Genomic DNA, 144,179 nt, shown 5'->3' on the forward strand with positions numbered 1-144,179 from the left:
TTTTATATATGTTTGGCCATGAATATGTATTCAATAATCCCCAATAGTGCTGCTGCAAGGAGTGTCCGTATACGTTGGAGTTTCTATCCAACCAGATTCCAGCCCTCAAGTCACGTGTTGCCAGGGTCCAAGTCTCTTGCTTTAACCAATCAGATTGCCAGCTGGAGTCACTGATACACTTTTAAGGACATTTACAAGATGGACTTTTCAAGAAGGAGCCAGGAAATGATGGACAGTAAAAAGTCAATAGTGAAGTAGTGATACCGGAAAAATCTCCTTTAGGTACAGTAACAGTGTTTGTACTTTGTTACTTCCCACCTCTGTATTAACAGAGGTTTATATCGATGCTTCTGCTAGAGATGACGTTTTGCGGGTTGTGGCTGCAGTGAAAGGAGACCCGTTGGATTGTGTTCATTGGGTTTCCTGCTTTAGTAATGGCATCCATTCCTACTGCATGAGATTCCAGTGATCCAGTGCTCCATTATACTAAGTTTCTGTGTAATACTGATGGATTCTAAAGCCGTGGTGTCATAACGATAGTAATAAGAGGTGGATTGATCGAGGCAGGACATCAATGAAGGCCTAGTGAAATGCACAGGTGACCACTGGTGGACAGATGTAATTGCTTCTCAGGAATAGCAGGGATGTGTACTAGAAGGCCCATAACTCATTTTACCTAATAACAGATTACTGTGCTGTATAATATGGATTATAAGAAATCAGGCACATTGCATAAAGCAGTGATTAAAACGTTTGTCATTAGTAAGGAAGCGTTTCTCTCAGCTTTTCTCTTGCTATGAAACACTCAGACATGCCAGAAGTATCCAGCCAGGTTGTCATGACCTCATGAGAATAAGAAATTGGCCAAAATTAACAGCAACAACCTTGAAGATCTTTAAAAAAAAAAAAAAAGCAACACACACACACACACACACACACACACACACACACACACACACACACACACACACACACACACACATGGCATTTGGTTTCATACACATAATAAAAGGAGTTAAAACAAAACACAGAATTTCCCAGAATTTTCTTGCAAGCAAATTCCTTTGGTTCCCTGTTGTGTTATGAGTCCTGGCTGTTACTATAGTAACTAGTTAGATTTTCTTCTTGCTTGCTTCTATGACTTTACTTTTATAAACTGAGGCGACCTTGTGGATGAGAGACTTACAAATTGAAAAGTCCTCCTTTCAAGGGCTTCTGCTTTTCTGTCTGTAACTCACAGAGCTTTGGGAGAGGAAATTCATTTGTCTCACTCTCTTTCGTGCGCGCGAGTGTGTGTGCCTGCCTGTGTGTGTGCTAGCTGTCAGGAAAAGTGTGACACAACATACAGTACTGACAGCGGTACAGAGATCATAGTAAGGAAATGCTCTAATTAGAAGTTTTGATGGATCTGGAGAAAAGACACTCTTCGACAGGGAGACCTATAGACTTCAAATTGAAATGTCTGCAGGAAATCAACTATTGCAATTTAAGGACCCATCAGTGAACAGTTCACCTCAACAATAATGGAATTATAATGAATGGATGTTCAGGGCCACCCAGATGAGGATGGGTTTCCCTTTTGAAGTCTTGTACTTCAATACAATCTAAGGGAGTTTTACCTTCCAACTTGTACCATTGGCTTGATCATTAGGGATAATCTATCTATCTATCTATCTATCTATCTATCTATCTATCTATCTATCTATCTATCTATCTATCTATCTATCTATCTATCTATCTATCTATCTATCTATCTATCTATCTATCTATCTATCTATCTCAAAACTGGAAAACTGTTCTGTGGTCTGACGAATCAAAATTTGAAGTTCTTTTTGGAAAACTGGGACGCCATGTCATCCGGACTAAAGAGGATAAGGACAACCCAAGTTGTTATCAGCGCTCAGTTCAGAAGCCTGCATCTCTAATGGTATGGGGTTGCATGAGTGCATGTGGCATGGGCAGCTTACACATCTGGAATGGCAACATCGATGCTGAAAGGTATATCCAAGTTCTAGAACAACATATGCTCCCATCCAGACGTCGTCTCTTTTAGGAAAGACTTTGCATTTTCCAACATGACAATACCAGACCACATACTGCATCAATTACAACATCATGGCTATGTAGAAGAAGGATCCAGGTACTAAAATGGCCAGCCTGCAGTCCAGATCTTTCACCCAGGGAAAACATTTGGCGCATCATAAAGATGAAGATGCGACAAAGAAGACCTGAGACAGTTGAGCAACTAGAAGCCTGTATTAGACAACAATGGGACAACATTCCTATTCCTAAACTTGAGCAACTTGTCTCCTCAGTCCCCAGATCGATCGATCTATCTATCGATCGATCTATCAATAGCAGACACACACACAGCCTTCAGCATGATATAAAAATTCTGTTCATCAGATCAGGCCACCTTCTTCCAATGCTATGGAATGCATTCCTTCCTATGATCACATTTGCCACTAATCACAAATGCATATCCTGAACACTCTACAAGAAGTGTCAATTTCAAGAAGCTCAGACCCAGTCATCTAACTATCACAATTATGCCTGTGTCAGGGTTTCTTGTCAAATCAAGTCAAGTTTATTTCTATAGCGCTTTTCACAACGGACATTGTCTCAAAGCAGCTTTACAGAATTTGATAGTAACGATGTGTATTTATCCCTGATGACCATGGCGACTGTGGCGATGAAAAACTCCCTTAGATGTTATGTGAGATTAACATCAGAGGAACCAGACTCAAAATGGGAACCCATCCTTCTTTGTGTGCTAATGAATAGGAAATAAATGGGAAACTTGCCTGCTGACCAAAATACCAACATTAAGAACTGACTTTTCACTTGTTGTCCTGTATTTCCTACATTTTTGGCATTTGACCCATTTTAATGAGATAATCCACATTCAGTGGTTGTGTGTTTGTGTTTATTTACAACCATGGCTCTAATGGTGTGCCAATATAACAGCTGCCAAAAGTCACTGATTGGGTAAAGAAAGGAGGTCTACATTAGTGTAGCCACCAAAAGGTCAAGGGTAACTCTGGAGCTGGAGAGACGCAAACACTGTGACATTATAATAAGCAGAGATTTATTTTTATGTTTTATCAGTACAATAAGCCACTTTAAATATACTGTAGATGCAGGAGCAGTCTGATTGGCTTCTGGTGAAGATATAATTTACTATTGTAATAATACTGTTTTTCTCAGTTGCTTTGGAGCATTTCTCTTATTATCCTTAATATTTGCACACCAGTAAGTGCATTAAAAAAAAAAAATACTTTGTACAAACAGCACAGTGCAATAGATTTCTTGCAAAAGCCTGTACTTTATTTAAAATCCTTAGTTCATCTGTCAAAAGTAAGTATTTGTGTCAATAAACATCTCATTCCCTTCAGAATGACAAGTCTTTTGTCATTGTCCACAAACAAGTTCGTCAGATTGTTTAGTCATGTTGTCAGTATGACAGTGCACATTTTCAGGATTTCCTGATGTAAACTATTGTTTTGATTACAACGATTGAAAATGCAAAAGGCTGAATTTCATCTGTATGACATCTATGAGTTTCAGCTTTTCAAATTAAATCAGATTGTATTGCATATTTGGTTCCCTTTCAGCAACCCGAGCAGTGTGCAAAATGCTTAATTAGTCCAAAATTGGACGCTGGCCGTCACTGGCGGGGTGACGTCATGACCAGGAAGTATAAAACGCACATGGAGTAAAGCCGGCACCAGCTTCTGTTTGTTCACAAAGCACTCTGTGTGTATGTGTTGAATTGTCTGTCAATTGTTCGTCAGAAAAAATAATAATAATTCAAGTGTCATGGTCGGAAAGAACACTGGTATGGAGTGATGGGTTGCGAGAGTCACCTCCTCCCTAAGGACCCCAACATTACCCATGAAACCCATGCGTAAACCCCCTAGTTAGAAGCCCCAACTTTAACCCACCACCTCACATCGAGCATCATGTCTCGCAACCCCCCTGTCTGGGATCTTGCATGGCGCTTTGCTTTGAAGCCCTGTGAAGTGACAGATCTGAGAACTGTCATCTTTAATAAGATAGATTAGGACGTTCTGGGGATCCGGCTGTGAGGGGGCACGTAGTGTCCACCTGGTCTCGTAGTGATCCAAGAGAACTTGCCGCCTCCTTCGATTCTCCTAAAGTTGCTTCAGAGCACTGCCCCAGCTCTAGGCACACCAGAGGTCAGTCTCAAAAGACCTATACACCTAAGAGACTACCTGGCAGCCTAGAAAGATCAATCGGCCTCTTCCTTGGCATCCTCAACTATATCGGCCATTGGTTGATATTGGCTCAATCGGCGCAGTTAGCGGGCCAGCTAAGAATACATTAAGATTTCTGGGGTTTCGGCTGAATGCCGGGGAAAATGTGCTTTCTCCATTACAGAGAAACACCAATCCCTTAAATGACATTAGGAAGAAACCTAGAGAGGAACCGGACACAAAAGAGGAAATTTCCCCACTGTGGGACGAATAGATAAGGTATATCTTATCTGATCTTATCTTATCTTAACTCAACATCCTCATTTGGTTGACAAGAGTGTGAGTCCTCTGGTCTGCCCGCTCCATTCGGTGTCCACCTTGAGTGTGGCTGCCTCAAAGGCTTGGTCCTCTGACTACCCCTCCAAGACATTTGCAATGCTGCTGGCTGGTCCGCCTGCTTACCTTCGCTTGGCCCCTCTGTCCCCTAGCTGTGCTTATACACACTAGTCAGGGACTGGTCAGTCTGGCGTGAGTGGACACTCGTTCCCAAAGCGTTTCGGTGCAGCTCGAGTTCCTGAAAGGGGAACGTCTCTAGGTTACGTATGTAACCCTAGTTTCTTGATGGTCATGACGTCAGTCCGCCAGTGATGGCCAGCATCCAATTTTTGACCGATTTGCACACATTATTTCATAGCGTGAACACTCTGGCGTGTTCCCAAAGCGTTTTGAATCAGCGTCTCGTTTCCTTAGGGAACTAGGGTTACATACGTAACCAAAAGACCTTTATATTGATTGCAATGATTCACACTTTTACTGTACTGTAATAGTGTTCGCTCATTTTCCTGGTTGTTCATCCATTTGCAGAAATTGTAATTCCGTGTTTTGTTTTGTCTGTATACACTCCGGAGATTCACCTTTTACCTATTTTAGAGAACTAGTTGATCATTGGTTGATCTTAATGCCGTTCACTCGCCTTCATAAGTGACATTCAAGATTCAACTGCACAATTAATCGATTCAAGATTAACTTTAACCAAAAAAATGGTAAATAGAAATAAAAGCTTGACATATTTTGCCGAGTTTTGTTTCCCATTTTATATTCAATTACTTATGCAATGAACTGGTGTTTGGGGGCGGGGGGGGTTTGAGACATTTCAGGTGAAACCATTATAATTTTGATCAACGTGACATGAACAACTCATAATGTAGGAAACAGCAGATAATTGTACACAATCAATTAAATAAATGTACAAAAGGATTCGAGAGAAACACTCCTAAGCAACTTAAAAAAAACTGTAATACATTTAATATGCTGTAGGCAGTGTAATACTGCGGCTTGCCAACAGTATTTTTTTGGATGCATTCGCATCATGTGTAAACCATGTGGCACACTGTTTGGGAAGCCTGTGCACCAAAAGTCAGTGACACAGTAAAAAGGTTATTAGGCTAAAGAGCAACTACCTTGAGGCCAAACATAACTTCAAAAGGGTGGGGCTTAGCCAAAGCTCGTATAGCTGAAACTATTCAAGACTGGGCCAGTCAAATGAAAGAGTAACTTTTTTCGACAACAACACTGCTCCTTTACCTGAGAGCACTATGGCATAGGGATGCTTTGCATCAACTCAATTTAACTCAACTCAACTCAACTCAACTCAACTCAACTCAAGCTTTATTGATATTCTTCCATATACACAGTATACAAAAGAAAGAAATGTCTTTACTATAGACCAAGGTAAAGAGAGAATGAAACCAGAAGAGTAACATTAAACATAAATAAATAGAGAGTAGACATTAGACATTGAGTTAAGGTGCGATACATATGAGGTAGATGTGTTAGATCTAAGGTAGGGATGTAGGTAATGTAAGAACAGAGTTAAGTAAAGTGCACAGTCATGTGCAAACGTGTGCAATGTCCAGTGTGTAATGTTTAGCAGAATGGGCGAATGTCTATAGTAAACGGTCTATAGTTAAAAAATCAGCAGTGGCTGGGGAGCTTGCTAAGCTAAAGGGCTAAGTTGACAGAACAATCCTTAAGAAAATCCTTTCCCAGTGTGTCTGAGGGTTGAAAATAGGTGGAGTTCGGCCTTCCACTAGAGGTCAAGCCTTGTATTTTTTTTATCTTTGGACCAGGGAGTGGCAAATAAAATGCATCTCATATGGTGGCCGAGAAGTGCAAAACACATTAACAAATCCGAAAACACGGCGACAATTCAGACAAACCGGAAAACGTAGGAATAATTTGTGAATGGAACACTTACCGATCATTGGACAAGACACCTGTCATTCAAGATATACAGAAAGTACAACAGTCTTTTATTTATTTATTTATTTATTTATTTTTTATTAACCAATTAGCCATACAGTATACAAACAACGTGGCAATAACAATTTACATTACAATACACAGAACAGGTGCATGAAAATACAAATAGATACACATATATTTAGGGGAAAGCGGGGAAATTTTTTTATAAATAAATACAATTTTTAATAATAATAAAAATTTAATTACATTTCAAAAAAAGGATAAAAATAAACATGGGCTATGGTTTATTCTGTAAATCATATTTTTCTATAAAGGACAAAAAAAAAAACCATTCGTTTCACTTTCAATCATTTCGATTTGTGTATATAGAAGTTTCCCATCAGAATGATATTATTGACAAGAAAGTCATCTTTGTTATTGTTCATTACAAGTCCAAAGATAATGTCCTTCACAGTGACATTTCTTAGACGGGGAACCTTTGGGTAAATCCAGTTATGACTATAGTTTAAAGTAAACAGAGAACTTTACACATGTACAAGAAACAAAGTTATAATATTTCATACTTCCTGTATATCATGAATGACAGGTGTCTCGTCCAATGATAGGTAAGTGTTCCATTTACAAACTATACCTCCCTTGTCCGGATTGTTTAATTTGTCGTTGTGTTTTCAGATTTGTTAACGAGTTTGCGGATTTGTTATTTGGTTTTTGCATTTGTTATTTTGTTTTCAGGTTTATTTAGTTTTTGCATTCGATATTTAGTTTTTGCATTCGTTTTTTTTTTTCGGGTTTGTTTTTTTGTTTTTGCATTTGTTATTTTGTTTTCGGATTTGTTATTTTGTTTTTGCATTTGTTTTGTTTTTGCATTTGTTATTTTGTTATCGGATTTTATTTATTTTTTCCATTTGTTATTTTATCAGATTTGTTATTTTGTTTTTGCATTTGATATTTTGTTTTTGCATTTGATCTTTTGTTTATGCATTTGATCTTTTGTTTTCGGATTTGTTATTTTGTTATTCAAATTTATTTTGTTTTCGGATTAGTTTTTTTGTTTTCGGATTTGTTAATGTGTTTTTGCACTTCTTGGCCACCGTAATTTCAGCTTGATATTCCTACTTGGATTCCTACTAGCCAACTCAACAATGATCAGTGCTGATCGGGATCATTTCAATGTTTAGAGCTATCTGGGTTCTGACACATTGTGAGAAAGCCTTTTTATATATTACAAGCCATTCAAATGTACATTCACACAGGCCTCGTCAAGAGTTCAGTGTGTCATCTTTTGCAAGCTGTCGTTTTCAGTCGGCTTCAATAAACATTTAAATAGAATACGGTATGTTATGTTTTAGCTCACACAGGGACTGAAATGCAAGTATGGACACATTATTTTTTAACCGCTGAGCTCTAGTTTCTGTATTTCGAAGATATCATAGCAAGTAATGTATGTGACCCTGTACACTTCTCCTTTAGTAGGAATTACAGCCAATATTTCTTACTCGCAGGCTGTAAATATTGTGGCATTTAGTGATGATATAGAAATTATGTTGGCGGTCAAGTGTATATATCTTTATTAGCCATTTGAACAATTTTAAAATACCAGGTAACAGTACATTTTAAACGAAAGGCATTATCAAATCTATAAATAAGAACCTGGACAAATATGGAATATCTGCGGCCAACAATCAGTGAGCAGGTAAGAGGCCATTAGTCAGCGATGCACTCTATAAAGCACTCCATAATGTCCCTTTGAACAGATTTCAGCTTGGCCTCCAAATACTTCTTTTCCACCATCTTGAAGTGTCCAACAATCCGGAATAGGTCTAGGTCTAAGAACCACCAAGCGTAGCATTAGGTGGTGGGGTGGAATATGGGGATATTGAAACACATCAGCTTGATGTAGGTATATACTCTATATCGCTCAAAGTATTGGGTCACCTGACGTCTCCTGCTATATGTGGTTCTTTTCCAAAGTGTTACCACAAAGTTTGGGGCACTCAATTGTACAGGTCTTTAGAGGCGCTATAATACAATTTTGCATTCACTTGAAACGTTAAACGGTTAAATCCTTGTAGTATTGTAGAGGGGAAAATATGCGTTTAAATACACTTTAAACATTTAAACAACAAAAATTGGATTAACTTTTAGTTTCTGCTGAAGGTTAGACCACCATATATAATTTTCTTTGGCTAATCTGCTCTTATGCAGGTTTTTCTGGTGCTTTTTTCAATGCTGTTCCATATTATTGCATCCCCCTTTTTTAAAATGACCTCTATGGCATGGCAGTTTGCCATAGAGATTCTGCCAAAGCATTAAGAACATTCCATTCCACTATCAGTCCACATTTACTGTTAGTGCACAACTCCACTTCATTTTGGAGAGTGGCTGTAGAGGTTTCTGCTGACTCAGCCAAAATTCATCTCAAAGGTGTTAAATAGGGTTGAGGTCAGAACTCTATAGGAGGCCACTCAAACCCATGTAAACCATATATTATCCCACAAAAGTGAGTACACCCCTCACATTTCAGCAACCATTTTAGTATTTAGTATCTTTTCATTTTTATAGAAATAAAACTTGGATATATATGTTGTCCTTTTAAAAATAACATGGTTTATGAAAAGGTTTCATAACTGTTTCGAACTGTTTGTAAGAGTATCTGCAACCAAATCAATTTCTTCTCCAGCTATTAAATTCACACAAATATATATTTTAGCTTATGCAGTTTGCTACAGATTCGGGTTGCGAGCTCTGACTGGTGCGCGCTCTGACCAGCCAATCAGAGGACGTGAAAATGGCAACGTTATCGGATGCCTTCTAGAAGGCCTTAGTGACTCCAGCTTGCTATTAGCAGGTACTTTAAGCTATTTAAGGTGAACGCAGTGTTGATTTTCTGAAGGTCTTACTGCAACATTTGATGTGACAACTGAAATCTGATTGGAATATGAAATAATTTAGAACATGTTCATGGAAAAAAATAGAAAATATTAAAACGTAAGTCAGTGATTCTGATAGAAGAAGAGGCCTTGCTGGCCCTGAAAGCTTGCCACTAATTTTCATAGACATACTCCATCTGTGCTGAATTTGCAGCTGTAATACATTTGTAAAAACTGTATCTGTTCTGGGGGCATGTTTTGCCTGAACAGCGCACAGAAGAGCTGCTTATCTAGTTTCCCGAAGCTAAAATAACGCCAATCTGATAGCACTGATTAAAGCTCACGATGAAAAAAGACCAGTAGCCGCAGGTTAGTGACCATGATGGGAAAGACCGGTAGCGCAGTTCCTGGCCATGACACTGCTGATAAACCTAACTGCATGTGTGTATGTGAAATGAGCAATGATGCCAGAGACAAGAAACTTCACTTGCTGCTCAGCGAATCTGTTGTAAATGAGCTTCTGATTAGCAAAATTCGGGCCTTTGAGAAGCTCATTTTCTTCACCCATTAGATCAATAAATCATTTTCTCAGTTGCGATGTGATACTAAGGGCTGAAACATCTATTAATACATACGCTGTATGTACACATTTGATTATTTTGATCATTTCATTTTTTTTTTTTTTTTTTTTTTTTTATTCCTCTGTAGCTTTGTACTTTAAAAACCTGTACTTCCTTTGTACTTACTCTTTGGTTTGTTTTTTTCTACACACACACACCCACCCACACACACACACACACACACACACACACACACACACAGTTTCATGGCCATGCAGCAACAGTGGTTGTCTGCCGCTTCAGCTCAGCTCAAGGCCAGCACAGAAGCACACAAACACAAGGTCAGCCTGTTCACAGCACATAAAGGAGTATATGCCAAACACACAGCAACTCCCCTCACCCTACACACACACACACACACACACACACACACACACACACACACACACACACACACACACACACACACACACACACACACACACAAACCCCTGCAGTAAGCAGCTTCTACTTACTTCTTTAATTGTATTGTGGGCTTTTGAAAGCAAATATATTAACAAAAAATCGCCGTCGTGTCCTGAATGTTGTTTCATTGTCTGCTGGAGTCTAATGCTCTGCTGTTTAACATACTAACACTGTTCTCTCAATCGCTAACTACACGATACGGACAAAAGTTTGTTGACACCTGACCATAACGGAAGATGGAATACGTTCCACTAGATTTTGGAGTGTGAATGTTGAGGTTTGTGTTTATTGAGCCACAAGTGTGTTAGAAATATCAGGTACTGATATAGGTCAGGTGAGGAGGCCTGGAGTTCCGGTCAGCGTTTCAGGTTTCAGTGAGGACATGGGAGTTCCAGTTGTAGAAGGATTTTCTACTCATTCCGACCGTAAAATGGACACCCACAAAACCAGGGTGCTACATAAAATGTACAAAAAATAAAATAAAAAATGCAACGCAATAAAGCAAGATGGTAAACATAGTGACACTGCAGCACCGACTAATACAGTAGATGTGTAACGGTGCAAAAGATTTTTCAATATTTGGGCAAACAGATAAGTAAGTTTGTTTATTTGAATGTATAGTGGAATGATACTGTTATATAGTCTGGTTATGAGGGCCTGAAACGTTGTGGTACCCTTTCCCAGAAGGCAAAAGTGGTAAGCCATAATGCTGGTAGCCTTGCAGATGCAGTGTGTTATGTAAATATGCATGATGAAGAAAAAAGAGACGATGATGATCTCCTAAAACATCCATTGTCAGATCCTGAGCTCCGAGTCTGTGCAATTCCCAAACCAGGCAGGATGCACTTGCTAGTCCCTCTGTAGAATGTGGTGAGGCCTTCTTTAGATTTCTCAAGGAGTAGAGGTGCTACTGTGCTTTCTTTGATAAGCTGGTTTTGAGGGACCAGGTGAGGTTCTCCACCAAGGAATTTTGTGTTCTGGATGATCTCCATAGGGCTACTGCAGGCTTATTGCTGCCGCCTCCAGAATGGTGCTCCTCACTTTAAACGCCATCACTTACTCAAGGAGACCCTGTTACGAGAGCCATTTTGTTTCTTTGTGCTATCTGTTTGACCAGTTCAGAAGCTGTGCTAGATTTTGGGGTTAAGAAGTTTTGAGGATTGTGAGATCCTGAGGATATTCCAGAACGCAGGTTATGTGACATTCCTGGTTAAGTTTAAGGGGAAGTAAGCAGATATCCTCAGCTTTCCAAAATCTGAGGTAACTTTCAGGGTATGTAAGTAGCATTAGCAACTTATGCTCTGAAACTTCAACAGAGCAGGTTCAGTTTCAGAATTAGTTTGTTTCAGAGAGGTGGTGAAGCACGGCTTGCCCTTTTGAAGATGATCCATCCGATGCGGAAGCACAGATGATACAGAATCTTTCCTGTGAGAAGGTGAAAAGACCACATATCGATTTGTTTTTGTATTAAAATAAATATTTGCGGGAGCGTTAACGATTTTTCGAGAGAATCGTTAATTTGTAATGTTAATACGAAGTCAATCCATACCATCAATGTGTTGGTAACAATATATCATTGGTGTTAAATCTTATCGTGCTCAAACCATTAATTCAATCCTGGTCCCCACTAACTAGGTAATGTGATGCCACCTACCTAATCACTAATGTTGAAGCCAACTGGCCAGGGTCTGTGTGTGTTTCCAGAATGTTTAGGGTATAAGGTATAATGTTGAACAGGGTATATTTTGCCTTATATAATGAGCATACTAACTACCATTTATAGGACAATTTAATTGTTAGTTGCGGAGAACAGAGGGTAGCCTTGTCTGCTCTATATGTATATATCATATACTCCCTATATGATAATACCCTATGCTGAACCTGAGCAGAACATGGGTCAAGCCCGGGGTCAGCCCAGAGAGGGCATGTGAGAGAGAGCATCACAGCTGATAATGTAAGATGGGAGGTTCCTGCATCCTCTTCATGAAGATGTCCAAGAGGAATCCCCAGTAAACCCAGTAGACCAACAAGATAAGAGGGTGGTACGAGACATGATTTGCCAAAATCACTTTGAATAAAATTAGTTAACAGTCAGGGGGTTGTTCATTCTTTCTCTATTTGCTGTAATGAAAAAAAGACTTCAGTAATTTAATTTCAAGTCTGGCCTTTTTTATGTTAAGGCTTTTGTCCACTATTTGAAGATGTATCAAGTCCATCTTTTTCACTTTTTTCTAATTTGCTTTTGAAGATGGACCTTATACAGCTCTTTGAAAGACAAAATAATTCAACACAATTAATAGTCTGTAATACAATGACAAACCATATATTTAATTTAGAAAGTTTAGCTGCAGAAATGTACTTTACACTGCTAAGATTCATGGACCCTCATCTTCATGTACATCCCCAGCCATACAGTATTCTGTAAAATAAATGACAATGGCAATTATGTGGGGAAGGGTGCATAATATGCATCATACCTTTATGGGAATCCCTGCATTTTCAATTTCTGTGACAGTAAAAGTGTTCTCTTTATTTTCATCCTGCAATGCAAATAAGTAAGGATGCTTGGTGTACCAACCAGAAACCTGAAGACAATAATCACTTTCAACTGTGATGGAGTGTGTTGCAGGAGGGTCCAAAAAATACAATGCAGCCAACAGCAACTGCAAGACAATTAAACCAATAAGTTGCTATATGTATATTCTTAAACAAAAACACACAAAAAAAGTGTTTTCCTTCCTGATTACTTATTTTTTTTTGCATGTTTATCACACTTTAATGTTTCAGATTATCAAAGTAATTAAAATATTAGTAAACGATAACACAAGTGAACACAACAGTTTTTAAATGAAGCTTTTTATTTTTGAGGGAAAACAACATCCAAAAATACATGGTCCTGTGTAAAAATGTGTTTGCCCCCCCATCCCCCCACCCCGCTGTTTATCACACCTAAGTTAAATTTCTCTCTCCACACCCAGGCCTGATTACTGCCACACCTGTTCACAATCAAAAAATCTCTTAAATAGGACCTGCCAGACAAAGTGATGTAGACCAAAAGATTTAGATCTTTCAGTCTGGAAAAGGTTATAAAGCCATTTCTAAAGCTTTGGGACTGCAGCGAACCACAATGAGAGCCATTATTCACAAAATTCACAAAAGACTCCACAACAATTCACAAAGAACTGCAGGCCTCACTTGTCTTAATTAAGATCAATTCCAAGACGAAAACCGCTGCTGAGCAAAAAGAACATAAAGGCTCGTCTCAGTTTTGCCAGAAAACATCTTGATGATCCCCAAGACTTTTGGGAAAATATTATTTGGAGTGACGGACAAAAGTTGAAGTTGGACTTTTTCAAATCGACTACAAACTACTGCTACTTACTTATAAAGCCCTAAATGGTTTGGCTACTATGTATCTCTCCGGGCTTTTAACACGCCACAATCTGCCAAGCTCCCTGAGATCTCAAAACTCTGGGTTTCTAGTAGTTCCTAGAATAGCAAAGTCCACTAAAGGCGGTAGATCATTCTCACATTTAGCTCCTAAACTCTGGAACAGTCTTCCTGACAGTGTTCGGGGCTCAGACACACTCTCCCAGTTTAAGTGCAGATTAAAAACATATCTTTTTAGCAAAGCCTACACATAACATACATCTCACATCATAAGCTTGTGCTCCAGAACATCTGATCACATGCACGTTATCAACTTGTGCTGTTAATATCATGAACAGCAGCTACGCTAATTCCTCTCCACTGCCTCTCTTTCTCTACTCATCCTGAGGCATCCTGAGGTTTGGCCAGCTCCAGTCACGTCCCAACTTATGAAGATTATAGACCTTTTTGAAGAAGTAGATGCCGAACTCGCAAACCATCTAGAGACGTACCAGTGCCAATTAGATCCCACTACATGTGTGAAATTTTGACATTGGACCTCCTGGAGTGTTTAAAGGCTCTGGCGCTGGTGTTGGATCTGTGATGATCACAAATGTTGAGCTATTTTATGAGTTGCTCAGTAGCTCCTAGTTTTATAACCATAAAGACTGTATAAGACTGTAGAAAGAACATTATCTATAATCACACACTCTAGTGCTCATGTTAGTTCTCACTCTGCAGTGTTCTGTATTGTTGAAAGATTCTCAGTAAACTTGGGGTTTGCAGCAGGACAATGATCCAAAACACACCAGCAAGTCCACTTCTGAATGGCTGAAGCAAAACAAAATGAAGACTTTGGAGTGGCCTAGTCAAAGTCCTCATCTGAATCCTATTGAGATGCTGTGGCATGACCTTAAAAGGTGGTTTATGCTGGAAAACCCTCCAATGTGTCTGAATTACAACAAATCTGCATAGATGAGTGACCAAAAATTCTTCACAGCGCTGTAACAGACTCACTGCAAGTTATCGCAAACGCTTGATTGCAGTTGTTGCTGCTAAGGGCGGCCCAACCAGTTATTAGGTTTAGAGGGCAAACACTTTTCTACACAGGGCCATGTAGTTTTAGATTTTGTTTTCCCGCAATAATAAAAACCTTCATATAAAAACTGCATGTTGTGTTCACTTGTGTTATCTAGCTATCGATTTCTTTTGCCTTGTGTTTCTGTTTACATGGTGTTTACAAGTCTTTTTGGGCACATTAACTCTGGGCTACCAATAGGAGGTTGATTATTCTAACTCGTCACAGGTGTTTTGGAACCGACATACCCAGAGTAAGCAAGTTTAGGTTTAATCAACCTAGAATTCAGGGTATATGTGACTATAAGTTAAAATTGCTTTCTGGATTAACCCCCCTTTGTTTTTGTTTATTTGTTGGTGATGGTTGTTTCCACCAGTTCCCCCAACAACCATGAAAATCCTGGAAAGACTGCAATTGGGTAAGTAAGGAGTCTGACGCCATTTCCTTTCGAACACCTCCTACTTTGTGTCTTCTGAAGGTTTTCCTTGTGTCACGAATGCATACAATACACTTTTTTACAAGTAAGTAATATGACCCAGTGCCCACCTGGAACCTATGTTATACCTTTCCCTCTTTTCTGGTTTTGAACCAACCCTTTTTGCTTCGGCTTAATCCAGATTCTTAGTTTGTTCAGCTGTTTGGTTACACATTTCCTGTTGCGTAGCTGGCCATTATCTGATACGATACAATTGTATTGAGAAGACCCAAAGTTAACACTTCTATGATTTTCTGATCTTCTAGTATTGCTATTAGAACAGTGTGACCAGTAAGATATATTCCAGTTCCTCACTGTTTAAAGCGCCGTTTTGTAGTGTTAAAAACATTCAAGCTCTGAAAAGGCGATAGGTACAATAATTGTCTTTAAAGATAAAAATGGTGTAAATGGGCTTCTCTCAGCATTTTGGCATTGGTGTAAAATGCAACATTTGGCACTTCTCACATGGTGGTGGAAAAATCATGTTGTGTAAATGCTTTTAATTAGCATTCGAAAGACTTCACATTTGTGGTATTAGACATGATTCTTCCTCAGAACAATGTGAGCAGTGATCAGTGGCTAAAAGAAGATTGTGGTTCCATTTTGCACAAAAGCAAGTTGGATTCTTTCCAGCCTTTTAGACTATTAAAACTCGAATTAATCCAAAGCCTAATTAAAGCTACTGACAAGTGCTTTTAGGCCAGAATCATAATTAAGCCATCAAAACATCTATTTAGTCCATTTAACTACACACAGAGCATATTGTTTCCCAACCGACCGTTATTACTGACGCAACACCCACTAAACTCTGGAGCACTCTGAACAGAAGAAGTTTTCTGTGATTGTTGTTGTATGTAGCACCAGGATTTTGGAGGAACGTTGTTTCATTTCACTGTGTACTGCGTCAGCTATATATGGTTGAAATGACAATAAAAGCTTCTTGACTTAACAATCAGAGCCTTGACCACTGAGCAGCAGTAGCCAACACAGAAATTGCCCCTTAAAGTCTTAACAAGACACTTGTGATTAGTGGAAAACACAAATGTATGCTAATATATATGTACTCATGACATATTCTAAAAAAAGTTCAATTCTGGTTTGGACAGCATGTGAGACACATACACAATTTGCTTCTCTGTGCCATCTGGGAACTTGTGATATCAGTGCCCTCACTCACTTAGGCTTAACATCATGAGCAGCTGGTGAGTCTGTTTATTTCAGCACAATCGTTGTCCATTTCCATGATTTGTCTTTATTCAGTAACTCTGTCATGGACTTAATTATACATTATACAGATAGAGATATATCATACAGTTATAGATTTAAGTCTCTATCACATTAGCAACCCAGTAGGTAAGCATTTCAAGATAAGGCAATAGTGTGTTTTCAGTTGCCTAGTCTTTTTTTTCTTTCCTGGGGGTACACCCTTTGTGTAACTAAGACTGTCACACACTTTTGTAAGATACTGTTTAATTTGTGTAGTTTGACAAATTTCCCTTAAGTCATTAAAAGGACCAAACGATGCCATCTAAGTCTTGCCTGGTCCACAGTGCATTGACCAATATTAAGAATTTCACTAGCAACCTTGTATAGTAAACAGTTGTACAAATAACTTCCACATTGTTCATTAATGATGAGAAATGGGTTGATTTTGCAGTGTCCAGTCCATCTTTCCAGCATCTAATGATGAAAACAGATGAAAACATCTAGCTATGATCCATCACATTTTTTTTTTAATCAAGGTCAGGATTTTGGGACCCTGCAAGAATTGCGTGAAACAAAGTCGCAATTGCGAAGTTAAAAAAAACAACTTCACAGTTTCCTAAGTTTGGGATGATTTTAAATTAAAGCATAAAGAAAACAGTCTAAAATAATCTAAAATAGAATTTTATATTTTTTATTTATGGTTTATATATATATATATATATATATAATTTATAAATTTTGATGTAATATGGCAATAATACATCGGTTTAGTTTTCAGATTTTCTTGTGTGCAAATTTAGCAATAATTTTATTATTGTCTTTTTTTTAAAGGAAACAAATGACGTTAATTTTAAGACACCTGTAAAAAGTACTTCTTAACCGAAAACTCGTTTATTCGCTGGAATAGTCGGTAGAATATCTGATTACTAAAATAATCGATAGCAGCGGCCCTAGAACAGTTGATAACCTCGACAATATGTTGGTATGACTATAATGATTGGACATTTGGTGTCACCCAGGTGAGAATGCAACATTTTGTTATCGCTTGTAATTGAGATCTTTTAATATAAAGGTGACACCATTTTGACAGCTCGATTCCAAACTGCTTAGTTCTCTGAAAAGCATTACTTCACTAGGTCATCTTTGAGTTTGAGTTTTGGCCTAGCTAGGCTAATGGTCCATTAGATTTTCGCAGTGTTTTATGGGAACGTAAAAAAAAAACAAAAAACCAAAATACAGCCACTTTTCTCAATATAGGTCCATTAATGGCACATTAGGGTTAGACCAAGGTTTGTGTTTGTGTGTATTTGTGTTTGCGTGCACTGAAGGTTGCTGAGGTTTTCATGGAAAATGTTGCGGTTTACTTGTTCTCACAAGGCCCAGGCTCTTCTCTGCCTTTTGTGTAGTTCTTTGAAAGGCTGGTCTGGGTGGACTCTTACTATCTCACGGATGGGCCGTGAATGCTTAGCCTTGGGCTTGTCCTTCTAGATGCGATGAAAAGATAAATCATTAGACGCGCAGAAGGCAGGAAAGCTAGTTTATAGACCTTGCATCACTCTCAACTGATCCATAGGAGCAAATAATTTGAAGCCTACAACTTACAGTCCTTCATTCTGAAGCATAATGTCCACAGAAAAGAAATGCTGCAGGATCAAACTTGCTGATTTGTTTAGTGATGCGATGTAGCTAAGGGTTTGGGATCGCAAAACTCCAGAAACCTTACAGCTAACTTCCTTGTAAACGTTTGTAGAATCTCGTCAAGGACTGCTTTCCGTTCAATTAGCAAGTAACCCAACGTTGGCACTACTTGGGTTTTGTAGAGTAATAAAAAGCAGTAAAAATATATAGTCTTGCAGGATAAGTGAGTATGAACCATGCCATTGGATATGCTAATTTAATTACTGAACAGTCATAATCTTTATAGACTGTACATCTGTCCTTGTATAATATCGTAGAATCTCAATCAGGTTTCATATTTAAACAGAAGCACAGAAGGAGTAGAGCACTGGCCAATATATTGATTGTGATTCATGACCTATTGTGTAACCATTAAAGTCAAGTCTAGTCAAGTTTATTTCTATAGCGCTTTTCACAACAGACATTGTCTCAAAGCAGCTTTACAGAAATCAGCAGTCAAGGTGAATAGTGTGTATTTATCCCTGATGAGAAAGCTGTGGTGACTGTGGCAAGGAAAAACTCCCTTAGATCTTATGAGGAAGAAACCTTGAGAGGAACCAGACTCAAAAGGGGAACCCATTCTCATTTGGGTGACATCAATAGTTTGGCTTAAAGGGTGGCTTTTTACTAATCACATGTACATTACAGCACAGTGAAATTCTCTCTTCACGTATCCAAGAGATATCAGGAAGCTGGGGTCAGATTGCAGGACTCCTCGAGCACAGAGTTAAGGGCCTTTCTCAAGGGCCCACAAGTGGAGCTTGGTGATACCGGGCTTAAACAGCCCACCATTTTATCAGTATGTTGAGCTGGTTGATGCCTATAATTACTTGACAACAAGCTGGACTCGAAAATCAACTTAGAGGCTGTCTACAGGAACAAGACCAGTTTATAAGGAATCTCAGGTGTTTTAATGCTTGCTGCAGGATGGTGGCTATCTTCTGGGAGGTGGTAGCTTAGTGGTATTGGACTTTGAGTAATGAGTTCAAATCCCAGACACACCAAATTGCCATTCCTGGGCCCCTGAGCAAGGCCCTCAACCCCGTAGCTGCTCAATTTCATGAATTAAAAGTCGTTTTGGATATTGGCATCTGCAAATGCCATAACTGTAAATGTTCTACCAGTCTGTGGTAGCCAGTATGCCAGGGAAGTGGTCTCCAAGCTAAAGGCTGGCTTTTATGCTGCTCATTGAATAGTTTGAGGCGGTGCTGTAAGAACCACTGGCTTACAGCCTCTGAGGAGCGTTGCAAATCTGGAGAGTCTGCATCTCTGGTGAGTAGGTTGTATTTGACAAATATTGATTCTGAACTGCTCCAGATGTTGTAGGTGGCACAGTTGCGGTTGTAGTGCAGAGGTTTGGAGCTTGTTTTAGTTAAATAGTATTCACCCTCCATATGTGAAATGCCACACGTTGTTATATTGCGTTTTTGTATAGTATTGATGGTTTCAATAAATGCGACGTGATAGTGGTGGTATTAAGAGTTGGATTAAGTGTGTAAGTCCTCACTAAAGGCCCAGGTACCGAATGCATGGCCCACCACAGCTATTTAGTGTTTTAGGGTTGGCTCAGTGAGCGATATCTGACTTTGAGTACTTACAAGGACATTTACAAGATGTAATTTCCTTACAAAATCTGGGCAGCTGCATAAAAATCTTATGGTCATGTGTCCACAAAAGTTAAATGACCTTTAGCATGCAGTTACTTGTGCATCTTTAATAACTATGTTGCTTTTATGGGTATATTTCTCTGGGTGACGAGTAAAGAACATCCCTGGAATGCCATATTTAGAGGACCCAAAAGCAGGACACATCCTTTTCTGGGCAACAAGAAGCTGTGGGGTTTTGATCAATACACCAAACAATTTGCGAAAATAGAAGACCTATAACATGTGTTGGACAAATATCCAATGTTCAGGATGACTATATTGTGAAAGATTGAAAGATATTAATTCAAGGAAAGTCTGTAGGAAATCTAGGGGAGGTTATCAGGAAAGAAATCACAGAAATTCCTAATTTCTAGGGAATCCATGTAAGATTTTCCACCACAGCAGAAATTGAAATCATGTTGAAGGAAAAGCCTTCCGATGAGATGATCTCCTGAAGATCCAATTCTGTAAAACAGAAACAGGAAACCAGGATCAATGTCCAGTCGAATGTTGGGCAGTAATATGAGCTAAAACACAGCATGAGAAGTGTACAGGCTCTTTCACCAGCATCATACTAGGTCTTAATGGTGGTTGTTTGTGCACCTACTGTAACATTCAGACAAAAATACATTCAAAACCATCCTAATGGTATTAATGCCTAGAGTGTACATCATGTTTCTTAGCTGAGTTGTCATTCTGAAATGAATGAAGGCTGTCCTTGTAATATCATATACTATATGAGCTTCGAACAGGAAAGTGGATTCAATAATCACCCCAAGGTTTCTCAGTCCTACACGTGATGCGAGTGCAAGGCCCAAGAAAGTTAGCATATAATCACTTCTAAAAGCACATCTCTAATGCGCTGTGGCCTTAACCTTGAAGACTATTGTAAATGATGGTGCCAGCTGCACTTTGATAAAACAAACAAAGAGACCCAACAGTGTTCAGAATCTGGTAATTTACTACTTTAACCAGCATTGTTTCGGATCTAAAACACTTCGTGTGTCATTCCTAATAGTATATTCAATTCATTTTATCGATTTCCTCTTGGTTGCGTTGCTTCCAGTAGAGTATGTTTATGTTCGAGTTTCTATCCAATCATATTTCAGCCTTCATCAATCCGCATTGAGGATTTCAGAATCAACAGTGTGGACGCCAGTAGCTTCAAATACTGTACATGACAATGAAACTGTCGCTTTAACCAATCAGATTTCGAGTTGGTGTTTTTCAAGTCCCCTAGTCAGAACTCGCAAATCGCATCTGTAGCAAACTGCACAAGCTCAAATATATTTATGTAGATCTAATAGCTTTTTTGTTTTATTCCAAGATGGCTGACAGAGAAGTAGAAATTGAATTGGTCCCAGAATATATTTATTATATATATTTATTTTTAAGTCAAGAACTTGGACATTGTGAGGAAAGGTCAACCAAAAAAAAAGTTCAAAAATGTTTTTTTTTTTTTTTTTTTTTTTTACTTTCCTGTAGAATTTTTTTTTTTTTTTTTTACAAAAAATTCACAATTTGCCTTAAATCCTCAGGAGAACTGTAACTCTGGGTTCAGAGATCTCAATAGGTACTAATTATGTATAATATGTATGGTTTCTAAAGCTGTGGTGTCATAATGATGGTAATGAGGTGGATTGATTTAGGTAGGACATCACTGAAGACTCGATTGATCTCATATATGTGAAAGAGAATTCTAGAAGCAAGTTCTTGTGTAGTCTGTGTAATCTAGATATTATCCTTGTTGGTGTTATGGGGGATAAAATCACATCGGTTTCACACAGTACTTTTCTTATATACTGTACGTATTAGCAACTATGAGACAAGGTAGACACAAATAATACGGTTCTCCATTAAAAAGTCTAAGACCTTCTGTATGTAGTTTATGGGGGGAGAATTAACCTGGCTATCCTGGGGTAACTTAGCATAATTAAATCATGTCCCCAAATTTTTTTTGGGTGATGGGATAGGACCTATGGGAGAACCTGAAAGAAACTCATAAAGCAGCAAGCATCAGGGGATTGGGTGTAACAAGGAACTATAAAGCTGTAAGGTGGCAACACTACATGGTGCCACCATTAATTCTGATTATAAAAGCTGATTTAAATTCGTTGCCGTCGAGCTGTATGTAATTCTTATATACACTTCTTCTCTTTTTATAAAACAGCCCAAGGAAGATGTATGTACAGTATACTGTTTTCCCTAGCAATCATTCTTTATCATGCGGGTTCACCAACACTTCTGCTGCTTATCAGACATTCGAATTTATCTTCGGCTTCAGTACATAAAACAGGTTTTTTGTCATACCCTGGACCATCTAAAGCACTTTTCCTTCTATCTATCTCTTTAAATCTCTCTCCTTTTCCAACCGCAGGTGAATCGGGTTAACCACAGTTCATCTCGTTCGCCCCCTCTTCATCACTCTGCTGCTTCCTCAGGTGGCGCATCTGTCAGCGGCCAAGCCGAGATTGATGACTGTGGCCTTTCCGTGGCGGCTTCACCAGCATGCTCTGCCAATTTTACATATTAATTTATGGCTCGCAGCGCTATAATTGAGAGGGGAGGTGCCATTGCCACTGGAAGAGGGATGAAAACCACTTCATGTTTGATTTATGCTCTTTTTATTCGTTTTTATAGGGTTTATTTTAACAGGTCATGGAGGGCACGTGTACATGGCTTTCGCAGGTGAGTGCATGGGTTTATATTTTTAGCATAAGGTCTAAATTACAGATGACCACAGCCAATAAGAAAGCAAGCAAAAAACATATATACAAAATGAAAGGAATGGCACTAAATGATGAATGCGCCTTGTGGAATTGATATGCTAGGTATATAAATGCTGTGGCTATAACTTATTTACAGATATAACGTGTCTAGAGGCTGCTGCAATTGACCACTAGTTTACGCACTTAATTGTTTATTCTAACAATAAATCAACTAATACAAACTAAAGTGACGTTAAAGACGGACAACTCTTTGGTTGTCCATAACAAGCAGATTTTACAATGCCTGGTGTGTTTTTATTTAGTGCCTGGTCAAGGTTTTATTCATATTCATTTATGCTTTCATGCCCAAAAGTCCTTCTGGTAAATGTCCTTGTAAATGTATCTGCATCCAAATCAATTTTCTTCTCCGATGCGGGTTGCGAGCTCTGACCATCCAATCAAAGGACGTTAAAATGCTGACGTGAATGGTCGCCCGCTAGAGGGCCTCGGAGTGGATAAATCGGAGGTTAAAGATGCAGCGTCGAGTAACATGGATTGTATGCTAAAATCTAATAGATTGGATAGAAACTCTAACCTAAGACTATAGGGCGTAATTTAATACACATTCATGAACAAAAAATATATTGAGTCAGTGATTCTGATTTTAGGCGAGCCAAAGAAGTCTCTAAAAGCCCCTCCACAACTTTTTTTTTTTTTCACGGGTTAGAGTGGAAATATATAGTTCAGTGACCGAGATCAGGATGGGGTCATGATGGTTATGTACACTTCATTGGCTGTGTTCAGAGTTCAGTAGGCTGACAACTGATGGGACTGTTCTTTATAGTGTGACAGCAAAGGCCGCTGTAGCATTTGCCAGATGGTCACAAAGTAAACAGACCATAATTGGGGTGAGAGGTGTCTTCTCATCCTTATTTAGGCTAGCAAAGCTGTCTACTGTCTTGCTAATACATCAAACAGCAGGCAAATACATCGAGATGCTAGTCAGACTTGGCTAATTCAGTTACTTGTGAGGAGAGGACACATCCTTTTGTTAAAATATTCAACAATGTCTATCTTTTCCACTAAAATCTGAAGAAGATAAAGACTCTGGCTACCTGAACGAACTGATTAGCTTGCCATGTATCATCACTAGTGAAAAATGCCCAAGCAACCAAAGGTTTTAGCAGTTAGCGTTATTAGCATGTTCCTGTTCTCAGTATATGAGACCCCTGATTCAAGGAGTTATCGATCTGTTTATTGGTGCAGTTGTTCAGAGGTTTTTCCAACCAGCTGTTCAGACTTCCCTCATTTATTAGCCAAATGAAAGCAAATGAAATGAATTAAAAGTTTATGAAAGACTGAGCAGTGCTCTCAAGCCCCTCTTTACAGCCGCATAACTAGCAGCGACCATGTTGCCCTGATTAAGGCGTCTCGCGCCGTACTTGCCTTTGATTTGCCAAATGAGCCGTGTCTAAAACGTTCGCCCTCCATTCTTGCTCGGAGCAGCCATTGAAATGGAAAGTGAATGCTTTTTTTTTCTCACACTCCTCAATGTCAGCTGGTGGGATAAGATACCGTGCGGTTTTTTTTCTTTTCTCCCACGTCTTTACCTGATGTAATTACAAACAAGTGTCTTCCTCAAGGCCATCGCAAAACACATGAGAAGAAAAGCACGGATTTAATGAAGTGTCCGATATTTTTGAAAGCGAGCCGTGCTTCGGGTATGTGTGTATACATATGTTTATATGTTGCTCTTTATTGTTCTTTAGCTTTAATTTATCTCCTCCATCCTCTCTTTCTCCAACCTAATAAATCTGCATGCTGTCACCTGTTATAAAACCCATTTGTGGAGCACAGGATGTGAATAAGAAAGGACAAGGCCAGGGTCAGCTGACTGGTGAAGGGGAGAGAGAGCAGGACAGCACTGTGCAAATGATCCATTTTCTATCTTTTCACTCACACACACACACTTACACTTTCTTCTCGTTCGTGCACGTACAGACATAAAAAAAAAAAACAGCGTTGCGACAATAATCACAAGTAGGTTTATGATTTTTTTTTTCCCGAAGGAATGCGTTTGCACAAAGACATAGCCTTGAGCATACATTGCAGTGGACAGACCCGGCGTTTGGAAAAATAAACCGTAAAGAAAAAAAAAAAAAACACATACTTTTTTCCAATTCCACTGTGTTTAATCAAAGCGTATGAAATGAGAAAAAGAATCAGAGTGGAAGATGTGGATAGTTACATTTTTGATGGAGTGGGAAAAAAAAAAAAAAAGAAGAGGAAGTATGGGGGTGGGGGGGGGGGGGTTGAGGGGTGGCCTTCATTTTGATTTGAGGTGTTCTGGCCTTGCTCTTATCCCACCTCTGGATTAATGCCGTCGCGTGTCTGGGAAATTACTTTATGAACCAATAAAATACACTTATTTATTCCGCAGTATCTCATCTGTCACGCTGCAGTCGAAGGCCCAGATCTGTTCCCACTGACTCGCCGTGGTGACGGTCTACTACGAGTCAATCTCAAAGCACAAATACTCCAACACCAGGACCATCAGGAACCCGTTACTATAATGCTAACGAGATGGGAAGATTCTGAAGATAACAATAGGACTGAGGCTTTTTACATTTATGCTATTTGGCGGACACTTTGATCCGGAGCGACTTTATCCAATAATCTCATTCACATAACTGAGTGGTTGGGGGTTAAGGGCCATGCTCAAGGGCCCAGCAGTGGCAACTTAGTGGTGGTGGGATTTGAACTTGCAGCCTGTAATCTGAAGTCCAACATTTTAACCATTGAGCTACCCCATCCCTCCTTTTCCTGTCATGGTACAGAAGGAAAATGGGATGAAAGGATACAGTATCTTTACACTTTTAGTCTCATATAAAATAAGTTTAAGGGTAAGACATTAACTGCCGTTGCAGGTTCCTTGAGCAGACTCTGGCCCTTGATTGGCCCTTAACTGCTCAGTTGCATAAAGCAAATGCCCTTTTGAAGATTAGGAAAGACATATAACATGCACATAAATATAAATGCAAGTGAAACGATTTGCGTACAGAAAGTACCTGGAAAGTGGATGGACTTTATATCGAAAGAGCATGAGTTCAAATTGAAGCTGCTGCTCGAGGGCCCTTGAGCAAGGCCCTTACAATGACAGGTGCATAAATTAGATCATTTTGCCCTGGATAAAGAGTGTACAAGTGTAGTGTTAACGTTTCATAGTATTGGAGAGTTGTACATTTCAGGATGTTAAAAAATTTGAATTTGTGCATAGTATTTGTGACCAATTTCATGAAAAATGGGGAAAAAAAGTTTGTGGACACCTGACCACACGGTTTATATGTACTTTGTAAACATCCCTATTTACATTCGGCCTCATTCGCTCTTATAATAACCTCCGCTCTTTTGGGCAGATGTTCTACTAGATTTTAGAGTGTGCTTGTGGAGATGCACGACATTTCCAAAAGTATTGGGTCACCTGAACTTTCCTGCTATATGTGGTTCTTTTCAAAACCACAAATCTGTAGGCACTCGATTGTACAGGACGTCTTTAGATGTGCTATAATAAAACTTTGCATTCACTTGAATTTGGAAACCCAAAACCTGTTCCAGCATGGCGATGCCCTTGTGCACAAAGAGAGCATCTGAAAGATCTGGTTTACATGCTTTGGAGAGGAAGATCTCATCCCTACTGAACACCTTTGGGATGAATGTGAATTCTGACTGCACCCCAGGTCTTCTCACCTCACCTACATCAATACCTGCCTTTCGTAACACCGTTGTGGCTGAAGAACTCAAATATCCATAAGCACACTCCAAAATCTAGTGGAACATCTTCCCAGAAGAGTGGAGGGAATCATAAGAGCACATTGGGACTAAATGTAGAATGCGATGCTCAAAAATCACATACCGTACTTATGACCAGGTGACCCAATACTTTTGAAAATATATTGTATAAGCTCATTCAGTCACAATGGCTTTAATAAATAATTAATAGATGCCGTCAATATGGTGTAGAGTGAGGAGGTCTGGGATATAGTCAGTAATGACCTCAGTGACTCCAGCTTGCGATCTGATTGGTTAAAGCAACAGCTTCAAGCAGTATGAACTGTAGGCTCCAAGTCCTGCAGTTTTCATATCGAAGGCCTTCGATTAAATCCCGGGCAACTTTTGCTGTGACTGCTGAAATCTGATTGGATAGAAACTTTAACATATGCAGATGCTACTTGCAGCAGCCCACCCAAGAGAAATCCTGTAAAATTAAAAGAATAGATACAAATATTATATATTAATACGTAAGTCAGTTTTATAAGTTTATATAAGTAAGTCTAAAAGATTTTATTAAGGCCTTGCTGGCCCTGATGGCCTGCCACAGTGTTTAATTCAGAGGAAAACTGAATGTTATGGTCTTTGAAGTTGCCTATGGGACATTTTATATTGACATTCTAGACAGTGGTCTCTGCTACTTTTATTACAAAACTGAGAGTACTTCTTGTCTTCGAACTTTTCCAGATACTTGCAAGATCTCCGTCAGAGCGAGCTGGAGCCGTTCGCGCAGCTTGTGGTGTCCCAAAACTACGACGATCGCCCTCGAAACAGATGCGTTTTGTTAAAAACAGAAACACACAAGCTGGCATGTTAGTGAAGGCCGGGGTGATCTCAGGTCGCATTTCGTGGATGGTCGGATATAAACAGAGGAAACGGTGGATAAGGAAGTTTTAGAAGATCCTTTAAACATTCTCTCATTAGATTGCTTTTGTGCGCAAAAAAAGACTCCGCTATAGGCACAAAAGCCTGCGTCCCAGGGCCTCCATGCAAATGAGAAAGAGGGACTGCTTCATATCATGAGACCTTGATCCAACCAAACAAACCCCATGTGGACTGCATTTGCAGGCCACGGTTTCTTTTAATGATCTGCCATAAACTTCGGGTCTCCTTGAAAATGCGATTTTAAATCAATACGATTTTCATTTTCCGCGTATGAATCATGGATCCCGAAAGCTTGTTTATAGCGAAAATGTTTGGGATTTTGGTCTGGGTTTTTTTGGCGCCGACGTTCCAGTTGATTAGGAATTGAAGTACCGTCTCAACATCTGTTGCTTTAGACAGTTGCTATTTTGCCTGCAGTCCTGCGGTGATGGAATTTGTAAGGAATCTTTAGTTATTCTTTTCCGGGAATTTCAAGGTGCATGACACACATTTGGGGTTTGAGTTGAATACAAAAGGTTCTTATAAATGATAACAGGGTGTATGGAAAATGTATGTTTTCCATTAGTGTTGTACCATTTCGCAGCCCTGAAGTTAGAAGGATTGTATTTTTATTTTATTTTGGGTGTTCTAATGATGCAGCTCCTTTTTTTTAGTGACAATTTGACACACTAATTGAGAAATACAGGTAACAGATTCATTGGCTCACTACTTTCGTCAGTCATTTGCTGCATTCCAGCGTATTCCGAACTCACAAGACATATGAGGAAGTGGCAGTGCGATAGTTAAAGCTCTTGGCTACTTATCAGAAGGTCGGGGGTTCCAAACTGCCACAGTTGGGCCCTCGAGTAAGGCCCCTAACCCTCAGGGTTCCTGTTTCAGGAATGTTGTATCATGGATGACCCTGCATCCTGATTCCAGCTTCCTACTAAATAGGAATATGCAAAGAAGGAATATCACTGTGCTCTAATGTACATGTGACTACTAAAAGCATCTTTCTACATTGTGTGGTATTCAGAATTATTCAGTGTGAGGCACATATAGAGTATAGAAAGTCTTATTTAGGCTCAATTAGCTATTTTTGTTCTTCTGGGAAGATGTTTCACTGGATTTTAGAGTGTATTTGTGGAGATTTGAATTGATTCAAGGGTTATGTAGGTGAGGTGAGGAGGACAAGAGTTTTCCAATTCATTATGTTCAATAGGGTTGAGATCAAAGCTCTATAGCAGACAAGATCTTCCACTCCAAACCAGATCTTCATGGAGCTCGCTTTGTGCACTTTGTTGGAACAGGTTTGGGTTACCGAGTTCAATCGAACGCAAAATGTCGTTATATCGCGTACGTAAGACGTCCTACACAATTGCGGGCCTCCGATTTGCTGGTATTTTGGGGGAAGGATCAACACGGCAAGCTGATATATAAAAATAGGAAAGTTTCTACCATAACTTCAGAGATGAAACATCAAAATATATAATGAATTTGCTTGAAAATGGTTTTAAATGCCTACAGGTCAGTGGCAGGAGCTGTGTGCGCCCTCTAGTGGCCACTCTTACTCAAATAAGATGGACATATGGACATAAATATACTATACATAAAAAAATTAATAAAAGAAACAAAAATAAATGCTTGTTAGTGCTTCGATAAGATCCAACGGATGATGAATCCGAGCAGTCTGAGTGTCGTTACATCAATCTGATCGGATGAAAAATGATATTTTGTGCATTTGTCTATGTAAAAATATTTTACCATCCAAATATAGAATAGCTGATAACGAATACTTATTCTAAATAGATAAAAAAAGCATTCGAAAACACGTTTAGAAGATAAATGTGATTGAGATGTCGTGATTAACTCAATCGCAGTCCAGACAGAATTGCATGGTGTTCCCTACATGAAGTATGGAAGGGTTGCCATGTTGGTACGGTTTTTCTTTCCCCCAGAATAAATCTCCAAACTTTTCCTGCTCCAAAACAACCCCGAACCAATAAGTTTCCAAATTGGACTCATCAATCCACAGGAAATTCATCTTGGGATTGTGAAAGAGATACTACACAGTGTATAGTTCTAGGATGTGCTATGATTTTTTTTTCATTCATTCATTCATTTCCTCCCGCTTATCCGTAATTCGGGTCGCGGGGGCAGCAGTCCAAGCAGGCCCCCGCCTTCGACTGCTGCCCAATCCTCACAGCACCGTCCCTTACGGTCCCTCCTGCAGGTGGTGAGCCCACGGGAAGGTGGCCCCATGTCACAGACCTTGATATTTCCCTCGTAAGGGACCCCCGGAGCATAGAGGGTTAAGGGCCTTGCTCAAGGGCCCAAGAGTGGCAGCTTGGCGATACCGGGGCTTGAACCCCAGACCTTCCGATCGGCAACCTAGCGCCTTAACCGCTGGAGCCACCACTCCCCCTGATTTTTTTTTTATTAAATATAATAAATTCTATAAAGATAATACAGAATAAAAATGTTGTATAGAAAAACTGGTTCTGGTGTAAATGGGCCTTTATGTTCTCCTGTATCGAAGGTGGTGGAACAGTTTGTGACTGGGATGGAAGGAGTCCCTGATGATGATGATGATGATGTGTGCTCTATTCAGATATCTACTAAGGTGAAGAAGCTCAGTGGCAGGTAGTTGGGCGCCAGTGATTGAGGTAGTCAGGATGCTCTCCATGAAGGAGTGTTAAAAGCTAACTCAAGGCTCAGGCAACAGCTCAGGAAGGTCTTTTCAGGAAGTATAGACGCCGTTGCACCTGCACAGTTCTGTGTCGGAACGAAATTAAATGAAAGGAATGAAATGAATGATAATTAATCATAGAGTCACTGGCAGATTACTAGTAAAAGAAAAAAAAAAAAAAAAAAAGTAAATTAGACTTTATTGATTTTCTTCAAATCGATTTGGAACAATTGGTTTTTCCCAAAAAAATACTCTGCTTTAATCACCCATGATGGATATATAAATATTTTATACATTTTGTTATATTTTCTTATTTTCTCCCACAAAAAAACAATCCAAGACATTCGATTTACTTCCCTCTCAATGGAGTCATTAACAAAAAAACAAAAAAAAAAAACCCCGAAGGATATATACAATGGGATAGTTTTTCAGCCTTGGAGAAGAGAACTGTGCCATATAAAGATAAATCACTTTCAAGTCTCTTTCAAATCGACTATATTCTCTCTCTTTTTTTTCTTTCTGTCAGAGTGTCTGAATGCAAGGTTTTTCATTATATAAATGACCAGGTATTTCACTTTATCCTTCACCGGATTATTTGTTTTCACAATCATGAAGTTACTGTATAAAAAAAATCTGATTAAAACCTGTGAATCTGTGATAAGAAGCAAGTTTTTTTTTCCGCCCTCACTTTTATTGCCCTGCGTTGCACGACCATGTAAAATAGAATTCAATCAAATTTGTAGATGTAGTTTTGAAAAAAGTCTATTCCAATCATAGAAAAAGTGAACTAAATGTTCACAAACTCGTTGACACCACCATGAACGGATACATTCTGAATAACCGCGTCCACCAAATGTCGTTAAAATGAACGTTATGTGAATATATGAGGTTCTTCTCCAAACTGCTACCACAAAGTCAGAGGCACACAGATGTTTAGGATCTTGGGATGCCAGAGCATGACATTCTAAATAAATCTAAATTCACTCCAAAATCTAGTGGAACATCTTCTCAGAAGAGTTTACGGGTATTAAAACAGAGAAAACGGACTAATGTGGAATTTAATGTAAAATAATGTAATATGTAATGTAATAATGACGTGGTCTCCAAGCAGCTTTACAGAGATAAAACGGCAAAAAAAAAAACTCCCTGAGATGCCATAAGCAAGAAACCTTAAGAGGAACCAGACTCAAAAGGGGAACCTCGTCTGGGTGGCACCGAGTGTCCATTTATCACTGTTCCATCATTGTTAAGGTGAGCGGTGAGGCAACCTGTGGTCCTGAGCCATTGTAGTAGACTATTGATATTAATTACAGCCCAAATCCATCCTCAAAGTTCTTAAATTCTTTAATAAGTAGCATCATGAATCTATTGATCAGGTGTGGCACTATTACAGTAACCATGTCACTGATCTGTGCTGTAACATACACATTTATTTAGCCTGTACAGTGTGGAATTTCTTTACATTTCCCGGTCTTGTCCTTTAGTATGAAGCCGGTTGCCTCGTCCTCTCCCCCGTGGACAAAAGCCCAGGCTAGTTGCTGTTTGTTTTGAAGAAACTTGAAGCCTCTTGTGGATTAACGGGCAGTGACACCGAGGACTTTCGAAAGTTCTGCATCATGGGTTTTAGAAGTCTGCGACCGGTACACTTGTATTCTCTGAGGCTTATTGAAGCGTACATTTCCGTCTGTAGAGTGTCCGTGGTCTGGTGGGATTTCACGCAGGACTATGCCTCTGGAGTGGTTCTCTTTATGGTGGCGGTGCTCCTGGATGCCCATGCGCCAGAGAGATATTTCACAAAGCATCTGTGTAGAAAATTTAGCGGTATTATTTTGTATGATATCTGTGGAAAAAAAAAAAAGAACAAAACACACTTACCATGTAGGTGGTTGAGGTGTGAGTCAGGGACGAGTCAGGAGTTGTGAGCATTCACACCGCCCTTGTTTAGCTTTTATACCCAGCTTTATAGCAGGTTAGTCAGAGCAATAGCTCAATATAAACCCAACACAATTTCCCATTGAATCGGAGTTCTCATAAAATCTATGGGGCTTTTTGGAGATCTCAATTTCTTAGGACTTTCCAGCCTTTTATTTTGTTCAACTACATTCAAACACAGCAACCAGCAGACTGGTGTTGGCTTGTGGGTAGAAAACCGAAACCTTTCTCTAAAGAGTTATGATGGGGAAGTTAACAATTAGACAAGTTTCAAGCTGTACATGGAGGCTTTTGGTTTTTCCCCTGGAAGAAAAGTCAAACAAAAAGATTCGTTGAACCAATATTTCAGAAAATCTGAAATAAAAGTAGCCTAATACCATGAAGGGAAGGAAGGAAAGAAAGAAAGAAAGAAAGAAAGAAAGAGAAAGAAAGAAGAAAGAAAGAATGGATGGATGGATGGATGGATGGATGGATGGATGGATACTTTATTCATCCCAATGGTAAATTTACAAGAAAAAAGAAGGAAAGATAGATACTTTATTCATATATGAAACAAATTACAGTAGAGCCTAATACCATGGAGGGAGGGAAGGAGGAAAAGAGGGAAGCAAGAAAGACAGAAAAGGATGGATGGATGGATAGATAGAGACAACAGACAACAACTGAAGAGTCAACAGTTGAACATCGAGAGAGAGAGAGCAACTGCAGTGTAAATGCAATTATTAAAATAATTAGAAATATGTAAAATCCTTATTACATTTTCCTTCTCAGAGCAGTAATTAACCATAGCAACCTCTATGAAGTGTGTGTGTGTGTGTGTGTGTGTGTGTGTGTGTGTGTGTGTGTGTGTGTGTGTGTGTGTGTGTGTGTGTGTGTGTGTTGCATGCCCACAACTGAAAGGAGGAGTTTGATTTGCTAATGAAGGGTCCATGTGAAAGTACGTACTTGGCCGCAACGTAAAGCCCATCAGCAGCGTCCATCCTCCCGCCTAGTGACAGTAGCAGCTCCATCCACAACACGACAGTCACAATGGTAAGGACGTTCTAATTGCTAAGTAAATACATATTATTCTGAGTAAAAATGAAAAGCTGTGAACATCATTAGTGTGTCCAGATTATCTATAATACAGTTTATCTATAGTTTGTGTTGTACTTATCATTTTGTTTTATTAAATATGATGACTGGCTCACATTTGGCGAATCAATCATGGAAATATAATTGAAATTAGTAATACTTTGTATGTGTGTGTGATTTATACTATGGTAAATGTATACAGTAGTTTGATTTTGGCCATCCATATTTTCTCTTTCGTGGCAGTACGGCTTCATTAACACATGTTTGAGAACATTAGTGGTCGAGAAGTTTGGAGAAGAGACCTGGGAGCAGCTCCGGTTACTTGCAGAAGTCCAGGACACCTTCATGACCTATGAAATTTATGATGATATCATCACCATTCGCTTGGTAAAGGAGGCATGCAAATTGCTGGGTGAGACGATTTTTTTTTTTATATGGTCCCTACCTCACATTGCTTTCGTGTTTTTTTCCCCCAATCGTCACTGAGGTTTGCAAGAAGCTGTAGTTTCTGCGTAGTCTTTGTTTCTTCAGAAGACGATATCCGTCTGTTTTTTTTTTTTTTCCTTTTTTAAGCTCGTGAACATCATCAGTTTTATACTTGTGTTGTATTCCTACTTAGAAACTCTGTATGAGTTCCAGGGTCAAATGAAACATTGATAAACTCAGACAGAGAAAAAAAAAAAAAAGAAAAAAAAAAAAGGTTTTCAGCTGCTAGTGGGCAGTCTGTGTATGTGCGACGTCCTTGGAGAGGGGTTTTGTTCTGTTTAGAGACACGGCGAGATGGTGTTAACAATGTCCCCTGAGAGCAGTGTGTCACACACGGATGCCATTGTGTGTGGACAAGGACAGGTGTGAACCATTGGACAGGTCTCGCACCTGAGCTCTTGGAAATGATAAACATTGTTACGGGTAGTGAAGTTCAGTTTTCAGTTAAGTTCAGTTAATATGTTCACCAGAAGGTCATGGGTTTAAATCCGAACACGACCAAGCTGCCACTGCTGGGCCCCTAAACAAGGCCCTTAAACCTCAATTGCTCAGCTGAATAACTGAGAAAACTGTAAGTCACTCACTCTGGATGAGAGCGTCTATCAAATGCCTTAAATTGAATTGCCTTGACCCTTGTGTCTTATCTTCCAGATGTTTCTTCAGAGGTGGTGCTGAAGTTATTTGGGGAGTACTTCTTCAGCTTTTGTAAAATGTCAGGCTACGACGACATGCTCCGAACCCTCGGTGGAAATTTGGTGGAGTTCATCGAGAACCTTGATGCCCTCCATAGTTACCTGGCGTTATCTTACGAGGTCTGTCAACGGTCTCCTTTGTCTTAGTGTCTGCTTGATGTAGTGCAAGCTCAAGGCCAGGGCTCCTTGATTATTTCTTTTTTACACCTATTTGAAGTATATAAATGACTTGGTGTTCCAGACGACTTCTGTTTCCTTCTGTTTGACAAACACCTTCATCATTTTTAAAGGGTTATAATAAAGTGAATGGTCAAGGTCAGCACTTGGACGCCTGCCAGCAGTGTGAGAGTCAGACACTCTTTCCATGAACTACTGTACAACTGACTTGTAAAGACAAAGTGAATAATGAAAGTCCAAATCGGAAATGTAAACCCAGGGTAGATCCTGAAGGCATCTACATGAACAACAGCATAACTTGCTCAAAGCAGGAAAGGCTGGCCTATCTAACACTGAACACCAAGAACATCCACTTCCACATTTACTTCCCATTTGCTGTTATAAGAACCTCCAGTTTTCTGGGAAGGTGTTCCACTACATTTTGGAGTGTGATTGTAGAGATTTGTGCTCATTTAAACACAAGAGTGTTAGTAAAGTCAGGTGCTGATGTAGGTGATAAGGTGAGGAGCCCTAGGGTGCGGTCAGTGTTCCAATTCGTCATGTTCAATAGGGTTGAGGTCAGAGTTCTATAGCAGATCATTCAAGATCTTCCACTCCAACCCATATCTTTAACAGAGCTGGCTGTGTGCACTGTCATGCTGGAACGGATTCGGCTGTCCTAGGCTACGTCTACACTTATCCGGATACATTTGAGGACAGTGTTTTCCGTCTAAACTATCGCTTTCAATCGTCCAAGGATGTTCTATACAATTGTGTCCCTCCAATGTGGTGGTCACAGTCAAAGAAAAAAGCACATGTGGCTGGAAAAGTCGGGTTTCCCAATTTTTTTTTTTTTTTCATCTATAGTGCACTTAAAAAGACACAAGAAATGAGAAAAAAACGTTGGTAGCAATAAACAGGACAGAAAGGAAAAATGCATGCTGGGGCGGGGGGGACAAAGAGGGTGCCGGAGCCCAAATCTTAATTAGATTCTTTGAATTCATTTTATGAATGAAGACGAATTACACGGTATTGCATCAGAGCACTGGTGAATTCTCGAATCCGATTGGACGAAAGGCTCCCCAACCAGCAGAACAATGGTGTTCTAAAATGTCATCGTCTCCATTGTAGCAACTAATTCAAAGCGACGAGTGCGAACAAATGAAGGACAAAGGTCAAACATCTGTTTATAGCTAATATGACAAATTAGGATCTCATTTAGTACTATGTAAATGTAACAATGAATGGATAAAAAAAAAAAAATCAGTATGCCCAGGCATGTAATAATAATTATACAATACATAAGGACATTACATTTGTCTATCCTGTTTCCTCAGGAGATGAACGCACCTTCGTTCCGCGTGGAGAGAACAGATGACGATCGGACGCTTCTGCACTATTACTCAGACAGGGAAGGACTCCATCACATAGTGCCTGGTACACACAGTTCCGACAAAACAAGAACTAATTACTGCCAGAGTCTGAGATAAACTGGTGTCTGACCCTACCATTAACCACAGTGGAAAGCTTTGAAAAACACTTTTTTTTCCGCTCTCTTTTGTTTGTTTCCATGGCTACACCTTTACACAGGCATAATCGAAGCGGTGGCGAAGGATTTCTTCGGCAGTGAAGTGACCATGAGCATCCTCGAGCAGCCCGAGGAGGCGGAGCGCACTGGAAAGAAGGAACATGTTATTTTCCTCATGACACAAACAAGTGAAGGGACAAAGGCTGAAGAAGATGAAGGTCGAGAGCAGAGAGAGGTCGGAGCGATGGTTATGTCAGGTAGGGCCGCAAGTCTCGGTAATCGGGCCAGTTTTATTTAAAATAAAGAACCAATATAGTATAGTCCTTTGCTGTAAAATATTAAGCAATTCATATTTTTGTATGAGTGCATGTGTTAATGACAGATTTCTTTTCATCACAGACAGTCTCCTTCCCTCGTTCTGTCCCAGGTACCCGAAGAAATTGTGGATTGATGAGAGAGCTTTCTGCAATGCTTTTCCCTTTCATATCGTATTTGACAAGGATGTGAGGACTTTTATTCATTATACTGTCTATTCATTGCAAAGAACTAATACACCTGATATTTTCAGCCATATGTGTCTCCCCCACAAAAAAAAACAAAAAAAACAGTTACCACTAAATTGGAGGCATGTGAATGACGATGCCTGTGCACAAAACCAGTTCCATGGAGATGTAGTTTATACATTGTGTTGGAAGATCTTTTATTTATAGAACACTGACCTTAAGCCTTTCAATCATCTTTGGGATGAATTGGAACGCTGACTGCACCCCAGACCTCCTCACCTACATCATTACCTCACTTTACTAACTGTGGATGAATAAGCAAAAATCTCCACAAGTACACTCGAAAATCTAGTGCAGGGGTGTCAAACTCAGGCATGGTTTATATTTGGCCCGCGAGGTCATATCAAATGTGTATTAGTGCTGGCCAGCCAGTATATAGTGCATACACCGCTAATACTACAAATCCCAGAATGCTTTATTAGTCATTCAACTCGCCGTACTCAGCGATGAATTTACCCGCCGATTTGCCGACTTTGAAGCCCAGAAATGCAGATTTGAACTGCTCAGTAATCTGTTTGTGGTTGACGTGGAACGCGCACCAACCAACCTTCAAATAGAGTGGATTAAACTCCAGTTTAAAGACACGATCAAGTCAAAGTACGACTCTGTGTGTGCTGCACACTTTCCATGTTTCCTCCCCGACACACTGCTCCAACTCCGTGCCCGAACTGCTCAAACGCTCTCTATGTTCGGCATCTTAGATCTTTGTGAGAAAATGTTCTCCTTGATGAAGATGAACAAAACCCCACTCGGGAGTCGTCTCACTAATGAACATATTCACTCAATCCTGAGGATTTCCTCATCTCAGAGCCTAAACCCCAGACATTTATGCACTTGCATATGAACTGAGCTTGAATGAATGTTGTCTTTATGCACTTTTTCTATTTCAAGGCATGGACTGTTAATGGTTGAAGGATTGCTTTTTTTAATTGAAGGAAATTATTATTATTTTTGGTTGTTTTGATGTTGGCCTGTGAAAAAGGTTTTTCATTAAAAAGGACTTTGAAAGGCTACAGATAGAGAGAGACATAATAAGAAACGAATACCACTGATGTGTGTTTTATTTCGAATTTAATTTCTCATGTGTTTATAATATTAAGCTTTGGTTGTTCCAAATTCAATGTTTATGCAAAACTAAAGTTTGTTTCCATATGAAAAGGTTCAACATTACACATCTGGAGAGACAGAAAACATGCACAATTGCAGTCAATTTTGGCCAGCGACTTCGTCCCAGTTTTTAATTTTGGCCCACTGTGAATTTGAGTTTGACACCCCTGATCTAATGGAACATCTTCTCAGAAAAGTTTCTTAGAGGTTATTATGACAGCAAATGTATGAATGGGATGTTAAAAAAAAATCACACAAATATATATTGTGAGGGTTTGTAAAGTCAGGTACAGATGTCTCATGAGGAGGCCTGAGGTGGGACGTTTCAATTCATCCCGAAAGTGTTCAATAGGGTTAAGGTCAAAACATTATACCAGGCCACTCAAGATCTTCCATTCAACCCATGGAAAGAATATTTCTACAGAACTGGCTTTGTTTACAAGAGCTTTGTTTTGCTGAAAGAGCTTTGGGTCTTTCAGTTCAAAGACATCCAATACACTTGTGTGCCTCGAACATTGTGGTAAAAGTTTGGGAATAAACCACATATGGATGTGAAAGTCAGGTATTCCAATACTTTTGTCCTTATACTGTACTGTATGTGTTTTTGTTAATTGAGGATCATTAGTTGAGATTTATGCCACTGTATACATATTACATACAGTACAAATCAGCATAGAGTTTATTCATACAGTTATGTAAAGGAAGACAGATGTATAGTTAATACATTGTGTAAATATATATATATTTTGTAAAGAATTTGGAACAATTCAGATACAAAGTACCTACCTACCCACCTACCTACCCATCTACCCACCTACCTACCGACCGACTGACCGATCTATCTATCATTTAATTCATTAATTACAGTGGAACCCCAGGGTACAACATGAATTCGTTTCGAAAAACCGCTATGCTCGGACTCACATATTCTCGTAATACAGGATGCATTCACCGGGGTTCCATTGTAACAAGAATATATAATCAATTTCTCTGGCCCACAAACAAATTAAGTGTAGAACCACTATATTTCAGTCATTTACTACAGAAATGAAAAGGTTGCTGGAAATGCCAAATGTACTGTGTGTGTCTTTGCAGCTGATTGTAAAACAGACTGGTGTGAACATACAGAAGTTTGTGCCAGGGCTGCAAAAGGCAGGCATCCGTCTGGATGAATACTTCAGCGTGGTCCATCCTGAAGTAACCCTTAACATGTACAGCATCAAAAAGTTCATCAATAGCCAGTTTGTACTGAAGACTAAGCGGGAGATGCTTCCGGAAAGGTTTCAAAACCAGTCCATGCTCAAATTACGAGGTATTATTCTACATTTACATTTGCGCCATTTTTGTCCAAAAGTGCTTTGAGTCTCTAGCAATGAATAAATCTACACTGGTACGCTAGATTAAAAACTTAAGATAAATCAGACTACAACTCTGTTGAATTTGTAAAAACAACGCAAACTTGGAAAGTGCAAGTTTAAGTGATTCAGGAAGAGGTAAGTCTTCAACCGCCACTTGAAGACAGCCAGGGACTGTAGGGGAAGTTCATTCCACCACCTCGGTGCCAGAACAGAGTAGAGCCTTGAGGTGTACCTACCTCTTACTCTGAGAGAAGGTGGTACCAGTGGAGCAGTGCTGGAGGATCTCAGACAGCGTGGAACAGTGCGAGATGTGATGAGGTTTCTGAGGTAATATGGTGCTGGTCCATTTTTGGCCTTGTAGTCAAGCGCCAGTGTTTTGAATCTGATACGTGCAGTATACAATTTTCACTTCAATTATTGATTCGGCGCTTTTGCTTGATTCAGTTTAGTCAATCATGCAGCAAAAAAATGAAAGGAAGAACGAACGACACTCATTTGGGGGACTCGGAATCTCTAAGAATCAGGAATTAACAAGCAAATCCGAAGAGTAGAAAGTGAAAAGGGTTGTATACTGTATCAAAAAAGAATAACATAGATAATCTGGTATACTTTTTCCAGGGAAGGCTGAGATCCTGGGACGTGTCCTGTATGGGACACTGGTCTAGCCCACTGCACCTTGCTTAGATACATTCATTTTTTATCTGTATAGTGCAATGGACATTGTCTCAAAGCAGCTTCACACAGATAAAGCAGTTATAGAAGAATGTATACATTTGTTCCTTATAATTGTAGTGAGTAAGCCAGTGGAGACTGTGGCAAGGAAAAACTCCCTAAAATGGTATGAGGAGGAAACCTTGAGAGTTTTTGGGAGATGGTGTAAAAACCCTCATGGACAAAAGAAATCCACATAAACAGTAACTGTGGTGAGAAATCACTAACACAGCATAATGTTAGATCCTTGGATAGCTTTGTGGTTGGTATACACTTCTGCATGTGTGTCCAATGTGCAGGCATTAACTTGAAAAAAACAACAACAACAAACACTCAGCTTTATTAAGCTTTGGAGCATTTCTTTAAACTACTTGCTCAACCTCCACATCATGTGGTCACCTGTAATTGCAATTTCTCGTTGCTTTGATCAAATTGCGAATGGTGTATTAATTTAATGGATTGATTATCAGTTATCAGTCTCAACCCCCAAAAACATCTCGGCATCAGTTCGCCGCAAAATGGATAAACCAGTTGTCATAGTCTGTCAAGATTAAATTTAAAAAGAATCAATGAATCTTGAATGGCACCAATGAAAGCGAGTGAACGGCATCAAGATCAACCAATGATTAACTAGTTCTCTAAAAAAGGTCAAAGGTAAATCTTGTGAACGTAGCGACAAAAACACAGAATTACCATTTCTAAAAATGGATGAACAACCAGAAAACGAAATCGACACTACTGTACAGTAAAAGTGGGAATCCTGTCCGGTGTCTTGCGATCAATCAAAATCAAATAAATCCATTTTTGCTGTTGAAATTCAGATGCCATACAGAAGAACTTCATCCTTGTGCATTTTTCAGTCGTTGTAATCCAAACCGTAGGCAATACCGAAACCATGCGCCGTCATACTGACAACATTTTTGGACGATCTTGATTGTGAACAATGACAAAATTACAGGCTTTGGCAAGAAATCCAATGTGTGCTGCTTTTTGTACTAATTGTTTTAAGAATTCAAGGATGATTCAAATGCTCCAAAGCAACTGAGAAAAACCGTAAGATGGTCATAAAATTGGTGCGTTTAACCAATTACAGCATTGTAAGTTTAACTACCTTTTATTACGTATATGTCATGCATTAGAGCTTGAAGCTTAAGGGCCTTGCTCAATGACCCAGGAGTGGGCCCTGGTGGAGCTGGGTTTTGAACTCACAATCTTCTGATCAAAAAACCAACATCTTTCTTGGTCATAAACATTGACTAATAGGGTAATGGGGCATTATTTGCATTTTAGGCCAGATGGTGTGGATGGAGCCGCTGCAATGTATGGTGTATCTCTGCTCTCCAAAGCTGCGCAGTCTGCAGGAACTGGAGGAACGCGGCCTGCACTTGGCCGACATCGCTCAGCACGACACCACGCGTGACCTCATCCTGCTCAACCAGCAGAGGCTGGCGGAGATCGAGCTCTCCAACCAGCTCGAGCGTAAGAAGGAGGAGCTCCGCATTCTCTCTCGCCACTTGGAAATTGAAAAGAAGAAGACCGAGACACTGCTGTATGCCATGCTGCCACGTCATGTCGCTAACCAGCTCAAAGAGGGCAAGAAGGTGGAGTCAGGTAAAGGACAATTGGTCAATCTTTAGCACAACTCATTGCCATTTAAAGCTCAGAATGCATGCATTTTTTTTTTGCTTGCCGTCACATCAGGCGACTTCAAGGTGTGCACTATTCTCTTCAGCGACGTGGTCACCTTCACAAACATCTGCGCGGCTTGCGAGCCCATCCAGATCGTCAACATGCTTAATGCCATGTACTCCAAGTTCGACCGCCTCACAAATGTTCACGATGTCTACAAGGTAAGATGAATAACTCAATCATTCATCATTTTGCTTCAACATACTTAGGAGCAGTCACGAGTAATTGTTTGCCAAAGGAAACTAAAAAATACCTAATACCTAGTGTATTAGGATCACCATGCGAGAAATGATGTAATCATTTAATGCAGTGGAGGGCCATACATTTCAAACCTAGGCCTTCAGTGGTGTCAAGCCTGAATCAATCCTACTCTTAATACCATCATGATGACACCACGGTTGGCAGTATGACAGAGTGCTGCATGTCATAAAGCAAGAAAAACCCAGTTACTCAAATCAACAAATCTCCTTTCACTACAGCCACAGCTGCACCACCCACATCTTTAGCAGTAGCATCAATATTAACCTCATAAAGTGACCCCACGCATTTTTGTAGTACCTTTAAGGTGTCCGACCACGAAAGCCTATTACGAAAGGTATTCTTTCAGCTTCTTCCGTTAGGGGTCGCCACAGCGGACCATCCGCATGTTTGATTTGGCACGTTTTTACGCTGGATGCCCTTCCTAACGCAACCCTCCCTATTTATCCGGGCTTGGGACCGGCACTAAGGCTGGTGCAACCCTAACGGCTGGGGTTGGTTCCCTGACCGGGGATCAAACCCGGGTCACAGCAGTGAGAGTGCCGCATCCTAACCACTTGACCACCAGGAAACCTTCCCAGGGACCTGAAATGAGGTCAAATTATGTTTTTGGGCAAATTCTACAGGGAAGAAAAAACCCAAAATTATAAATAGGTTTAAAAAAAAAACGCTCAACAACTGAACTGTTGAACCGTTTTGGCTGACCTTTCCTCATGATGTCCAGGTTTCCTTGATAAGTCTGTCTTGTAAATGTCCTTGTAAGTGTAAATATGTTTTGGATAGAAGTTAACCAGTGATTGCATTTTTATTTCAGTAGTCTGCTGCCTTTTCCCTGAAATCATGTGCTCCGTTGCAGGTGGAGACGATTGGCGATGCTTACATGGTGGTTGGTGGTGTGCCCATTCCCAAGGACACACACGCTGAGCGCGTGGCAAATTTTGCCTTGGGTATGAGGATTGCTGCCAGGGAGGTGAACAACCCTATCACAGACCAGCCAATACAGGTGCTAGAGCTTATCTGTGTTTTGCTGTGGTCACGGGGGAGATTTTGCAGCTGTGTTTATCGATGTTTTTCAAAAATCCACATGCCACATTTCTGTTTGTGTTTCAGATCAGAGTAGGTCTACACACTGGGCCTGTGCTGGCCGGTGTCGTAGGGGACAAAATGCCCCGCTATTGTCTGTTCGGTGACACGGTCAATACGGCATCCCGAATGGAGAGTCATGGAGTCCCTGACCATATACACATGAGTCCGTTCACCTACAGGTACCATATGAGTCTAAATCCACCAAAAAAAGACCAAAACCAAATCCACCATGATGAATGTGTGACTGTTTCTACTACAGGTTTGATACAGTGTCCGTAATGCCATGTCTTACCCATAATCTGGATGTGTTTGTCTTTTTAAACATCTTGAAAGTGTCCTTAAGGACAAGCAGTTTAAGATCCATGAAAGAGGTGAGATTCAGGTGAAAGGCAAGGGCCTGATGACGACCTACTTCCTGCTTCAGAACCTAGAACTGTCCGAGGAGCAGATCATGGGAATTGGGGAAGACGCCTCTTGTTTGTACAGAGATGACCGTAAAGAGTTGATGCAAGCGACAGAGGGTATGTTTTTTTTGTTTCCGCCATCAGTGATACTGTGGTGTGAAAAAGTGTTTCCTGATTTCTTATTTTTGTGCACATTTTTCACACTTTAATGTTTCAGATCATCAAACATCAAGCAAGTTATCGCAAACGCCTGATTGCAGTTGTTGCTGCTAAGGGCGGCCCAACCAGTTATTAGGTTTAGGGGGAAACACTTTTTCACACAAGGCCATGTAGTTTTGAATTTTGTTTTCCCTCAATAATAAACCCTTTATTTAAAAACTGCATGTTGTGTTCACTTGTGTTATCTTTCACTAATATTTAAATTAGTTTGATGATCTGAAACATTAAAGTGTGAATAACATGCAAAAAAAAAAGAAGAAATCAGGAAGGGGTCAAACACTTTTTTACACCACTGTATATATGCCATTTTTGTATTGCTATAGTGATTTCTATATTTGGGAATTTCCAGATCTCCTGGGAATTTCATACACAGCAGAGTTTACACTGAATGGCAGGAAGAGCAAAAAACTTCCACTGAGTGGAGGGTGTGCAGATTCAAACACCTAGTTAATGAGATGTTGATGGGAATATGGTAGCTCTGGGTCATTGAACGGAAAGTCAGGGGTCAAACATGGGTATCACCAAGCTGCCACTTTTTGGGCCACTGAGCAAGTCCCTTAAAAATCAGTGCGCCAGGCCCAATGTATCATGGCTGACCCTGAGCTCTGACCCCAGATTTCTAACGTTGCTGGGATATGCCAAGAAAAATTTCACTGTGCTCTAGCCACTTGCTGCTCCTCCGGTTCTGGTGCTAGGGGGTTATCCCAACAGAGACGTGGTGGGGGGAACTCAGCTTTGCATGTTACTACCTTGTTTACTAGTAAGTAAGTCTGAGGAATATTCCCTTGGTTTCTTTAGCCACCTAAATACACACATATGTTACTGAGAGAAATGTCCAATGGTGTTTATCTTTATAAATCTTTAATTTATAAGAATGTGGGATGGTCAAGACTTTGGCTTGCACATCATTTATAATGGTACAAATTGGGGTCATTCACCTGAAATCTTTGCAAGTTCCCTTTGTCACCAGATAAAGCAAAAGAAGTGGAAGAAGTGAGGAACTCTCCTACCAAAGTGCAAAGCAGCAGCTCCTCCCCCAGTCTTTCTTCTGATGAGCCTTCACCCCTTCCTGTCATGGATGACACTTCGCCATATTTCATTGCGGCCGACTCTCCTCAACATGATGTACTTCATTACATGCCTGATTACTCTGAACCCATAGAGAACAGCCTTCATTCTGAAAATGTGAACATCAACTCTCGTCTCTGCATACTTCTTTAAATGTGGGTACACACAACCTTCATATAAGTATGAATTGTGCAAATATAACATATCCAATAGGGGCTTTAGAACAGATTATTATACAACCCCAGAGTTCTGAGAGTTTGGACACTGTGTAAAATGAAAATTAAACAAACCACAATGCAATGTTTTGCAAATCTCATAAACCCGAACTTTATTCAGACAAGAACAACAAATAAAAGCATATCAAATGTTTAAATTGAGAGAAAAAAAATGTGATGGCTGTAACATGTCTCAAAAAAAGTTGGGATGGGGCAACTAAAGTATGGGAAAAAGTGTTATTAAAAATTACACATCAGGACAGTGAGAATATAAATGATTTGGTAGAAATTGTGTATCTTAAAAAGGCATAGGCTCTCAGAAGTAAAAATGGGCAGAGCTTCAAAAATCTACAAAAGTCCGTATTTGAAAATCGTTCCACAATTTTTAGACAATGTTCCTCAACATAAAATTGCACAACAAATGCTTCCATCCAGAAAACATCTATTTCAAGGAAGGCCTTGCTTACTGAATATTGCATCTATTACAATAGCATGACTTCATAGTAGATGAGTCAGGATGGAACTGGTCTGCCTGCAGTCTAGACCTTTTTACAGTTAAAAAAAAACATTTGGCACATTGTAAAAAGAAAAACACAACAAAGTAAACCCAGAACTGTTGAGTTTGTAGAATCCTGTATCAGACACCTATGGGACAACATTCCTCTCCCAAAATTTCAGCAATTGGTCTCTTTAGTTCCCAGATGTATATGGACAGATGATGTGATGCTTCAAAAATGACCGTATTTTTTCCTTTAAAATGGTTTACATTCTCAGTTTCAACATTTGTTTACGAGATTTACAAATCATTGCATTCTGTTTTTATTCACATTGTACGTAGTATCCCAACTTCTTTAGAATGGGGGTTGTACTTTTATAGGTAGCAATAAACAGAAAGGATCAGTGCAGATATTTGCCAGAAATCCCTGACTGACAAAGCAAAAGACCTTTGACACTAATATTATATCGAAATGAGAGCTACCTCTGCTACATGTACGTTTGTAGAAATCATTGCTCTTTAGTGGTCTTATTGGTGCGGGTTGTGTGTTACCATAGGTTTGCTTGACTTTATCAAACATCTGCATAAATATCTTTTACTATATTTGAATTTTTATTTATTTAAGACCACTTTATAAAAATGTCACATTGTTACTCTTGAATTATTCATTAAAGCCGACCTATATTGTACGCTCATTTTCTGCAATCACAGCACACATGTTTTGCTAGCAAAGTGCTAAATGACGTCAAGCAGCATTTGCCTTCCATCCGTGGTCCTGTACCTGATCACTACTATATGGACAAAATTATCAACACAAACTTGGAAATCGTCTCTACACTAGGAGACCCAAACGTGTTCCAGCATGACAATTCACCTGAGCACAAAGCCAGCCATTGAAAGAGTGAATGGGAACTAAATGTGGAATTGGAAGTTAAAAAGGCACATAGAATTCTTATGGGCAGGCGTGCAGTACGGACTTGTCCATCGTTCAAAAAAAGGAAACAAGATACATTCATGTTGCCTTTCTTTAAGAAAGAAACGTACGAGTTAAAAAAAAAAAAAAAAAAAAACACCAATTGTGAAAAAAAGTGTCAGGTATTTGCATACATATATTTGAAACTGTTCTGTGTAAGGTGATTAATTCCAGGGCATATCTAGGATCATTACCTTCATACTAGTCAATTGTTGGTTCATATACAAGCAATTCTACTCATATAACTGCATTGTTTATTATAATTAAAAGATACTGAGGTCCTGTGAAGATTTGCATTTCGTATAATAATCCGAAACAATAAACTAGCAGAACGATACCGCAAATGTGTCCAGCAGGGAAATTTATTTCCATGGCCGTTACCATGCAGTAGTTCCTGACTAGTGAATTCGATACCTTGTTTCTGTACAGCTGCAATCAATGTGAGCACCAAACCGTCTGTGAGTTTGGGGGAAAATTTAGATGGACGTAGAATTACTCTCAGATTGGCTACGGCAGCTCTCTGAGCAGACAGGAGGCCTCAGGCCACGCTTCATTTGCACCTGTTTTCTCCCGACACGCGACACGGTGTGAAAACTCAAACCCCAGCACACGGTACTAATCACTCTCTGGAGAAATCATCCACATGCCCTGGAGTTGTTGGGGTTTTTTTGTTTGTTTTTTTCAAAATGGAAATCAGATGTGGCTAATACAAACATCAGCTAGGCTAGTAGCTAACAGCCGTTAACCCTGCGGTGCTCCAAACAGACATCTAGGACTTTTGGAACTTTTGAGAGAGCGGATAGATCTTACATGCACCTTTAGGGCACAGCACATTTTTTTTATGTGATTGATGCTTACTTTAAATATAGTCCATAGAGAGAATACACCAAAAACCCGACTTTTTCAGCCCAATGTGGTTCTTTTCCAAACTGTTCCACAAACTTGGAGGTAAACAATACATTTTATAGGATGAAATCTTCCCCTGTGCATAAAGAAAGCTCTATGAAGGTTTGGATTGAAGTGGAAGATCTTGAGTGGCCTGCTATAGAGCTTTACCTCAACCATTGAAGATAATGAATTGGAGGAATGGGGGGTGCTGAAAGAGCGAACAGGGACTAGGCACATAGGAATCTTAAGACAGGTGTCCACAAACGTTTGTTCATAGAACCTGGTTTATTTTTGCTAATATGAAAGATATCAAAAGCTAAACAAATTCCTGTTTTAATATAATACGGTCGACCCTTCGATAATTCGAGGGGTCTCATTTGAAAAGTTGCGGATCGTCTTAAAATTCGCGGGATTCCGCAGGAATACGATTTGAAACATTTAAAACTATTTTTCACTCTCAAATTTAATAAGTCTTTTTTTAAAACACATTATTGCATTAAAGTAACGATGTCTAGATCAGCGGTCCCCAACCTTTTTTTGCGCCAAGGACCGGTTTCATGTCGACAATATTTGCACGGAACGGCCTTTAAGGTGTGGCGGATAAATACAACAAAATAAAATGATACGACCATAAAAACGGGTATTTTCTAAATATAATAATAAACGTGAATCCACTGTATTGTTTTTTGTTTATTTTGCGAGTTTGGGGGGTTGAATTTAGCAGTAATGTATTATGTGTTAGCGGCCGGAGCCCCTTTAAGAAGGTAGCGGATGGAGGGAAGACCATTTTTATGGTAATTTTCCCCAAAAAAACCCATCAGAATTATAGAAATAATGTAAGTTATGTATTCTTTCTGGGCGGCCCGGGAACCAATTGACAACCAGGTGGTTGGGGACCACTGGTCTAGAAGAATTCACTAAGGTACCATAGGGGCTGCGGGGGGTTCGGAACTCGCGGAGGGTCTTAGAATGTAACCCCTGCGAAATCCGTGGGACCACTGTATTGTGACTATCGGACAAATATTTTCCTAGTTGGACAAGTTCGATCCTGCCGATTTGTCCAGTTGGGTTCTTTTTTTTGTTTTCCCGAAGGTACGTGGCCCACCACCATGTTGTCGTTTCTGGCTAGTGAAGTCCAACCTGAAGCTTTCCTGTTTTTGTGCAAGCATTGGAACATTTTCATTACACTTTCATCAACGAGCACATGCCATGAAGGGCGTTGGAGAGTTTTTGAATAATACATTTTTGGTAGTTAGGTCAATTGTTGGTGCAGATACAAGCAATCCGACTCATAACCATATTGTAAAGATACAAGATTTTGCGCTAAACTTCCGATGAGATCGATATCTAATCTAGTGGAACATTTTCCCAGAAGAGTGGAGGTTTATTATATTAGTTATAAATGGGGATTAAATAGGAAATGGGCTTTACATTTTCTGTGTATGAGGGAAAAAAAATGAAGAAAAACATGTTGAATTTAAATCCCAACAGTCCATTATGCTCCGAAACTATTTTATTCTCTTAAAGCTGTAGTCAGAGTGCTTCTTACTAAATATTACAAAAATCATAAACGAAAACAAAATGTTCAAGGAAGGAAGAGCACATCGGGTTGCATCCTTCGCTTTCTGTTCCGCTTTAGCTTGACACGAAGTTGCCAATTCAGTGGAAAAAAAAAAAAAAAAAAAAAAAAAAAGAGAGAGAGAAGTTGATTCTCTAGTTGTTCGTTCATGCAGTCATGAACCTTAAAAAAAAATTCTTCTTACAATTTTTAATACTTATTCCGGGGAAATTATTTGCCAAAAATAACAAAGCTGTCCGTTGGGTAACATACAATGTAAATCAGGGTAAAGGAGTTAAAGCTGGATGTGCAATATGGGGGTCCACTCTTCATTTCACCATCAGGCAGAATGTGCTATGTACAAGTTAGATAAAAGTAAAAAAAAAATGAAATAAAATAAAATAAGAAATGTCCTGTATATACGCTTATACGCATTTCGTGTTTCTACATTAAATACATCGAGACAAGTTCCTCTGGTGAAACGAGGGAATATAGGGGGATATGACCGCTAAAAATCTGGCAACTTCATAATAAAAAAAAAATGTGTGTATTTGCATAAGTACTGCGTAAACACCGGAGGGTGCCAGGTGCTCGACGAAAAGCCAAAAACGTAAAAAAAAAAAAAAAAAAAAAAAAAATTTTTTTTGTATTCAGAATGTCTGCGTAATTTTTTTCCCCTCACATTTTCTGGAAAAAAATCGAAGTAAAAAATTAGCGATCGCGAATAGAACGCGCAGATTTGTTGCTTGTTATCCGAATCGCGGGTTAACGGGATTCGATTAGTTTATCGTCGCAAATTATCTGAAGAATCCCTCCTTTTTTAAAAATTAATTAATTTATTTATTTTTCAGCCTGTCGTGGTTTGGTGTCTGCGTCGATGAATCCTAAAAATTCTTACCATAAAACAGCTTCGGAGGCAACGTGCTCAAGTGCAATAGTTTTTCCTTCGCACTTTATGCAGACATTTTGAAAATGAGAATAATAAAAAGGTACAATTACCTTTCAACATTAGAACACTCACAGTTTCGCCACTCACTTGGCACTGTAACTAAAACCTTAGTCAAGGTTTCTCTTCACAAAAAAAGGCTACATATCACTTGTGAAATCCCAAACGGATTTCTAGACTCTTCACCGACCGTCACAAGCCGAATATTTATCTGGAAAACAAACAAAAACAATACTAACATTCACACTTTTTTTTTTTTTTTCCTTCCCCACCCATTTTCATATTAAAGTGCAACACATTTCTTCACTGAGGAAAAACAATACTTCCTAAACATCAGTAATGCAGCGTGACGAACAGTAGCTGCACATCGGTGTGGCTCCTCCTGCTCGTGTGGGCCGGCGGGAGAAAAAAAAAAAAAAAAAAAAAAAAGAACAAAAATAGAAATCCGGACTCAAAGTGACAAGTCTGACTCCGGAGTGTCCGTTTCCATGATCAAACACGTCCCCGTGCCGATCTCTTCGGGAATCACCGGGGCGCCGTCGCCGTTTACGCTGGGCTTCGGGGACAACGCAGGACCTTTTGGGGGAGAAGAGTAGAAACGAAGGATGTTGGAAGGAAACTGCTCATAAGTATTTTCTCGCTCATGATAATCCAGTTAATTTTATTTGTTTAGAGCTTTTAACGATGGACATTGTCCCGAAGCAGCTTTACAGAGAGGGAGAAACCTTGAGAGGAACCAAACTCAAAAGGGAAACCCATACTCACCACGGACTCACTCATTAGGGAGAAACTTACAATTACAAGGAACTGAAACTTTAATTCAAAACACAATGTCCATTTTTCAAAGTTCTATACAAATAAAAACAAATAAAAATTGAATTGAATCTTTAGCTTCCTTGACATCCTGACCCTTCTCAGCATCTTCAGCTTCCTCGCCATCCTTACCCTCCTCAGCATCTTCAGCTTTCTCACCATTCTGACCCTCCTCAGCATCTTCAGCTTTCTCACCATTCTGACCCTCCTCAGCATCTTCAGCTTTCTCACCATTCTGACCCTCCTCAGCATCTTCAGCTTCAACATTCTGACCTCCTTTAGCATCTTCAGCTTTAACACCATCCTGACCCTCCTCAGCATCTTCAGCTTCCTCACCATCCTGACCCTCCTTAGCATCTTAGGCTTCCTCACCATCCTGACCCTCCTCAGCTTTAAAATCCTGACCCTCCTCAGCATCTTCAGCTTTAACACCATCCTGACCCTCCTCAGCATCTTCAGCTTCCTCATCATCCTGACCCTCCTCAGCATCTTCAGCTTCCTCACCATCCTGACCCTCCTCAGCATCTTCAGCTTCCTCACCATTCTGACCCTCCTCAGCATTTTCAGCTTCAACATTCTGACCTCCTTTAGCATCTTCAGCTTTAACACCATCCTGACCCTCCTCAGCATCTTCAGCTTCCTCACCATCCTGACCCTCCTTAGCATCTTAGGCTTCCTCACCACCCTGACCCTCCTCAGCATCTTCAGCTTTAACACCATCCTGACCCTCCTCAGCATCTTCAGCTTCCTCATCATCCTGACCCTCCTCAGCATCTTCAGCTTCCTCACCATCCTGACCCTCCTCAGCATCTTCAGCTTCCTTACCATCCTGACCCTCCTCAGCATCTTCAGCTTCCTTACCATCCTGACCCTCCTCAGCATCTTCAGCTTCCTCACCATCCTGACCCTCCTCTGCATCTTCGGCTTCCTCACCATCCTGACCCTCCTCTGCATCTTCGGCTTCCTCACCATCCTGACCCTCCTCTGCATCTTCGGCTTTAACACCATCCTGACCCTCCTCAGCATCTTCAGCTTCCTCACAATCCTGACCCTCCTCAGCATCTTCAGCTTCCTCACAATCCTGACCCTCCTCAGCATCTTCAGCTTTCTCACAATCCTGACCCTCCTCAGCATCTTCAGCTTCCTCACAATCCAGACCTCCTCAGCATTGTCAGCTTCCTCACCATCCTGACCCTCCTTAGCATCTTCAGCTTTCTCACCATCCTGACCCTCCTTAGCATCTTCAGCTTCCTCACCATCCTGACCCTCCTTAGCATCTTCAGCTTCCTCACCATCCTGACCCTCCTTAGCATCTTCAGCTTTAACACCATCCTGACCCTCCTTAGCATCTTCAGCTTTAACACCATCCTGACCCTCCTCAGCATCTTCAGCTTTCTCACCATCCTGACCCTCCACAGCATCTCCAGCTTTCTCACAATCCTGACCCCACTCAGCATCTTCAGCTTCCTCACAATCCGGACCTCCTCAGCATCTTCAACTTTAACATTCTGACCTCCCTCAGCATCTTCAGCTTCCTCACCATCCTGAACCTCCTCAGCTTGCTTGGCCATCTTGGTTAATAGCTTGCAGTTACAAACTCTAGTTGCAAAACTTGACTTATATATGAAGCATAATTGTTGAGGTGACGTGGTCTGTTAAGAAGTGGAGATACGCTCTACGGTCAAAAGCATGTGGACACCTGACTATTGCATCCATATTTGCTTATTCCAAAAAGTTCGACTCCACACTTTGCACTTCGCTCTTCTGCCAAAGCTTCTGGCAAACATTCCAGACAATTGCACTTCCAACCGGGTGCCACCAGTTTGGGGAAAGCCAACATATGGGTTTGATGGTCAGGTGTCCACAATCACTTTAACACACAGAGGTTTCCAGTGTTTTTTCCACCATACTTCATACTTCCATACTTCATGCTGTATTTAGTATCACGTCATTTTTTGTGTACAAAAATAAAACCTCACTGTTTGATCCTCATTAAACACACAATTTCTACACATTTAATTAAACAAATGCTGAACTTACACTATATGGACAAAGGTTTTTGGACACCTGACCATAAGATCATGTGCTTTCAGTGGCCATCTAAAGATATAATGAATTCCACTCCTCTGGGCAGATGTTCCACTAGATTTTGGAGTGTGCTTTTGGAGATTTTGTGGAATAGGTGTGTTAGTAAAGTCCGGCACTGATGTAGGTGAGGGTGAAAGGGCTTGGGACAGTCAGGTGTCCCAATACTTTTTGTCCATATAATGTCATTTCAATACTTTCAGCCGTTTCTATACTTTCATCGTGTGTGTGTGTGTGCTCTGGTGTGTGTTCACGACCGGTGACTCACGTTCTGGCTCCTCGGCACCACCGTCGCTGAGAGCCTCCGTATCCGAACATGTCCGTGTGCGTCTCTGTGATGACTTGTGCTCCATCAGTGCACTGGACCTACAGTAAAAGAGGTACAGGTACGTGATCTACCTCACAAATACAAACACACACACAATAAACCTGCACTGAGAACGGAATATAGTTACCTGTCGTAGCTGTACGTGCCCGGGTGGCTGATGGAGCGTTTCATCTACTCGATGAAGAAGAGAGGGAAATAAAACGGAATTTTAACCATGACGTAATTACGGAATTCTCATCATTTCATTCTACTGAAACATTTTCATTGCTGTTCCCCTTAGAATCGCTCGAAGGATGGAATCGGCTTGTGATTTGCATTTCTATACCGAATACCAACCGAGGAAACATTCCGAGACTGTGGAATTACAAAACTCCCTCAAGAAGGAAATTCAACAGGGAGCCTCCGTGTATCAAACAGAAAATAAAAACCTGAATTAAAAAAGGGTGTAAATGGGCTGATATGATAATATGAGGAGAGAAACCAGTCTCAAAAGGGTACCAGAGACCCCCAAATGTCCATTTGTTATAGTGCCATCATTGGCGAGGTGATCACCTGTTTACAAACTCCATGGTTGTTTATGTATAGAAAAGCCATAACATCATCTACACAGACGAAAACAATGTGGATGATTGGATGAAAAGTTAACTTTCCAGAATCATCTCCTCGGCCAGTGCAGGTTGATGATTGGTCGCTGATTGTCTGATGGCATTCTAATGGAACTTATAAAAAAGGTTAGCTGCCTGAAGATAGAAATCAAATTCTACCACTTGGTTATAATGGTGGGGAGATGGCAATCAGTACCTCAACACTCGACCCTAAACTTTTGGACATTTATTCATTTTCCAGTCACTTTTCAGGAGGATGAGGAGTCCATGCCACAAATCAAACCCGACAATATGGCTGACAACCAAATCTGACTGAAAAATTGGTGGTGGAAATTTAAAAAACCGGCCCTGAAAAGCTGATCGCTCAAGTGCTACTTCGTAAAAGTTCCAACCGCAATTAACAGGCGGAATTTTTGTTTTGCTAGTTACAGTAATCGGCCACTAGAGCGCAATCGGTGTTCCGATTCATCATGTTCAATAAGGGTTCAGGTCAGAACTCTTTAGCAGGCCAATCGAGATCTTCCACTCTAAACTGGCTTTGTACCCAGGGGGAAATGCCCTGCTGGAACAGGTTCGGGTCTCCTAGATCGAATGACGGAGAAAAAAAATGTCATTCTTTGCATCGTCCCATACAATTGTGTGCCTCCAAGACCGGAAAAAAATCCCGACATTCTAGTTAATAAAGTGTAGCTTGAGTAAGAATTTAGAATTTATTGGTGAAATCCACGGCCTGAAGAATTCGATTTCCAATTCGATTTGTGGGGATTTGAGAGATTTTGTATTGGAAAAATACACAATTAGTTAAAATCATTTGATTGTGTAAAAGGTATATTTTAATAAAACCCAAATTCAAATATTTTTGTCAGGAAGTCATAGTTAATTTGCAAGAAAAAAAAAAAGACATACGGCTTAACTGTAGATAAGGCTTAGAATAAAAATCGACCCCTTACTCTGGCCAGTTGGGCGGGAGACGGCGAGACGGGCGACATCAACGCGTCTAAAGGATTCGACTGCAGCATGTCGGTCTGGAACTTCAAATTTGCGATCTTCATACATTCCTCCAGTGTCTGAATAAAGGTGTTACACGTGGCGCTCAACAAAGACGACGCCTCGTTCCTTGTCTAAATGAAAAAAAAATACAAATAAAAATCCTTCAAATCGGAAGGAAGCGAATTGAGATACAGCCAAGACCATGAACTACAAACATCCTGCATTTAACCTTTTACACAGGACCTTCAGTTTCAGAAGCTTACAAGTAAGTGGACAATTGGACCAGATCAGAGGTTTCATGGCCAGATGTGGCCCTGTTGCTATTTTAGGACAAATTATAGTGATAAAAGGTCATGGGTCACTCTCAATATGTGGTCCAAAAAAGAGAAGGAGGCCATCGTTAAACTGAAAAAAACAAAACAGAAGAAAGATATGCGCCGGTGGAACAATGAAATGTCTGGAAGATCATGGAAGACTAAACTAAACTAAACGGAAACTAAAACGGATGATCGCTGAATCCTTCATTAAACAAATAATGAAGAAAAACCCCGTTCACATCATCTGACCAAATCAAAAACACGCTTAAGGAGAATCTTTTTTAAAGTCTACAATGAAAAGATAGATGGATGTAAAAGCAGATGATTTTACCTCAAGATGCAGACACTCAAGTCCAGAATTTACTTAAAAAAAACATCAAGAAAAAACTCGTTCGAAACAGATGAACCGTTATTATAATTACAAAAGAAACACATGGCAAAGAAAAGGAAGGGCTAATGATCCAAAGCATACATAATCATCAAATATAGTGAAGGCAATGGCTCTGGATCACTGCTGTTTATTACATTTACAGCATTGGACAGACTCTCCTCACTCTATAACTCCACTCACACTTTATACAACTGAGTAGCTATGGGGCTAAGGGCCTTGCTTAGGGGCCCAGGAATGGTAGCTTGGTGTGGCGTTTTTAACTCAATCTTTGGATCCAAAGTCCAATGACTTACCCACTGAGCTACCACCTCCCCCCTTATTAGTGATCTGATCTCCTTCTGAAAAAGGGAAAAGGAGGAATTCTGAATTGCAGAGAACATTTTAGGCTCGGATTCAGTTAAATACTGGAAAACCGATAGAACACTGGTTCACAGTACAGAGAGATAATGACCCAAAACATACTCTGAAAGTAACCCATGGGCTTTTTAAGATAAATGTATTTTCCTTTTACATGACCTGATGGCAGAAAGATCTACAAACAACAGTAGCAGCTTATGGGAAAGTTTCGGCAAAACATCTCACGAGAGTAAACTCTGCATTAGGTGAGATCTATGAACTCCAGACTTCAGGCATCCAAGTAGTATAATTCATTACAGATTTACAAATGTGAGGCCATAAAATAGCTTTTGAGCCTGTGGAAAAATAGGACAATGTAAATAAATACGTCATTTATTTTTTAAACCACTAGCATTAAAGTGGAAAATCCACTGTGCTGATGAACACAATTATTAACACACAACCTAATTTTCTTTGTGTGTGTGTATGTATATATATACAGTGAGGAAAATAAGTATTTAAACACCCTGCTATTTTGCAAGTTCTCCCTCTTAGAAATCATGGAGGGGTCTGAAATTGTCATCGTAGGTGCATGTCCACTGTGAGAGACATAATCTAAAAAGAAAATCCAGAAATCACAATGTATGATTTTTAAACTATTTATTTGTATGATACAGCTGCAAATAAGTATTTGAACACCTGTCTATCAGCTAGAATTCTGACCCTCAAAGACCTGTTAGTCTGCCTTTAAAATGTCCACCTCCACTACATTTATTATCCTAAATTAGATGCACCTGTTTGAGGTCATTAGCTGCATAAAGACACCCGTCCACCCCATACAATCAGTAAGAATCCAACTACTAACATGGCCAAGACCAAAGAGCTGTCCAAAGACACTAGAGACAAAATTATACACCTCCACAAGGCTGGAAAGGGCTACGGGGAAATTGCCAAGCAGCTTGATGAAAAAAGGTCCACTGTTGGAGCAATCATTAGAAAATGGAAGAAGCTAAACATGACTGTCAATCTCCCTCGGACTGGGGCTCCATGCAAGATCTCACCTCGTGGGGTCTCAATGATCCTAAGGAAGGTGAGAAATCAGCCCAGAACTACACGGGAGGAGCTGGTCAATGACCTGAAAAGAGCTGGGACCACCGTTTCCAAGGTTACTGTTGGTAATACACTAAGACGTCATGGTTTGAAATCATGCATGGCACGGAAGGTTCCCCTGCTTAAACCAGCACATGTCCAGGCACGTCTTAAGTTTTCCAATGACCATTTGGATGATCCAGAAGTCATGTGGTCAGATGGGACCAAAATAGAACTTTTGGGTCATAATTCCACTAAACGTGTTTGGAGGAAGAAGAATGATGAGTACCATCCCAAGAACACCATCCCTACTGTGAAGCATGGGGGTGGTAGCATCATGCTTTGGGGGTGTTTTTCTGCACATGGGACAGGGCGACTGCACTGTATTAAGGAGAGGATGACACGGGCCATGTATTGCGAGATTTTGGGGAACAACCTCCTTCCCTCAGTTAGAGCATTGAAGATGGGTCGAGGCTGGGTCTTCCAACATGACAATGACCCGAAGCACACAGCCAGGATAACCAAGGAGTGGCTCTGTAAGATGCATATCAAGGTCTGGCGTGGCCCAGCCAGTCTCCAGACCTAAACCCAATAGAGAATCTTTGGAGGGCGCTCAAACTCCGTGTTTCTCAGCGACAGGCCAGAAACCTGACTGATCTAGAGAAGATCTGTGTGGAGGAGTGGGCCAAAATCCCTCCTGCAGTGTGTGCAATCCTGGGTATAGCAGGGTGTTCAAATACTTATTTTCCTCACTGTATATAATATTAGGTGCGTGTAACTGTATATAAAATTCACGGTTTGGTTCAATTACAGTTAAAAGAAAATGCGTAACATAAAATTATTTTGAAAATTAACGCAGTTTATTTTTTAACATTTGTGAACAACAGTTTACAATTTTTTACTATTTTCAATAAAAATGCCCGTTTGGTTAAATAATATATGAAATTATATTTTGTAATGTTTTATACAAATATAATATACAACAACAAAATAGAAAAAATCTAATTATTGCAATAATCGATAAAAAAAAATATATATATATATATATATATATATATATATATATTTAATAGTTTGTGTTAGACCCCATTGGGTAACACTCAAAGCAGCTTCACACAGATAATGTGATATAAAAGTCTGGAACTTTCTACAGATTTGTTGATTAACTATGTTCTGCACATAGAAAGAATTGTAACCGAAAGTCCAGTACCGGAAAAGTTCAGTACAGATATGTGTACCGTTACACTCCTAATATGTGTGTGTATATCGTAGATTTACATAATGCATATATGCGTATAATATGTATATATGTAGCACTGTGGAAGCATCATTTCAATCTTGGGCTCACCACCTGCAGGAGGGACCGTAAGGGACCGGTGCTGGGCAGCAGTCGAAGGCGGGGGCCTTGACAGCCCAATCCCTGGACACGGAGAAGTGTCTGGGGAATCTGCTTAGACTGCTGCCCCCGCGACCCGAATTACGGATAAGCGGGAGAAGATGAAATGATGATGAAACACAAAGAAACAACTTTTCTGGTCTTGTTGTTGGACTGACCTCGGCATGGTCTCCTTCGTGCTCCACGGACCCCTGAATAGTGTGAACCTGTTGCATGAGTAAGTCGCAGTACAGACGCAGTTCTGACATCTTCGTTTTCAAAGACTCGGTGGTCTCCGTTAATTCTGCAAGAGACGAGAAAAAAAAAATCGCGTTTTTTTTTTTTTGGTAAAACTTGCGTGTATGTAACCCCACTACTATAGAATAAAGCGAGGTAGAGCCTACAGAGCGGGAAAGAACCTCAGGACCTCTCTCTTTTTTGGTTCTCGTGTCGGCAAGTCCAGCCTTCGAGCTTCCCAGAGCCACCAGCCATTTCTGTCTCTCGGCAGCATTGACGGCCTTCACGTAGAAATGCTGCTCTCCTGGTATGATCAGCTCCAGTCTGGTATTATCAGTAGGGTGAACTGGTTTACAGGAATGAAGAAGTACATTAAATTCCCAAGTTAAACCGGCTGTGAATATTAAAGTGGTGTCGGAGAACCCACACAAAAAAAAATAAACATGATCGTTGTTCAAAGCGCAGTACCTTTAATTTCGCACACTGACATCTTTATGCTGCCCTTGCTGCCTTTGCACACATTATCTTGCGAGTCGTAATAAGAAATGATTCCGTTGTTCAACACAAACCAGCGCGGCTGCCATCCTGCAACATAGAATAAGCACGAGAAATCAATACTGCAGTTCATTTGTGAAATCCAGTGTTGAACCCTGGTGTGTGTTCCGCTATAGTGTGGTTCTGTTTGGACCAAACTAACCAATAATTTAGTCTAAAAAATGAATCAACTCTGAATCGACACATCTGCAGACAGTTCACCAATCAATCAATCAATCAATCAATCAATCTTACAGTTGATTTATGGATCAGAATGTCAAACCCTGGTGTGTGTTCCCCTATAGTGTGGTTCTGTTAGGACCAAACTAACCAATAATTTAGTTTCAAAAATGAATCAACACTGAATCAACTCATCTGCAGACAGTTCACCAATCAATCAATCGATATTGCAGTTGATTTGTGGATCGCAATGTCAAACCCTGGTGTGTTCCCCTATAGTGTGGTTCTGTTTGGACCAAACTAACCAATAATTTAGTCTCAAAAAATGACTGGACTTTAAAAAAAACTCATCTACAAAAAGTGAATCAATCAATCAATCAGTAAATCAATCGATCAAGCCAACCAATCACTTCTGTGGAATGCAGTGTCAATCTCTAAAAGGTGTTCCTCTATGGTGTGGACCAAAACTATTTACTAAAGTAGTCGCAAAAATACATCGTCACTGAATCAAATCATTGGCAGGAAGTCAATCAAACAGTCAATCATTGAATAAAAACCACAGTTTGTGTGTGGAATGCGGTGTCAATTCCTGTAAGTACATTCTCTATGGGTCTGTTTGGACCAAACAAACTGCTAACTTGTCTGACAAATAGACAGACAAATAGACAGACAGACCAAGAAAGATAGACAGACAGACAGACAGACAGAAAGGCAGACAAGCAGACATAGATCTTTAGAAGGAACTGAAACTCCCATTTATTGTTTAGATCATGGAGCGGGTTATTATTTATCACACATTCTGAGAGAGACAGAGAGAAAGGCAGGCTCGAAGGAAGATAGACAGAGAGAAAAGCAGACAGACAGGATGACAGAGAGACAGACAGACAGGATTACAGTCTGACAGACAGACAGACAGGATGACAGACTAACAGACAGACAGACAAACAGGATGACAGACTGACAGAATAACAAACAGACAGGATGACAGACAGGATGACAGACAGACAGACAGACAGGATGACAGACAGACAGACAGGATGACAGACGGACAGACAGACAGGATGACAGACAGACAGACAGACAGACAGACAGACAGACAGACAGACAGGCAGGATGACAGACGAACAGACAGACAGACAGACAGACAGGCAGGATGACAGACGAACAGACAGACAGACAGGATGACAGACGGACAGGATGACAGACGGACAGACAGACAGACAGGATGACAGACGGACAGGATGACAGAAAGACAGACAGACAGACAGGATGACAGACAGGATGACAGAGAGGATGAAAGACAGACAGACAGGATGACAGAAAGACAGACAGGATGACACACAGACAGGATGACAGACAGACAGACAGGATGACAGACAGACAGACAGGATGACAGACAGGATAACAGAGAGACAGACAGGATGACAGAAAGACAGACAGGATGACAGACAGACAGACAGGATGACAGACAGACAGACAGACAGACAGACAGGATGACAGACAGACACATAGTTCTTTAAAGGAACTGAAACTGCCATTTACTGTCTGGATCATGGAGCAGGTTATTATATATCACACTGCATGTGTGTTGCTCTTTATAAACATGTACTGTATAAAGATGTTACCTGTCATGTAATTAGTCCACTTGTACAAAACTCCTTCCATTATTGTTATGGCAAAAAAAAGACCAAAAGGAAAACAACTAAAGACTAAACTCAGGAAGATTTAGAAGGCAGAGAATCGCCTCTCTGAAACGGCGATGTGCGTCACATTCTGATTAAAACCCCAAAAAAATACATCAGAAAAAGAAAGACAGTTTCGCGTCCATGGTGCTGGTGTTCAAATTTATATTACATCACGAAAAGCTCCTCTTTACTGAGCGGAACAGCAGCGAGTTCACCACAACGACCCCGGAAGTGAATGTCAAAAAAATAAATAAATAATAAAACGAAAATAGCTGATTGAAGTTAATTCTTAATAACCATGCAAAAACAATAGTAACAACAACAACAATAATAATGATAATAATAATACTAATAAGCGCTAATTATTATTTCGTAAAAAAAAATAACACAAAAGATTTTAATCAGGAAGTGACGTTTGTTTTCTTGACTCGTAAACCGGAAATGAATATTAATGTGGCGCTCCGGTGCAGTAAGCGGATTAGCAGCGTAGCGATGGCTGGAGACACAGAGGCTGAAATACCTGGTAGGTTTGCTTTCATTTCGCTGCATATTCATTTATTCATGTATTCATTGTAACAGTTATTATTATAGTACATTTTCAGAATAGTCAGTGAGCATGCGTCAGAGTCCCACATCTCTAAAGTCTATTTGTACTGATCATGTTTTCTGCTTAATAACATGAATTTCCGTAAGAAGAGAATTGAATGGAAACGACTAGAGAACAAAATAGAAATCAGGAAAACGCATCGAATAATAGCTTTTTTTTTTTTTATTACCGATCTGTTTACTGAGAACAGAGAGCTGTCAATGTAGTCTAACAGATGAAAAGTCGCATCTGTGCGTTGCTATGGACAACGAAGCCACGCCCCCTGCGTAGCGGTTTTTTTCCCCTCTGACAGTAAACAAACTTATTATATATTATTATATTATATAATTAATAATATTATTTTATATGATATTATTTAAATTATATTATGATTTGTATTATATATTATATAATTTTATATTATATTATATATATATATATATATATATATATATATATATATATATATATATATATATATATCATGTTATAAATCTTATATAATTTTATTTGATTTAATGGTTAAAATACTATTTTTTCGACCCTGATTGGTGACCTGCTGTGTGATTGAACAGTTAAGCTTTTATCCACTAATAAATAAAAAAGAAACGACTGATTTTGCAAAATGTATTCGAGTAAAAAGAGATTTGACTTGAAAATGGAGGGAAGTTCAAGTAAAATTCTCCCCAAATGGAAATTCATTCATTCATTCATTTTCTCCCGCTTATCCGTAATTCGGGTCGCGGGGGCAGCAGTCTTAGCAGGCCCCCGCCTTCGACTGCTGCCCAATCCTCACAGCACCGTCCCTTACGGCCCCTCCTGCAGGTGGTGAGCCCACGGGAAGGCGGCCCCACGTCACTCCGACGTCACGGACCTTGATATTTCCCTCGTAAGGGACCCCCGGAGCATAGAGGGTTAAGGGCCTTGCTCAAGGGCCCAAGAGTGGCAGCCTGGCGATACCGGGGCTTGAACCCCAGACCTTCCGATCGGCAACCCAGCGCCTTAACCGCTGGAGCCACCATCCCCCCCCCCCCCAAATGGAAATATTTGAGTAAATTACAGATACACCAAAAAGCTTCTTATGTACTGTAATGAATTACATTTACTTTATAACTGTCCACTATTGCGTATATCATAAAAATAAGGTTTACAAAAAAATCCCTTCATATCACAAAAGCACATGAATCGATATAAGCGTTTGCATCAAAATACAGTTTAATTTTTAATCTCTGAAGAATATTTATTCAATTCGATGGCATTTATTGAATTATTCATAACTTTATTTGTTTATTTATTTATTTTTACATAGCATGACATGGCAAGATTTGTTTTCCCCATTTTTTAAACATCTTATGACGTTATTTAAAATCTGTAAAAAAAAACTAAAATAAAAAATTCAAAAAAAAGTTATGACTTAACATAAAAAGACTTATTTAGTTTGATCTGTTATTATTAATAGAGCTTTTGCATGCATTTACTACACCGTTTTCAATTCATTGTCATGTCAAATTGACTTAATCCTGAGATGGTTGGATGAAGAAACTATTTTATAGCTTTATTTATATCCTTTTCTGTTTGTTGTTGTTGTTGTTGTTGTTGTTGTTTCTACGGCAGAAACAGGAGCTGTGTTCACGTTCGGCAAGAGTAAATTCGCAGACAACATTCCCAGCAAGTTCTGGTTAAAAAACGACGCGCCGTCAAAGCTCGCATGTGGAGACGAACACACCGCACTGATTACAGGTAACAGTCGTGCTGGGAATCAATTGTGCTTAAAAAAAAAAACAATTATTGTATTGTAGAAACTCGGGGTTGCCTCTATTGTTGTGATGCGTTTTATATTCGTGTGTTTTTCTGTCCTATTTTAGAGAAAGGGAAATTGTTCATGTTCGGCAGTAATAACTGGGGACAGCTTGGCCTGGGCGAAAAGATCAGCGTGAGCGTACCGTCTTGTGTCAAAGGTAAAAATGGACTCAAATAATGCACTTTGCATTTATTGGGTTGTGGGGAAAAAAACAATTATAAATAATTTTTTTTATTTTAATTATCTATATACATTTTGGGTTATTTTTTTTGTTTTTAAACTAACAATAGTTTTAACATGGGTTCGTTCTATCTTCTGTTCCAAAGCCTTGAAATCGGAAAAGGTCAAGCTTGTCGCTTGTGGAAGAACTCATACGCTTGTTTACACGTGTAAGTATTTTACACGTCATCCAACCATGCAGATGAAGCGCACGAAGCAGCGGGTTGCCAGCATCAACAATGCTGAGGAAGAAAATCTTTTCCATTGACCCCACTAAGCAATTCCAGTTTCGAAAATTGTCTTATACGCAATCCCAGTCTTTATTATAGGGAACACATGTACACCTGCACGTTCATGTTAATATTAGCTAAGCACGTGGTAGCAGCACATCGGGAAGATCTTACGGACACAGACACACGTTTAGAGCTTCAATTCTGTTCATATGTACGGAGATTTCAACAATAGACATCAGCTTTACTGAGATAAAGTTATTATTAAAGAATGGATCAATCTGTTCCTTGTAATTAGTTTTAAAAAGTTTGTCCTTAACGAGCGAGCCGAGGACGACTGTAGCTCCCTGAGATGGCATGAGGGAGAAACCTTGAGAGGAACCAGACTCAAAAGGCAAACCCTTCCTCATCTGGGGGTTCATTCAACACATCAAACATCATAACAGACAAAAAGTGTGATCTCTTTGGACTTTGGACCAAATGGGTTCCTATATTTTAGAAACGGTTTCACCTGGGATTTTCTCCACTGTTCTCTTGAGTTTGCACTGAATTAGAAACTAAGTACAGAAAAGCAGAATGTGTGGAGTGTCTGAAGGCTGAAACTTTTGTCTTGTGGGAACCCAACAAACTCTCAGGAAAGGAAGACTGGAAAAGACAAATTTTCCACTTTTCCCTGATGGAATCAGATTCCTGTTCTTGGCTGACAGGAGCAGAACCTAATGTAATCTTCTGATGTTGTAGTCCATCCAAATCAATGTTTTGTGCAGAAAGAAAAGTGACTTATAAAAAGAAAAGTGAAAAATACTTTTCTAGCTGTGAAATAGTTCTTTATCATATACATACTGTTTGTGTAATTCATATGAATATGTAATATACCCGAGAAGAGGGGAATTAGTGCCACCTATAGGCGATGCGAGAAAAGAAGCGTAAGTTGCATCAGCCATTCTCTTGAACGCTAAAAAATGGTGTGAAAGTGGTCTTCTTTGGAAGAATCTGACACGAGAGATGACACAGCTGCTTTTTTGCTCATCAGGGTTGTAAAGTATGATTACCTGAATCACAATGTCCTTCCTGGCAGCTTGAACTGTCATTCATGTGGTGACGACGCCACAGTTAAAGTCCTAAAGGTCGTCATTTTCACCCCCTTCTGATGTTTGTTGTGAATATCAATTGAAGCTCTTGACCTGTATCTAAATATGTTTGTGCATTCGGCTGAGGCCACATGATCGGCTCATTGTAGAACTTCATAAATGTTCGGGTTCACAGGTTCCTATCACAGTCGATTGGAATTCGACAGGGTTCTATGTAGGACAAAAAATAAATGAATCGCGTTACGAACACAATCTCCTTCGTGCGCAGCTTGCGGGAACCTGTACGCAGCAGGCGGGAATAACGAAGGACAGCTCGGTCTTGGAGACTTTGGGGAAAGAACTTCGTTCCAGCTGGTGGACTTCTTTACCAAACGTGGACCAATCAAGACGCTCGCAGCCGGTTCCAACACATCGGCTGCTATTACGCGTACGGGATTTCAATTCTATTATCCTGGTCTTTTACTTATGTTTATTCTGAAATAGGAGAAATCCTTCTGATTAGTCTTTAATAAGTGTACCTTCGTCAGTTGACCGATTTCTGTCTTGTCTGTCTTCTTCTAGAGGATGGGAAGTTGTACGTGTGGGGCGACAACTCGGAAGGGCAGATCGGCCTCGAAAAAGAGGAAGGGACGTCCACGCCACGTGAGCTTAACGTGGGGAGTCGGGTGACGTGGGTTTCCTGCGGTTATTATCACTCTGCTTTTGTAACAGGTAAAATGCTAATATTATTCGAAAGCTTTATGGCCCCCTGATAATGCATTTTTTAAAAACATCATATCCCACATTTATTTCCCATTTATAACTGTTCTAATGATCGCACTCTTCCGGGAAGATGTTCCACTAGGTTTTGGAGTGTGTCTCACAAATACCCACGTGGAACGAGTCAACGATAGCGGCAATAGCACAATTACGACCAGGAGGAAAACCAAAATGGGCCCCAGAACCTGAATGTTAATAAGATTTTTTCATTAATATTGTTTTTATTTGTATAAATACTTATAATAAGTGTGTAGAAACTAAAAAAGTATCACATATAAGTGATTGAAATGTTTGGCAAAGTATTTTGGTGGGGTTTTTTTTGTTCGTGAGGGCAATATGGAATCTCAAAAAGATGTTTATTCATTTGTTTCAAACTGCAGCTCTGACAATACATACAGTGGAGTGTGTGTGTGTGTGTGTGTGTGTGTGTGTGTGTGTGTGTGTGTGTGTGTGTGTGTGTATGTGTGTGTGTGTGTGTGTGCAAAATATACATTAGAACAGGCGTTTCGATCAATAGCTGGGAGTGTGTGTGTGTGTGTGTGTGTGTGTGTGTGTGTGTGTGTTGGGGGTGAAATACCACAATGGATTCTGGATTGTGATTGGTCAAAAGGCATCGAATGGTTTACAATAACAGCAGCCTTGGTAATTGAGCTATCTGTAAGTCAAATGACAGATTTTTATTCGTTTGCTCGTCATCGTTTCCATAGAAACCGCTCATTCACGGGGGCGTCACGTAATACAGGGCTTGTGTTATTAAAGAACAAAGACGTCGAAGGTTTCCAGATACAGATTTGTTCCTACACTGAGAGAAAAGCGAGTGTTCAGGGCCAAGTGAAAAATAATGACATACTACAGAGTTACTAACTGAATTAAAACGTTTAAATAATGAAACATTCGCTGTGGTTTTTACTTGTTTTTCTGGCGCAACATTGTCTTTTCTTTCTTACTTAACATCTGTGGAAATGGGCCCCGGTCAAGCTTTTCATCATTATATTCTGTCTCTGTGACTCAGACAGATAAATTACTGCTAACATCATTTCCCTGGCCTTCGGTGGCTTATGGTGCGCAACATAATGCATCATTAACTCGAATGAACGAATTGTAGAGGCCGTCGCAAAGCCCGATCGTTGCTAAGCGACAGCTGGATTTTGTGTTCCAGAGGACGGGGCATTATTTACCTTCGGAGAGAGAGACAGTGGGAAGCTGGGACTGTCCACAGCGCAGTTGTCCGATCACAAAGCGCCTCAGCGCGTGGAGGGCATCAGTGAACGGGTGCTGCAGGTGGCATGCGGGGGAAGCCACACACTGGCACTCACAGGTATTACACCTGGACTGATACAGGATGGCGACTCTGGAAAAACTGACAAGCAGCATTCTTTCCTTGTGCTTGATTTAGAGATGTCTTTTCTGATTGTCATTTTTTGTGTGTTTGCCCTTTGGAAACAGAGAAACACCTCTATTCTTTCGGTCTGGGGCAGTTCGGCCAGCTGGGTCACGGCACCTTCACCTTCGAGTCGCATTTGCCAAGAGCGGTGGAACATTTCCGCAGGGGAAGAGTAAAGCATATCGAATGTGGAGAAAACCACAGCGCCGTTCTCACAGGTACTTCGAAGTTTTGTCTTGGCCGTCTAAGATGGTGCCGCCTTGGGACGCCGAGTGGCATAATCACCATCACTGGAATATTCGAACTGGCAGTGGCACCACACGTTCCATTAAAATCTTTTGAAGGGCACACTCATAGTGAAATTGTACACCTTCCACTTTCCACGCTTTTGGGGGACACAAGGTGTCATCCAAGTGGGTATTAGTTGACCAGGTGGATTTGATGGACAATTTTATACCTGTCAGGAGATTGCTGGTTTTTTCAGTGTGATTGAAGACCTGGCTGGGGAAGGGGTAGCTCATTGGTTAAGATGTAGGACAGATCAGGAGGCCATGAGTTCAAATCACACCATCGCTAAAATGCCACTGCTGGGCCCCTGAGCAAGACCCTTAACCCTTAATTACTCACTTTTCGAATAAGTTGGGGACCAAACCATTGGGGGGCTTGTGGGGAAGTAATAGGGGGTTGTGGTTTAGGGCTTGGCCTCTATGTGAAGAATATTAACCAAGAGAAAAATAGATTTGCATTTATTGTCCCTGTAGGTCCTTGTACATTTTATGTACTCTTAAACAACCCTGATGCAAAATAACTGATCGACTTTCAGCGCATAATCCAACATTCTGGCTTCAATCCGAGAAGTCCGTATGAATCACTATGTGCTTTTCAAAAGAAATCTGATAGTGGCAGTAAATGGCAGTCTGAACATCTGCAACGTTTGGCCATAAACCAAATATTCAGACACTCATTGCGGAACCTCGGCCCACCCGCTCCGCCCCGCCCCGCCATGCCTACCCTTATCGTACCCTGCCCTGCACCATGTACTACTAGATTGTATGAGATCTCTGATTTAATTTGCCCAAATGACTCCAGAGTGGACATTTCTTTCTGAGAAAACGGGGCATTGCAGGGCAGGGTGGGGTTTTTCTACAACAAGTGTCTGGAAATTCTCCCATTTTCTGTCACTCTCTGATCTATATGAACTTCTCAGAGTAAAGCCAAAATGGTGGACAAACCCAATGATGATCGATGTGCCGATGGTGCATCAGTTACTGCACATCTGGATTGTTTTAAGAGTCGCACAAAATCCACATAATTGTTTCATCATTATTTTTTATTAAAGAAAAAGGAAAGCATCATACCGTATATGGACCATTTAACTTAGTTTGTTTAAAAAAACAAAAAAAAACATGGCCGCCGCAACATGTCTTCTCAGTAGCTTTAGTGTTTATTTTCCAGAGCGAGGACTTCTCTACACGTTCGGAGACGGACGTCACGGGAAATTGGCTCTAGGAGAGGAGTACTTTGCTAACCAGTTCAAACCGACACTTTGTCCACGATTCCTCGAATACAACGTTCAAGCTGTGGGTTTCCTGATCTTTTCCTTCTGCATACATAATACAGCAAGCTTGTACTCTATAGTTAGTGTGTGTTTTTTCCCCTTTAGGTTACCTGTGGTGGGTGTCACACGATAGTGTTAGCCAAACCTCGGTTTCCAAAGTCAGAAGATGTGATCCTGGAGGAGGACGACGTGACTGAAGACCATCTAGAGAAGCTGCTCAGGGAGGCGGAGTCTCGACATGGTCTGAACAGGAGTCTGTCAGCACGGGACAGACGCAGAGAGAGGGTAAGGGTTCAATGTAACCTCATACAGATTTGAAGAGTAGTTGTTGCAGGATAGATATCAGAAAAACCCAGAGATTTTATTCATGACTGAAGGTTTTAATGGAGGGGACGATAAAGAAGATCGAAGGATTTTAAGATGAATTAGCATTTGCAAATTGGAAGATTGTTTGATGGTATACGGTGCTTTAAATGATTAAATTACTATCACTACTCCTACTTTTGTCTGGCATTCATCTACTAAGCTTTAAACTGGTGCCCAGTCACCATACCTACCTAATACCTAATATAGAACTGCTCTGGGAACTGGATCACAAAGAAAGGAAGGAAAGAAATCTCCAACTAGTATCAATCATCATCTACGGTGCATCATATCATCCAAAAATTTAGAAAATCTGGGACAATCTCTGTGCGTAAGGGTCAAGGCCGGAAAACCATACTGGATGCCCGTGATCTTCAGGCCCTTAGACAACACTGCCTCACATATAGGAATGCTGCTGTAATAGAAATCACAACATGGGCTCAGGAATACTTCCAGGAAACATTGTCGGTAAACACAATCCACTGTGACATTCGCCGTTGCCGGCTTAAACTCTATAGGTAAAAAAAAAAAAGAAGCCATATAACATGATCCAGAAGCATCATTAGTCATCCGGACTAAAGAGGATAAGGACAACCCAAGTAGCTCAGTTCAGAAGCCTGCATCTCTGATGGTATGGGGTTGCATGAGTGCGTGTGGCATGGGCAGCTTACACATCTGGAAAGGCATCATCAATGCTGAAAGGTATAAGTTCTAGAACAACATATGCTCCCGTCCAGACGTCGTCTCTTTCAAGGAAAGACCTTGCATTTTCCAACATGACAATGCCAGACCACATACTGCATCAATTACAACATCATGGCTGCGTAGAACAAGGACCCGGGTACTGAAATGGCCAGCCTGCAGTCCAGATCTTTCACCCATAATAAACATTTAGTGCATCATAAAGAGGAAAATGCGACAAAGAAGACCTGAGACAGTTGAGCAACTAGAAGCCTGTATTAGACACGAATGGGGCAACATTCCTATGCCTGAACTTGAGCAACTTGTCTCAGTCCCCAGACGTTTGCAGACTGTTATAAAAAGAAGAGGGGACGCCACACAGTGGAAAAACATGGCCTTGTCCCAACTTTTTTGAGATATGTTGATTTCAAGCAAACTTCTTTCACGTTGTCATGATGGCGTATTGTTTGTAGAACTTTGAGGAAAATAATTAATTTGATCCGTTTTGAAATTTAGACTGTAACATAACTAAGTGAAAATAAGTGAAGGGCTGTGAATACTTTTCGGATGCTCTGTTTCTGTAATAAAATGTATTAATTAATTATTTTCCTTTTCTTTTTAGAAGCGCTCTCCTGAACAGTTTGGGATGATGTTCCGGACTCTTCCACCTCTGAGTTCAGCTCACCGTAATGCATCTGTACCTGTTGCTAGTCAGACTTTCCCCTTACAAACAAGCAAGAAAACTACAAACGGCTTTCAGACTAATGGGATTTACAGCAGCACCGGTAATGAACTCGTTTGAGCGTATCGATTAACCTTGATTAAGAGTGAAATGTTTAAAACATTACATTAATGATGTGTTTTGATAGACAAGGTCACAGGGGAACACGAAGTCCACGGGAAGACTGCGGTTGAAAACCATGAGGATGATGAGAGTGTGAAGGATTTGGGAGAAACGGCCGATTTATTAAATTTAGTAAGTACAAAAAGGAAAACGTCTCAACCCACTACCTACACTATTTGGACAAAAGTATTTGGACACCCGACTATTCACGTTTTCCCTTAACATGAACTAGGAGACCCATACCTGTTCCAGGTCGACAATGTGCACAAAGCTAGCTTTCATGAAGAAATGCTTCACGTAGGTTGAAATGGAAGATCTTGAGTGACAAGCTATAGAGCTCTGACGCCAAAATATGTTGAATTGGAACGCTGATTGCACTCCAGGCCTCCTTTCCTCACCTCACCTACATCAGTATCTGACTTTACTAACACCCTTAAAGCTGAAAAATCTCCACAAACACACTGCAAAATCAAGTGGATTCTTCCCAGAATAGTGGAGGTTATTAGAACAGCAATCGGATGAATGTGGATTGGGATTTTCTAAATCTTACACATGCAAATCCAATGGGCCGGTGTCCACAAACTTTTGCACTCTAACGTGTATATTTGAAACCATTGTACTCCAGTTTGCCATAATGCATTGTGGTAAATCGTTTTGTCTTTAGCGTTGTAAGTGTAGTGGGTGTGCCGAGATTAATACACGTTTATACACAACAAGTAGAAACGGTAAATCTTGATGTCCGGTTTTCTTTTCTTTTAAAGACTCACGTAATGAAGATGCATCCTGCGGAGAAGACAATTACTTTTTCTCCTGTTCAAAAGGTAAACAGTGGACTGAATCTCTGTGGTGTTTACAATGATAAATACACTGTATGGACAAAAATGTTGGGGCTTTTTTCCAGCCATATGTAACAAATGTTACCACAAATTTGCATTACACAACTGTAGCATGACAATGGAACAGGTTTGGGTCTTGACCCCCCCTCCTGTACTTTATGAAAATATGGTGTACATTGGTTGGAGTGGAAGATCTTGAGTGGCCTGCTTTAGAGCTTTGACCCCAACCCCTATAGAACATGATGAATTAAAATGCTGACTGCACTCCAGACCTTCCTTACGTCGCCTACTTGTGTACATGACTTTACTAATGTCATCGTGGCTAAATAAATGAAATTTGGTGGATCTTCCCAGAAGACTGAAGGTTATAAGCAGACTAAATTTGGAATAGGACATTCATAAAAGCCCATGTGGACCTTATGGTGAGGTGTACACCAACTTTTGTCCATATGGTGTACAGTTTAGGGAAAGAATACTAGTTCTTCCAGCATTCTGTACATCAAGAGGTATATTACAATAATCTTACATTTTACAATTTTTTTTTTATAAAATGTCAGCTTTGATATGTCTGCAATATTTTCCAGCATTGCTGTTATTTGACCATGGAGAAGCCAATTGCGATTAATCTATCTGTCTGTCTGTCTAACGAACGTTGTTATGCATTTGTATCTCACTCTCTAGCATTCGCCATACATGTACATGGTTGTCTGTCTTTTGTTTTGCTCTCGTTCTTCTTGCTCTGCATGTTCACGCAATTCTCGCTCTTTCCTTTTCCCCTTCTGCTCACCGGGAACTCGAAAAGAAGAAGGTTAAAGCCAGTGAAAAGCACAGTAAGGTGGTGAAGCAGCTTATACACGACCCTGAGTGGGCGGGGCTTAGTTCAGACCAAGCCCCCTCTTCCGATTTACGGACAAGTCACGTCGGCGAGTCCGGGGAACCCAGCTGCCGTAGCAATCGTAGGAGCGCTGTGAAGGAAAGTAGGCTTGTAAGGGGTCCAGCTAAGGGGCTTAGAGATAAATCAGAGAGCCATCCAAAGTCTAAGATAGATCATAAGGTAACGGTAAGAGGCGCCGAGACAGAGACTGAGAAGGAAGTTTACGAATCGGAAGGTTTTAAACGAGATGATTTGGACTCTACAGGATCCAAAGCTAGGCCAGTGGACAAAAGATGCCGACGAGCCACAGAGGAAAAGAAACCGAGAGAGGGTTCTGCTCGATTCACACGAACGAAAAAACTCCTATGTACAGAGTCTGCAAGCAAAGTTAAAGCGAAACAGGAAGCTACAGCTGTGCAAAGCAAAACCAATACCAGGGAGACATGGGGTGGCAGCTCTAATAGTGAACAGTCTTACCAGGCACAGAGGACTCAGAAGACTCAGTCCACCAAACCCGAGCGCAACCTGGACACACAAAAGAAACGTCTCGGCGCAGGGGGTTCATCGGACAGTGTACGGTCTGGCTCTCTCGCGGGTGTCGTGTCACTCACGGAAGACCTGCCCATCGAGAGTCCTGAGCGTCCTCTGGAAGACGTCCTCTCCAGCCAGTTCCTGTCCCGAACTCCTGAGCAGAGTCCGAACACAGTGGACGAACAGACTCTTTCTATCAGTGAGAATCCAGAGAAGACAGCGAGCAAAAGGACAGCAGTTACTATTACTGTAAAGCCTGTCCCTGCAGCTTCAGATGAGGAGACTGAGAAGAGCATGTCTCAGTGTCAGTCTGAGGACAAAATGGATGATGAAGGAGGAGAGAGTGGAAGAGGATGGATTGACCAAGTGGAGAGTGTTGGCAGGGATGATCATGAAGAGCGAGATGAGGAGAGTAAGACAGAGCCGAAGGAGGAATCCAGCAGTCATGTTATGGAGAAAAGAGAGAATTCAGAAGTAGGTAAGATTCAGCAAGATGAAGTAGAAAGCAGAATGAGTGAGCAAGAGGGTAGTAAAGAAATGGATGGACGGATAGAAAGCCAGAGCAGTAATTCAGAAGGAGAGAAATGGAGTTCTAAATCTGAAAACGTTTGCAACACTAAAGATGATTGCAGTGAGGGGGACAAGAGTGAGGATGAGAGTGAGGAGGAGAAAGCAGGCGAAGAAGATAGTTCTGAGGAGAAAAGTGTGTCTGTCAGAAACGAGAAGACCGAAGAGGAAAGTGGAAAGGAAAGCGAGACAGAGGAAGACATGACAGGAAAGAAACAGGAGAGTGGAACGGAAGGGAAGGATAGTGAAGGGGAAGAGAAAGAAATGGAGAGTGAAGACGGAGAGGAGAGTGATGTAGGGAAGGATGAGAGTAAAGAAGAAGAGGAGGAGAGTGAAGCAAGTGTGGAGGAAGAGGAAGAGAGTAATACAGGTTGTGAGCAAGAGAGTGAAGCAGGGAAGGCTGAGAGTGAGGAAGAAGAAGGGGAGAGTGGGAGAAATGAGGAGAGGAGTGAAAAGGAAGAGGGTGAGGAAGAGGAGGAGAGTGAAGCAGGAAATGAAGAAAGTGAGGGAGAAGAGGAGGAAAGTGAAGCAGGGATGAAAGAGAGTGAGGAAGATGAGGAGGAGAGTGGGGAAGAAGAGGAGAAGAGTGAAGCAGGAAATGAAGAAAGTGAGGGAGAAGAGGAGGAGAGTGAAGCAGGGATTGAAGAGAGTGAGGAAGAAGAGGAGGAGAGTGGGGAAGAAGAGGAGGAGAGTGAAGATGAAGAGGAAGAGAGTGGGGAAGAAGAGGAGGAGAGTGGGGAAGAAGAGGAGGAGAGTGGGGAAGAAGAGGAGGAGAGTGAAGGAGGGATGGAGGAGAGTGGGGAAGAACAGGAGGAGAGTGGGGAAGAACAGGAGGAGAGTGAAGCAGGGGTGGAGGAGAGTGGGGAAGAACAGGAGGAGAGTGAAGCAGGGGTGGAGGAGAGTGGGGAAGAACAGGAGGAGAGTGAAGCAGGGGTGGAGGAGAGTGGGGAAGAACAGGAGGAGAGTGAAGCAGGGATTGAAGAGATTGGGGAAGAAGAGAAGGAGAGTAAAGCAGGGATGGAAGAAAGTGGAGAAGAAGAGGAGGAGAGTGGGGAAGAAGAGGAAGGAATAGAAAGAGAAGCGGTAAATAAAGAGGACGACAGTGTTGAAAAGGAGAGTGATGATGAAGAAGAAGGTAAAGATGACGCAGGGAATGAGGGAGTAGAAGAATCTGTGCAGGAGAACGAAGACGCTGAAGATAAAGAGGAAGAGAAAAGAGGGGAGGATGAGGATGGCGAAGCAGAAGGAGACCCAGAAGAGAATGACGAGATTGAAAACGAAGAGGTAGCTACAGAAAAAGAAGGACTGAAAAAGAAAGGAAATGAGAAAACATCATTTATACAGAAGGCCTCGTCTGGAAAGCGCCGGTCCGGGTCTCAGGAGCCTCGACAGTTCTGGGATGATGTTCTTCCTCAATACCTCAACCTTAAATAAACCCTCATTCGCACTCATACATCTCATGTGATGAAGATACATTCCATACATATGCATTTTATACAGCTTTTTCTCAGTCATCTCATTCAAATGCTTTATGCAGTAACATTTATGCAAAAAATCTTTATGCGAATGTTTTTAATGCCTTACATCTTCTTCAGCTGCTACACGATATGAAGGAAAGTTTGTCAAATGTTGTCCAACATTTGCAGTTATAATAACCTCCACTCTTCTGGGAAGATATTCCACTAGATTTCCGTGCCTATACCTTTGTTTCTTAACATGAGCGAGCCAGTGGCTACCGGTGCAAGAAAAAACTCCCTGAGAAGCTCTGAGGAAAATTTCAAAGGGAAACCCATCCCAATCTGGGTTGCACCGAATGTGCTTTCATTGCAGTACCATCATTGTTGAGGTGTTTTCATTGACAGATGCTTGAATGCAGATTAATTTATGGAACCTCCAAACTATTGCAGCAGACTATTGATATTAATGGCAGTCCAAATCCATTCAAGTTCTTGAGTTGCTTAGTAACTTCATGGATCTTTAGACCGTTCACGTGGAAACATCCTCATCTGAACAGAGTGGTCTCCTATTGAGGAGAACTCCATCCAGAGGAAGGGCGTTGAGATGTGAAGAAAAGGACAGAAACAGTGGTCAGTGGTCCCTCAGGATAATAAACTCAACAGAGGGAGAGAAAGAGAGAGAAAAGGAGAGAAGAGGGGTGACCAAGAGAAAGAAAAAGTATAAGGGTGCAACCAAATGGTAACAAAGACATGAAAAATCTCTGGGATAAGAGACGGCCCACGGCACCACCGTCAACAAACCTGAGCGAACGTGTGAGAGCGGTGTGTGGGGACCAAAGAACAATTGTGTGCCTCTAACGTTGTGTGAACAGTTCAGGGAAGAACCAAATGTGGCTGGAAAAGTCAGGTGTTCCAATACTTTTGTCCATAGAGAGTACTTACTTTATTGTACTACATACACACTATATTTCCTAAAGTATTGGGACACCTGACCTTTCCTGCTATATGTGGTTCTTTTCCAAACTGGTACCACAAAGCTGGAGACACTCAATTGTACAGATAAAACATTGCATTCACTTGAACTTGGAAACCCAAACATGTTCTAGCATGGTGATGCCCCTGTGCACAATGTGAGCTCCTTGATGATCTGGTTTTACATGCTTCAGAGAGAAAGATCTTGCTGCTATAGAGCTCTGATCTCATCCCTACTGAACGCCTTTGGGATGAATGTGAACGCTGACTGCACCCCAGGTCTCCTCACCACACCTACATCAGTACCTGCCTATCGTAACACCCTTGTGGCTGAGGAACTCAAATATATCCATAAGCACACTCTAAAATCTAGTGGAACATCTTCTCAGAAGAATGGAAGAAATCAGAAGTGTAGATTGGAATGACCAGGTGACCCAATACTTTTGGAAATATATTGTATCTTCTGCTTATCTTATGTATTAGGTTTCTTATTGAGTTTTTTTTTTCTTCTTTAAGAATATAATGAATTATTTTTTAAAGTATATAATGAATAAATGCACCTCATCCGTGGGGGGATATGCTGCATGATCTTTGTTACATTTCCGAATGGTTCGCAAGCACAGAGCATTTATCGGGACGCGGAATGACTGGATCGCGATCAGGAGGTGAGAACTAGCCAGCTCAAGCGTAGATCCTCAGTCTCCCGGTCACCTCGTGTGTCGTCATGTTGTGTATCTCCTTAACTGCAGACGTCCTTCACCTCCTCGTTTCCGCCCCTAATACCATTCATTTATCACTCTGCTTTCTAGCCCACTGCCCTCATCATCTTCTCTTCTAATCATCCGCAGTTCAGCGATGACGAGACCACCGGAGAAGAGGACGAAGAAGACCCTGAGAAAGATGATTTGGACGAGGGAAATGATGAGCAAAAGGAAGAGCCGGTGGAAAAAATGAAGGATGGAGAGATCCAGTTAAATGCTCAGGTGATTTAAATCCTTGAGTAGCTTTTTTTTAGTAGACCTCTTTTCTGATACGTTGGCAAAGTTTGTCAACGTATAATATTTTGCCTTGATTTGTATAGAATACACTTGAAAGTTGCAGTTGCCAGGTTCAGTTTAAATATCCCCTTCTTGAATTAATATTATGCAATGGACTTGCGATGTTCAAGTGCTGGTTTCTCCTCAATGCAGGTCAAGAACAATGTGGAACCAGTCACTGTTCCTGACAGACCAGACAAAGGTATGTGTCAAGATTCATACACTTTATAGGCAAAAGTTTGTGGACACCTGGCTGTAAGATTTGGATGTGCTTTTCGAACATCCCATTCCATATTTAATCCACATTTGCTGTTACAATTAACCTCCAATCCTCTGGGAAGATGTTCCACTAGATTCTTTTTGGATATTTGTGCTCATTCAGCTATCAGGGTGTTCGAAAAATCAGCTACCCAGAGATCATGGAGCAAGAATGGGTTTAGTTCAAGCCTCCAGGTTTGTGGTAAGAGTTTGAACCACATATGGCTTTAAATTGCAGTGTATTGGGATTTTCCAAATTCTCCAGATCTTCTGGTTTTCCTCACACCTCTAAAATGATACCAGTAGGTGGATAGATCCATCCCATCTAAATGTATCCAGATTACCTTCTCAAAGTGTATCCACAGTGACCAGAACCGGAATAAAATCATACACTGTATAAATATACGCCGGTTTCACCTTCTATGGTTTTAAAGGCGATTTTCTTGTGAAGGACTTATGTCCTTATTAAATCCTTTTGTAATACAAAGCAGTTCTTTTTTTTTTTCTTTTTGGCAGAATTTATCAAGGACGTCTGGGGTTCTATCTGCAGACAGCAGCATGCCGTTTTCGTTTCATTTTCAAAATGAAGGCAATTTTGATTTATTCCACATGTGATTTGAATATTTATAGATCCTGAGGATAAACACATTTCTGGTCCACTTATTGAGGAGAAGCTGCAAAAGCCTGGTGAAGCCAAGCTGGTGAGACCGAAGAGCTTGTTTGGATCCAACAGCAAGGTATTGAAATGCCATTGTACACACCAAATATAATGTGTTTTGGCAGTTTAATTGGATGATGATAATGATGATGATGATGATGCCTACCCAGGAGTCTTAAAGAATGATGATCAGTATTTGGTGGTATACTGTAGCTTGGTAATAATTTCACAAATTACAGTACATTATTTAGAAAAACGGAGCAATTTACAGTGCCGTACTGTAGAAACTATACATTATATATGTACCTGAAACATACAATATTTGTACAACTTTGTCGTATCGCCATCGTAAAATCATAAAGTCGGGGGCCACCTGTACTTTTACCTCCGTCAGTCACAGTGACACTGACCAATCATTGCTTAAGTATGAGGAAGAGGGCAGATAGCACTTTCCTCTAAACGTGTAATGTTGCCCTGGGATCTTCAATATCTGTCTTGTTGTAGCATCAGTAAACAAAAAGCACTGAAGTGTCTGGTTTTCTTTTTATTCCCACAATTTTATCCCCTTCAGATCTCTTTTTTCCTGCGGAGGTCCTCCACCAAGAAGGAGAAACCGAAAGCCCCAGTGGAGGAACCCAGCCGCGCTGAGAAAGTCTCCAGCTCTGACAGTGGTGATGTAGAACGCGGTGTTGAATCGTCTGACTCTCGGCCGGTCCGGTCCAGCTCGGCCACCTGCGCTGTGCTCTGACACCACCGAAAACCAGCAGAATCTGGTCCTGATTCTGAAGGATGTTTCCAATTATTAGTACAAGAAAATGACGGAAATATTTGAGAGGAATAAAGCATTTTGGAAACCCGGATTCAACTCCAACCGCCGTAATGTGCCTTGGAAATCAAATTCTTCACAAACTTTGACCTTCTCAATAGATCTGATTCATACATACATACATACATACATACATACATACATTTATACATACATACATACATACAAAGCATTGTACATTGCCTTATTGATTTCTGGGTTTCATATCTGTTTTATTTTGTGTTATTTCTGTCATTGCATCCTTACGCTCGATAGTCGCTTGCGTCGGAAATATATGACCGCATATATAATGAATTTTTTTTTACTATTTATTTATCATTTTAAATATTACAGCACCTTTGCACTTTTGACTGCGGGAACATTTCATTGTCTTTCAATGTTTTAATTTTCTCATTTGTTGTAAGACGAATTGTATAAACTTTATAACAAGTAAAAGGAAATACATTGAAATCAGCCTCTGTCTTTCATTTATAGGTTGATTTTTTTTCTCCTGAACATATAACATATCTCACAAAAATGTGAGTGCACCCCTTACATTTCAGCGACCAGTTTAGTATCTTCTCAATGGACAATACTATAGAAATAAAACTTGAATATATTTTAGTAGTCTATAATGACATCACGGAGCTGCTGGATGTTAGACGCATAATAATACTTGGCCCCTCAATCACCTTCAGTTTCCTCAGCAAGTCAGTTTCATCCTGGCGGTGTGTTTGGGGTCGTTATTATGTTGGAAAACTGCGGTTTCTGAAAGAAATCTGCTTCAGAATGTCACAGTAGATGTTGAATTCCATGTTTCTCTCAATGAACCCCAGCTCACCAGTACCAGCAGCACTCATGCATCCTCAGACCATGATGCTACCACCACCATGGTTGACTGTAGGCAATTTTCTTAGTACACACATGTGGATATCATCTGAGCCTCACAAGTTTATCTTAAATTAATCAAAACGCAGGACATGGTTCCAGTAATTCATGCTTTTGGACAGGTTGCATTGTTACATGGCGTACAGCTGCTATCACTGAGGGTGTACTCATGTTGCCAGATATTCAGACAGTGATAGCCATATGTTGAGTTATTTTTCAGAGTACATTAAATCTGTACTTCTATACAAACTGCACATTGACTACACTAAAATATATTCTTTGATTGGATACTTCATTGGATATCTCACTTTTGTAAGATATTGTATATGTTTAAAATTGTGATACTCAACGTTTTTCAGGTCAAGGACTCTTTAGGTGATAGAGACATGGGGCGGGGACCTCCTGATACGAAATGTTCAATTCAAATGTATTTCTATAGCACTTTTTTACTGTGGACATTCTCTCAAAGCAGCTTTACACATATAAAATGGTAATACGGTTGTGTGTGTTTACTGCCTATAAGTTTGTTCATTATGATTGTTTATCTCTAGTAAGTGAACCAGTGGCAACTGTGGCAAGCAAAATCTCCCCGAGATGGTATAAGGAAGAAACCTTGAGAGGAACCAGAATCTAAAGTGAACCCCATCTTCATCTGGGTGGCACCGAATGTCCATTCATTGCAGTTCCATTGACAAAATGTGTCAAACATAACCACTGATATTAATAATAACCAATCCTATTACGCTAGTTATGCTATGTTAAGACAGTTAGAACTATGTTGTTGTTGTTGTTGTTGTTGTTGTTGTACATGCATCATTGTCTGTATATTTTCATATATTTTCAAATATTTCGAAAAGATTTATGCATCATAGCAAATATATATTTTGCAAATTAAATCACAATTTTGCTAACTTGTTCACAGTTGTCTTTTAATTACATAGATTTGCCGTTTCATAAATTTTACTGGACTATTATACATTCACGTGAACTTCAGCTTTAATTTTGAATATTAATGTAATGCAATAATTATATGTTTTAAATTAAATATTTGTGTTTTTACTCATGTTTATTTATATATTTTTTTAAGTTTCATGATTTAAAACCAAAGTATAAAAGCGCTGTAGTGTGATTATGGACGACTGCCGCTAGATGGCGCTGCTACAGAATCAACTAGCTAGTGACGCCGCTCTGCGCCTGCGCACTTCTTTACGCATGCGCTACGACGGTTCTGCTGAGCCGCACGTCACAGACGCTTGTGTTGTTGTTCGCTCTATCGATTTTCTGATTTTTTTATTATAAGGGAAAGTCAGAATGGAGGAGTTCACATCCGGAGAAGAGGTAAATCTGCGTGAACGCGTTTAATGACAGATAGAAGACAGTGAGGTGGAATAGAGGGATATAGAGGGATATAGAGGCATATGGAGGAACAGGGCAGAGCCGCTCAGGCACAGAGTTCAGGCACAATGAATTCAGAAAGATGGCGAGAGCAGAATCCGGGGGTTCACATGGTTCTGTTATATTTGTGTTATTGTTCTATTTAATAAGATAAACGTCTCATTAGAAAAAAGCTCTGAGCTGCATTTCTGTATGTGTGACATTTCCGGGTGTGGCTGTTTGGTGTCACCATGGAAACCATGGATACCATGGAGACATCAAAATGGTTTTTGTGAAGGTAGCGGTGGTGACGATCAACAAACCAGGTTCTAAATACTGACCTGACCTATCCCCTACACCCTGTCCTCCTACCACTAACCCCCTACATCCTGTCCCCTTACCTTTAACCTCCTAAATCCTGTCTCCCTACCTTTAACCCCCTACATCCTGTCCTCCTACACCCTGTCCTCCTACACCCTGTCCTCCTACACCCTGTCCCCTACCATTAACCCCCTACATCCTGTCCTCCTACATCCTGTCCTCCTACACCCTGTCCCCTACCATTAACCCCCTACATCCTGTCCTCCTACACCCTGTCCACTACCATTAACCCCATACGACCTGTCCCCTACACCCTGTCCTTCTACCACTAACCCCCTACGACCTGTCCCCTACCATTAACCCCCTACACCCTGTCCCCTACCACTAACCCCCTACACATTGTCCCATACACCCTGTTCCCTACCACTAACCTCCTACACATTGTCCCATACACTCTGTCCCCTACCACTAACCCCTTACACCCTGTCCCCTACCACTAACGCCCTACACCCTGTCCCCCTTCTTTCCCTCGTGTGCTCCCGGTTTCTCCTCTAGACGTTTTTATGTTTAGACATTTGCTTTACACGTAGTTGAGAAGCAGATCCGCATTACACACACTATATCCATATGTCCTGAACCTGAACATGTGGAAGTTCTGAGAAAAGCAGAAACAATGGTTACAGGCGTCCTGACAGAAACGAGCCGAAGTGATTTCCTGCTCTGACTGCTTTCTCTTTCCTTCTCTTTCTCTTTCCTTTCTCTTTCCTTTTTCCTTTCCATAGACCGGATTCAGTCCTGATGACGCGAGTAACGCGGTGAAAGAGGTAACTCACATCAGCAGCGCAGACACATTATCACCATTATCCTAAATGGGAAATAAAAAGGTTTTGTGTGTGTGTGTGTGTGTGTGTGTGTGTTTGACCAGTGCATCGAGGGTGTAATCGGAGGAGTGGACTACAGCCAATCCAAGGTGAATCAGTGGACCGCGAGCATCGTCGAGCACTCTCTCACTCAACTGGTCAAACAGGGCAAAGCTTATAAGTACATCGGTAAGAATTTCGTCCTCGTCCTTGTCAGAGTAAAAAAAAAAAAAAAAGATCTCGACGTCTTCTAACCCGTCCGTGTCCTTTTAGTGAACTGCGCCATCATGCAGAAGAGCGGCGCAGGACTCCACACGGCCAACTCCTGTTACTGGGACACCACCACTGACGGTACGTTTCCTTAAACAGGTGAAAGTCTGTTGAAGGGTTTAGATTGAGCATTTCAACATCAGTTGTTGTAAATTGATATATAAGAAATTAGAGCGGATTATACCAGTAGCGGGGTCGGGGTCATACTTGCCCGATAACAGATTAATAAACTGTTAGTTCGCAAAATGGATACTGGATTAAACAAACAAACAAACACTCTATGTAAAATAGTACTGAACGTTATTACAAAAAAATTTAATAAATCAGTACTGAATCATGAAAATGTGCAAAATAAATATGAATATATTCATAAATATCAAGGAAAATAAAAGGCATGTATTCAAACTGAAGCAAGAGTAACACTTCAGAGAATTAAAAACATTTACAGTCAAAAAGACATAAAAGAAAGACACTTGAAATAAAGAGCATCGTCAGTGATTCGCCTTCTAGAGGCTGCTCTCATACTGGAAAACGCAACCCGGAAAAACTATCGACGAATCTGTTCGTCCTCTACAAGAAATGCTCGAACTGGATTTTCTATCAGACAATGTCTTAAAAAAATGCGCATGATGCTGCTGGGTCTGAACTTGAAATGTGCATCAAAACACTTTATTACAAAATTATAAATTCCCACAATATATTTTAATAGAAGAAAGAACGACGTCAGCCACTGATGATCGATTCCAGGAAGATGCAAAGTGTTTACCTGCCTCTCTAACTAGCTATCGATTATTATAGTAATCGATTATTCAAACGATTAATCGGATAAGAAGTGTTTTTTTCTTTATTAAAGCGCAACACTAAATATACAAGAGAAAATAAGTCGGGTCTCTTAAACTAATCGAGTCATTTGCTTCCTTTTTTATTGTTTATTGCTGAAATTCTACACAAGAATATCTGTGAAATCTAAACCATTTTAGTGCATTTAATTCCTATATTACATCTAAATGCAAATACAAATATATAAATAATAAAATCATCAAAAAATATTCAAATAATTGTTTACTTACTCTTAAAAAAAGAAAAAAAAATTAACAGTGCGTTTTATTTAAATATTTGTATTGTATTTGCAATGTATCATGTTTTCTTTATGTTTTTGTTTAAAATTAATCCCAAACATTTGGAAACTTTCTGTCGTTTTCTTTGGCCTGAATCCTATGGAAGCCCGTTTCCGCCATATAAAAAAAAAGTTTGCCTAATTCCGAGTTTGTTTCTCGAAATTCCGACTTTTTTTTCCTTGCAAATCTGACTTTATTTCTTGTAAAGCTTTCTGGCACTACAGAGGGGGTAACAAAAGTAAGTCGGCCGGAAATATGTCGGAATTGCAAATAAAATGTCAGAATTGCGAAGAAAATAAAAACTTGGAATTACGCTTTTTTTTATGTGGCGGAAACGGGCTTCTATACAAATATTCTCCTTGCCCCTCGCTGTTTTCTCCTCGTCTCTCCATTTTTCAAATTCTGCAGCATTTTCTGTGTTTAACCGTCCAGAGCACTCCAGAGTTTAGCCGTTGGTGCGTCAGTAATAACGGTCCGTGGGGAAACGCAATGCGCAGTTAAATGAACTAAACGAAGCAAAGTAAGACAATCTTTTGTGATTCGAATGACTCGATTTACTGAGGAATCGTTTCTGCACACAAGAATTAGACATTGAACAACTGAAAGAAAGTTCTATGGACAGACGAGAACAAATTTGACATTTCTGGCTCCAACAGAAGAACTTGTGTAAGACTGAGAACAGGAGAGATGATGTTAGCAGACTGACTCACCCCCACAGTCAAACATGGAGGTGGAAGCTTAATGGTTTGGTTTGGGTCTGTTTTGGAGCAAGAAAGGAGTCTCCAGTGTGAGTCGAAATCAGTACATGTTTCTTCAATGGAGTGTTTGTGGGATAGATCATTTTTATGATGATGGAAAGGCTGGCAATGAAAAATAACTTTATATCTGCTGTAAGAAGCCCCCCTCAAAACCACGAAAAAGGGATAACGCAAACACGTTACAGTTTAATACATGAACCGAAATGCATCACAGCACCCTTTGAACACGTGTTCGTTCTCTCTCTCTCTCTCTCTCTCTCTCTCTCTCTCTCGCTCTCTCTCTCTCTCTCTCTCTCTCTCTCTCTCTCTGTAGGAAGCTGCACAGTCAGATGGGAGAACCGCACCATGTATTGCGTCGTTAGCGTGTTCGCTGTGGCTTTGTGAAGCAGCGCCATGCCATCCGACCCACACGCACATGTATATTCACAGACACCAGGTGGCGCCATGAACTCACTTCAGCCCAGTGAAGCGGGACGTTAATAAAGCCCAAGATGTTCGCCGAGCCGACTGCGTTTACCAATTTGTTATCGAACCGTGACCGCGTGTCGTGTATCTTTTTAACTCGTAGCTTTTCGCGTAGGAAGACTGTACCATTTACTAGTGTTCAGGTTGAATAAAATTCTGTTGTATAACCCGAGCACGCGATTAGTCTTTACTTCTTTCAAGTGTGGGGTCTGATGCTGTTTCATACGTCCTGAGTTATTTACACTGTTAAAAGTCGGATTCTCTCATGCATCGAAACATGGGCAAAGGTTTTTTTTTTTTTTTTTTTTTTTTTTTTTTTTTTTTATTATATAGTATAGTAACTATAAAAACGTTTTATTATTGTGAAAAAGTTCACAATAAGCATGGTTTAGAGAAAAGTTTATACATCATATGATTAAAAGGCTTGTAAATGTGCATTTAATTGAGGCTGGTGAGCAGATAAGGCTGATAGATTAGGGCAGGGATTAGAAAAGGGAAAAAGTCCTTGTATGGTCTTTTCGCAGGCACCCGCCACCACGCTTCATTCGGTTACAGGAGTCCAAAGGAGTCCTCTCCAAAGAAGGGTGGGTTTTTTTTTTTGGTTTTTTTTTGTGATTGAAGGCAAAACCTTGTTCAGCACTTACCATATAGACATACCATATAGTCGCTCTTCTGGATCCGATTTGTTGCCAGTTTAGACCTATAAATGCGCGTTTCTTTCGGAAAATCCTATGAAACTAAACACTTTGGAGACATGGAGGCTGCAATACTACTCTACAGAAGATTGGAACCCGAAGCTGTGTGTCATGAATGAAAATTACTTCGAAGTGGAGCTCAATTATCGATTTTGCACTTCTTGTAGATTGATAAAGTCCCGGATGTAAATTTTGTAAATCTGTTTCGATCAAGTAGTTATCCATTGACCTGGCCACAAGGGTGTGCTGCTCAAACCAATATTCAGTTCCCATTCGCTCTTCTTATAACCTCCAGTCTTCTGGGAAGATGTTCCACTAGATTTTGGAGTGTGTTTATTGAGATTTGTGCTGTAGTTACATTTACGGCATTTGGCAGACACCCTTATCCAGAGCCTTGCTCAAGGGTCCTGCAATGGCAACTCGGTGGTGGTGAGATTTCAACTTGTGACCTTCCGATCTAAAGTCATATACCTTAACCACTAAACTACCACCTCTAATTGTGGCTCATTCGGACACAAGGGTTACAGTTCTGATTCATTATTTTTAACAGGGGTTGAGGTAAAGCTCTTTAGCAGGCCACTCAAGATCTTTGACTCCAACGAATATGAAGCAGCTCTTCAAGGATTTTCTGGATTTATTGTGCACTTTGTGTCATGCTGGACATTTTCCCTTTAATTGAACTTGGAGACCCAAATCTTAGGAGTGGAAGAGTGCGATAGAGATTTACCTCAACCCTATTGAACTAGAACAATGACTGCACCCCAAACATCGCTCCAAAATCTAGCAGAACATCTCCCAGAAGAGTGGAGGCAACTCTAACAGTTATAAATGGATAAATGTGGAATAGGACATTTAGAAAGCACATACAAATCTTATGGATCAGTGTCCACAAACCTTTGTCCATATAGTGTGATTACCACAGAAACATTTATTCCATATTTTCTTCAGCTCTAATATACGAACACGGGATTATTTTCAAAGTACCAACTCCTCCCACACTAAATAATCTCTCACACACTTTAAACAAACAGAGGAAACATTTGCAAGAATACAAGAATATACAAGCGAGATGAATTTTGTGTAAATTCGTAGAAATACAGTGCACTGGATCACATTTATTATAAGTACATGTACTGTACAGTATTAACATTTTACTTCATTTTATAATGAATAGTTATATTTTTTATAATTAGATTCCATTATTTCAACATAAAACTCTATAAAAACAATTCCCTATAAGTTTTTTGGTCTTTCCGAGAGAGACCGGGAAAATCAGCCAAACAAATTAGTTGTGTGGCAAATGCAATTCTGGATAAACCAGGGGGCGCCAGATTCGAACCGCGGTGAAGCAGAGGATTACTGTATACATAATTCGGACCTAAATATATTTAATCATTAATGGATGCTGGTAGACTTGGTCTTTTCCAGGAAGAAATGTTTTCTAAGGAGGTTTTTTCCGACATGTTCCGGAAAGTGTTCCGGATGAAGGGCTACGCATTTTCTCATCAACCCAAAAATGAACAGCGTTCGATCTAACAGTTAATGTAACAATAAAAGTGTATTTTGTGTGATTTTATAATTGATGAGGGGGGAAAAAGAGGAACGAAACACTTCTCTGAGGTGTTTTATTGTTTTCCTCAATTAGGGCTGCTGTTTCAGAGGGAAGACTTTGTAGCCACACGTTAGCATTTCGAGCTCAGGTACAGACGAGACCTCAGAATATGTAGACTCTAGATATTCTGCCGAAAATCTTCGAAGGAGTAAAAAGACGACAGAATTTTGAATGCTCCAGTGCCGGATTCAAGGATTTTTTTGTGATAATACCATATACGATACACACGAGCTAAGTCGAGCTGAAGTTTGTTTTCATTTCTGTTTATCTTCAATGGTTAGAAGTTTTCCTTGTTGAAAATGAATTCAGCTCCTGTCTGCGATTGGCAGTGTTTTCCTAAAGCTTTCGCAAGAGGAGGGGGTCCGCAGAGAAACACCCCGACTTTACGCCTAAAAAAAAAAAAAAAAAAAAAAAAGAAAATTAGTGCATAAAAATCTTTTGGTCAAGTGTCTACAATCGTTTGTCTATATATGTATATAAATGCTAAATGTTGCTCTCACCTTACCAAACCAGTGTGGGCAAATTTGCATAAAATTCAAATTAATTTACATAAATGCATCTGATTGGCTGAAACCAAAAACATTTAAACGATCTGCTACAGAACAGGCGATGATTCAATGTTAAATACCATACTTATTGCATTAGCCAGTGTTTAATGCAATTATTGCAACAGTAATGGTGTCTATCACGTACCCCGGGTGACTGGTGGCGATGGCGCTGAACTCGTTCTCCCAGTTGGGTTTTCCGTACAAGGTTTTCTGCTTTAAGCCGGTGATGGGGTCTTTCTCTTCTTCATGGTGAACTCGGAAGTGAGCAGCCTGCAGATGGTTGTTAAAATCCATGAAATACAAAATGCATTATGAGTCTATACATATGCCACTAAATTTAGAATCCAACATTGTACTTCCGAAATAGCTTTAAATAAATACATATTTTTTTAAGAATAAATAGATGATATGGTTTGTGTGGATTTTTAATGGAGGACGGTAATGAAGTCTTATTAATTGAGTATACAGTAATCGAGTATTAGGGCGTTTTGAGTGGCGGGTTTTCATGGGTAACATCTTACTTTTTAGTCCGCATTCCAAAGTATTGAGACCCCTGACTTTTCCAGCCATATGTGGTTCTTATACATTTGGATTATTTGGATGCAGTAGCATAATATTTTCCTCTTATTTCAACAAGGAGGCCCAATCCAGCAGGTTGATGCCCCTGTACACACAGCTAACACCATAAAGATATGGTGTACATGTGTTACAGTGGAAGATCTCCTGCTATAGAGGTCTGACCTCAACCCTATTGAACGTGATGAATTGGAATTCACCCCAGGCCTCCCCACCTACATCAGACTAACTTTGGATTTTGTTGTTCAAAAATTACAATCTTATGGTTAGGTGTCCACAAACATTTTTGCATATCCTGCAATCCACTATTCAAGTAGAAAAAGTAATAGAGGTACAGTTACAGTACCTATTGTTTAAGCATGGGATTTTTACTTTTACTTAATTACAAAAAGCCCACAAATGTCCACATTGAGTTCGTTGTTTCATTTTGTGCTGTTTTTGTGTTCTTTTGTGGAAGTGGCTCTAACCTCAGTCTCCTTCCAGCGAGTGAGGTAAATGTTGTAATTGAGGAAGTCGCCCATGCTTTTGTCGCTCATCTGGCGCTCCAGGGACTGGAGCAAGTCTGCGAACCATTCGAACGCCTGCGTCTCTGGGCACAGCCAATAGAAGTAGATCTGGTGGGGGGTCAGAGCAACATCTTTACTGTATATCACTCAAGCTAGAAGCCATTTCCATTACAGACTTTACATAGATCTGATGGTGGTATGGACATGAAAAAATCCCTGAAATGAAACCTTGGGAGACACCAGACCCAAAAGGGAACTTGAATAAAAATTATTACATTTTCTCAACCGTATGTTCTATAATTCATTAAGATGTCATTTTGTCTAAATGATGTTCATGATAAGCAAGAATGAGAATCTTGGGATGAGTCCTGGGATGACAGGCTTTAAGATTACAGCAGCAGTTGTTAAAAAATATCTTGGTTGAGGAGTGTTTTTGGGGAACAGTCTGAGCATTAAAAGCATATTCTTTTCTTCTTATTCATACCAAACGAGCTATTTTGTTCTCGAAGGGACAGGGTCACGCTGCCAATGTGTCCACCTGCCGAAGCTTTTGGTTGCTAACGCATAAGACCTGATGAAGCCTCACCTTTTTGGTGAACACGTTGGTGTTCTGCTGTACGGTTTTGTACCACACCGACTTAAGGATGGATGCGAAGGGAGTCACACCGATGCCTGCGCCCACCAGCATGACCACCTCGTAGCGGAACACGTCCTCGCTGGCCGTGCCGAACGGTCCGTCCACTGCGATCCTGCGCACACATTTAACGCTCAGAGACTGATCGTGCGAAACAAGAATCAAATGCAGAAATAATAATAAGAATGATGAGAATATAATTTTCAGGATTTTATCCTCTCAAGATGGACTTTGGGAATGCTGTAAAAAGGATGGCAAGGCAACCAAACACGTGGGCGAGCTAGAGTAGATAATTTCTTGCATGCTTTTTTGGAATTAGAAAGAAACCAGGAAACCCAGAGGAAACCCCTAAGGGGAAACACCATAAATTCCAATCTCAGAATTGAAGAACCACACTGCAGTCTTACTCTTTTTCTCATCAGCAGTACTAGTGGTAGATGAGGTATGTTCTCAAACATACATTACAATCTTTGCAAAGCTTTATTAAAGCATTATTTCTTAAAAAAGGAAGCAAGAAAAAAAAAAAACGATGAAACCAAACGCCTCAGTAACTCTCCTGCTTGCTGTAAAAATCATTGCAAAACCTCGCTTCAATCATTAATTCTTCTTTCTGACAGTTCAGTCTGAACCTGCTGAAGCCACATCCTCATTTTCACAAGAACGTAGTTTCCCCGTTGAGCGACTGTTACTCGCCCAAACAATGGACTGTTTTGATACAAACGCATTAAAAACGTTTGGACTGCACAGCAATGCAGCAGCTACAGTAGACTAAACAAAGTGTTTAATCCTCCACAAGGGTTTTTTTTTTTTAAGATAAAAAAAACCTTCCTCTGGGTTTTCTGGTTTCTTTCTAATTCCGAAAAAGCATGCAAGAGATTATCTAATCTAGCTCGCTCACGTGTGTGGTTGCCTTGCCATCCTTTTTACAGCATTCCCAAAATCCACCTTGAGAGGATACAATCCTGAAAATGATATTCTTATCATTCTTCTTATTATTTCTGCATTTAATTCTTGTTATCCGAGTGAAACCGAATGTCCGTTCATTAAAGTTTTATGCATGTAGAATCAAATATAAGAAGTTTAAAATTTGGATTTGGTCTTACCTGGGAAGTTCCCAAGCCTCCTGACCGTCGGTCTTGTCCCCGCCGCATGCCTTGTACAGGGCGTCCGTCCAGTCTCCGACGATACGGATGTGGACACTGAAGTGGTCTTCCTCGGGGGCGGAGGTCAGGGTAAAAGGATGCCACTCAAGGTGCGAGATGGATGGACACTTCAGAAAGACGTACTGACCCACCTCCATCTTAAAGCCTTTCTTCTTCAACTGCAGCTCCAGGGTCTTGGATGGATGCATCACTACCTGGTAGGCAAAAAAAGATTGAAACAAAGATCAATGCAAAAAGCTGCACAAAATAAAAAAACAATGTTTTTTTGACTGCAGGTATCAAACTCATTTCCACTGACCTTGGTGATGACCACTTTCTGCTTCGAGCGGTAGAATCGCACGAGCATCTCGCACACGTACAGGAACATCGGCCCGACGACCCACTTCCATGTCTGTTATGCAAAGATGGAAAGAACGTTCACTAATGCAAGAGCTATGTGAAGAATCAGCAGATTTTTTTTAAAGAATATGAGAATAAGTTTCATTTTTAGGACAAACTGGTAACCTGGTCGAATCAACTGGGGGTGGAGTTTAATGTATATAACAAGACTATGGCCTAAAATAAACAATTAAATATTTTTATTAAGGAATAAAAAACTTAAGCTTATTGAGATGTTCAGGTCAATCAGCAGAATGTGTGCATTCCTGAAATCAAGCTTTGAAGGCAAATAGGACTGAAATAAACAGGAAGTGAAATGCCCTGGTTATAGATAAATAAAAGATAGAATAATATGAACACTTCCCATCTTGTAATGACCTCCACTCTTCTGGAAAGATGTTCCACTTGATTTTAGTGTGTGCTTGTGGAGTTTTGTGCTAATTTCAATCACGTTCTTTAGGGCAAAGCGATATTGCTGGCCACTCAAGATCTTTCACTCCAACCCATGTGAATGATATCTTCATGGAGCTGGCTTTGTGCACATTGTTACCACATGAGCTACCACATCTCTACAGTGGTGTGCCACCAGCTTTTTTTTGCTGAGTTTGAGGAAGAACCACATACGGCCGTATGGAATGTACCAATGCAGTATTAGCAATTTTATTCAGTGATCTTGTAAATAAAGTGAAAGTTGTTTTTACCCCTGGTGGATTTCCAGCAAAGTCCGGTGTAGGACATTCAGGGTCGATGTCCCATCTTTCAAAGTGACTGCTGCAGTTTAACGGCTTATGATGTTGTAGACTGGCAGGGGTCTGGCCTCGTACAATACGACTTCAGAGTGACACATGTATTTAAAGACAAAGAGGAAGGATACGTGTTTACCAAATCACAGTGTTGCAAATATTTGTGTTACAATTATAAAGTTGCTTCATTCCTTGTTGGTCAACACATGACTGTTGATCAACGCACACTTTATAAATGTGGCAAACTCTCTCTAAGGTGAACCTTCGGCCTAGACTGATGTACTGAGTGCTCTGGAATAGGTTTTTTAAAGATGATATCTCTGTACTTTGCTATATTAAGCTTTCTCTAAACTCTGACCAGTTGCCAAGTCCCTGCTGCAGAAAAACACCCCCACAGCATAATGCTGCCACCATCATGCTACACTTTTGGGATGGGTTTCGGCAGGTGATCAACAGTGCCTGATTTCCTTCAGATATAACAGTTAGAATTGAGGCCAAACTCCAGGCTTCCATTGGGTTTTGCAGTGAGGTGAGGCTTCAATCTAGCCACTCTGCCATAAAGCCCAGATGGTGGAAGGTTGCAGTGATGTTCGTCCCTCTGGAACCACACAGCATCTCCACACAGTATCTCCAAAGTTAAGTCAGAGTGACCATCAAGCTCTTGGTCACCTTTCTAACAAAGGCTCTTCTACACAGATTGCTCAGTTTAGGTGGGCAACCAGCTCTTGAAACATTCTTGCCCCTGAGTTCTGCATCCAGGCCAGTTCCTTTAACCTCATGGGTGGGTTTTTGGTCTCACATGCATTATCAGAGAGCTGTGTGACTTTCCAAATCCAAATGTCCAATTAAAAAAGCTTTTCAGAGGTAAACTCCAAGGGTCTTAATACGTATGTATATGTGATGTTTCAGTTTTTCTTAATTAAAAAAATAGTTTTAAAGACATTTCTAGACTCCTGTATTCACTCAGTCATTATGGGGTACTGAGTGTTAAAAAAAGTGAAGGGGGTCTGAATATACATTATATACATAATATACAATATATTAATATGACTCTATCCTGCTTTGACTTACCCGGCCCCGTGCAGCACCAGTCCAATGAAAAAGACGATAAAGAGGTGATGTGTGAACCAGAAGACCTCGAAATAGGACCTGCGGATGACTTCCATGGAGGACGTGATGATGAGGATAAGGGCGAGGGTGATTACTACTCCAGTCAGTCCTGCGATCGTGGTGAACATCACAATAGTCTGGCTCTGTGGTGCAGCAAAGAACGCAAGTTACACACATGATTACTAAGTTAGATTTTTTGTTTTGTTTTGAACTAAAACTGTGCAATGTTTTTCCGACTTCTGCTGCTGTTACGAATCATTTCTAGCTGCCACTTTCCTTTCTGAATATCTCTAACACTTCTCTAACGTGAGCACAAACTGTAATGTGAACACAAATATAATATCTAGACCCTCCAGACCAACAAAAGCTAAACCTAAATTTGCATTCATGACAGAATTAGATTCATTATTCTTAAGAGAAAAAATAGACTTTTGTGAGCGCCTGAGCTTTTCCTTTATTACCGAGACAAACGGGAAGTTTCCCTGAAGCAGAAAAAGAGATTTCACTCACAGTGCGACCATGTGAAAGACGGTTGCACCATCACGCTCATGTACCCAACCCTGATTTTGAAACACACTTAATAATGTGTCTAAATACATACACACTATATGAACAAATGTATTTGGACACTCGATGTTTTCAGCAATATGTGGTTCTTTCCCAAACTGTTACCTCAAAGTTTGACACACAGACGTTTAGAATGTCTTTGGGCGTTCTGGCATGAAATTTTCACCTCACTTGAACTAAGAGACCCAAATCTGTTCCAGCATTAAGATGCTGGTTCACAAATCGAGCTTCTTGAAAATATCCTTTACATAGGTTGTAGTGGAAGATCTTGAATGGCCTGCTATAGAGATCTGATATAGAGATTTTTTTTACGGCCTGTCAGCAACACGTTGAACTCATTTATACATTGTAAAGTGTGGGTATGTATGTGGGTATTTATGTGTGTGTTGCAATAATGCGATACTCACCGTCTCGCTGGACCGGATGGGGTTGAGGTAAGACTGGTTGGGTTTGTTGCCAATAAGAGACAGAACATGTGGCAGAGACCTGTTGTTGTCCTCCCGCTGAGCAGACTCAAAGCGTTCGAAGTTAAACAGGTGAGCGATGGTGTGTACCGCTGAGAGAAACACCAGAGACGATCATTTCATTGAATTCTTTATAAAATGTACTGTTTATAACAAAATTCGGAACAGGATCCTAAGTTGATCTGAGGATGTATGAATCTTAGGGTCAGGTGTCCACAAACATTTGCCCATATTTTGTCAACAGTAATAAAGTAAATGTAATTCAATACTGTACTTTAGTAGCTTTTTTTTTTTGTTGTTGTATCTGTTTTTTTGTATTTGGGGAGATTTTTACTTTAACTTCACCCCGTTTTGCGGAATCGGTCGTTCTCTCTGTTTTAAACGTGTTTTGTTCGGCGCTCTGTGGTTTCTACTTCTTACAAACATACAGTTCGGCGTCAGTTTAATAACAGAAAGCAGAACATCTCGAGAGGAATAAACGATGAAGAAACTCCTGAATTTTACTCAACACCCGTGACCTTATTTGTGTGATTTTTTTGAAGGATTTGGGCTCATGATCATTTTAATAGATATCAATCAGTGTTTGACTCATTCATATCATTCTATTAATGGATCAGTGTGTTAAGAGTGTAACAGAGTCTTGTGATAAAATTGATAATTAGAATATTATAGTTGGAATACATCATAGTACTTTGGATACTTAAGTAGATTTGAAGGCAAAAACGTTGGTACTTTTACACAAGTAAAAGTTTAAAGGGAGGAATATTGTACCTACTTGAACTCAAGTACATGGTTTGTGTACTTCATCCACTGATTTTGATTATTTACTGTTTCCAATATGTTCAGATGTTTATTGCAGCTTTTATGGTATAATTCTGTATTTGTGTTAATTTCCCTGAAGGGGGGGTTCTGTCTTTCCTGGTAACACCACAGACTCTTCAGTATTTCCATACAGTACTTGTAGGCATTCCCTATGGGCATTCATAAATATATGATCATGTGGTACCTGTGTGGAAGGCAATCATGTAGCCCACCAGTTTGTGGAAAGTGATGTTCCTGTCTAGTTGACGGGCCGCCGTCCGGCTGCAACACTACCCCAACACCCAAGCACACAACGTTACAGGGTTACACAGTATTACAGATTTTCTTTTTTCTTTATGAAGTCATTGGGACATCGTGGTGTAGTCTTGAAGGCTGGGTCTGACCTGTATGGTGCCTCGGAGGAAGGACAGTAGGTTGCGGCAGACGGGCAGGAGGATCAGCATGCAGTTGAAGTTCAGACACGCAGCAGGAGCTCTGGCCCATGGTAGCGCATGCTACCCGGGAGACAAACGAGAAACCGGAATGGCTCGTTTTTTCAAGTTAATTTTGTATGGAAACAGTAAACGAGATAGAGAAGTGATATGTAACAGGTGCAGGAGCTGTGCGCTCCATGTGCTCTGAGGCGTGAATGAAAGCAGAACTGGCGCCATTTATTTGTATTTTTTCCTCAAAATCTTTGAATAATGGTCTCATTACGCGTGCCTGATTACGTAATCATAAAGCTTAAGGCATTCTCTGACATTTTATTTGCGTTTTGTCGCAAATCTGAAAATTTGCAACAAAAAAACCTGCATTTTTTTTTTTTTTTTTTTTTTTAACAGATTCAGTTACAAAAGATGAGCATTAGTATAACTGCAGTATGTACGATTATAACACTCGCTTTTTAATAGAATATCAATAATGAATCTTTTTTTACTTACTCAGCTGCTTTGCCAGAATCAAGGATTTGAGCTAGGATTTTTTTTTTTTCTATTGGAATTTGCATACATCAATAATGTGAGCATTTTGGTGCTTCTTTTATGCAAACAGTAAAATTGGCAACGGTAAATGTATTTCGGTTAAGATTCTGCCTTTTCTGCACGAAAAAAAACCGCATCGTTATATTTTACAGTAGAATACCGTAATTATCGGACCGCAATGTAGAACATAGATCTATTTTTTACATTGAGGTCCAATAATTACGGTATTTTACTGTATAATATACCGTCATCCTACAGTGTACTATCACATCCTAAATTTAGACATATAATCAACATTCTCGTTTAGTGAGCAACCTTTGAGGCACAAATTCAATGCCTTACCCCGAGGATGACCCTGCTGTAGTAGAATCTTTCGATCAGAAATGCCTTGTAGAAAGCGACAAAGAGGTAAGCGTTGATTCCGAGCCATACCAGCTGACGAGATAAAAAAAAGAAATAAAAAATTATATATACATATATAGATATATATAAAAAAAGAAAGTTCCAACACGTTTTAAACTCTTCGGTGTTCCATACAATAGAAATTCAATATATTGAATATTTCAAAATTTGATAATAACTCTGTATATGAAATATATTTGTGTATTAATAGCTATAAATAGGAACCGTATTTTAAAAACAACAGACTCACAATAACAAAGGTGGACAGTCCATGATTTGCTGCGATGTTCTTCATGTTGAAAGTGTGCGAGTGTCTGTGTGTGAGTGCCTGAGTGTCTTTTCTCTTGTCAGAGAGACGAAAAAGAGGTGAAGAAGTAAAACAGTGAAGGGTATTTGGTTTTTAAGGCAGAGAAATATAGAGGAAGTTGGACAGACTTGACAGATTCAACCCACTAGAACAGATGAAGCGCACTTCCTCTATATAAGGTGTGTGTGTGTGTGGCTTCTGCTATGTGTTTGTGAACAGGATTGAGACTAAGAATGAAAGAAACATAAACCAAAAACATTTTCTGACTTATTAGAACAATATGATTTCTATGCAGCATAAATCGTGGCTCCAATGAGACGCCTACACTCTTTGTTACTATGGAAACAGACACGTGAATCCAGTCTTCATTTTTCTTTTTTTTTTTAATTGAGGGTTTGTTTCTCAGACTCCATGTACAGAGGAAAGCTCGAACAAGCAAAGTCATTCGCAGGTCACATTCAAACAAACCAGGTCACATTCACATACAAACCAAACATTATGTTAATTTACCCAAACACCAGAGGGCGCCAAAGGCCCAAATACAATCATCATGCCTGTGTATAGTCGTTTATATCTTCCTTTTAGCAAAACAGTGTGCAAACGTGGTCCCTTTTCTAATAGTAAAACAGTGTGCGAATGAACAGAAGTGTAAAATACAGTGTACAGTGTGGATTTCAATACTTTAATAATGTTTTATTTTTTATTTTTTAAAGAAATAGAACATGAAGACGTGTCCAAAAATCCATATAACCTACATAACAAAGTTTGTGGACACCCCAGATTTGCCATTGAGTTCCCGTTTACTGTAATAATTCCCTCCACTCTTCTGGGAAGATGTTCCACTAGATTTAGGGAATTTTGCTCAATCAGCCACATGGGTATGTAAAGGACAGTCAGGTACAGATGTAGGTGAGGTGAGGAGGTCTGGGATCCAATCAGCATCAGCAGTAGGGTTGAGTTTAGAGCTTTGTCAGGTTTGGGTCTCCTCGTTGTGGGAACATTTTATGCTACCAAAGTCATCCAACTCCAACAGTGTTCCTTCAACTTTGTGAGAACTTTAGCGAAGGAACCACATTTGACTTCCAGGTGTCCAAATACTTCTATCTATATAATGTATGACACAGATGTTATTTCCTTCTGAATAAAAAAAATTATGTTTAGAATAATGTATAACACAACATAATGAGGGGGGGTGGCTCCAGCGGTTAAGGCGCTGGGTTGCCGATCGGAAGGTCTGGGGTTCAAGCCCCGGTATCGCCAAGCTGCCACTCTTGGGCCCTTGAGCAAGGCCCTTAACCCTCTATGCTCCGGGGGTCCCTTACGAGGGAAATATCAAGGTCCGTGACGTCGGAGTGACGTGGGGCCGCCTCCCGTGGGCTCACCACCTGCAGGAGGGACCGTAAGGGACGGTGCTGTGAGGATTGGGCAGCAGTCGAAGGCGGGGGCCTGCTTAGACTGCTGCCCCCGCGACCAGAAATACAGATAAGCGGGAGAGAATGAAAGGATGAATGAACAACATAATGAAGAAACCAACCTAAGAAACTCCTCAGGGTACCGAGTTTATACAGTTCAGGCTCATGTAGCATTTAAATCTTGGTATTTAGCTTTTTTTTTAACATGAATTTGATTGAATAAGGCATTTTTTTTTTCACGTGAGTGAAAGCAGAACTGGTGCAAAAATCTTCAAATGATGTTTAATTATGAATATTTAATGTTCGAGTACAAATCGGGTATTCAAAATAATCCGCAGATGTTTTATCAGTGTTTTCCAGCAAAAACCTGTGAAAAAAGATTTTTTTGGTGTTAACGCTGAGGCAGAGATTCGGTTAAAAAAAAGATGAGCTACAGTATAACTGCAGTATGTAGGCTTATAACAGTGGCTTGTAATAGTGAATATGTAATACGTTAATTATTACCTCACGTTGCTGCGTTGCCAGGTTCAAGGATTTAGGCTACTTAATAAACTTTTTTTTTTATATCAGATTTTGAATACATTTTTATTAATAATGTGAGGATAGTGGTCTTCTCCTATGCATCCTTTCTTCTTAAAGCCAGGGAGAAAAGAGAAAGTGCAAAATGAATTAAAACTGAATACATTTTTAATGTATTAAAATAAGGGCCCCTATTAATCCCCATTGTGTTAATGCATATAATAGCCAGCAGTGGTGTGTGTGTGTGTGTGTGTGTGTGAGTGTGTGTGTGTGTGAGTGGTTAAGGCTGTATACTGCTGACCAGGAGATTCTTTAACTGCTTAGATCGTCTCTAACTGACGCTTTCATGAGCCATTTATACTCTTATAAAACAAAATACAAATACTGCATTCGTATTGGACGATGGTATGTGCAATCTTTGAAATTGTTTACTTAAATGTGCCTTTAAAAGTGCTGGAATTATTGTTGCTTTTATTATTATATGTACCATTCATGAGATCAGTATTTAAAAAATCAAAGCAAATGACTTTTTATCATTATGGAAAATTACGGAGGTGTGAAATAGAGAAGTAGAGACAGACGGACAGAGAGACAAGCAGACAGCAGCGTACATGAAAGAAAAAAAGCAGCATTCTCATTTTGTTCATCTGCACATGCATTCCGGGAAAAAAACGCCACGTGAACGATCCGAGCCGCGATCATGCTGGCAGGTTTGTCTGAACCTCCAATGGACGAGAAAAAAAAGAAGAAAAAAAAAAAGGAAGACTTTTCATACAATCCACATACATGAATTTCATTGGCTAATCAAGTTTTTGGTTCATACGGCCCACTTTTTTATCAAATGTTCAGAAAGGTTCGGTTTGGCACGTTTGAATCGCAACTAATCAGAGCAAAAAAACGTCAGCTTAAGCTGAAGAGCGTCCCTGTGATTTGCCACCTGCTCCATTTTCCCATCTGCGCTGTTGCTCTTCAGCACAGACACTGGTTGGCGTCTTTGTTGTTCACGGAAACTTGTTCATCGTCCGCATCTTTGGCTTGTTCGGGGTTCTCTAGTGAGACCTTGTCCTGTGTGCGTGCAGGCTGGGGACATGACACCGGCGGCATCCGAAGCGCTCCACAGCGCTCCCATAGTCCCTGCACTGGGCTTGAGGAGAACAGGTGCCTGCAGGGGTGGCAGCACTGGTAGAACAAGAGCATGAAGAACACGGCAAAGACGTAGCTCAGGAGCAGGAGCAGCTCAAGCACTGGCGCGTGTACTCGACGGTAAAACTCGGTGCGGTGTGCGAACCAGAGCGACGTGAGCGCTACGTTCTCGACGAAGCGTACGGAGTAGTAAGCGGTCGCTCGCCTCCAGCCGTAGTTTTTGTCTATCAGGTCCGGGTCTTCTAGTTTGAGCTGCACGGCCGACCAGCAGAAAACGTTGATCCCGGCGTACAGGAACGTGAGCATGGCGAGCGCGGTGGCCGTGCCCACGCGCGTCAGAGTCTTCTCGATGCTCTCGGGGAAAGGCGAGCCGCTGCGCCAGAAGGCCACCCACGGCTGCAGGAAGAAGGCGAAGAAGCTGAGCAGGACCACAGGCAGCAGCCAGGCCTTCATTACGGAGCCGAAAAGCACCAGCACGGCGACGCGCGTCGCGATCTCGAAGCTGCGCCACAGCAACACGCACACGTAGGCCGCGGGGCGCACCGACACCGCGTAGTCGTCGTAGCGGATCTTGATGGCCAGGATGTTGCAGCGCAGGGCCCCGTACACGATCGACAGCAGAGAGATGACCATCAGGGTGCCTGGGAAAGAGACAGAAATGAATGAAAATGTGCAGAGAGAGAAGAAGATAGGGAAGACGAGACAAATACGATGAGTCAGAATGAGAGAAAGTGTTGCTGAAAGGAAACAGAATCTGAGTCTGGGAAATGTAACAGTACTTCAAATGCATACTTTTTAATAATTAATTAATACGGTTATTATTATTAGTGAAACCAAACTCAACATGAAGCACGAAGAGAAAATATTCTTGTCAATGTTTTAAACCAAAACAACACCAAACGAAACTTTTGCTATGTTTTCACACGGACGGTTTAAATCGCCGGACGTGCGCATCATGGCGGATTTTGGTGCTTATTTCAGACTTGGTGCAACAGGAAAACAAATGTTTAGTGATTTATAATAACTTTTCAAGTTTGTTTTTATATCTGAGATTCAGACAGCACCAATCTCAGATTGGACAGCACCAATTTTTGATTGATGCGTCGCATCAATCAAAATAACCCAATGAACCCAATTGAACTGCAGCCACAGCGTCGATATGAACCTCATAAAATGACAGTTTTTTGACCACAATTGTCCAATTGTGCATTTCGGTTTTCGGAGGATTTAAAATGAATGCAAATTTGACGTTTTTGTGCAAATTCTACAGGAAAGAAAACGCAAAAGTAGAAATGGTTCATGGAAAACTTAACTTTAAACTGTTTTGGTCGATCTCTCGTTAGTAAAATGTGGAAGTGTATCTGCGACCTTATCAATTTCTTCTTCTCTGTCAGTCATCGTCGAACTCAGTAATCCGCTCTCTAACTATTTAATCAAAGGAGGTGAAAATGCTGACGTGACTGGGGGCCTGCTAGAGGGCCTTGGAGTGGCTGAATGCCTGTGCCCCAGGGTTCCCTGGTGGCCTAGTGGTTAGGATGCCGCGCTTCCACCGCTGCGGCCCGGGTTCGACTCCCGTTCAGGGAATCGACCCCAGCCATTAGGGTTGCACAAGCCAGTGCACTCTTAGTGCCGGTCCCATGCCCAGATAAATGGGGAGGGTTGCATTAGGAAGGGCATTCGGCCTAAAAACATGTGCCAAATCAAACATGCGAATCATGAATATGGATGATCTGCTGTGGCGACCCCTAATGGAAGAAGCCGAAAGGTGCCTGTGTTTTCACCTAACTCCTGCTCGCATCCTGCATTTGGGTCCTAGTCTCCAGTCCCCCAGTCACACCCGCAAGATCTCTGACACCATCCACTTGATTAGAATTCCCTTTAATCCTACACAGTTATCTAATCAGCCAATCATGTGGCAGCAGCACGATGCATTATGTACATTCAGGCCAATAGCTCCAGTTAATATTCATATTAAATACCAGAGTGGGGAGAAAAGTGTGATCTCTGTGACTTGGCATAGTTCTGGGTACCAGATGGGCTGCATCATGAACAGTCTTGTTCATTATTTTCCAATCAAACAGCACATTTATATTAGGCATATAAGAGTCTTACATGAACACTACTTCGGGACTGGGCGTGGAATCGTTTAGTTATAATCATATTCCATGTTTTTCACGGCACGGCGAAAGCAAATGTGCAAACACAATAAATTGCCGAGCTGATGAGCTGCTTCGGCTCTTTGCCATCTTTAGACTTCACTAGTAATCAGTACATCGTTCTCTCCTATTACACGGATCCTTGAATTGTTCAGACAACAAAAAATCCACAAAAAGACCCCTGTAAACATATAGCCCCTTTCAGAGAATTAAGTCTCCGCTCCACTAATCCTCAAATACTGCATTGCTTGCCAAGAGTTCCCGAATGATATACCACATGCCGGGAGCCTCCATCTGTACCGTGGTCTTCCAAGACAGGTTTATATTCCTGCTTGCTCACCGGAGGGCATGTTACAAAGTGCTGGGTCAGCAGGTGCTTAATAAGCAGCACATTTAACCATGTAATAAAACAGATCAGAGGATGGAGAGACTGAAAATACACTTTTCCTCTGACGTGATCTTTTTCAAGCTCACTTTACCTTTCCAATTCGCTACTCTATATGTAGATTGTTCTTTTTACAATTCTGGCAGATTATACTGTACGGTTTTATTTCGTGGTCTGTCCGAATCCTTCGATTGTGATTGGCTGGAAGTGTGTGCATGCAAACCAAAAAACCTTTCCAAATGATGGTCGTTTTGTGAACTATCCAAGGCGCAAGATGAACGTTAACGATAAGATATTAGCACCAAACGCTTCCCCACTGGTAAAGACGCAACACAGACAAATGTAAATACCAAAGTTAAATACGCAAAGCTAACGGCTAGCCTACAAAAGTACACCAAAATTTGTGGACACCTGATCATTTAACATCCCATTTCTCATTGAAGCCCCTATTTTCTGTTGGAATAACCATCGCTCTTCTAAGAAAATGTTCCATTAGATTTTGGAGTGTGGAGATTCACAAGGTCGTTAGTAAAGTGAGGCACTGATGTAGGCGAGGTAAGGGGGCCTGTGGTGATATCAGCGTTTTTTAAATTCATACCAATGGTCTTCTATATAGGGTCAGAGCTCTATAGCAGGAGATCTTCCACTCCAACCCATGTACACCTCAGGATTTGTGGTAACAGTTTGGGAAAGAACCATATAAGATTTGGAAATGTCAAGTGTCCCAATTCTTAAAAAAATGAAAATGTTTCTATATAGTGTAAGCGAATTTGGTATTTTAGACAATGCTTTTCTTGCTTTTTTCATTTCTCATTGTTCTTTCAGCTCATTTTATAAATTTTTTACTATAGTTTTTCAGTTCAAATGACTGTTGAATGGTTGCTTTCAAGTATGTAGACATACTGATTTATTTTATCGAAATGTATGATTCACTGAAGGGTTGAATTGTTCACAGTATAAATGTAAATACGTGGTTTTTTTACTCATTAAATTTTCAATAATAAGATTCCGCTGCCAACATGGACTGCTGTAAAACACGGTAATATTACTCTAAACGCATATCACAGCATGTCGGGTATAAAAAATAATGACGGTGAGTTTCTGCCAACTCGGTTGCCAGTTACTGCACATTTCCGAGGTAATGCTTATAATGTACTGTGCAATTAATAGTGTCTTGGCTCTTGCTTGCTGTCTCTAAGAATAGAGCACTACTAGCTCAGGCTCAGCACACAAAGGCGATAAAATACCGGTTGTGACGCCGTTTTATCACCAGCAGCTCGTCCAGACGCAATATGTTTACCGACAATTCCTTCGAAATATTCCTCTGATTGGTTTTATCCTTGTTTCAGCCGATTGTTCATTCTGTCCTTACCACCTCTCATGTTTGTCTTTACACGCACTGCCTGGTGTGTGCATTTTCTCTTAATAAATCTATTCCTTTTATTCATGCAATTGAGATTTTAATTGCTAGTGTACGATATATAAATTAAATCCACCAGCAGACTGATACCATGCGTAAACAGAGGCTGGCAAAAGTACACACATCCTTCACTCTAGTAGAAGTAGATACTGATGTTTTAAAAGATTCCGGGTACACTTTTTTACTCAAGTTTGGGCTCTGACATGTACTTAAGTAAAAAGTAGTCATTACTACTATTTGTTTTAGTGTCACGCTGGAAACTGGACCTCACATTATATCAATATATTTATACAAAAACGATTTTTGTTATCTAATAAATGTATCCAGGCTGAACATCCACCATATAGAACACAAGCAAAGAAAAGATGATGATGATCAGGAAGGTCTCAGTTCTCAGTTCTTAACTTCTTGTTGCCTTCTGCCCTGCTCATTGTGAGCTTCGTAAACTAGCCTACGTCTGTGGTTGTGTGATAACCAGGATATTATACACCAGATGAACGAGTCTGTTTTGAAAATGTAAGAAGTAGAAAGTACGGATATTTGCGTAAAAAAAAGTAGTGAAAGTAAAAAAGTTGGGCGAAAAATAAAAAGCGAAGTAAAGTACTGATAATGGAAAAACCTAAAGTGCGGTCATGAAGTACTTCATTACTTCCTATCTCTCAACAGAGGGAATCTTTCGAACAGGACCTTTATCTACTGTACATAGTCATATCCTTTAAACATCCAGTGTGCATCCCCGAGATAAGGCTCGAGGAAGCAGATATTTTGCTGCGGTGTGAAGTGTTTCGCTGGCATGTGGCTAAACTGTAGAATGTAGCAATGACGTGAAGGTTTAGCTCCGACTTGAGAAGCGCTCGGTTCTGCACATGCTCTTGAAACTCAAACTCTGAAACAGCTCTTGGGAAATGAGGGGTCTGAATGGTTCTTGAAGGTGTTTATGTGGGCAGATTCGCCATCGCAACATATTAAATAGGGTTGTAGGATTTCGGCTATGGGGTATGTCAGGCTTTTTTTTTGACATTATAGAAAAGGGGTGAAAAGAGAAACGTCTTTACAAGATCGCAAAAAATTGAATGTAAATGAAGACAAATGGACTGAAAAGTACATATTTATACTTTAGTCTAAGGTCAAAAGAGACATTTGACTTGACTGAGGTGAAACCCCGGGGTTTTTGTGTACGAAATCCACCAGACAGGAAGGTACGGTTTGTTTTAGAGATTCCAGAAAAGGTATTCCCTTCCCCAGCAGTGTGTGTGGTCTTAAATAAGACCAGAAAAGGTGTGCCTTTCCTGTATAAGATCAACTGTACACACATACAAGCATACGCAGACAAAGCAGGGGCCGGATGACCTGACAGGAAACTGACCATAAGTCAGCATTTAGAGCGAGGCATATCTTTAAAAGACTCTTACATTGCAGTTGTGTCTATGTTCATGTGCTCACCTCTCCCGATGGAAACGCCCTTCTGCAGCACACAAATGTAGAGCTGCAGTGTGAGCTGAGGGGCAGAGCCCAGGAAGGCCTGAATGACGGAGGTTCGAGCGAAGGCCGCTCGGTGAGCGACCAACTTGCCCTCGGCCTGCCCGACCTCATGCTCCACCTCCTCGGCCCGGCCGCACCGAGGCATCTGCTTCTTCCTGGTGATGGTGACATACGGCTCCTCCACCTTTCCTGAGCTTCCATAGATACAAAACGCATCCAAACACCTGGAAAAGAGGATTCGGGATTCTGTTAAAAAAAGGTTTTTTTAAGAACCCTGCATATCCAACATTGTATTGGTATTATTAGAGTTTTATTAAATGCCCAATTCTGCAATAATTTGCTGTTTTAATCATCTCCACACTTCTGGGAAGGTTTTCTAGATTTTGGTGTGTGGTTATAGAGATTATGAGCTATAAAGTGAGGCCAGGAGACCTGGGGTTCAGCCAGCATTTCCTTTACCACTCTGTGGTAAAAGTGTGAGAAAGTAGCATATATGGGTGGAGAAAGTCATGTGTCCCAATATGTTTGTCCATATAGAGTTCCTAATACCACCTCCATGCTGTCTTGTATATTGTCAATTTAACCTATTAGATAAATACATATCATTGTAAATTGTTCCCACAAATATTTATATAGAATATATTTGTGTTCTCAAAAAAAAAATAATAGTAAGCAAATTAGTTTACTAAACCACTCCCACTGTACAATGTCTTCACAAATGCTTAATATTAACAGTTTAACTTTACCAAAATGAAGAAACTTTCAGAAGTGGATGGGAAGGAGCAAACATGTTCCACAGACCTCAGAAGGCACCTTCAAAACAATGGCACTCAAGTGAAATTTTCCCCGATTGTAATCTTCTGCGATTCATGAATTTCACATTTTCTAATAATCTTAAGAGGTCTCGCATATCCCACCTCTCATTCTTCCCAGCCGCTAGCTCCTCTTTCTCAGAATGGTCATTTACCTCTATTTTATCCCAATCTACATAATTCCCTCCCATTTCTCCAAATACTTACTTAGCTTTATTTAAACCTCATTTGCATACTTTTTACATATCTCAACAATAGCCTTGGCGTCTTTTTCTTAACATTTTGCCTCAGGATAACCTTTTTTTTCGTCTCCCTGTCTGGAAACATCTCCTGTTTTCCAGCTTTATGTCTGCTCAGTTTACTTGCAAATTTTTTTGCTTACCAAAGTTCAAATTCTTAATGCTGTTTTCATTTATATGATTGTTCCTATATTTCTTTAATATTCCTAATTCACCAATTTAAGACCTTGTTTCTGATTGGACAAAACTTTGCACTCTTCACTTCGCTCGTTTCCTACTACGCGCTATGATGGTTGATGCTTGAATGGCACCTTCACGGTTTCTCTCTGGGGAAATTTCTCTGTTACAGCAACAAAGAAAAAGAAATGCAAATATATAAAAGAAAAGAGACATAATATATTAAACAGTATATACACATCACAACGTATAAAGACAACAAGAAGAAAGACTTTTGTCCTCGTGTGATTTTTATACTACTTTCATCTATATAAATGAATATATTTTTAGATAAATCTTCTTCCCCATAGTTCTTACTCAAGGAATATGTATGCTAATTAGTATGCATAGTATGAGTATGCTAATTAGGCTTAGTTTCTTTTGCATATATGTTTTATTGGGCGAAATACGACCTTCTCTCTGTCTTTGTTTCAGCTCAAATTTATACTGCACATTTCCTGTCATGTAATTTAATTTCATGTTGTAACTCACAGTTCCAAATCCTGGTTGTTATAACTAAACTATGTTGAGTTATTTATTCTCAATGCCTAAAATGAATAATAATTGTAACTATTGGCAGGATAATGCTAAAGTAAAGTACATGAAGTACATTTCTCAACACTGCCAAATATATACCAAATATATGGCCCATCCTTTGCTATGCTCCAGTTGGCCTTTTCCCACACGGTATCCCAGTGAGCACTAAATCTAGACGTCTATTCGCTTTATCGACATGTATTTGCTGGGATATCGCGACCCCACGACAGGCCAGGGAAAGTAAAAAGGTTTCGATGTGGTCCAGTCGCTGATCGATCAACCGCTCAGGCGTAAGCAGGCAGAACTGACTGCAGTGAGTCGCATCTTTTTTTCAATGTGGAATTGTTGTGTAACGAATCAAGCCCTTTCTATCGCATTCTGCAAAGCAAAGCCTTCGCACAAACGCAGGACATCTGGCATCTCGGTTCCAATGGCGTTGACCCGAGGGGAAGGAGCCGGGAGTCACTTCCTGTTTATCTCATTCTATAGTATGGGAAAGCGACCATCAAGTCACTCGCTTCTATTTCAGGGCATAGCCTTGTTACAGGCGAACAAACTGTAAGACACATCATAATGAATCCTGGTGCGTTTTTTTAAGCACCGAACCTGGTGCTATTAAAAATCGATTTAGCGCTGCCTTAGCCCAGAGCCTGGATAAATAGATAGCAGCTGAGAAAGGGAACTCGCAGGCTCCACTGGGCCAATTTTCCTCCTGTCTACCTTCTTTAAAATGCAAAGGACAAAAATGCTCCCTGGACAGACTTTGATAACTATAGCTGCCATATACATTGACAAAACATCCACATTATTAAAGGATTCATTGCTTTAATAGTACAAAATGGCTCCTAAAACTGCCATTATGGACGAAAGGTGGACGAAAGGTGGACGAAAGGTGGATGAAAGGCGGACAAAAGTGCTCTGAAAGGCGTTATGAGAATGGCAGTGTGAATGAAAAGATTCATTATTGATGAGCCCCCTACACACACTGCTCTGAAACAAGGACCATATATCTGATTAGATCAGCGTGAGATTAGGACTGGAAACAGAAGGCAATGTCAATGTGTCAATTATACACACTGTGTGTGTGTGTGTGTGTGTGTGTGTGTGTGGGTGTGTGTGTGTGTGTGTGTGTGTGTGTGTGTGTGTGTGTGTGTGTGTGTGTGTGCATGAGGTTGGAACTGTGGAACTGCTATGTTCTGCAGTATTGACACACTGACACACTATTCTCAATGTCTCAATGTATATATATATATATATATATATATATATATATATATATATATATATATATATATATATATATATATAGTATATATAAAGAGGAGAATAAATTGATTTGGTCCACATATCCTTGCTTGGAAGGACATTTACAAGATGGACTTTTCAAAAGATTGTGAGAAAAGGTCAGCCAAAACAGTCCAAAACAAGTTGACATAGACCACAGTATGTTTGTCCACTTTGGCTTTTTTCACATCACATTCACTCACTCACTCACTCACTCTCTCACACACACACACACACACACACACGCACAGGAAACACGGTTAAGTGTTTCAGTTATGCGTTATGACTGCCTCGTGGAACATCTACGAGCTTTACGCACAGCTGTGCACATGAAGAAGCTCCCTTCTGTGATCATCATTGTGGATATGCAAAAGAATGCATTCTGCCTCATTGAGTGTTCCAGCAAATTTCTCCCACGTTTGATTGAGTGTGATGTGTGTGACTTCTCCATGCAGCCTGAGCCTAATAAATGATCTCAATTGGACGTGTCGACTTTTGGGATTTAAATTGTGACACTCACACCTACATCCACACCCACACCCACACCCACACCCACACACACACACACACACAAGGAAGAAAGATGTGCGCGTTACCTGATGACAGGTCCGAGCTGCAGGAGGTGCAGGAGCAGGATGAGCGGCCTGTCCCTGCTCAGGTCCCGGTGGATGAAGATGAGGGTGAGCTGCACCAGCACGCACGGCACCAGCGTAAAGAGCAGCGTAAAGCCCTGCCAGATCTTATCCCCGGCCGAGCGGTACGTGGTGCTCAGGTACAGAGCTGCCGTGGTTTCGGCTGTGAACAGAGACACCGACACCAGGACGGAGCTCGGCAGTCTCATCCTCTCATCCCTCACCCGGCCATCATGATCCGCTTCTCTTCTGCTGCTGCTGCTTGCCTTTTACACACACACACACACACACACACACACACACACACACACACACACACACACACATATGCAGCGGGGGTCTGGGTTGCCATGTTCTACTGTATTTACTATCATTCCAATACTTCCTAATTGCCCCAGACGTAGTATATAGTTGTATAGTATAAAATAATATAGTGTATTGTTGTATAGTTTATTGTTGTATAGTATAAAATAATATAGTGTATTGTTGTATAGTTTATTGTTGTATAGTATAAAATAGTATAGTGTATTGTTGTATAGTTTATTGTTGTATAGTATAAAATAGTATAGTGTATTGTTGTATAGTTTATTGTTGTATAGTATAAAATAGTATAGTGTATTGTTGTATAGTTTATTGTTGTATAGTATAATATAATATAGTGTATTGTTGTATAGTTTATTGTTGTATAGTATAAAATAGTATATTATATATAGTATATAGTGTATTGTTGTATAGTATAATATAGTATAGTGTATTGTTGTATAGTATAATAGTGTATTGTTGTATAGTATATTATAGTGTATTGTTGTATAGTATAATATAGTATAGTGTATTGTTGTATAGTATAATATAGTACAGTGTATTGTTGTATAGTATAATATAGTATAGTGTATTGTTGTATAGTATAATAGTGTACTGTTGTATAGTATAATATAGTATAGTGTATTGTTGTATAGTATAATAGTGTATTGTTGTATAGTATAATATAGTATAGTGTATTGTTGTATAGTATAATACAGTATAGTGTATTGTTGTATAGTATAATAGTGTATTGTTGTATAGTATAATATATTATAGTGTATTGTTGTATAGTATAATAGTGTATTGTTGTATAGTATAATATATTATAGTGTATTGTTGTATAGTATAATAGTGTATTGTTGTATAGTATAATATATTATAGTGTATTGTTGTATAGTATAATAGTGTATTGTTGTATAGTATAATATATTATAGTGTATTGTTGTATAGAATAATATATTATAGTGTATTGTTGTATAGTATAATATATTATAGTGTATTGTTGTATAGTATAATATAGTATAGTGTATTGTTGTATAGTATAATATAATATAGTGTATTGTTGTATAGTATAATAGTGTATTGTTGTATAGTATAATATAGTATAGTGTATTGTTGTATAGTATAATATAGTATAGTGTATTGTTGTATAGTATAATAGTGTATTGTTGTATAGTATAATAGTGTATTGTTGTATAGTATAATACAGTATAGTGTATTGTTGTATAGTATAATAGTGTATTGTTGTATAGTATAATATATTATAGTGTATTGTTGTATAGTATAATAGTGTATTGTTGTATAGTATAATATATTATAGTGTATTGTTGTATAGTATAATATAATATAGTGTATTGTTGTATAGTATAATAGTGTATTGTTGTATAGTATAATATAGTATAGTGTATTGTTGTATAGTATAATATAGTATAGTGTATTGTTGTATAGTATAATAGTGTATTGTTGTATAGTATAATATAGTATAGTGTATTGTTGTATAGTATAATATATTATAGTGTATTGTTGTATAGTATAATATAGTATAGTGTATTGTTGTATACTATAATATAGTATAGTGTATTGTTGTATAGTATAATATATTATAGTGTATTGTTGTATAGTATAATAGTGTATTGTTGTATAGTATAATATATTATAGTGTATTGTTGTATAGTATAATATAGTATAGTGTATTGTTGTATAGTATAATATAATATAGTGTATTGTTGTATAGTATAATAGTGTATTGTTGTATAGTATAATATAGTATAGTGTATTGTTGTATAGTATAATATAGTATAGTGTATTGTTGTATAGTATAATATAGTATAGTGTATTGTTGTATAGTATAATATATTATAGTGTATTGTTGTATAGTATAATATAGTATAGTGTATTGTTGTATACTATAATATAGTATAGTGTATTGTTGTATAGTATAATAGTGTATTGTTGTATAGTATAATAGTGTATTGTTGTATAGTATAATAGTGTATTGTTGTATAGTATAATATAGTATAGTGTATTGTTGTATAGTATAATAGTGTATTGTTGTATAGTATAATAGTGTATTGTTGTATAGTATAATAGTGTATTGTTGTATAGTATAATATAGTATAGTGTATTGTTGTATAGTATAATAGTGTATTGTTGTATAGTATAATAGTGTATTGTTGTATAGTATAATAGTGTTTTGTTGTATAGTATAATATAGTATAGTGTATTGTTGTATAGTATAATATATTATAGTGTATTGTTGTATAGTATAATATAGTATAGTGTATTGTTGTATAGTATAATATAGTATAGTGTATTGTATAGTATAATAGTGTATTGTTGTATAGTATAATATAGTATAGTGTATTGTTGTATAGTATAATAGTGTATTGTTGTATAGTATAATATAGTATAGTGTATTGTTGTATAGTATAATAGTGTATTGTTGTATAGTATAATATAGTATAGTGTATTGTTGTATAGTATAATAGTGTATTGTTGTATAGTATAATATAGTATAGTGTATTGTTGTATAGTATAATACAGTATAGTGTATTGTTGTATAGTATAATAGTGTATTGTTGTATAGTATAATATATTATAGTGTATTGTTGTATAGTATAATAGTGTATTGTTGTATGGTATAATATATTATAGTGTATTGTTGTATAGTATAATATAGTATAGTGTATTGTTGTATAGTATAATATATTATAGTGTATTGTTGTATAGTATAATATAGTATAGTGTATTGTTGTATAGTATAATATAGTATAGTGTATTGTTGTATAGTATAATAGTGTATTGTTGTATAGTATAATATAGTATAGTGTATTGTTGTATAGTATAATAGTGTATTGTTGTATAGTATAATATAGTATAGTGTATTGTTGTATAGTATAATATAGTATAGTGTATTGTTGTATAGTATAATATAGTATAGTGTATTGTTGTATAGTATAATATAGTATAGTGTATTGTTGTATAGTATAATTGTGTATTGTTGTATAGTATAATAGTGTATTGTTGTATAGTATAATAGTGTATTGTTGTATAGTATAATATACTATAGTGTATTGTTGTATAGTATAATAGTGTATTGTTGTATAGTATAATATAGTATAGTGTATTGTTGTATAGTATAATATAGTATAGTGTATTGTTGTATAGTATAATAGTGTATTGTTGTATAGTATAATAGTGTATTGTTGTATAGTATAATATAGTATAGTGTATTGTTGTATAGTATAATAGTGTATTGTTGTATAGTATAATATAGTATAGTGTATTGTTGTATAGTATAATATAGTATAGTGTATTGTTGTATAGTATAATAGTGTATTGTTGTATAGTATAATAGTGTATTGTTGTATAGTATAATATAGTATAGTGTATTGTTGTATAGTATAATAGTGTATTGTTGTATAGTATAATAGTGTATTGTTGTATAGTATAATATAGTATAGTGTATTGTTGTATAGTATAATACAGTATAGTGTATTGTTGTATAGTATAATAGTGTATTGTTGTATAGTATAATATATTATAGTGTATTGTTGTATAGTATAATAGTGTATTGTTGTATAGTATAATAGTGTATTGTTGTATAATATAATAGTGTATTGTTGTATGGTATAATATATTATAGTGTATTGTTGTATAGTATAATACAGTATAGTGTATTGTTGTATAGTATAATAGTGTATTGTTGTATAGTATAATATAGTATAGTGTATTGTTGTATAGTATAATAGTGTATTGTTGTATAGTATAATATATTATAGTGTATTGTTGTATAGTATAATAGTGTATTGTTGTATAGTATAATAGTGTATTGTTGTATAGTATAATAGTGTATTGTTGTATGGTATAATATTTTATAGTGTATTGTTGTATAGTATAATAGTGTATTGTTGTATAGTATAATATAGTATAGTGTATTGTTGTATAGTATAATATAGTATAGTGTATTGTTGTATAGTATAATATAGTATAGTGTATTGTTGTATAGTATAATATAGTATAGTGTATTGTTGTATAGTATAATTGTGTATTGTTGTATAGTATAATAGTGTATTGTTGTATAGTATAATAGTGTATTGTTGTATAGTATAATATACTATAGTGTATTGTTGTATAGTATAATAGTGTATTGTTGTATAGTATAATATAGTATAGTGTATTGTTGTATAGTATAATATAGTATAGTGTATTGTTGTATAGTATAATAGTGTATTGTTGTATAGTATAATAGTGTATTGTTGTATAGTATAATATAGTATAGTGTATTGTTGTATAGTATAATAGTGTATTGTTGTATAGTATAATATAGTATAGTGTATTGTTGTATAGTATAATATAGTATAGTGTATTGTTGTATAGTATAATAGTGTATTGTTGTATAGTATAATAGTGTATTGTTGTATAGTATAATATAGTATAGTGTATTGTTGTATAGTATAATAGTGTATTGTTGTATAGTATAATAGTGTATTGTTGTATAGTATAATATAGTATAGTGTATTGTTGTATAGTATAATACAGTATAGTGTATTGTTGTATAGTATAATAGTGTATTGTTGTATAGTATAATATATTATAGTGTATTGTTGTATAGTATAATAGTGTATTGTTGTATAGTATAATAGTGTATTGTTGTATAATATAATAGTGTATTGTTGTATGGTATAATATATTATAGTGTATTGTTGTATAGTATAATACAGTATAGTGTATTGTTGTATAGTATAATAGTGTATTGTTGTATAGTATAATATAGTATAGTGTATTGTTGTATAGTATAATAGTGTATTGTTGTATAGTATAATATATTATAGTGTATTGTTGTATAGTATAATAGTGTATTGTTGTATAGTATAATAGTGTATTGTTGTATAGTATAATAGTGTATTGTTGTATGGTATAATATTTTATAGTGTATTGTTGTATAGTATAATAGTGTATTGTTGTATAGTATAATAGTGTATTGTTGTATGGTATTATATATTATAGTGTATTGTTGTATAGTATAATAGTGTATTGTTGTATAGTATAATATAGTATAGTGTATTGTTGTATAGTATAATAGTGTATTGTTGTATAGTATAATATAGTATAGTGTATTGTTGTATAGTATAATACAGTATAGTGTATTGTTGTATAGTATAATAGTGTATTGTTGTATAGTATAATAGTGTATTGTTGTATAGTATAATAGTGTATTGTTGTATAGTATAATATAGTATAGTGTATTGTTGTATAGTATAATAGTGTATTGTTGTATAGTATAATAGTGTATTATTGTATAGTATAATATAGTATAGTGTATTGTTGTATAGTATAATAGTGTATTGTTGTATAGTATAATATAGTATAGTGTATTGTTGTATAGTATAATATAGTATAGTGTATTGTTGTATAGTATAATAGTGTATTGTTGTATAGTATAATATAGTATAGTGTATTGTTGTATAGTATAATATATTATAGTGTATTGTTGTATAGTATAATATAGTATAGTGTATTGTTGTATAGTATAATAGTGTATTGTTGTATAGTATAATATAGTATAGTGTATTGTTGTATAGTATAATATATTATAGTGTATTGTTGTATAGTATAATATAGTATAGTGTATTGTTGTATAGTATAATAGTGTATTGTTGTATAGTATAATATAGTATAGTGTATTGTTGTATAGTATAATATAGTATAGTGTATTGTTGTATAGTATAATAGTGTATTGTTGTATAGTATAATATAGTATAGTGTATTGTTGTATAGTATAATAGTGTATTGTTGTATAGTATAATATAGTATAGTGTATTGTTGTATAGTATAATAGTGTATTGTTGTATAGTATAATATAGTATAGTGTATTGTTGTATAGTATAATAGTGCATTGTTGTATAGTATAATATAGTATAGTGTATTGTTGTATAGTATAATAGTGTATTATTGTTGTATAGTATAATAGTGTATTGTTGTATAGTATAATATAGTATAGTGTATTGTTGTATAGTATAATAGTGTATTGTTGTATAGTATAATATAGTATAGTGTATTGTTGTATAGTATAATAGTGTATTGTTGTATAGTATAATATAGTATAGTGTATTGTTGTATAGTATAATAGTGTATTGTTGTATAGTATAATAGTGTATTGTTGTATAGTATAATATAGTATAGTGTATTGTTGTATAGTATAATAGTGTATTGTTGTATAGTATAATAGTGTATTGTTGTATAGTATAATATAGTATAGTGTATTGTTGTATAGTATAATATAATATAGTATATTGTACAGGTGTATACTATTGTATAAACTATATTATATAATACTAAGCAACACATCATACTCTACTATACTACACATGGTTGCTGGATTTAATCAAATATTACTCCAGTTTTATTAGACACGAAAACGTGACTACATTTCATACAGAATTGTTTTAAGAGCTTCAGAAAATGTATCATAGCGGGTACATTTTAAATGAATTATTTGAAGCTAGACTTTATTATACTATTATATATTATATATTATACTTAGAGGTGGAAAGGAACGAATTTATTTGCTAAATACTGTAATTGAGTTGTTGGGTTTTTTTTTTTTACCTTTTGAATTTGTGTTAAAATCAGAAATGTATGTTTTGTTTGAAATCTTGTATTTAACTATAATTTGTTTTTAATAAACATAATGCTAGAAAAAAAAAAAACACCCCGAAAACTAGAGCGCTGATTGGTTGATGGGCGAAGAACAAACGTGCTAAAGTCACAAGAAAGAAACATGGAGACGGACGTCAGTGTTTCAGACTCAACTAACCGTGAATTGCCGTCGTATTCTTATGAAAACGGCCATATTTAATATATACTGTATAACCAATCACGTACTTTTTGTGATTTTATTTTAATTTGTAAAGGTGTTCCCTCAAATAAAAACAATTAGTTTGAGATTTTTATCTCCTAAATGAATTTTAAATGAGCTCCTTTTTCTTTTTACTTAAGTAGACTTTTAAACCCGTAATTTACTTGTACTTAAGTAAAATTTTTAATAAATTAACACTACTTTTACTTAAGTAAAATATTTTGATTATACTATAATATACTATACATAATTGCCAGATTTAATCACATAGAACTCCACATTTTATAGTAACTAACAATGTAAGATCATTTGTCATTAATGGAAATTTGCGTGCTTAATCTGGCAACCTAAATCATTTCACGCAGTTTTGCATTGACTGTTCATAATAAAAGATAAACAAGACAAAAAGACGAGCTTAATTTTTGTTTCCAACATCAACAGAAAAAAAAAAAAACAACAACAAAAGAATCACGTAAACATGGATCCAGGTTTCTGGCAACCCAAAAGCCCACGCTCATAGCATACAGAGATTATTGCAGGGTTCTTCCTCTAGACGGCGATATAATACCAGGTCTCTTTGCATGTACCCTGAGCATGTGACTTTCTCTGGTTAGAGTACCTGATTTTACCAACACCCTTGTGGTTGAATGAGCACAAATCTAGTGGCACTCCCGACGAAAACATCTCAACATCTTCAGCTTTTTCTACCTCCAGCTCCACCAGTCTCAATACATTCTTAAATTCACATTTGTCCATCCAAGAATGTCTTTCTGACCAACAATAGGTTGAAATCGACTGCTGATCTGTTGCCAGAGACGGAATAAACCCCACCTTAGGTCACTGCTGAAATGTGGCACTGAACACGTCCCAATTCCACTATACTGCCACTCTAAAATTAAAACTGGGTCTCTTTTGTTTTGATGCCACACAAGCACTGGTTGCATTTTGGCAGGAAAAAAAAAACAACCTTTTGAGTCTTAGCATTTTCATGGTTCTATGGTTACAGATGTAGAGATCCACAGCGGCTAGAAAACCCATGGAGTCTTGTAGGCGCTACACCCAAACACTTGGATGATGGCGCTATGTCAAGGTTTTCAGGCCTATCATCATTCCACACAGTGCCACTTCTAAGCAATATGCATTTGCAGCTAGTCAGCTCTTTGGCGGAATCAAGGAACACAAAACATACAGTTTTGCTCCAAAGCATTTTTGATCTACTCTACAGTGTCCAGGCTTTCTACACCCACTGCTGTATTCCCCCCTCAGTCACTACCGATGATGTGTCAGTGAAATGTCTTTAGAAAAGATCAATATTATCCAGGGGGTTTCGCTTAGTGTTATCAATCAACATGATTGTCACTGGCTGTGTGATTCAGTCTGGGATGGAAAAAACAACAACTGGTTTATGTGTGATACATGTATTTGTTTTTACATCCACCGGTGGTGCTGTTGTTCCAAAAAAACAAGAAAAATATACAATATAAGTAAAGGAGTTTATGGGGATGACAAACAATGTTCCTTCCTTCCTTCTGTCCTGCTTGCTTTTATTTATTCATTCATTCCATCAAGCCAGCCCTCTACCTGTTTGTCTTTCTTTCCTGCTTACTTTTATTCCTTCGTTCATTCAATGATTTGGTTCATTTGTTTGTTTATTAGTTTATTTGTTTGTTCCTTCCTTTCTTCCTTCCATCAAGCCTTCCTTTCATTTGTTTGCTTCTTCCTTTCTTCCTTTCATCAAGACTTCCTTATATTCATCCATCCATCTATTTATCCCTTCATCCATTCCTTCCATCAAGTCATCCTTCCTTCCTTCCGTTCATTCTGCTTACTTTCCCCCTTTTCTTCATTCCCTCAAGCAGTCGTTCCTACCTTCCTACTTGTTTTTTCTTCCTGCTTGCTTGCTTTCCTTCCTTCCTTCCTTCCTTCCTTCCTTCCTTCCTTCCTTCCTTCCTTCCTTCCTTCCTTCCTGTTTGTCTTCTTTCTGTCCTGCTTGCTTTCATTCACTCATTCCATCAAGCAATCCTTCTTTCCTTTCTGTTTGTCTTTCTTTCCTGCTTGCTTTCCTTCCCTCCTTCCTTCATTCAAAGATCTGTTTGTTTATTTGTTCATTCCTTCCTTTCTTTCCTCCATCAAGCCTTCCTTTCTTTCTTTCTTTCTTTCTTTCATTCATCCATCCACCCATTCATCCATTAATTCCATCAAGTCATCCTTCCTGCCTTCCTGTTTATCCTTTCTGCTTGCTTTCTTTCTACCTTTAACCCTTTCTTTTTGCTTTCATTCATACATTCGTACATTAATTCACTCAATCTATCAAGCCTTCCTTTCTTCCTTCTTTCATTTATTCAATAATCCCATCAAGTCAACCTTCCTTCCTTCCTTCCTTCCTTCCTTCCTTCCTTCCTTCCTTCCTTCCTTCCTTCCTTTCTTCCTTCCTTCCTTCCTTCTTGCTGCCTTCTCTCCTGTTTTTGTTTCTTTCTGCTTTCAGTCCTTTCTTTAACTTTAACTTTTTCAAACTCTACTATCCCATTTATCGTAGCCATCTGTTCCTATCTCATATTTAGATACAGTTGTTTATCCTCAGCCACAGTTTATTAAAACCTCTTTCCTAACTCTGTATCTCATATTGGAATGTAATGTTGGTTATGAAACACTAGGTGTCAGTGTTGTGTTTCTAGCCTTCCTCGCTAGTAGTGTCGTGGGGGGGGATTTGAAATTCAAATTTTTGCTTCTAGACTCAAATTATCTGTTAATTAATCGTAAGCCGCAGCTCATCGTTTATTCTTTTATTGTGAGGTTACATTGTAAGATCCCTTTTTGAATCCAGGTGAACAAGACAAGACATTTAAATTAAGGAATATTACATCATACATGTTAAACAGGTTCTATTGAACATCTGGAAATAATTTCCTTCTCTTATTTATAAAGAACTCCTCACAGAGAAACCTCAAAGCTATCGTTCCTGAACACTTTACATCGCTCATAGATGTGAACAAAACATTGACGCTGAATCTATACATGCGATTCATTCGCTATAAGTGACCCTGAGACTTTTTTTTTGTGGAGCACTTTTAACAATGGACATAGTCCAAAGACTTTTTTACAGAAATAAACAATTTATTTACATATCTAAAATTTAAATCACATGAATTAGTCCCTATCAGTTTTTTGATAGGGACTAAAAATGGTAATGAAATGGTGTGAGGACAAAAGCTTGTGAGGATCCAAACTCAAACAGGAACCCATCCTCACTTGGTTAACACCGAATGTCCATTCATTATAGTTTCAGCATTGTTGAGGTAATAGCAGAGCTAATGTTGTCCCCATGTATATGAGTGTGTGTGTGTGTGGGTGTGGTGTGTGTGTGTATACACAAAGCCCTACCAGAGTGCATTCCTGCCTTGTTCCCAGGAACAATAATCTCAGGAGAGTTGATGGCGTCAACAAAATAGACTTTATAATGAAACTAATGATAATGAAGTTCCCTGGTACACAGTCATGCTGTTTGACCATAAAACACAGTCCCTACTGTCTCCTCTGGCTAGGGATTAAAATATAGGGGACAAATGTATTTCTTAAAATATATATACTCAGTCTGTTCATTTCTGTAAAACTGCTTTGTCGATAGTGGGAGTGGTGCCTCCAGCGGTTAAGGCGCTGGGTTACCGATCGGAAGGTCGGGGGTTCACTAAGAAATAGTAACTAGTTACAGTTACTCGTTACTTCATTCAAAAAGTAACTCAATTACTTTGTTGATTACTTCCACCACGTAACTTTTTAGTTTCTTTTTTAAAGAACCTTCTTTAATGTTCCCATTAATGCCCTTTTATGCGTTATGGTCTACAAACACAAAACTGACATAAACACAAAGTCATTTTTACACACTATTTTATTAAAGTCAGAGCAGCACAAACTGAATATATCACAAGGATTTCTGAAATAAAGAACAAAACAAGCTGAATAATATATTCACAATTAAAAACTAAAGTGGCTTCTGCTGTTGTGTTGAGCTCTTAAACATGTTCCTTTCACAGCTGAAGTATAAAAACTATCAACAATGTAGAACAGAACACCGGGTTAGCTTCTAGCTTCTAGCTTCTAGCTTCGTCGAGGCATGGAGTTTCTGGAGGAGCTTCGACAGATTGGAGTTGCTGTTTATCGCAGTAGATCCGACCTTCGAACCAGAAAGACACAGCTTACATTTGTCTTTATGCTCAACTAAAGTGAAATAATGAGCATATTTCCACTTTGAGAAACTCGTCTTGCTCTCGCCTCGACTCGCCATTACTGCCGCACAGACGGTCTGAGTACTGACAAGTGAACCGTCCGCTTCTGCAACTTCTAAAGCAAAGCTGCAGCACTCATGCTTCTGTTTTTTTAAAGGCGGCTTCTGCCCCTGACGCACAACACGAGGACTCGACTTCTTTGATGGAGCCTTGCGAGGCCTCTTTCCGAGAGGAACCCGTTTTGGAAAACCTCTGTATGACCCTGAACACTGTACTGTAACTCAGTTTCAGGGTGTTACTGATCTCCTTATAGGCTCTTTGTGAAGAGCAACAATTCTATTTCTTAAATCCACAAAGAGTCTTTACCATGAGGTGCCTGTTGAACATCCAGTTCTTTAATACAAGATACACAAATTTGTATGGTCCTGTCAAACAGACAAAAACATGAACATGATGAATAGGACATGTGGCTTTGCACAGTTACATGCTATACAGCTGTTATCACTGAGGGTCTTTTTGTGCTAGAAAACATGGCCTCCCTCTGATTCTCAGTCCCTCTCCTTTTTTTCATTTAAAAGGAAAGACATTATTGATCTACACATCACTCTGCACAGTGTACTACACTTTTAGAACAGGTGAGAGATGAAATATGTTTTGATTTATTGTCACTTCTGCCTTTTGGACTGTATTCATCATCAGCATGAAGCATTAGTCTTGGAGTATCGGGGAGATTATAAGGAAATTTGCCTCATGTATGTTTCCTATTATACAACCAGGCATAGCAATCATTTAGCCTAATGATTCCTTTATGATAGCTGCTAGGTAATAAGGGGAAATGATACTTTTTTTCATTGTTTAGTGGTCCAGGTGGGGTTGTATTTAAAGGCAGCCATGAATTCTAGCTTTATGAAGAGCTCATTGAATCCGGTTGTCATTGTTTTTTACATCCGTCCCTGTCAATCGGCATCAGTCTCAAGTCAAGTCAAGAAGCTTTTATTGTAATTTCAACAATATAATCGAACATTTATACGATTGTAATATAATATGGGTGGTGCTGAAGACATGGATGTGTATGAATTGAGTGTGCGTTCGAGTTCAGGTTGTAACAGTTCAGTAACACACAGTTTAGTGAGGGGGTCCAGTGAGGGTGGTAACTGGGTCTTGATGTGTCTAATGACGAGCCTTTTGAAGCACTTAATTACGATGGGTGTGAGTGTGACAAGATGATAGTCATTGAGGCAGGAGACTGTAGACTACAATCTACAGCCTCTTTGGTGATGGAAGTTTTTTTTTATGTTTCAAATTTGTTTTCTGACAGAAATGGTGAGACTGAGTGAAAGGACCCAAATGCAGGACGTAACAGGGGTATAGAGAGAGCAGTTTTTAATGGAGGGAGTGAGCAGAAAAAAAAAAACAAAAGTACAAAATTTGGGCAAGAACAAAATAGAAAAAAATCAAAGGCACGGCAACTGAGCAATACGGACCAAAAACAATCCAAACCAGAGCAGGGGTCAGGATCAGGAGTGGGGAACAGAAACCAGAACAGGCAGGGTGGCAAGAGTACTCTCAGTGGGATAATCTGCCCTGAGCTAGGCTTGTCGTCCTTAAATACCGGGTGGTGGGAAAAAAAAAGGCAAGATGGCCGCTGACCCGAAATGGTGCGCCGCGAAACCGGAAGGTCCTGACAAATACATGCAATTTTTCACTCTTTTTTAATTTGTTAAAGTATACAAACTCAACAGTAGCAGGTCATCAGTGCCAGCAAGAATCAGAATCACTGATTTACGTTTTAATATATTTTTGAATGAATATGTATTCAATTATTCCTATTCTCTTCATTTCATAGCTCTTTTCTCTGGTATATTTTCTATTGGAGTTTCTATCCAATCTAATTTCCAAGCCATAAGGTCTTTAGGAATGAACAGCATAAGCTCTTGGTAGCTTCAAATCCATTTTGTTTGAAGATGTTACTCCGAAGGCCTGCTAGAAGGCATAGACATCGGCTATTCAGAGCTCGCAAACCGCATCTGTAGCAAACGGCACAAGCTCAAATATGGATTTAATAGCTGTTTTTTTTCATTCCAGAATGATTGACAGGGGAGAAGAAATTGATTTGGTCACAGATAATATTACAAGGACATTTTCAAGATAATTTAGACATCGTGAGGAAAGGGTTACCAAAAGAGTTCAAAAACGGTTGAGCTTTTTCATGGACGATTTATAGCTTTGTAGTTTTTTTTTTTTTCTTGTAGAATTTGAACAAAAACACACAATTTTCCTTCATTTCAAATTCCCTGGAAAACTGTAATGCACAGAAAAATAATTTACAAAAACACACGGAAAACCCAGGGTCTTTTTCTGCGGTTAATATCGATGCCTCTGCTAGAGATGATGTATGTTGTGGCTACAGTGAAAGGAGACTTAAGTTGTGTTCATTGGGTTTCTTGCTTTAGTTTGGTTTTCCCTGTCTGTGATTTAGCGCTCTGTTATACTGCATTTCTGTACAATATAAATGGTTTCTATCGTTGTGCAATCATAATGATTAGGAGGTGGATTGATTCAGGCAGGACACCACTGAAGGTCTGGGTAAGAAATTAAACTGAAACCCATTATACTCGCATGTAGACAAAGTGCTAATTGTCAGTTTATAGCTGAAACATGGACTTGCATGTATTCTAGTAATACAGTTGCCTAACACAGTGTTTGTGTTTGTTATAGCAAATTAGTGACCACAAAGATACACAAGATACACAATATGCTGAAGACATGTAGTGTATGCCGCTTCTCACATCCCAATCACAGCAAACGAATGAAATGAAATGAAACACAGGTACCATTTAATGGAAACAGCTACAGAAATACTGTACAAGGGGTCATAAAGCTTTCTATATTGCCTTGTAAAGAGAAAGTGTCTGCCTGTTATTACAACTTGGATGGAAAAAATCCTGAGATACACCAAAAACATGTCATGTCATGATTAAGGAGAGGAATTTTGTTTCCTATCAGCCACTGCATTTCAGAACCATGTTGTTCATGCACTTGAGACACAACACACTCTTGACCTTTTCATGGTTGGTCTTAATGTTTTTCACAGTACTTGTCTTAAGTTTACATACAATCTATATACAAAAGAGAAAATAAGTGTTAAACATTTGTTTTTATATTCAGAGCAGTGACAATTTAGCAACCAGACATAGGAATAAACTCATAAACCTGTATTAAAGATGCTAAGCAAAAGCAGTACACCAGGGCAAGGAAGGCAGCAGCTGATTTTACTATATACGTAGTTCTACTGTATTTTCTTCCTGTAGAAAATGGGAAGAAATCAGCTGGTTTAGTGCATGATGATAGGTTAGGAAAAGGCTCACCCAGCTCTGAATCCAAGTATACAAACTTCTCATGATGGGTTGATGCAAAAAAAGGTTTCCCAACGATCTTCAGCCTCATGAGGTACATTATTTCTTGTTCGCACAGAAAGTGTCCTGAAGCCGTCATTACAAACGAAAAAGCTGTTCCACCAAGTATTGAATCCAATTTCATTTAGATTGTCAAAAAATTTTTGATTTAGATTTTAGATAACAGGTAACACAGGAGACACTGCAGAATGAAAAATGGAGGGATGTAGAGAAAACAGGCAGAAACAGGTTTCCATAGGATTCAGGCCAAAGAAAGGGACCAAGTTTCCAAAGTTTGGGATCATTTCGAAACTAAAACATAAAGAAAACACCGTACAGTGCGTTTTCCTGTTTTAAAAGTGGTTTGAAATTGATTTTTATATTTTCATTTATTAAAAAAAAGAGAGCAAAGCACGTTTTTAAAGCTGCCGATAAATACAGGCATTTAGTGCGTGGAAAATTCCAAGAACTTTTTTTTTTCCGGAGACAGAAAACCACATCACGATACTGTGCGAGATTTGATAAATAAATACATGAGCGAGAATAAAAGCGAATATTGAACGTATATGTATTTTGATGTAATATGGCAATTAAAGGCAATAAATGGGTTTAGTTTTCGCCGATTTTTTTTATGCCATTTCAGCAATAAAAAATGACTTGCTGCTTTATTTAAGAGACCCGTCATATTTTACTATTGCTCTTTAATAAAGGAAAAAAGTACTTATCCGATTACTCGATGGAATAATTGCTCGAACACTCGATTACTAAAATAATCGATAGCAGCACAACTATAAGGAACCCATTGAAAGTTTGACCCGCTTTAATTGATATAAAGTCTAATTATTGGTTTCGGCTAGCTTGACTGGATCAGACTCGGGAGCGCTGACGAGTTGCCTGTCGAAACCTCCACAAGAATTTCATATAATGCAGTTTGGCTGTAATCCTGTTTGCTTGATGCGATTACAATGAACAAAACGCAGTTAGGACTGATCAGTGTGCGTTTCCTCTGCTCTGGGCTACATTTAGGACCCACAGGATGCCTGGATGGGAGTAAATTTCTGCTCTGAGTGTGTGTCAGGGGGAGCAGTGCAACAGCTCTCGTGAGGGAGCTGAAGCCTACTTTCAGTGCGACTGTTCACAGGTCGTGCTAGTTTGGATTTAAGGTCGCTCTCGAGAAACAAACATGCGAACGTCTTGATGACTCTTCGAATAACGATTTATAATGGCATTTGTTCCTAGAGCTGGATGGTGAATAAATGGTGAAAGATTATAGTTCTCAAGGAAGTCAATTATCTCATCTTCTAATCTGCCCGATTTGTCCTGTGGCTTCAATTGGAGACCACTCTGTGCAGCTGGAGATTGTTCCACCTTAACAGCCTGAAGATCCATGAAATTACTGAGCAACTCAAGAACTTTGAGGATGGATTTGGACTGTAATTAATATCAACAGTCTGCTACAATGGCTCAGGTCCACAGGTTGCATGAACAGTTTTGTACCTCAACAATGATGGAATTGTAATGAATGGACATTTTGTGCCACCCAAATGAGGATGGGTTTCCCTTTTGCGTCTGGTTCCTCTCAAGGTATAACCAAGAAACAAACTTATTGGCACTAAACTTCGACACTTTTTTATACAACTTTTGCACGGGTCCTCTGAAAAACGCTGCTTTGAGACAATGTCCAGTGTGTAATTGTGGCAGGTGCCACCCCGAGACTCCAGTCCAGGTCTTCACTGCATTCCAGTGAACTAAAGCCACACCCTCTTCCCTTCTGATGACATCACCAGGAGGTGGCCTATAAAGTCCAGGGGAAGCTGGGATTTGGGAGCCTCACTTAGCCGACGCTCGCTTTGGTTGTGTGTTTGTTCCCTGTTTTTGGCGAGGGAGTTAGGGAAGTGATTTATCTTTCTTTTGGGTTTTATTTGAAGGTAGTTAGTGTTTGTCCAAAGTGTTTTTTGTTTAATATTCTGGCCTTGGACCACCCTGAAGTCTGTCCCGGTGCTTAGTATTGTACATACTTAAATATACCTTCCGTTTACGATACCCCAGTGTTTGTGTTTCCATTCCCCCATCACACTTTTACCAAATACATTTCTATCCACCTAATATATATATATATTTACCCCGTGCCTTTAATCACGCTGTGCGCCCCAACCCTAGACTGGGACGTAACATTATTTATAGAGATACCCTACTTCTAAATGGAGTTTTCTTCAATTGAAAACCTTGCTGCTGCTGTACATGACACCACAACCTAAAAATATATGAGGTTGCTGTGGAGGGTTAATAAACTCAAGAACCATGTAATTGGATTTATATTGTGATTAATATGAGCAGTTTGCTGTTACACCGGTTTAGAGCGACAATTGGCATGAAAATGTTTTGCACTACATGTCAATCATTGTTAACCTCAACTATAATGAATGGATTTTTTTGGTGCCACCCAGATGAGGACAGGTTCCCTTTAGAGCAGGGGTCACCAACATTTAGAGGCACCAAGGACCATATGAGTCGCCCTTGGGCCTAAAAAAATAGCTCACCATAGCACCACTTACCAGCGAGCTGCATTAAAAATGTTTTGTCACAAATCACACTTGCATTGGTGTGAATTGAAAAATGACACTATGAAAATACAGATGACTAGATATAGATGAATATCATGAATTATTAATAATAACATATAATTAAAGGTCATTTGTTATTCCAGAACTTCGACTTGTGTGTATCAAACTTGTAGCCCTTCACATTAATCGGTACCCAAGAAGTAGCTCTCAGTTTCAAAAGGTTGGTGACCCCTGCCCTCTTCATGCCATCTCAGGGAGTTTTTCTTTGCCGGATTTGCCACTGGTTCGCTCATTAGGGACAAATTTACAATCATAAGGAACAGTTTTATACATTGCTTTATCTCTGTAAAGCTGCTTTGAGGCAATGCTAATAGCGCTATACAAAACAAAAGTTCTTTCTCCTCGTTGTCACCACTGGCTCACTCATTAGCGATAAAACCATATAGTGACAAATGTCTGATTTTGGATTTAGTTTTTTTGGATCATTGTTTAAATCATAATACGTATACAAATGAATTGAACCCAACAGAACTGAAGAGGTCCAGTGTGGACGAACCTGCTACAAATGAAAATAGATAAAGGGATCTAAAGGACTTTCCAAACCATGAAAACTAAGATTATATGGTCTGATCTTTGCAATGCCATGTCATTTATGAAAGGGCATACAATTAATGAGAAGCAAAATAGATTGCGGAGGGAATAATGAAAGGCACCGAGTGAATGAGCGGGTGAACGTGTGAGAGAACGGGTGTGTGTGAAAGAGAGAGAGAGAGAGAGAGAGAGAGAGAGAGCTCGAGAATGAGCGCGAGGGAAACAGGAAGCATGTGAGTGACTTGTTTGAATTACTCAGCCTCTAAGCCATTTAATATTTCAAGTCATTCGACGCGACGCAAAACGCAATCTCCAGTGACCTTTCCGATGGAAGCTCAAGCGCCACTTAATTTGCCAATTTGTCCCCCATCGACTTTGTTTACATATGTCTTCGGTAGAGAAATTAGTTTTAATGCCTTTCTCAGCTGTTTATTTTTTGCTTTTCCTTTTCAAATCGCAGCTTGATGTCGAAAATATCAAGAGTGTTGATTAGTGTATTTATCTAAAAATTTTATGGAATTGTATGATCTCGCCAGGACAAGAAAGTTGGACCTGTAGGCAAAATCAGGAACCTAAAGTGCTCGTTCTGCTTGGCTGGTGCGTTTGATAGGTGAAGTTATATGAAAAATTTCTCACAGGAAGATTGAACTAGAAAAGGTCATGATAGTCTGCTGTTACCCTTTTGATACAATCTGTTACCGTTTACTCCAATCCCCAAGAATTTGAACCCATCGCTGATATGAGCTTGGCAATAGAAAGTCATTGCAAGAACCTTTTAGGAATCATACCAAAAAAAATCCATTAAGAAAAAACGTTTCATGCTTCTACACATAACTGTCCGTTTTTTTTTAAATGTTGTTTTTTTTTGTTTTGCGTTTTCACCTTTGACACAGGAGAAATGAAAAAACGCCAGATATTGTGTCTGGTGAATTCGAATTCTTATCTTCCAGCAAACCAATTATTCTGCGAAAAAAAAGAAATTAGCAGTGTAGAGATTTTCAAACTATGAGTCAGTTAGAATCTAGATATTAAACTTGCCTGACATTTAGGTAAGACAATAAAGCTGTCGGACAGAAGAAAAATTGTATTATAATTTACTTTAAGGGACACAGCATGAAGCCAAACCGAGCTATTATATTGCTTCATGGCTACAATTCAGCATATTTATTTGTTCATTATCATGAACAATATACGTACCATTATAACGTGCTTGTACTCGCCATATCGACGGATGAAAGTTATTCGACGCATAATGAACGAAAGCCTGGACAAGCCATATTATTAAAGTCGGCTGCAAAATAACTACTAATATTCTTTATCATTATGACAATGGCAAAAGAAAATACATTTATAGAAAATGTTATCAAAAAAATTAATCGTGTGACTCTCTATATATGACTTTTATTTTAACCCCATGAAATTCAGTGTCTATTGTAATATATGTGATATGATTCAATGATTTTTATTTCATCAAAAAATAGGGCTATTTAAATTTAAAAAAATTTAATTTTAAATACATTTGAACTTTTATTGGTTTATTTTTGGCTACAATTAATTCATTCATTAATTTATTCATTTATTCATTCATTAATATTCAGTAAACACTTTATTCTGCTGAGGGTCACAAAAGCCTATTCAATGCTTATTCAATTAAGCATTTGATAATAAATAACAGGATTTGATGTAAAACAATACAACGTTTTCGAACAACTGAGTACTTAAGGATTAACGACTTTGCATGAGGGAGGTAACATTTTAAATAAATGGTATTATAATAGCACTTACAAATGAGAAGAAAAGCTGCTCTTTGTTTACTTTTAAAAAAAAAATGCAATTTGAATAAGAATTCTTGATTTGGTTTAGAGGCAATTTTCATAAACTTTTCATGGGAAAAAAATTTGTTTACTTTCAGTTAGGGACATTTTAAAGGGGAATAATTTATAGTTTTTTTATGTACAGTGGTCCCCCAGAACTCGGGTGGGTTACGTTTTGAAACGAGTTCCGAAAATCCGTCATTTTTGGACGCACCCCCCCGCAATCTTACGGTAACTTAGTAAATTCATCTATACATTGTCACTTTATAAACGTAATCGTGTACAGTATTTGACCAAATACAAAGTTTAAAATGGTATTTCTACCGTTATTGAATATTCGGTCCCGCTGCAGATTCCCGCCAATTTAAAAAGAAAGTTTAATTAGGTTCCAAATGAGAAATTTTCGAGACACGAGTTTCGAATCGCGAATTATCGGGGAGTATTTCAAATATTACCAAAGTTTAAATGTAATACGGTGTTAATGTTCTTCAGTGAACTTCAGTGGTGCATGATAATTTGCGAACCCTTTAGAATTTTCAAACCTTATCAGATTTTTCTAGAAAAAAGTAGACAAAATGTAACTAATCAAACAAATGAGACAAAAATAATTATAAGGGTCATTTATTTATCGCGTAAAATTGTCCCTCATTATGTATCTGCGTGTGGTAAATGGATACAAACGTCTAACAATTCAGGTCAAATCCTTGTCCATCTGTTTTCAGTCAATGGGATGGCGATCAGGTGGCAGTTTTTATTTCAAGAACAGAAATCTTTCATAGTCTGATCTTCTTTTTTGGAAGTCCATAATGGCACAAATAAAGATTACTGAGGACCCTCAGAAAAAAAAAAAAAACAGTTGTTGATGCTCATCCCAATGGAAAAGGTTACAAAACCAATTCTAAGTAATCTAAGACCATTGCTACCCTCCCAAGGATTTGACTTCAAATAACTCTAAATAAACAGTGTTTGAGTTCCAGTAATAGCTCAAGTCAATAAGACATTCTGTTCTTCGTTCTCTTGAACGTGATTAATGGAAAACCTGGATCCTACATCACACAAAAAAACATGTAATGGGTTCCTGATGCTGCATAACATCTAATTGGAAATATAATCGGATTAGGCAATGCTAGGGATCTGCACTCCAGCACCACTGGAAATCCATTACTGAGTAATCCAAGACAAATATCACCGAATGATGTTTATTCAAAAAAATTAGCACTTTATCAAATCAAATGGTATTGTATAATAACTCGTTGCCAACTCTGTGGATAGTTGAACTATTTATTGAGTTTTCGTGACAAAGATATAAAAGCTGATTGGCAGACCTTATTCCAACATCAATCCATATGTCTGCTGCTTAGTATGGCTGCCTGACGGGACCTGAACCCGTGAGCTTTATATTATTTCACGCATTTCATACACCACCAGCTGAGCTATTTACTCATAAGTACTCATATCTCATTTCAACTCCTCTAGCTGTTTAGTTCTTTTCATAGAATTGGGGAAAAATCTGTGTTTTAAAAATACACAGATACCACGAGGATTCGTATTGTATCATTACAGAGTCACACAGTGACACCTGTGAATTACAGACGCGCCTCAGGGGGTCCGGGAGCAAATAATTAGGCTGGGTAGTTCGTCATCCGGTTTCGCTCTCCTTAATGTCAATCAAGACAGATTATCTTCCCATTTTAAAAAGGTGCTCCACTTTTATTTGACAGCCCACAGTAGGTGGATGGGATTCATGTTCTGGGGGTATTATTGTAATCTGTTCTTTTGCCAGCACATCGCAGTTCTCACTTTGTTTCCGTCGGCTTTCGTTATCCCCAATTATTGGCACATGGTCTCCATTCATTCATGAAATCATACCAAATATCTTTTTGACATATTACCTTATATCGACAGCACATAATTGAAAATATGATATGACCGATGCGGTGATAAGACATTACAGCACAGTGAAATTCTTTCTTGGGTTGTGGTCTACCAAAATACAGCACCCTTGGACCACCAGGGCCTTGCTCAAGGGCCCGATAGTGGCAGCTTATTAATACTGGGGCTTTAACACCCAACCTATTAATTAGTAACCCAGAGCTTGTACGTACCGCTTCTCTATTTTAGTTTGATTTAACACAATATAGATAACGCTACAGGAACTGAAGAGGAATGAATGAGCAGTTCCTGATTAATTATAATACACTAAATTATGATAATGCACTACTAGTTTGCACCATCTATATATATATATAGGACATATTATGGATCCATACCCTCATTTAACACGCTGTTATTTATTGCAAATAGGCCATTTATGCAAATTTGGTTAGACGCTGAATGCATTTCATTGGCTCTTGACTTGTAGTTTGCACAATGACAATAACCAATGGTATCGAATCTAATTCAAGTTCAATTCATTAGTTATTTTTAACAATGGACATTGTTCCAAAGCAGCTTTGTTCAATATAATTGTAAGTTCGTCTCTAATAAACGAGCCATCAGCGACTGTGCCGAGGAAAATCTCCCGTTACAGTTCTGTGTAGTAATGGGCGCTTAAACGCAACCTGTGGTCCTGAGCTATTGTAGTAAACTGTTGATATTAATTACAGGACAAATCCGTCCTCAAAACTCTTGAGGAGAAACATTTATCATACTCTTCTAAAATCCTACGAATAACTAGATAATGACCTAATAAGGTGCTGGAGCAGTGTATATACAAATCCCTCCCTCTGATAATGGGTGGGTGACCACCACTTAGTAGTCCTGCATACAGAATTAATAAATCGAAGTGACAAATCACAGTTTGGGGAAGCTGAACTTCTCAAGAATCCGTTCCAAAGTTCCCCGATTTGGGACAGTGATAAAGGGAACGCTGTGAAGGATAATGGTCTTATAAGGCGTACCATGAGGTAACGTCGAGCTTAACCAAAGCCAGCCAAAATTGAAACCTGAGATAAAAGCATTTTTTCGAAGAGCAAAGAGAGAGAGAGCGACTGAGAAAGACGTTTATAAACCACGAAGAAAAGGCATTTTAAACAAGAGGATTTAGACAAAGCAGGATCAAAAGACGGCAACAAACCACTGAGGAAAGGCAGGAGCATGTCTAGAGAGGCGAAACGCATACCTGCGATGTCTGAATACAAGGTAGTGAAAGTGAACAGCAAACCAACAGAAATAGGAACTGGACAATCATGTGAGATGATAAAGAGGAGGAATGGGAACGTTGAATGAGAAGGACATGTCTTCAGAGAAGACACTCCGGGTCCCGGTTTAAGACGTTTAAAACCATTCGGTGATCAGTGGAATTTCATGCTTGTTGTCCACACTGTCCCACTCCACATCCACAAAGACAGACCTCACAAACACATTCACATTCAGCTCATCATCCTGTGGGTATGGGTAATAAATGTAATGTAGGATAAAAGAACACAAAATTAATAGAGCATCCAGTTTGACTCCTACAGAAGATCAGAACTCGATCAGAACAATAAAAAAAAAACATTGCGCAATAAAAAAAACACTATAAATCCGAAAAGTTTTTATGTAGACAATATGGACAACGTTTGTGGTACCTTCCCAAATTCAGAGGCATACAATTGTATAGGACGTCTTAGGATGTGTTAGCATTTAATATTCCCTTCACTCGAACGAAACCCAAACCTGTTCCAGGATAAAAATGCTTCTCTGTGGAAAGCCAGTGCGATGTAGATATGGGAAATGACATTTATTGCATTTGTCAGGCTTATATAGTGTAGATCCAAATGTCTACATCACTGTGGACTGAAAGGCTGTTGTGCAAGAAAAAAGACTCTGCTCGAAGACCGGCATAAGATTGCCACTCTGTGTGTAAGTGTGGGTGTGTTTCTGTGTGCTACAACAGGAATTTATGCTGACAGTACTATTTACTGTGGGCTGAGTGACCTCTCTTGAGTGATAACTTTTCAATTTGTTTCCCACTTTATGTCATCATTTAAGTTCTTCTAAGCAACTGAAAAATTGTCTTTTCAAGCTCTTGCCCACCCTGTTTGCCCACCCATTGTTCACTCTCTAGCCTCAGCAGTGCATTAGCTCGATTATAAAGCCTGCTTTTAGCAAGTCGGGCACACAAACCGTTTTCTGTATGTTAAAATGTCATGACCGTTGCGCAATAAAGTTTTCTTCTGATGGACTCAATGTCCGTTTACTAAAATTGTCATTATTACATCTGATTCTGACTGAAGATTTACAAAACAGAAAAGTGGCTGTACACATTGTTATTTTTAAAGGTTTAGGTTTGTTTAAATTTTAAGTCTTATCCAACAAAACAGAGCTCAGACATCAATCAGACTAGACACAGTTCAGTTAAGTGAAAAGTGACAATGAGCCTTGTGCTACCTCATAATACTAGAGAGACAAAGGTGGATGATGAAAAAGGAAACCAGAGGATGAGAATAGCAGTGGTACAAAACTATAGGTAGAGAACAAAAGAGGACCCAGCACTGAGGCTTGTGGGACACCAAGGTCTAAGGATCCCCTCCATGTCACCTTATAGGTAAATTTTTTTTACAAAAATTAGAATGAGGAATCTGGTATTGCTTAACCAGTCCCACTCTCTCTCAAGGAACAAGATCACAAGTTGAGTTTTTTTATTTTATTTTATATATGACTCTTTCATAACCTTTTTATTTCTGCTTTGGAACAATGTCCATTTTTAAAAGTGCTATACAAATATAGCGAAATAACACTGAATTTGGTCTTTCGGTATCAATCTTTTTCTATACAGGGAGGGTTTTTTCTTTAAAAAAAAAAAAAAAAAAAAAAAAAAAAAGAAGGAAATTGCATCCAAAATGTTATTCCAATTTTACACAAAACAAAAATATTAATTGGTTTGCACTCCAGGCCAACAACATCAACAAAAAAACTTAGTTAACAAAAAAGTACAATATGTAATGTTTACCTCTGTTTTCCTTTCAAAAGATATGTCATAAAACAGTATGTGTTCTGAAAGCTAAAAATTTAAAAAGAAAATTAGTTTAGGACTATATATATATAAAATTTTCTGAAATGTGTGTGTGTGTGTGTGTGTGTGTGTGTACTGAAACAAATTAAGTACATAATTTAAAGCATTGAAGACTTTCGAATAATTTGCTTTTGTATAAATATCAATTACTTTATTATTATTATTATTATTATTATTATTATTATTATTATTATTATTATTATTAATGAGGTTTTTGTGCAGATATATTCTGGAATATGTATTTGAGTAGTCAGAAGTCGTCATTGCTGTGGTATGACTTCAGACGTCCCGGTGGCAAATGACAGTGGTGGTCGGGGGGTCTGTCATGCGCATGCGCGCAAGCCTTACATATCCAAACACATGCGCTCCACTGATATGCGCTCTGGACGCCACGCACCTGAACACAAACCCCCGACATGAAGCTTCGGATCCCTCGGTCCCAGTCTCCTCCGTGGAAAGTCTGCGAGTTAAAAAGGGTCTTAATGGCAAAATGCGCAAAGTGAAACATAAATCTGAGAAATACGCATTCAAAAGAACTTAATAAAAGGAGATCAGTAGATTGATTTAGTGAAACAGCACCAGTCCACAGTGTCATGTCTTTGGAGGAAACGTTCACGTCCGTCGCCGAGGATAAAAACGAGTCGTGGGATCGCAGGAACGCGCCGGACGCGCGCGAGGCGTCTGTGTGGCACGCGGGAGTCGCGATCGCTGCCGCATACGCGCTGATCATCGTGGCGGGTCTGGTGGGCAACGTGACCCTCATCCGCACCTTCTGCGCCGTCAAGTCCATGCGTAACGTCCCCAACTTGTTCCTGTGCAGCCTCGCGCTCGGCGACGTGCTCCTGCTGGTCACGTGCGCGCCCGTGGACGCCACACGCTACCTGGCTGAAGAATGGCTCTTTGGAAGAACCGGATGCAAACTGATCCCCTTCATCCAGCTCACGTCTGTCGGCGTGTCAGTGTTCACCCTCACCGCCCTGGCAGCCGACAGGTAAGACGGCATTGGAAACAACTTGCTTTGCTTTTCTTTCTGCATTTCTTGTCTTCACTAAAATATTTTTTTGCATCAAGCATGCAACAATGCATAATCAGCTTTTTTTTTTAATGCACACTAATGCAGATACTGTAATAACCAAGCCATTGCTTTAAACCAACAAAGATGCTCAAATGCATAAAAAAAGTGATCTTTAATTTCCACTTAAGCATCAATCTAGGGTTCAATGTTTTAAAATATGAATTTATTTAGGACTTATTTAATGTGTGCATCTATACCTTATTTCAAAATGTATATATATTTACAATACAATGTACAAATAATACATCATGCATATATAAATACATATACATTTTCCTAAATATAAAACCCAAATAGAATAAAAACACAAACGCATATATATATACTATCAAAAAATTTCTTTTCTAATTGAATTGTACAGTAACCATGCATCAAAAACATACCTTTATTGTGGTTTAATGTCATTGCTACTCAGTTTGGAATGTGCATGGTGGTACATCTTTCATGAGAACCTGCACATGCTGACATGGCATTAACAACGGGCTCTTCTCTGATGTTTGTTAATGAAACGGCTCCATTCTGTGGGGTAATATGTGTAAATACTTATGTTTACGTATTGGAAAATTGCCTCCGAGGTACTTCAGACCACGTGTGTGGTCCTGGTCTCCTGGAACAGAATGCTCTCTTTACCGCTTGCTTGATGGAAATAAGCCTGATGTCATGCTTTGCTTCTTCTGGAAAGCATTAGAAAGTAATATTTAGCTGTGTGTTTGCTTTGTAATGGATATTTCTTGCTTTTTATTTTTTTATTTTTTAACGTTTCGATAAAAACGGCGACACATAGAAGTATCTGTAAATAAAATATACAGATTTCTTGCCGGAAAAACATCAGGGGTTGGGTAGAAATTTCAGTGCATAATGGCATTGATGTCAGCTTTGCTCATCATCAAATTACCTGGTTGATTATAAGTGCTCTAATTATAATCCTACACTGATGGAAGATTTGCTGGTTTCCAGGAAAAATAAAGGTTTGAAACACTGCTGATGGATTGCAATTGACAATATGTTGTTTCTATCTACTTAATCCGATTTTTAAAACTAACCACTTACATTGACATCTTCAGTATTCCTGTAGTACGGTATTATAATCGTCTTTTTTTTTTTCCTGTTGTACAAAATCACTCCTTCAGTCTTTGCTCTCTTTATGTCAGTGCCCGAGAGCCTAATAAGTCAAGTGTAAAATTCCTCATTAGAGACTCAGAGCCTCAGTTTATGTGGCCATTAGTGTGGCACTTATTCTTAGAATTAAAGGTAACAGCCCTCACCCACATAGTACACGTCATCATCTGAACCGATTTCACTTCGAAAATGCTTCCTGTGTGTAATTAAGAGATTTCGACGCAGAGAAGATGGTCTTCATGATAGAATAGACAGAATGGCTCTGTTTTGCCATGACGTGAGACGAGCACTTGCAAGTGCATTTTTCCAAGCTACCGAGTAATCCTTTTCTGCGACTTCGAGATAGATTGAAGGAGCAAGACACCATATGTCACCACAAGAATTACATTGTCGTAGTCTTTGGAGGTATTGCGTTGGAATTTTCTTAAAAAAAATATATAATAAAAATTTGGACCAATGTATTGGGACACCTGACATTTCCATGCACTTCATTCCATCAAGTCTTGGTAGAAAACTCTCTTTAAATGAACATTTATGTCATTCATTTATACAGCAGCTGAGAGTTTTAGGGCCTTGCTCAAGATACTAAATGTGGCAGCATGGTGGTACTGGGATTTGATCTCACAACCTTCAGATAAGTCCATTGTCTTACCATTGAACTACCACTTTAACCAAAATAAGCTTCATGCACAATGAAGCATGGTGGTGGCATTATCATGCTATGAGGCTGCAATGGTAATTATACCATGAGCAGTCAGAATGCTTGATTCTGATTGGCTGAAAGGTGTGCTGTATATTATTATAGCTCCATATAAAGCTCTGACCTCTTTTTTAGTGCACCCCAGGCCTCCTCACCTCACGGCTAAATAGGCACAAAGTTAGTGGAACATCTTCCCAGAAAGGTGTAGGTTATTATAACAGCAAATTTGGGACTAAGTGTGGGACGGGTTGTTCAAAAATCACATGGCCAGTCACAATCATGTATTATTTATACCTTTATACCTAAATATTTACACACAAAGTAAATCTTCTTCTCCGTCTATTTCAGATATAAAGCCATTGTGAAGCCCATGGACATTCCAACGTCCCACGCTACAGCTAAGGTTTGCTTGAAAGCTTCTGCCATTTGGCTCTTGTCCATGGTTCTGGCCATCCCAGAAGCCGTTTTCTCCGACCTGCATAGCTTTCACATCACACAGACCAATGAAACATTTCAAACGTGTGCCCCGTATCCCAACACAGGACACCTGCACCCTAAAATCCACTCCATGGCCTCGTTTCTTATATTCTACGTCATCCCGCTTCTCATCATTTCCGGCTATTACTTCTTCATCGCCAGGAGCCTGATTAGGAGCACGATCAACTTGCCAGTCGAGGGGAAGATCCCCATTAGGAGACAGGTGAGACGCTAGGAATGCATCAAGTAATTAAATCATAATGCAGCAGCAATTTCTCACAAAAGACATAAATAAAATTCTCTGCATGTACCTGCTGTCTACATTATCTTACATCAAGATTTTTTAAATACTGTTTACAAGCCCCAGTTATGAAATATGGGTTCTCATCAAGTGCCATATACTTGCCAAGGAGTGCTTTTAAATAATACATAACACGAATACATACCTGGTATAGTCAAATAATGTTAATGGGGTGGTGTGATGTTGAAGCTGAATCCCTTTATATGTCAACTTTTAATTGATTAATTGAAAAACTAGCTTTCTTAAAGTAAACATGTCATTCGGCCCACCACAAATGAGCTGCTGAGTGTTTAGGTCCTTGCTTAAGGGCCTAGAAGTGGTAGTACTCGGATTTAAACTCACAACCTTTGACCTTACTACTGAACTACCACTTTAACTAGACAAAGTGCACAATGAAGCATGGTGGTGGCATCATCATGCTATGGGAATGCAACGTTAACTATACCATGGTCAATCGGAATACTCCGTTCTGATTGGCTGAAATCCTTGAATGCACTGTTAATCTTTCTTATTGAAGTGCTGTCTATAAAAAAAAAGATAACCATAGTAAAATAAAGTTATACAATATACAGAAAGCTTATGTAATCTTACTGTACTTTTAACCATGTGTGATTGAGTTTGATGAATTTTACATCTATTAATCTATAAAAAAAAAAAAATAATAATAATTTTTGACTGCAGAAATCGCTGACAGCTAGATTTAACTTGTCAGTGCTTGCATGTGACCATGGGATGTGAAGGATAATCCGCATCTAAGCATGCGTCACATAACACATGTGCGGTAAGTGATTCCCGGTTGCCTTCGGGCAGTTCTTTAAATCCACGTCACGTGCTTGAATCTTGTTATGCCCACATAGCTGTATATACACTTTAAGGACAAACGTTTGTGGACACCATTTACATTACACGGGTTGAAGATCTTGTAAAAGATCTTGAGTGGCCAACTATAGAGCTCTGACCTCAATGTAACAGACTGCTACATTGACCCAAGACTACAGTTTGATTCTGATCACCATTACCGTACCCTGCAACATCGTATATATCTCCAATAAATTTTTGAACATCCCATTCCACATTCAGTTCAAATTTGCTGTTATAATAAGCTCCACTCATCTTGGGGGGGGGTGATGATCCACTAGATTTTGGAGTGGATTTGTGTTGATTTGTGTCAATCACATGCGCCTTAATAAATTTAAGTACCGCTGTAGGTTATGTGAGGAGGCCTGAAGTGCAGTCAGCATTTCAGTTCATCCCAAATGGATGATCAGTTGGGTTCAATTCAATCCATTTTTATTTGTATTGCGCTTTAAACAATGAACATTTTCCCAAAGCAGCTTTACACAGATAATGTGGTGATAAAAAATTTATATGTTCTTTATAAGTATGTTTGTCTTACTGTGGCAAGTAAAAACTCCCAGAGATGGCAAAAGGAAGGAACTTTGAGAGGAACCAGACTCAAGAGGGAAACAATCCTCATCTGGGTTGCACCGAATGTCCATTTATTGGAGATATATACGATGTTGCAGGGTACGGTAATGGTGATCAGAATCAAACTGTAGTCTTGGGTCAATGTAGCAGTCTGTTACATTGAGGTCAGAGCTCTATAGTTGGCCACTCAAGATCTTTTACAAGATCTTCAACCCGTGTAATGTAAATGTTAATGGAGCTTGTTTTATGCACATTGTCATACTGAAACAGGTTTCCATATAGTGTAAAAAAAATATCTCCTCAAAGAAAACTTCACAATTTTTTATTACAATATGCTTTCTCTCTATTAAAAAACAAAGTTTTTTTTCCAATCTGTTTAGTCGACTTACGTTATGCTGATTATGCCGAGTATGTGAATGGCCTTCTGGCTTTAATATTGTCAGGAATGTTTTAACACATTCCAACAAGACGTAATTGAGAATTGGAACAGCGCTGTGATGTTCTATTCAATCAGAAGGACATGGTCTGGTTTGGACTCTTCAATTGCGTTCCATATATTCCATTAGCAGCTGTTAGTCCTTGCTTTAAATTTGTTGAAAGCTGGAAGCAAACAGTGAATGAATACAATTTTGCCCCCACCAATACATTTTGTGTACATCAAATGCAGTTCGTTTTGACCATTCCATACTTTTATTTATTGCAATTGAATATACATCCTAAAAATGCAGTTAAAAGTATGTGGACATCTGACCACAGGATTCAGTATTCCACATCTAGAGAGCTCTAGGTTGAGAGATCTTTCACTTCAACCCATGTGATATCTTTATAGAGCTGGCTTTGCTCACAGGGGCATTGTCATGCTGGAACAGGTTTGGGTCTAATAGTAGAAGCAAAGGAAATATTGAATGTTCGATTTCATCGAAAGGCATCCTGTACAATTGTGTGCCTCCAACTTTGTGGTAACATTTTTGGGAAAGAACCACATATCTTTTTCTTTATGAGGTTTTAAATATAATGAGACGAGCAATATGGTGTATTTAGTAGAGATGGAGATCAACTGACCGTACGTACCGTGAGATCAACTGACCGTACATTCTCGCTCTCTGGGGTTTGTAATGTTTGAATGATTTAGAATTACACTCCTGGTATGACCCAGATGAGGATGGGTTTCCCTTTGGTTCCTTCCTCATGCCATAAATACACATACATTTTAAATATAAGTTAATTTTGTTCTAGAATTCTCATATTCTGTTAAGCTGCTTTGAGACAATACTAATTACCGTATTTTCCGGACTATAAGCCGCTACTTTTTTTCCCACGCTTTAAACCCCGCGGCTTAAACAGCGAAGCGGCTAATTTATGAATTTTTCCAGGGTTATTCCTGGTTTCAAAAACTTCAAGCCAAAAACTGAGCCCCATAACATTAGACCAATAAAATTGCTGAACGGGTATAGGTGAACCAATGAAACTCTTTATATTCAATCGGGTGCGTTCCCACTGAATCGGGCCGCACCACATCATAAATATGGATGATGTTCCTCTGACGTTTGACCTGCCGCTCACTCGGACTGTCAACAGAAATTGCGACTCATTCGTCACGCTGAAAACAACCGGGCATGAAAACACGCACTTCACCTGTGTTCTGAGCTGCACGGCATCGGGAGAAAAGCTTCACCGATGGTGATTTTTAAACGTACGACGACGCCAAAAGATAAACTCCAGAGAGAAATTGTTGTGAAAGGAAGGAGGAAGACAGTGAACGATGACTTTCTTGGTAGGCTACTGTTTAGATACAAGCCGTGTAACAGGCACTGTCTTTCATTAAAGCCTGTGTAAAGTTCATTAGTTTCAATGTAGACAGGTGCGGCTTATAGACAGGTGCGGCGTATTTATGTTCAAAATAAAAATCTTTGTAAAATTCAGTGGGTGCGGCTTATATTTGGGTGCGCTTAATAGTCTGGAAATTACAGTATTAAACCACTCTAGAAAGAACATTGAATTGAATTACTAAAATGCAATAGGGTAGCAGGAATGCCTACTCAAGGTCACTTTCCATGCCATGGTCTCCTTTGGTTGGTTTCATTCATTTAATTCATCAAGCATCGAGTTAAATAATGTTCTCGAGACTATACAGCGAATTAGACTGGACAGATTTTTCATTCTATTCATAACACGACATTATTGCGGCACCATTAATCACCCTGCTCGACATTTATCCGATTTTTTTTCACGGCGTCTGTTTTTACGACGACATAATGAAGTGTCATATTGCCGCCGTCGCCTCGTCTGTGGACGACAGCCAGATGCCTGACTCACGAGGACATTTCACAAGACATATTTACATTCCCTGGTTCGAGCTGAGCAGACACAGGACCCGGCGGTGGCGGATTGAACTCGTAAGCTTCGGATCGGCAGCCAAGAGCATTTGATCGTAATTAGATGATCGTTTCGGATGAGCGTAGGTTTTTGGAAAAGCTTGAAAAAGAGAGAGATCGCAACTAGAAACAGGACTGTTGTCTATTTGAAAGCTTTTGTATGCACTGAACTGCTTTTCTCCCCTCTTCCCCCTCCTCCTTTACCTCAGATGGAGTCGAGGAAGCGTCTGGCTAAGATGGTGTTGGTGTTCGTGGGCCTCTTTGCCGTCTGCTGGTTCCCCAGCCACGTCGTCTACCTGTACCGCTCGTACCACTACACCGAAGTGGACACGTCCGTGCTGCACTTTGTGACCAGCGTGGCAGCCCGCATCCTGGCGTTCACAAACTCGTGCGTCAACCCGTTCGCGCTCTACCTGCTGAGCAAGAGTTTCCAGAAGCAGTTCAACAAGCACATCTGCTGCTGCTGCTGCCCTCCGCTGCCGCTGCACGCGCACAGCACCACGCGCGGCAACACGGGCATGAGCTCGCTCAAGAGCACGCAGAATCACACGGTTGCCAGCTTCAGCCTCATTAACGGCAACCAAGGCTGTCACGAGGGCTGAGTGTTTGGTCCCTTTTGTGTTTTGATTCATCGTGATTGGTCAGTGTGCTTGTTGGTTGCTACTGTGCTGTATTGTTGTCTGGAATAGGTGTTATGCATTACATTGTACACCAGTAGAAAAGACGGGAAGAACGATGGTGCGCTGAAAGCTCTCCAGCTCATGGTTTTTAAGCACCACTGAGCTGTCCGGGAAAACGGTTGCTATCTATTTTGATCCTCTAGTAGGCGCTATTTATTAGTGGAAGACATTTGCATTATTTTCAATGCTAAAAGTGGTGAGAAACACAATCAGGTCAATGATCTTTTAGATTGTTGATGTAACTTAATGCTGTAAATGACCCAAACTGTGTCCTTTCCAACATGTTCCAACCAGGCAGTGATCTTTATTTCGAGACCCATTCAATTGCTATAGACTTCACATTTGTGTTAAAGTGACGAGCAGCGCTTCGGAGTCTAATCCGATAAAGGATCCAACCTGCTCCTGTCAATTTCAGCCGCAATCGGTCACGGAAACGGTGGCCGAGCTGCATCTGCTTTCGTGTCCTAGCAGCAGCTATTCATCCATTCATGTTTTAGATGTTAGTTTGAATGGGTTTTCAGTCAGGGGTCGATTTGTTCATGTCGCGTTTCCCAAAAAAACAGACGTGCGCCGTCGTCCTCGGCACTGCGACTTTGTATCGTTGTGAGAAATAATGTGAATAAATGTCTTAAAAAGTAACGAATGTCTTTTTGTGTGTTCTGTGTCCAACATGAAACATTTACACTTTCATCCTTTATACACCATGTGGAGAAAAGAAGTGACGTGTCCACAATTTCTTTGCCAATCTAGTGTATGTTTCCCTTATTTATGATCTCATTGTAAAAAGGTTTATAGGTGACAAGGCACAACCGCAGTGTCTTACGGAAATAACAAAATAAAACCAACAAATTAGAATCAGAATTATTTCATAATTCAGAGTGAAGCTTTTTATTTTGTTTTTTTTTATAATTATGTCCAAAAAATTTGACTGATATCCGTCAGGTTAAAAATGCTCCTGAGGTACCAGTGTTCCTGTTCCTATCCCTTTCCTATCTTTGGATGGAGTTCTCTTCGATTGGAGGCAAATCCGTGCAGCTGGGGATGGTTCATCATAAACCAGGGGTTCCATGAGATTACTAGGCAACACGGTGGCTTTGTGGATGGATTTGGACTGTAGTAATGTCAGCAGTCTAGTACAATGGCTCAGCAGCTCAGCATTTAATCACCCATCACTGCAACCCTTAACAATGAAGTGTTAAGAATGAACATTTGTTGCCACCGAGATGAGAATGGGTTTTCTTATATACGTTTTTTTACTGCTTTATCTGTGTAAAGCTGCTTTGAGACAATGTCCATTGTTATAAAGGCTATAAAAAATATAAAATGGAAATTATTTCCCAGTAGTTTCTCCCTAGTGGTCTAGTGGCGAGAGTTTAATCCCTGGTGAATGTTCTAGGGCAGTACTGGGTCAGTGGTTAAGGCCATCAAAAGGCCACCGCTGCCAATCAACCACTGATGGGTTCTTAGGTTATTAACCATATTGGCACCAAAGATATATTTGTACTGATATATACCAGCCTTTCATTACCTTATGACCCCTGCCTAATATTGTGTCGATGCCCCTTTTGCAGCCAAAACAGTCGTGACCCGTCAAGCATTCAGCAGTTTGAGCTACAGAAGCTAGTCTGTTAAATCGGACCACACGGGACCAGCCTTCGCTCCTCACCAGTGAGCCTCGGCCATTCGTGACCCTGTCGCCAGTTCGCCACTGTTCCTTCCTTGTACCAATTTTGATAGATACTGACCACTGCTGACCAGGAACAGCCCACAAGAGCTGCAGTTTTGGAGATGGTCTGGTCCAGTCATCTAGACGTCACAATTCGTCCCCACTAACAGGTGTCATGATGAAGTGAAAATCAAAATAAGGTCATAATGTTTTGTCTAGACGGTGTATATATAGTTAAAATATTTACTTTTTTAAGGACATCAGACACATGCCCCATGCAGCACAGCTGGACTCTGGATTATAGAAGCATGCTTTTAGCCAGTGCACACTCAGAGTCCTGGGAAATGTCTGAATTTGTTTTTGTTAGCTGTCCCCCTGTCAGTTCTTTTGTGGTCTCTTGTGAAACGAATCGGTTCTTTCAGTTACTGTTCATTGTTTCGTGTTTGCCATGGCATGTTTACGGCCTGTGTTCTGTCCTCTTTTGTACCATTAGTGGAATTTGCCACAAATAAACCCTTTGAAGTTTGACATCATTCGCACCTATGGAAAAAACTCCCTAATGCAACCTTGCTGTGTCTGTTCATGCTGTCGATATAAGATATGCTTTTTTTTCTCTCATTCAGTCTAACTTGTGTTTTGCTAGGACGGGTGTGTTACATCGCTAGCTAGCTATCTCAAGCCGATCTTGATCTTTTAACGCTGATGTTTAAAATGGACAGAATAGCTCTGGCAGTTTAGAATGGACAGAAAAGCTATATGGCTTTTTTTCTTAAAAAAAAAAAGTTCATTGTCTGTTCGTGGCGGTTATCTTAACGGCAACTCTGGGATTCAAACGGTGCCACTGCTATTCATCAGGATGGCGCTAAGACGGCTTCAGCCTTTTCAGAACACCAGCTCAAGGGAGTTTGATGTCATATACGATCTGTCTTTTTTACTGTGTACATTTGCCTGTGTGTATGTGTGTGTGTTATATCTAGCTGGAAACCAAATGTCCCCATTAAGATAGAAATGAAAATATCTGACTGTTTTGACCTTGTGGGAACATTTGGCTGGGTCTCATGAGAGAACAGGTTTTTTTTTTTATTGTTTGATTTGTTTTTCTACACAGAAGGCACCAGAGGAAACATGTCCCTCTAACTGTCCATGTAGTATATTGTGGATTCCTTCATTTGTGTGAATTTGTTGAGTAACTGTACTGATAAAATTTTTTCCAACATGGAAAGTAAGTAGTTGAGTATATGGGTATATTTTTTTCTTGCTCCTTCTCTACAGTAATAAAAATGTCCCTAGAATTCTAAAAGAAAATCCACTTTGTTAAGTGTTAATTGCCCTTTTGCAGTCTATACGAGCTTTGCATATTGCAATTTTTTCGGGCCTCGATACCCATTTTTCTTTTGCCAAATTGGATGCTGTATTTCGGTGCACAGCAATTTCCAGGTCCTGTTTTTAAATTAGATCTAAGTGTAGGCTTTGTGTCAGCCATTTAGAAACACATACCCCCATTTTTTTTTCAACCTGTTCTTTTGTATATTCTGCCTTGTGCTTTTAACCTTCATGACAGCGGAACTGTTTTGATATTTCTGTGCGACCTCCAAAAGTCAGACATATTTATTGCGCCAGGGATTGGAGATAAAGTGGATTTGAAATGAACACTGGTGTAACCCTGTTTAACATGTCTATTTTTAATTCCTAAAAAATTGATAGTAAATACCTCTTTCAGTACCGAATTTAGATTGTAAAAAAGAAGTTACTGTACAATTACAATTACAATCAGCGACAATTACAGTACTTTGCACTATCCCTAAATGCCAGGGCCCAGAAAGTCAACTTGAACAGGTAAAGCATCACTGAATAGGGACAACTTTTCCCATCGGAATAAGCATAGAGCATGATTCCTTCACACGCTTTCTTCAGTTAGTTACATTGGGTTTATCTACACATTCAAGCTCCTATCTCCTTCAAATGTGATCAACTTCATGTTCTCATTATCTTCATGACTAAATCACCTTAATTAAGTAATCTTTTTCAAACTAGAC

The 144,179-nt window shown here is 39.2% G+C and overlaps 7 protein-coding genes and 2 long non-coding RNA genes across 11 annotated transcripts; 5 read left to right on the forward strand and 4 right to left on the reverse strand.

Moving 5' to 3' along the window:
• Window positions 1-32,749: 32,749 nt before the first annotated feature.
• On the forward strand, window positions 32,750-44,645 carry gucy1b2 (guanylate cyclase 1, soluble, beta 2). Of its 3 annotated transcripts, XR_014535097.1 has the most exons (14): window positions 32,750-32,881; window positions 33,167-33,335; window positions 34,061-34,221; window positions 35,595-35,694; window positions 35,848-36,042; window positions 36,185-36,288; window positions 38,551-38,767; window positions 40,815-41,135; window positions 41,226-41,374; window positions 42,328-42,474; window positions 42,582-42,736; window positions 42,891-43,078; window positions 43,179-43,626; window positions 43,942-44,144. XR_014535097.1 is itself a non-coding variant. In XM_083550690.1 (13 exons), exons 1-13 carry the CDS (start codon window positions 32,879-32,881, stop codon window positions 44,399-44,401), a joined length of 2,160 nt encoding a protein of 719 aa, XP_083406816.1. In that variant the 5' UTR covers window positions 32,750-32,878; the 3' UTR covers window positions 44,402-44,645. The 3 variants fall into 3 exon arrangements, 2 of the variants coding, with proteins under 2 accessions (XP_083406816.1, XP_083406817.1); XM_083550690.1 differs by lacking the exons at window positions 43,179-43,626; window positions 43,942-44,144 and adding an exon at window positions 44,151-44,645; XM_083550691.1 differs by having other exon boundaries at window positions 43,179-44,144.
• Window positions 44,646-44,781: 136 nt separating this feature from the next.
• Window positions 44,782-45,844, reverse strand: LOC310731244. Its single transcript, XR_014535120.1, has 2 exons — window positions 45,245-45,844; window positions 44,782-45,213 (listed from the first exon to the last, which is right to left on the reverse strand). It is a non-coding gene; the product is annotated as an uncharacterized lncRNA (long non-coding RNA).
• A 3,369-nt stretch (window positions 45,845-49,213) lies between these two features.
• On the reverse strand, window positions 49,214-60,512 carry plekha3 (pleckstrin homology domain containing, family A (phosphoinositide binding specific) member 3). Its single transcript, XM_083550725.1, has 8 exons — window positions 60,230-60,512; window positions 58,359-58,475; window positions 58,081-58,236; window positions 57,833-57,957; window positions 54,106-54,276; window positions 52,678-52,721; window positions 52,491-52,588; window positions 49,214-49,900 (listed from the first exon to the last, which is right to left on the reverse strand). Exons 1-8 carry the CDS (start codon window positions 60,267-60,269, stop codon window positions 49,776-49,778), a joined length of 876 nt encoding a protein of 291 aa, XP_083406851.1. The 5' UTR covers window positions 60,270-60,512; the 3' UTR covers window positions 49,214-49,775.
• Window positions 60,513-60,730: 218 nt separating this feature from the next.
• On the forward strand, window positions 60,731-78,271 carry rpgrb (retinitis pigmentosa GTPase regulator b; the record flags this gene model as incomplete). Its single annotated transcript, XM_083550616.1, has 16 exons — window positions 60,731-60,812; window positions 62,490-62,615; window positions 62,741-62,833; window positions 63,003-63,065; window positions 64,485-64,643; window positions 64,778-64,927; window positions 66,135-66,293; window positions 66,422-66,577; window positions 67,815-67,939; window positions 68,023-68,202; window positions 69,584-69,746; window positions 69,831-69,937; window positions 70,567-70,626; window positions 71,444-74,230; window positions 76,318-77,074; window positions 77,567-78,271. The coding sequence occupies 14 exons, from the start codon at window positions 60,731-60,733 to the stop codon at window positions 74,045-74,047; spliced, it is 4,227 nt and encodes a 1,408-aa protein (XP_083406742.1). The 3' UTR covers window positions 74,048-74,230; window positions 76,318-77,074; window positions 77,567-78,271.
• Window positions 78,272-79,869: 1,598 nt separating this feature from the next.
• On the forward strand, window positions 79,870-84,026 carry dynlt3 (dynein light chain Tctex-type 3). The gene is made up of 5 exons (XM_083550737.1): window positions 79,870-80,026; window positions 81,166-81,207; window positions 81,309-81,432; window positions 81,517-81,594; window positions 83,703-84,026. Exons 1-5 carry the CDS (start codon window positions 80,000-80,002, stop codon window positions 83,771-83,773), a joined length of 342 nt encoding a protein of 113 aa, XP_083406863.1. The 5' UTR covers window positions 79,870-79,999; the 3' UTR covers window positions 83,774-84,026.
• A 193-nt stretch (window positions 84,027-84,219) lies between these two features.
• LOC310731526 lies at window positions 84,220-84,639 on the forward strand. Its single transcript, XR_014535244.1, has 2 exons — window positions 84,220-84,438; window positions 84,548-84,639. It is a non-coding gene; the product is annotated as an uncharacterized lncRNA (long non-coding RNA).
• Window positions 84,640-85,708: 1,069 nt separating this feature from the next.
• Window positions 85,709-95,757, reverse strand: cybb (cytochrome b-245, beta polypeptide (chronic granulomatous disease)). The gene is made up of 13 exons (XM_083551191.1): window positions 95,284-95,757; window positions 94,974-95,066; window positions 94,056-94,166; window positions 93,857-93,941; window positions 92,794-92,942; window positions 91,781-91,962; window positions 90,668-90,797; window positions 89,887-89,979; window positions 89,529-89,782; window positions 88,378-88,540; window positions 87,753-87,899; window positions 86,855-86,979; window positions 85,709-86,550 (listed from the first exon to the last, which is right to left on the reverse strand). The coding sequence occupies exons 1-13, from the start codon at window positions 95,326-95,328 to the stop codon at window positions 86,439-86,441; spliced, it is 1,689 nt and encodes a 562-aa protein (XP_083407317.1). The 5' UTR covers window positions 95,329-95,757; the 3' UTR covers window positions 85,709-86,438.
• A 1,664-nt stretch (window positions 95,758-97,421) lies between these two features.
• On the reverse strand, window positions 97,422-107,901 carry xk (X-linked Kx blood group (McLeod syndrome)). The gene is made up of 3 exons (XM_083551192.1): window positions 107,542-107,901; window positions 103,819-104,081; window positions 97,422-99,055 (listed from the first exon to the last, which is right to left on the reverse strand). The coding sequence occupies exons 1-3, from the start codon at window positions 107,784-107,786 to the stop codon at window positions 98,241-98,243; spliced, it is 1,323 nt and encodes a 440-aa protein (XP_083407318.1). The 5' UTR covers window positions 107,787-107,901; the 3' UTR covers window positions 97,422-98,240.
• A 24,824-nt stretch (window positions 107,902-132,725) lies between these two features.
• Window positions 132,726-140,533, forward strand: grpr (gastrin-releasing peptide receptor). Its single transcript, XM_083551193.1, has 3 exons — window positions 132,726-133,313; window positions 135,565-135,916; window positions 140,007-140,533. Exons 1-3 carry the CDS (start codon window positions 132,916-132,918, stop codon window positions 140,397-140,399), a joined length of 1,143 nt encoding a protein of 380 aa, XP_083407319.1. The 5' UTR covers window positions 132,726-132,915; the 3' UTR covers window positions 140,400-140,533.
• Window positions 140,534-144,179: the final 3,646 nt, after the last annotated feature.

This window comes from Silurus aristotelis (assembly GCF_946808225.1).
Source record: "Silurus aristotelis genome assembly, chromosome: 9".
Taxonomy (NCBI): domain Eukaryota; kingdom Metazoa; phylum Chordata; class Actinopteri; order Siluriformes; family Siluridae; genus Silurus; species Silurus aristotelis.

Coding starts and splice junctions, on each gene's coding strand:
- plekha3 (XM_083550725.1), bottom strand. CDS start 60,269: ATGGAAGGAGTTTTGTACAAGTGGACTAATTACATGACAG. Junction 58,237..58,358: donor GTCAGTGTGCGAAATTAAAG/GTACTGCGCTTT, acceptor CCTGTAAACCAG/TTCACCCTACTGATAATACC. Junction 52,722..54,105: donor CTCCCGCCCAACTGGCCAGA/GTAAGGGGTCGA, acceptor TTCATCGAGTAG/ATGAAACGCTCCATCAGCCA.
- cybb (XM_083551191.1), bottom strand. CDS start 95,328: ATGAAGAACATCGCAGCAAATCATGGACTGTCCACCTTTGTTATT. Junction 91,963..92,793: donor CCATCCGGTCCAGCGAGACG/GTGAGTATCGCA, acceptor GCTGCACCACAG/AGCCAGACTATTGTGATGTT. Junction 88,541..89,528: donor GAGGCTTGGGAACTTCCCAG/GTAAGACCAAAT, acceptor ATGTGTGCGCAG/GATCGCAGTGGACGGACCGT.
- dynlt3 (XM_083550737.1), top strand. CDS start 80,000: ATGGAGGAGTTCACATCCGGAGAAGAG. Junction 81,208..81,308: donor CGAGTAACGCGGTGAAAGAG/GTAACTCACATC, acceptor GTGTTTGACCAG/TGCATCGAGGGTGTAATCGG. Junction 81,433..81,516: donor CAAAGCTTATAAGTACATCG/GTAAGAATTTCG, acceptor GTGTCCTTTTAG/TGAACTGCGCCATCATGCAG.
- xk (XM_083551192.1), bottom strand. CDS start 107,786: ATGAGACTGCCGAGCTCCGTCCTGGTGTCGGTGTCTCTGTTCACAGCC. Junction 104,082..107,541: donor CAGCTCGGACCTGTCATCAG/GTAACGCGCACA, acceptor CCTCTTTTCCAG/GTGTTTGGATGCGTTTTGTA. Junction 99,056..103,818: donor GGGCGTTTCCATCGGGAGAG/GTGAGCACATGA, acceptor TCTCTTTCCCAG/GCACCCTGATGGTCATCTCT.
- gucy1b2 (XM_083550690.1), top strand. Junction 41,375..42,327: donor ATGTTCACGATGTCTACAAG/GTAAGATGAATA, acceptor GCTCCGTTGCAG/GTGGAGACGATTGGCGATGC. Junction 42,475..42,581: donor TCACAGACCAGCCAATACAG/GTGCTAGAGCTT, acceptor TTTGTGTTTCAG/ATCAGAGTAGGTCTACACAC.
- grpr (XM_083551193.1), top strand. CDS start 132,916: ATGTCTTTGGAGGAAACGTTCACGTCCGTCGCCGAGGATAAAAACGAG. Junction 133,314..135,564: donor ACCGCCCTGGCAGCCGACAG/GTAAGACGGCAT, acceptor CGTCTATTTCAG/ATATAAAGCCATTGTGAAGC. Junction 135,917..140,006: donor AGATCCCCATTAGGAGACAG/GTGAGACGCTAG, acceptor CCTTTACCTCAG/ATGGAGTCGAGGAAGCGTCT.